The sequence below is a fragment of the Anomalospiza imberbis genome, chromosome 2, assembly GCF_031753505.1.
Source record: "Anomalospiza imberbis isolate Cuckoo-Finch-1a 21T00152 chromosome 2, ASM3175350v1, whole genome shotgun sequence".
Lineage (NCBI taxonomy): Eukaryota > Metazoa > Chordata > Aves > Passeriformes > Viduidae > Anomalospiza > Anomalospiza imberbis.
In genome coordinates this window covers 90,250,224-90,394,402 of record NC_089682.1, presented here as the reverse complement: position 1 = coordinate 90,394,402, position 144,179 = coordinate 90,250,224, and positions in this window count along the sequence as shown.

Here is a 144,179-nt window from a genome sequence, read left to right as displayed (position 1 = left end):
CTGGCCAAAAGTAATTTTTTTTTAAATGGAGTTTTGTTTTTCTTAATATAGTATGGGTTACATATGTATTTTTTATTTCTGATTTTTTGAATCTCATTTGGTTATTTTGCAGTGCGTTTTCTCAAACAAAGATATTTATCTGGCAAATGATGATGACACAAAGCTATTCCTGAAGCTAATTCCTCAGCTTCTAAGACTGAGTTTGATAAAGAAGCTGACAGTTTATTGGGTGGAGATGATTTGTATGATTGTTGCTTCATGCATTGCTTTTGCTTTGTTTTGTTTTCCTCTCCTCTCTTCATGTGCTTAATCTTTAGAACTTCATCTGCTATCTATACTTATATATTATTTTAATCTGACATAAATCTTTTGATGGATGATCATACTGAATATTAAATATTTAGACTATGTCATGAAATCATTTGAATATAATGGATTTTTTTACTGTCCTGAGTGTAACATAAACTATTAATTATGTACTGTCTTTCTTATTTTATCAAACTGTGGACACTGTAGATATAGTAAAATTATCTCTTGTTGTCTTACACTAGAAAATGTACAATGAACTAGATGAAAGAAAACACATTTTATAACCATGGTAACTGTCAGTAACATCTGTAGGTTCTTCTCTCTCTTATTTTTCTACAAGGATTGAAAAATGTCATTAATTTTTGTTGATTTTTATTTTTTGACAAAAGGAGAAAAGAGAAAATCAATGATAGGCATAATTTTAAATCACATATGGCAAAGTATTTAGGAATCATTGGCACAATGAGTATGGCAGGCAATAAAAAATATTTAGATTCAAATAAAATTGTCAGAGATAGAATTAGCTTTTCCATATAATTGGTTTGTCTCTGTAGTATCTCTGCAAACATTTAAATGGTACCTCTAATGATACTTTGTGCAAAATGTTGATGTGTATATAGTTATTTTCAAATGTTTTTGAAGATAAACTGATACTTCTTTGTCAAACTGCATCCATCTGCCCAAAAATCTTAGAGGATTTACACAAGAAAAAAGTCTTTGTGAGATGATTCTGACAGATTATTCTGGAATTTAGCAAGAGTGTTGTCTGAGAAAGGGAAGATTCCTGCTTGATACTTCAAGACTGCTAAATGTATTTTAGTGATATTTTAGAACAACCAGTCATTAACATGGAATTCAGTAAACAACATTCTTGTGCTACTGTATTTGGGGTTGTAATAGTCTCCTCAACTCAAATTCAAACACAGGCAGAGTCTCTTAGATCAAAGGCCAAGAATGTGCAAAAGACAAGTCTTTCAGATACCCTACATCTCTTTTGTAGGTTGCCTGGAGTTATAATCCTGTTGCAAATCTGTTGCTAGGGCATGTTCTCCTGACTTTCTGCCTGCAGTGGAGAGCTCCAGGAGGAAGGAAGGCATACTGCCCACACTGTGTCACTGCCCAGAAGTCAGAGGAGTAGTTCCACCCCTCCACTCCTTTTTTTGGAGTGAGAACTAATAGATGGATGATTTATGTTAACTGATTACAGATTCTGTGTGCCTATCTGCCCTTGCTTCTGGATGATTTAAATCTGTGTGTACAGCAGCTCCCCTGTGATCTTTTGTAGGGAGTCACAAAGGCTTCTCCTATTCTTCTTGGAAATGCAGCAGAAACACTGCTAGTCTCTCAAAGTAATTTTCAAAAACAAACCTATAGGGTATAGAGAGGCAGTCAGTTGGGGAGAGGGGTAGAAGAAACTAAATTAGTGTTTGGACTTCCAGAACATTACAGAAAATTTTAAAAATGTAGAATATCACACTAAAAAGCTCTTCCAAAGCCTTTAAAATTAATATTTTCATTCTGAAAGAGAAGTCATACCAGAGACAATATGTAGCTGCCTTCTTCGTCTGGATTTGACTGTGCATCTAAATTGACAATTTTAGATTGAAACTGGCTTCCATTTTTAAGACAGTTTCAGTGTAATCTAAATTGCATTCTATAATGTGAGAAGGTTGTTTATGCTTAGACGTGAGTCAGATTTCCACTGATACTGTGTTTTGTGAGAAAGTTCTTCAAAAGATTGAGAGTTTCAAAGTGTAAGTTAGTAAACTGATAAAACAACAGATTAAATGCTACCATCTCTGGACATTCAAAGATTAAAATGAGTTCAAAATAGTATTAATTTGAAGATGATCTTTTCTGTTTTGATTTTAAACTCAGAATCTGCACACCTACTGTTTTTTCTTTACAAACCCAAACATAACAAACTTTTCAAGACATTTGAGGTTCCTTTATAAACTATAGTGTGACAAAAAGGAGTTTAAGCTTAAAAAAACAGCAACATATACTATTATGAGAGCTAGAAAAAATTAATGCATTGACAATTCTGAGACATTACAGAAGACTATATATTAAAGCATTCTTCATAGGTTTTGTTGCATCAACAGAAGATGTCCTCATGCATTGTTAGTGATTCTCTCTGTATAGCTCTTTACATGCAGCTCTTCATGATGCATTTAGATGTCCCTGTCACAGTTAATCTGTGTGCTGGTAGTAAAGTGCATTTCATACTTTAAATGCCATTGCCTTCTTCCTGTTTTCTTATACATATTTCTTCTATATATCTTTGAAATATCTGAGCTTATTCTTTTCTATAAAATATTAACTTTAAAATAAAAGACCTTTTTTAAATGTAGCAATGTTCTACTGTTGATTTTAATGTGTACTACCTTCTGATATTTTTTAAATCCATGGCTCTTTTCTGATTTAAAGTGGCATTTTGTTCACATTAGTATGAAGTTTACTATAAAGGAAAAAAAATAGAGAATAGTCAGTTTTTTATGACTTCTCCATGTTACAGTTAAAGAATACTTCAGGATGTATAAAGAATACATGTCTAAGAAAATCTTAAAAAATCTAAATATTATCAGAGGATTGAGTCATTCAAAAATAGAAAAACAGTATTCCTAAACCTAGGATGTAAGGAGGTTTGTTAAGTATGTGGAGAAATTTAAAAAAAAAGAAAAGCATAAATGAAAACCCATCTAAGCTTTGGAAATTTATATTCATAAATATAATTATCAAATTATTTGTATATTATTATTATTATTATTATTATTATTATTATTATTATTTGTATTATAATTATCAAATTGTTTGTAAAGTAGACTGTTACATATTCACATTAGATTAACTTTGAGAAAAATGATTTTCAAAGAAAGAGAGAAATCTAGACAAAACATTTTAAATTCATGACCATTTGAGCATCGAGCATTTCCATTTGGAAGCTATTATCATATTGCATTTCTACAGTTATACACAGTCTCCTCAAATTACTCAAGCACATTCTTGATATTTTTCAGGAAAAAAAAATCAAAATCAAGCATTGCAGCTTGATTATAGCCTATAAAGCCTAAAGCCAGAAGACTTTCAAACATCTAATTAAAGTAGAAAACATCTAATAGAAAACTAGCAAACACTTAATACAAGAAAGAAATGCACAACATCACAGAGAAGACAGAAGAATAAAGTGCTTTTTACAGTAGATTTCATAAAGCTGACAATGTAACACAATTAGACACATCAGGGAGTCACAATGCATAATAGAACATTTTAGTAGTGACAGTAAAGTCCATACAAATTGTGTGGAGTATTGAAGCACAGCTTCACTTGAATGGAAGTGAAACAGATGACTGCTGGGATTAGGCATTTTAGAATTTGTCTTATAGACTGTGGTTTGCTTTTGGAAAAATTTTACTGAAACTAAAGATATTAACACTCATTTTTCATTATTTTAAAAAACAATAGAAGCTCCTAAAAAAAAGACCTGGGTATGATGATGCCCAAAAGAAAAGCATGACTGAAATTTCTCAAGATTGAAAACTGCATATTTAGAAGGATTTGCTGTGTACTTGTTTTAGGAAAGAGTGCTGTTGTGATTTAAACCCAGCTGGCAACAAAACACCACACAGACACTTGCTCTCTTCCCCACCAGCAGGATCAGGGAGAGAACTGGAAAGGTAAAATCTACAAAAACTTGTGGGTTGCAATACAGACAGTGTAATAGGCAAAGCAAAAGCCACACACAGACAAAGCAAAGCAAGAAAAACAATTAGTTCACCCCTTCCCATAGGCAGGCAGGTGTTCAGCCATCTCCAGGAGAGCAGGGGCCCATAACAGGTAAATTTACTTGGAAAGTCAAATGTAATCACTACAGAAGTCCCCCTTTCTTCCTTCATCCCCCCACTTTATATATTGAGCATGATGTCATATGGTCTGGAATATCCCTTTGGTCAGTTTGGGTCACCTGTCCTGTGTCTCTTCCCATACGACTGTACACCCTTAACTTCCTTGCATGGCAGTATGAAAAGCAGAAAAGGGCTTGGCTCTGTAAACTCTGCTCAAGAATAACAAAAACATGTCTGTATTATCAGCCCTGTGTTCAACATAAATCTGAAACACAGCCCCAATTTTCTTCTTTTTGTGAAGAAAATTAACTCTACCTCAGCCAATCAGGAATTAACATGAATGCAATTGTGAGAATACATTCAGGCATTTCCAAAATATAAAGTGGTGGTGTTCAGGACAAGTGCTGCTTGATAGAATTCTGGCTATAATACCCAGAAAATTAAAATATTTAAATGTTTCCTTTTCATCGGTCCATCCTGTGATTAGAAACTAAGATTCTAAAATGATTTCTCCGAAATAAGCAAGGCCATGTGATTAATACTAATTTCCATTATCAGGTTTCTGTCTGAAAGAGTATGCAGCCTGCTGAATACTGTGCTAGCAGCTTGATTTAAAACAGAGAATTCTGTTACTGCTTAAGTGACTTTATTCATAACCATCTTTTTCTATTATACACCCACTCACAGGCAAACAAATATTCAGTATTCAAAGTTAGCTTTAGTGCTTCATAGTTGAATATTTTATGGCCATTATTATTAACATCAGAAATCTCACTGTTTCTTCCATGAGCTGAAATGAACTATGCTGCAGATACTCCCAAAGAAAGCTACCTTAGAGCACATATATCAGACAGAGATGGTACAGATAATGTATGATGCAACATATGTCTATTTCAACCATTGTGGGTACTGGTGGAACATGCTCCTAAGTCATGGAAAAAGTGGGCATAAAATATCTAAAAGTTTTAACTGTGTACTTCCTAGATATGTCCTGATCTATAAGCCAAAATCTTTCGGTTAATTTAAAAGCTCAACCCAAGTATGAATTTTCTTGATCTGTCTCTTCCTTGGTGCCTGATTGCGATTAAATATTCTGCTCCCACCAGAATAGAGCTACAGTTACTGCAGTAATGTATTCAGGTTTTTATGTCACATTCATCTTGAGCTTTTCCGATAAGAAATGTGATGATGAATTCAAATGTCTATGATTCCCCTCATCTTCTCCCAGAGGAAAAGAATCATATGTGTAGTGAAGTGGGTTTTGCTGATTTATTTATGTTTAATATGTGTGCTGTGCTACTTGGGTTTATAGTAGAGAAGAAGTGTACTTTACCTTTCATCTGAAAGAGGTTACATGGTGATATTATCAATGAATTTCTGAGTTATCTTAGAATTGTTTTTGTGACTAGGAAATGGTCTGTGGGAAAACAAAATCTTGCAAGTTCCCTTCCTCTTTTTTTTTTTTTAACAGAGGAATGTGTGGAATTATATACAAGTTCTTAAAAAATATATTTCTAGTTTTAAATAACGGAATGCCTGAGTGATTAAGTCATGCCCATGGAACAAGGGTTTTGAAAATCTTTCCTCTGAAATATATTAAGTACCATACCGTGGAAGAGAGTTCTTCCAGGAACAAACTAATGCAGTGCCAGAAAATCAGCTTTTATAGCATTGTCAAACTATTTCCAGCTATAACACAGTTTTACAAGCAGATGCTGGCATGAATATCAGAATACACCTGAACTTTAAGATTTTTTTTATTATTATCTATTTTTTCTGCCTGTGAGAAGAGGAATATTTCACTAGGTATGTAGCAGTTAACATTATTTTTAACAAGGCAAATCCTCCAGGATACTGTCATGGAATGTTTCTGCTAATAAATGCAAGCTTCAAGTTGTGCTGCTTTTGAACCCTCTTGTAAGATGAAACTAGTGCAGAGACCCTGGAGCTAGCCAAAATGATGGAAAGTGATACACCTGTATTGGCACAGTGGTGTTTCTGAGGTTCTTTTTGTTGACTGGCAGGTCCTAGAACATTACAATTGCTGCACCACCCTCAGACACATGCTGGTAGCTCTTTCTAGCACTTTCTGGCACATTCCTGTCCACCTGACTGGCTGACAGGTGGTTCAGGCACTTCTGTTCTATAATTCCTTTTTGCTATGTAAGGAGATGAGGGCCCAGAACCTAGAAGCATGTGAACGTCTCTTCCACTGAAATCAATGTAGCTAGGTCTAAATGCTTTGAGCTTTTTACACTAAGCCATTTGATCAACACAAGAAAAACTTGTGGAAGCATGGGAAACTGAAACTGGAAAGACTATATAAGATTTTTAAGCCTTATTAATTCTGCCTAAAATAGATTATTTTTATGATCATCACACTTTTTTTAAACATAATTTCTTTCTAAGATAATCTCAAACTGTTAAGCACAGGCATATCACAGTCATTATCACAGTCATTTTGGGAGCAGGCTTTAACCATTTACTAGGTGCAGATTCTTCTTCAGTACTTTTTGGATTGCATCCACAGGCACTTGCACATTCATTAGGGAATCTTTACCTCCTTATCCAAGGAAAAGAATATTAGTTTCTTTTACCTCTGTCTAAAATTACTTCTTTTGGCTCAGTCATTGAAGGGTACTTTCTGATGAACAAATTTTAAGATGGCAAATAGTACTGATGAGAGAAATATGCTTATTTAACCTGATGCAAAATCCAAGATGTAAAAAACACTAGTGCAGTTATTGGAAAAGCAATAATCTTCAAAACCTACTTTTCCCTCATCTGAAGAGTGATGAGGTGCACATCCGAATGTGAATTCTAGCTGATGGTCTCTAAATTCTGGAACACTGTTCAAATTTATGGATTGGCATTACACTTAGTTGTGGCACAACAATTGGAAACTCAGTCAAGCTGTTCTGTTGCAGCAACATGCTGAGGCTGTGATGTTTAAATAACTGAAATACAGGGTGGAAAGAAGAAGTTATGCAAAATAAACATAAAGAGTGCCAAACTATTACTTTATGATATGCTCTTCTGGGAAATAGGCTAGTGGTGGTGATACTTTCAGGGAAATGAATGTGTGGAGGGTTAATGATAAAACTAGATGCAGCTGGATGCTATTGCCAGTAACATCACACATCTCCGTGTTATATAGTATTCTGACAGAGAAGTGCTCTTTTCTGGGTTTTTTTTTTGTTTTTTTTTTTTTTTTAATTTGGCTTTTGGCAAAAACCATGAAAGCAGCCACAGCATACACAGAAGTGAGCCACACACCACAGGGAGTCCTCTACACAGTAAGTTGCCCAAATAATACTTTCTGAGCTTTTTTTCAACTCACTTTGTTTAGGAATAAGTGTCAGCTTTCTCATCAGCCTGAAGCTGACACTAAGAGCTGATACTAAGTTGTATAACTACTGCCATTGAGTTATTTGTGCTTATATAACAGAGGAAAATAAATCTAAGTGTCAAATAAACAACAGACTCTTTCAGCACAACAGATTTAATTAAAACAATCTGTTTTGTGATAACTATTAATAGCTGACCTTCAGCCAGTTCTCAACAGAAAATAGGAAGAAGATACTTTTACCTGACATAACTGTGCTCTTGAGAAATTTTTAAGTCCTTTACAAATAAACAATGAATGTTTATTTAACCTTCATTACCATACTATTTTCTGTAACTATACCCATGTATGAATTCATGGATGTACATTTATGTGCCTGTTGTTATTTAGAACTCATCCTTGTCTCAGAAGTAACTCTGTAACAGTCTGCCCACACAGATTTTCTCCAAAAGATTTCTCTTGTAGCCATGCAGAACCATGGTGGACCAAAGCTTTACACTTCCATAATGATATTATTATTATTATTTATTAAAAATACTAGTTTGGAAAATTTTCTGATTTTATTAAACCCAAGTTGATTTATACATAAAAAGGCCCATGTCTCAGTGCAACAAACTGGAATAACAGTGTAATGTATTAAGAACAGTCCTTCATCTACCAAAATGTGACTACTACCTGTTTGTGTTTGGAAATCCTATCCATATTAGGCATCTAAGAAAAAGGCAGAGAATGAGTTTCTAAAGTACTTCTGAGAACTTACAGAAATTAACCTAAAAACTTGGAAGATACAGCTGCAGGCTTTTGCAAGCTTTTAAGGAATGTGTAGAGAATATATGTTTATATTCTGGCCTTCAAATGTGCCTTTATATTCTGGCAATCATGATGTGCTTGTTATTTTGGATTGCTTTTGCAGGCTGAATTGTTTAGAAGATTAAAAAAAAACAAAACAACAGAAGAACCTCAAACCTAAACTACCATTTTCTTTTAGGTGTATTTGTTCATCTTTGCGTCTCTTCTGGAATGTTTGCTATATGGCAGTAATTTTCAGGTAAAGTGATCCACAGAATCACAGAATACTCTGAGCTGAAAGGGTATAGTGTATATATAGGTATAGTGATCCACAAGGATCATCAATTCTAACTCTTAAGTGAATGGCCCATACACGGATCAAACCCACAACCTTGGCATTACAAGCACCATTGTCTAACCAGATGAGATAATCTCAAGGTTTATTCATAATGTGAAAAAGAAATGATTTTCCTATTTTCAAATATATTTGGAATTGTAAAAGTCCACTTACACAAATGCAAAAGTCAAAATTTCTAATAAATATATACAGTGAATTACTTCCAAGTAGGAAAAATAGAATGGTATTAAAACTATGGTGCTTAAATACTGTTACAGCAGCTTGTATCTAGTCTTGTCTTTATGACACCATCCATGTAATTTTGGGCAATTTAACCACACATGTCCACGGATTGGAATCTTGTAATGTTTCTCTGTGGCTGAGTTTTGAAGGCTGAAGGATGCTGATGTTTGTATTCTGAATTTCATCACCAGCTAGTACATGGATTTGACTTCTGCACCTCAGTTCCCTGTCCTCAAAACAGGGGTAATATCACCATATTCCCCACTAAAATAGCTGTAGTAAGTGCTTCCACATTAATGAAGCACTGGGAAACCCTCATCATGAACTTCTTAGAGAAGCCAATAAGAAATTAATCATAGCTCCTATTCAGAAATAAGGTTTGAATTGTATGAAGTAAGTAAAGCCATGGGTCACACACTGAATAATGAGGGCAAAAGAAAATATTGATCATCATATTGATCATTAAGTGAGTATCATACATTCATGGCCTATAGAGAGGCTGAGGTCCTGTGGAAAATATGTTGTGTAATGGTGTAGTTAAAAATTATAACATAATGCATATGTATGAGGGATAAATTAACATTGCAATAGGAATCTCAAATCCAACATTTTTGAGCAATTGAGCACTAAACCTAATAAGTTCTTTTAACATATATTTGTGGGTATGTACAATATATGTATAGGCAGTACTTAATAGTGCATATAAATTATGGACTTCAGAAAAGGAAATTTTAAGAAAGAGTCTTTTAAAATTCTATTTTCTTTGTTATACGTGTAGCCATAAATGGGTCCTTTCCAACAGAACAACACAATGGGGTTGAAATCAATGGAACTAAAGTATTATATCATTGAATTATAGAGTATGAGACAGATTCCCTAGGGCTTTTTTGGCAACTGGTGGTCTGATGTATCAATATTGAAAAGAATCATGTCTTGTCACCAAATAAATTTTTCTCACCTTCAAACTATAGATTTGGTCAAAAAGAAAGAGTAAGTGTGAATGACATGCAAATTCTGCAGACTACACATCAGAATTTTACTCCATCTATCTCATGTGCCCACATAGATTGACATCACAAGAGTCCTTCAGGGACAAAGGCTATTGCAATAATGAGGATGAAGACTATTTTAATTAGATCTACTCAAGATATTATTTTTGACTTCCATGCTATTGATAAACATGCAGGAGTTAAATTGATGCTTTTAATACCACACAAAACTTCATAATTTCATACAACCAGATATAGTCCCTTAGCTACTAACTATTTTGTTGTATCACTATGGAGGGAGGAGCAGAAGAGAGAAAGAACACACGCTAATTATTGGTAGCTGTTGCTGCTCTTTTACTAATGGAGTAAAATCACAGTAACACAAAAGTGAGCAGAGAAGTGAGAATGAAAGCTTTAGAAGTTGTGCTTACCTTTAGTTATGCAAAACCTGGATGGATTTTCTTTTACTTTTTAATTTTGTTTCTATGAAAAAAAATTAAAAATTAAATGTAGACTAGATTTTTAAAACACCCTTTTCCCTCATCTCCTTCTTGACATATTTATGTATGTTCCTCTATATATTCATTTGTTTCTGTAGAGATTTCTTTATACATTATATAGCATATTTTTATGCTTGCTGGATGTGTTTAAAGTTGCAATTGCATCAAATTACCTTGGCAGAGCATGTGGTTGCTATCATGGAATGCCACACTTCTCCCACAGAGATAATTGTGTTCCAGTAGTGGGTGGATTGTTCTTGTTCCTGTGCATAAAATATAAAGCACACTGGGATCATCTGTGGGTAACAGAAGCTGCTGCTAGTGTCACTGACTTTTAATCTAAGGTGGTCAAAACTCTTTATGTACTTTTGTCTCATCCATTTGACCAGTGTTACTTTCAAACGCTGCACCAGCTCTGGGGTGGTGCTCTGTGCTTTTCAAATCATTCAGTGTTAAGGAAACTTCCCGGTCTGACCATTCACGAGACTCCCTGGCAGTCACATCCCAAGGCCAGAGAATGCCACTGCTGGGTCAAAGCCCCTTCTCAGCATGTGGTTCCCGTGACCAACGTGCCCCTTGGCTCCCCACACACCCATCCACAGTCAGACCAGGTTTCCTTGCCAGTTCAGCCCTGGGTTTCCCACAGCAGAGTCTCAGATGTCTCATTCCATAAAGCCATTTATTCACAGCACAGTAACACAGGAACAGCCCAAGCTGGTGCACCCAAGGAGGACCCCAACAAAGGAACCCCTGGACTTTTACAGCCTCACCTCCATCTGCAGGCAAGTCTCCCTCTTCCTCTCCATGTCCATCCACCTCACAGGCAGTCAAGGGTCTTCACCTTTAATATGCAAAATGTTGGCAATTCCTGGCTCCTGTCTCTCAGCATCCATTCCCCTGACTGATGTCACCCACCTTTTATCCTGTTTTTTGTACCAAAGGTTGGCAGTTCACAGCCTCTTATCTTGGGCCCCTGCCTAGAGCATAATCTGCATCTCAATTTGCATCTTGCCAGCAGAGCTACCCAAACCACATATATTCCCCAACATCAGTTGCACAGGCCCATATATAAAATGTATTTATCTGGATAGAACAAAAAAATATTTAAAAGATAGTGTAAAAAATCCATAAACAGATATAATCCCCTTTCCAGATGATTATAGAAAGTATTTGAACACTGTAGAGATTTCAGTATTGCAGATAATTATAATCCAAGTTCAAAATCATTAAGTAATGCAGTAACTCTATAAGAACTTACTAGATATGATCATATTGTGTATGAATATGTTTCAAAGCACAAAATTTGACTAAGGATTTATTTTTTCATTAGTAAGTTCTATTAGGTACCAATTGAGTTAAGAAAGTCCTTGGTCAATTAGCAAAATTTTAAATATAAAGTTAAGTCACACTTAAGTCACATTGACTTGAATAGAATATAGGTATGTGCTCATAATCAAACATTTATGGACATGTTTCCCTAAATGAATGCAATTACTGGTTTGTGCATCTTCAATACTAAGAATCAGATTCTACTCAATAAACTCATCATGAAGCCTTAATATAGGCAGAAAGTCAATAAAAAAATAGTTACTCCTATATTAATCTCTAAGCCAAGAACATGCAAAAATCTATTTGTTTGCTTTATAGAAAACTCTATCTTTTTCACTTATGTTGGTCTATTACATTAAATCAAAGTAGGTGTACCTTGCCAATAGACATTGAAATGGATGACAAAGCTCAAAGCAAATAGAAACTGAAATAGAGGTTAAATTACTAGGGAGACCCTTCATTTTAGCTTTGCTACATGGTGCAGAATTAATGTAAAGTCTGTGGATGTTGAACATGATAAATAGTATCTTTGTAAAGAACTGTACCATTAGCCTCATTTTATTGACAATTAACCAATGTACCGATACACCATGGATAACCTTGGACTTCATCAGATGGTATGAAAAGAAAACATCCTGCTGCAAATGTCTTTTCTGCTGTCCTTACCTATTCTGTTAAGTATTGAACTGGCACCAAATTGCAAGTAGTGTCACTGACAAATACTGCATTTAGAAGGGCTGATTTAACAAAGTAGCAGAGCAGCAGGCTGGTTATGGCAGTGACAGAAGCACTAAGAGGATTTCAAAGCATTGTTAGACTTTCTAAATCTCTCCCTTATCATCTTTGCAATTTCTAATTTGCTCACTCATTCAATGCAATCTCTTTTCAGAAGTCATTCTGTTTCCCTTTCTGGAAATCAAGTAGTAAACTGGAGTTATTCCCTGCTGCACTACCTTGGTTCCTTATTTTTTTGGCACTTATACATTAATGACTTATTCAAGCAATTCCAGCACTTGACTTTCTGTATCCTGGGCAGAGTGAAAAGCTGCAATAGGCTGTAGAAGTATGTAATTGGCCTTTATATGCTGTCAGTCCTCCTGCTAGATATGACTATGCCAAATACAAAGATGGAAGTGGAACAGAGGAAAACTAATCTGCAGAAAGCATCCCAAATTCAATTAGAAATGCTTGGTATGGTTGAAATTAGCATTGAACCAAAAAAAATCAAAGCTTTGGAAGACTGAAGGTATGAATGCCAGATGCAAAGCGATAATGTGTGCAAAGGTGGATTCATCATAGGAAGCATGATGAATCAAGATATTGGTAAGATAACCAAGAAACCAAAGAGGTGGTTTCATGTGCTGAAATATGAAAAGCACTTGGGAAGGTGGTTGCAGAAGACATCAGCAAATACATCATTGGTGGAATACAGGAGGGTCTGGAGAGAAACAGCCACTGGAGTAAGATTGGAACCAGGTGAAAGGGCAACAAGAGATGTAACCCTCATTGATAAGATTGTATTTCCCATTCCATTTCATTGGGAACATAGAACAGCAGGGGCATCTGCTTACAAAATACATTACACTGAATTGAAAAAAGAATCTGCTAAAAATCCCAAACATAAGTAATTGGCTTTGCACGTGAGAAGTCTGTAGAAATGACAATTTTGAAAACAACTTATGTGAATACACAATTGCGCAGCAGCAGCAGTTTTTGGCAAAAGATCGTTGAAGACCCAGTTAATCGTATAAACCTGATTAAATTACTTTCTTGAAAGTCAATGCATTATTCTCATATAAGAGCCTTTGAATAATCCATGTAATATATGCAAACTTTGTAGCAGATTTCAGTCTGGGAAGGGTGGCAAACACATTTCAGAGGTCAAAAATAAGGATTTGAGAAGAGATGTTCCTTGAATTTTGTGTGATTGATTTTAGACAGGTGCAAAGTATTGAACTTAGAAAGGAGAAAAAAGATACATACATTTGAAAAAGGTATTAGCTGTGCAGTTGGATGAAAAAGATAAAAGGCTTAACAGAGACCTCAAAATGAATAGAAGCCACTAGTGTGATCCTGTTGCAAAACAGGAAAATCACATTCTTGAATGAATTAAGATGACTGCTGTATGGAAGACATAGGAAGAATTTTTTTAAGCTCTTCCTGGCATTAGTGGATCCTTGACCAGAGCAGAGTCCAACACCATGGTTTAGAGAAGATTGTGATAAGTTGCTGTAGTAAGACTAATAAAGCATCTAGAAAAATAGAATATGAAGAAAAAGAAAGGTTGAAATAAATGCATTTATGCAGTCTATCAGATAGAACAATAACAAGTTTTATTTTGCCTGTGTATAGCTAGGATTAGGTGAAGCCTTCAGCTCTGTGATTTCTAAGAACCTGTGCTTAAATGACTGAGAAATTCACCAAATACAACAGAAATTTTCTACTCAACCAGAAAACAGAGAGGCTATTAATCAGGATGTTTTATGGAGAACTCCAGTGACTAATGAATTCTTGGTGATGAATGAAAAATAACCTGCCAATGTGAATGACATGCATTGATTATAAGAAAGTTACTGACTAGCATCAAAGAAAGAAAAATGCTGTTCTGAAAGTGACCCAAGCATAACAAAACACTATCTGCAGTTTCTGAGAAACAAGTGGGCTGCAGTGTGGCTGGCACAGATGGGAAAGAAGAAAAAGAGAGGCCAGAGCAGTGCTTTTTGTCTGAAGTCTACTAGTGGTACATTTATATAGAGTACCAAATGGGTCCAGCACAGTCTGAGGATACAGTGTGTGAACTTGGGTGAGTCAAAATATCACTCTTATCCCACGTGTGCCGCAAAAACTGGGTACAACATCCCACATACAGGGTAATGAAAGTCCAGGTTCAAACAGACTGGAAAGGGAGTTTGGGAGGGAATATTGCTGGGGAGAGGGAAGGGAGAATGCTGGTCTTCTGCCAAAACACATTTAGTTCTGACTTAAAAAAACAAAACCCCTACAACACTGAATTGTTATTGCAAAAAAAGTTAAAAGAATTTGTACTCCCTTAACTTAGGCTTTAACTTTGGCCAAATTCCTTTGAAAAGGTGGAGAGAGAAGAGCTACCAAGATGTTTTCATTCCCAAATAAAATTTCTTTTCTTGTTGGAAAAACTTATTGTTTCTTGAGGACAGCAAGAAAAAGGTTAGGTGTGGCTTTTCTTCTTTTTGCTCCAGTCTCGGGCAGCTGGGGTGCCCGGCTAGACACTGCCTTCTGGTGAGACCAAGGCTGCCACATGCTCGAAGGCTCTAAGGCTGAGCGCTCCAGGGTGGGTAATGCAGCTTTCGTAGCCATACGCTGAGAAGAAATAAAGGGAGAGAGAAGGCATACCTTGTCCTGCATGGCTGAGAACTGTTTATTTCCCACATGGCTGCAGTGGTGGTCAGAGCAGCGTTCCCAGGTCATGCACATGGACAAAATGGCGATTTGAACAAAGGGAACATTGGGTTAAAGAGGGGGCAGGCAGACAGGGGTGGAAGCCCCCCTCGCCCAATGGGGACAGATGACAGGGGAGTGACGTGGATCACAGCAACCTACAGGAACATTACAGAGATGGGTACAGTGTTCTGGGACAAATAGGATTGCAAAGATGGAGTGACTGACACAGAACTTTTAGAAATAAACAGGGGGTGGCTATAAGATGGACATGTAAGAACTCCTATGGTAGACAGCTTGGAGCAGACCATTGTGAGGGAGAAATAGGGGTACAGAGAACCAACCTAAGATTTATTAAAACTCCTAACTGAACCAACCCAGCATACAACAGTTAGGCACTTTTTTTTTTGTGCAGACACCATTTCCTCATGGGTTTTTATAACCCCAACCACTAGGATACATATTCTGTCTTGATCTGTGGATGCTTCTACTTTATAAATCAATGCATCTACAGGTGCACTGAGCAGGAGAAAAAAGTAAGATAAAACCAAAAAAGCAGCATTTTTTTGAGTAGAAGAAAAAAAGAAAAAATATGTGGAAAATGGCAAGGCTGAATTGTTCAAAAATCACAAGAAAAAAGTCAACAAACTACCCCCACCTGCTGCATTACTCTGTATTAGCATTTCTACTTCTCTATTAAAGTACATTAAGAACAACATTGCAATAGAACAGGGATTACTTACATGGAAGATAAAATAAAATGTGGTCAAACAAACTGTATGGTGGGCTCATTGTGATCGCAGCAGTCAGGGATGAAACCTAAGAAATGGGAATAATATTACTATTGTGTCAATAAATGTAATTAAGACTGAGATGATAATTTTATTCAGAATCTGTATTTCCAGCTTTCTAATGTCTCTCTCAGAAATTTACCTTTCCAAATGATGCATCTCACATTAGTTCTTTTCCAGTTCATTCTGTAGTACATTTCCATTAGAGACAAGAAGAAGAAAAAATAATCCATATTACAAAAAAACATCAATTCCTAGCATTAAGAATGAATTAATTGAAGGAAAAATATGTTATGAATGCTTTGTCCTGGTTATTCTGAATTCAAATTGAATTTTCACAAAATCTTTAAATTACCTATGTGGAAGGAAAACATCTGCTTGTTTGTTTGATTTTGTTATAGGTCTATTTATGCTTTGTTGTTTCTTGCTAGATGAAAAATTTGTGTATAAAACATTGCCTTTAATGCATGGTGTACAATCTTTTTCTGAAATATGTGAGTGGCAGAAAAATCTTGTGGAGGCATGGTGGAGAGGAACATGCGCTGCCCAGGAACAACTGTGGGACCCGCTGTTTTGAGCCTTGGCTGTCGCAGCCAGGGACAGTGGAGTGCAGCCCCTTCCCACCGTTGATCCTGAGGTCAAGCTCCCGGGCACACGGTAGCATCCTGTGCTCCCATCCTGGGAGCTGTTGCCAGCTGCATTTCAGCCCAGCTTCAGCCCTGCTGCCTCACAGTCCTGCCTTCAATTGCCCTGTAGGTCCAGACCCTGGCCCCATGGTTCTGTCCAGCTATCCAAGGGTTCTCTCTGGCCCTTGCTCCCTTCACTGGGCCTGATCTTGTCTGTGACCCAAGAACATCCTGACCTGTTGCTGAGCAGAAGAGACTGCTCAGAGCAGCCGAGTGCCTCAGGTTCTACCAAACAGCAATGCAGGGTTTAATGCCAAGAGTCCTGTTGAGGCTACAGGAGCTGTGACTGCTTCTGAGGGTTATATTGAGGAGTACACCTTCAACACACCTCAACTTCCTATCAGTCAGGACTTAGGCACCTGTCTGTCATCCCAGTTATCCTTGTTGGTAAAAAATCCGTCCTGCACACTTGGCTGTGTGGAAGCTTCTGTGAAAGTTGTACCCACCGTGGTCCTGCAGCAGCCATGGGACCAGGCAGAGACCTTCACCCAGGAATATGTCCTGGTGCTTGACACAACATGTTTGCAAAAAGTTGAACTTGTGTGATCACAGTAATGGAATAGCTGGGAGACATGGAAAGAACTTGGCAAAAACCTCAAGAATGCCTTGGGTAGCTCAGAAGATTTAAAGGGCAATACATCCATTTCCCTTAATTCAGCGGTAATTTCTTCATCAACAACAAATATTGCAGCCACTGAGGGGGAGGTGTCAGAGAAGACAAATGGGCACCAAAAGTGTGCAGAACTGTGGTGAAATACACACAACCATAAGGAATTGTTGTGTAGGGTCTAACTGTCTTCAAAGGATGATTTGTATTTCAGTGGCTTGGAGAAAAACTGAGTATGATAAATGTAAATGCATAACTTAAACCTAGTTAATTTCTTAATTCATTACAATACTTCTTTACTATAAGCAGCATGGAAAATTATTGATTAAACAAACAAACAAACAAATCCTTGGTTGATTTTTGGCTGGCAACTACTCCAGCCCTAAATCAGATGTTGAATCTGAGGCAGCAGTGTGCTTATCAGCCTCAGGTCATGTCCTTAATGCTCAATGAAAGGAAACCTGTTTCTCATTTAGTGATTACTCAGCTATAATAAACTGCTAACATTTTTTAATTTGATACTTTACATACTCATTATACTCTGGTATCACGTAACAGTACAGAAGGTTTGACTTTTTCCCCAGGAGTTGTTTTCTCCTGAGGTCTGAACATTTCATTGCTGCACTGTAATTTAAAGGGTTATAAAGACTTGGTGGAATAAATTACAATATTTATGAAAATAGCTAAAACCAAAGACAAACTTAAAAATAAAGATCTGCCCAGCTTCAGCATGTGTACTTTTCAATGCCTTCAAATCATACACGGGGCTGCAAGTTTTGGACGGATACTTTAAACTCTTCCAGTCTTTATCTTCACAGGAGGGGAAAAGGAATTTACAGCATAACTTAAAAGCTGATTTATTAGGATACTTCTCCCCCCTATATTTATATATATATGAAAAACCCTAATAACAAAACAAAAAAACAACCCACACAATGATGTTGAAATTATTTACCCATTTAGAGACTACAGAGAAAATACTCATCAAAGTTCCTTACATAACAGAACAACTACTCTAATATAAAAAAATAAACAGGCTTTCAGACATTAAAGCTTAAGCTCTCAGCTTTCCTTCAGACTGTATTTCTACATCAGTCAGAGAGGGTGGGAAGGGTAGGAAAGCTGCATTAAATCATTTGTTGCAAAGGCAAAATAATAAAGAACTCATGTTAATAATTAGAAAGAACTTTAAACTTATTTAAAAAAAGCAACAGGACACAAGAGGTTGTACTTTACTGAGCCAGGAATGCACATTGTGAAGCACAATACTGTACACCAAAGCATATTCAATCGCCTGAGGTACCTATTAATAGATCAGTTAGACACGGGCTGCTATTTAAAACAATTCCTTAGTCACAAATGCCTTTAGGATTTGTTGACAATTTGTACATACTCATTCATGGTGGCAAGCAGTTTTTATTGAGAATATAGTGGCGATCACTACCAAAAATAATTTTGTTTCCCCATTGTAATCTCCTTCTTATTTCAGCCTCTGCAGCAGCTCCTTAAGGGCTTCGATATCAGGTGAAGGTCCATTCTCCACTACTTTGTGGACTGGTTTTGCACACTGATGTTTCTCCGAATACTCTCCGTCTGTATCCTTTTTGCTATGATGTTCAAAACCTGAGCCTAAACTTTGCTGTCATTTAATTTACAAACATTTTGTTCCATTTCCTCCATCAGAAGTGAGCTAACAGATTTTCCAGGCAGGAAAGCACAGACAAGATGATGGGCTTTTTTGTGGCAGGAAAAGAGAATTCAAATTTGTGTTCCCTTCCAATACAGCATGGAAACTAGCCCCTGTCTTTTGCTGTTAAAAACCAATCACTGAACTTGACCACTGCTATCACAGGCAGTGTGCTTGTGCCTTTTTAGATAGAAAGGCTGAGTGTTTTTAAAAAATAGTTGAAAAAAAGTATGACTCTAAAAAGGCAAACCACTAAAATTACAGAAGAGTAGATGCTGTCTCATGGCTTCAAAATAAGTGAGCATTCTGGATGTGTGTCTCTTCTTTACAAAATGTTATAGCATAAACCACAGACTTGTCATCGATTGACAGTGTCTCTCAAGATTAGGAAAGGGGAAAAAGGAACTCTGGAATGAGGGGTGAAGGAGACTAAGGGAGATAAGTAACAGAAAAATAGAGGCCTCAACAGGTGCTTATATAAATATGGGGCTGTAGAAGGAAGCACAGGAACACAGGATTGTGGAGACTGTAAGAATATAAAAGCCAAAGGAAGGTATGAAGCCAAAACACCAGAATAGAGACAGAAGGAAACAAAAAGGATGGAAGAATTTTTTTTTTTTTCTGAAGGTAGGTTTTGATGCATAGCTGTGGTTGACATTCAGGCTAAGAATAATTTTCTACCTGTGAAGGGAAATAAATGACACATGTACATTAGAATTTTGCTATGAGATCAGATTCCTGATCTCTCTTTATTCCAGAACCATCTCTGGCACTGGATATATATTTTTGATACAAAAATCCAAGAATCCTGTAGTAGCCAATCCTTGTATAAGTTCTCCCATCCAAATCCCATCTATTTTCCAGAAGTTAGGGATTGTTTCAAGGTAAAAGCTTGTCTTGCTTTATTCCACACATGTGCTTCATATATTCATGTTGTTCTTATAAACCTCTAATACTTCAAAATTTTTAAGTTCTTTGCATCAAATAATACCAAATTTTAGCATGCTCTACTGGGCTCTGTAGTGATTTCTCCTTTGGAAAGCTCTGTTTCTCTCAGCTGGGAAAAGATAAGGATTTCTGAAAACTACACTAGCAATCTTCTAATATTTCAGTTAATGCCTGAAGTTAGCTGTGGTAATTTTGGTAATAAATGACCATGTTTGACATGTGCGCATTTAAATTACCATTCAACTCAGGTGAGGAAGACCTTCACAGCACATTTTCCAACTGTAACACTTTGGTTTGCAATGTGGAGTTATTTAAGTGTACATAAACTGAATTACATTGGGATAGACTTAATCAAAATAATTCTAACTTCTATGTGGAAGCCAGAAAAAGGTGCAAGACTGGAGACAATCTGAAGTAAACCAACTGTGTATATTGTGGACATCAGTTTTCAGCAACAGCTGTTTCACTCAATAGATATGCTCCTCTTGCCTAAAAGAAACTGTTAATTTAAAAATAACCATAACTATCTTTGATCAGTTTTACAAGAATAACATTTTTCATGGAAAATCCTTTCTGATTTTTTTTTGTGTGCACTCGCCCAGTATATGTCCTATTCTTTATACATCGAAAGAAACAAATCAGTAAGTTGAGGTGAAGGAAGTTAAGCACAAGTGAGTGCTCTCTAAATTTGTGGAGAGCTAAAATTTGTGGAGGAAGAGAGGTGATGAAATTCAGTAACTGATTGAAAGAGGGAGCATGGGTAGGTAGAGATGTGGAAAGATTGAATCTCCCTTGAGAAGATGAAAGGACAATTCAGTAATTGGGAACAGCAAGGACCCATTTGGAGGGCAGAGAGGAAAAGAGAAGTAGTTAAGATAGCATAGTTGTTTTCAGATCTTCAGTTCAGCTCGAATGCACTGAAGTAGTGATCTGAAAATAAAAGAGAATGGGGTGGGGAAAATATGGTGTTTTTTTATTTTATTGAAACACACACAAGCTTTTTATCATAAATGCACATTTGTGATTGCTAATTTTTCTTTACAAAGAGAGTTTATAAAACAATCATATCCATCCCTCTGGTTATACACTAAAAATAACTAATGTTTTGGCAGAGAACCTGGACTTTTCCTACTCATATTAGGAATACCCAGACCTATTGTGCATGCATGGCATAGTACTAGATTATACACTGTAGTATTATTTAAATATGCAAAGTCCCATTGACATAATAGTCAGGGGAGAGTATGGCTTAATGTATCTGTAATCCACATATTAAAGCTCTCTAAGTATGATTTGACATGACAGTCCATAATGCCTCTAAGCTTTAACTTTCTATTGTGCCTGTGACTTATACTCCACAGTATAGGAGTGTCTTATGAAACTCCATTTCTGATCCATATTTTCTGTTACATTATTTATTTATTTATATATTTATTTGCATGTCTCTAGATACATATATATGTCTATAGCTTCTAGATATCCAGCCCAACAGGATGGGAATATAGAGATGATTTCCAGTCTTTAGTTCCCCCTGCTGTGCCTATGTGTTGAAGCTAAGTAACCTTGAAAGGCTTTAGAATGTGTCTGTGCCATCAGCAGGGGAGTAAAAAGGGAGGTGTATATGGGAGCACTAATACTTAAACTGCAAACTGCCAACTCTGCTATCTATCACAAACACTCAGGGAGCAACTGCATTCTCATCGAGCACTCACTAAATATGGCAAGTTCCTGCTTCCTAGCCCACCATTGCAGGAAGGAATTGGAAGGGTTTGAAGGCTGAAGGTTTCCCAAAGATCATGGATATCAGTGCCATGGAGTTAATGGAGCTGATCCTGGTGGCTGTTGTGCTCTCCCTTGTCACCTTGCTTTTATAAAAAGGTGAGATGGCAGCTGCTGGAGAGGGGCAGCTGCACGCTTCTTCTAAGGACTGAAGAGCAGCTGAAATGGTAGTGACCATAACATGACAGACCTGCTGGCAGTAGCATTTATGATGAACTTATCTGACTGCCCTGATAATTAGGTTTGAGACAGAAATGCACAATTGAGACTGTCTGGTATCATCTGTGGGTGCTAGAACCTGTCTGCTTGCACAGTGGAGCAAGCTACTTAATGGTGTATGCTTTGGATGTTTAACTAGGCGTATGATGATTTTCATCAGTGTTAACAACAAAGCTGTATCTGTCAGAATTAGCAGGCAGCTCTAAACCCAGCACCAGCTAGGAGATATCTGTGTGCCCAAGGAACTGCTCTTTGGGATTTCTTGATGGGGAAAGGAGTGTATCATGGCAGGAAGTATATGTGAAGGAAGAGGAACCCTAAGTAACAAAATCCCTTTTGAATCATATTGAAAATAATCTCATAATCAGAGTTTGTCATATATATATATATATATATATATTTATATATATATATATCTATATATACACACAGACACATAAATACTCATACAGAGAGACCTCTTAAAATATATTGAGTTTAGAGATCTCAACATTTTATGACAATGCAGACCTAGTCACTACTTCAGGGTAGGAAGAGAGAAGACTCAGGCAAATGTAATTTTAATAACCTTAGCAGCCCATGCATTTACATGCCTAAGCCCTTCTCTGTTCACACAGACATCCTATCATTAGCTCCATCTAATGCTCCAAATTTAATATTCTTTGTCTTTTCCTTAAAGAATGAGAGTGCCTGTCTATATGATTAAACCGCTATAAAGAAAAGGTCTGTCAGTGTTCTTCCTATACAGCAGATCATATTGAGAAATATGATAGTCCTCATTATGCAGCATTCTCTTCACTGGGCTTGATCGGGTTCCACAAATAGGAAATGCTCAAATTGCCAATACTCATTTGCATAGCTTGCCTGTGTGCCTGCTGCTTTTCCACTGGGACCTGTCCCAGGCTGCTTCAAAACCTTTCAGGGAACACTTATATTAGTCTGTTTTTTCCACTCTTGCACTTGTGAACTGACTGATGGTTTTTTATGGTATCTTTTAAACATTTATCTCCCTGTTTACTGCCACCAAAGCAACATGTTTCCTGAGTCTTGTCTATAGAAAAATGCACACCAGAGACTCTTCCTTTCAACGACTTCTAATTAGGCAGCAGAATCTGAGGTCTGAGCAAAGCAATTTTAAGGGTAACTTCCTTGAGCTGGCTCCAGCGCTTCCTGCTTACCAGAGCTCACTGCCTAAGAAGCTTATCAGCTAACTTCCTGCTGGTGAGACACTTGCCAATCATCTGACATTGCTCCTTCACTGTATCAGTGAGCTGGACTGCTGTTTTGAGAATAATAAGAAGTAGAAGGAGGAACTGACCTTGTACAAAGGAGTGTTATGGATTGCATGCAGAACACAGCCATTGTTGCAAGCAATGATTCCCTTTCTAGGGCACACATGGTATTAGGTGGAAATATTGCTGTTTCTGCCAGGAATCCATGCAAATTTGGCCTTTGCACAAACTGTCTCTTTTGGCTCTTGATATTGGTTGCCTTGAAATTTTTAAGGGATTTTTCACTTTTTCCATGCTGAAGGGGTGGTTCCCTTCTGTTGTTTTCCCTTCCTTAACTTCATTGCCTCACAATGTTATTCTATAAGCAAACAAGTTTCCTGTTATGTTGTTCTTAATTCTGCTTTATGACAAAATGACAGCTGAATCAGTACAAGCAGCCTTAAACTCAGAGAGGTATGCAGTATGTAGCATCAAAGTTGTTTCAGAGAACTTTGGATTGGACACTGGCCTGTTTGTCTCATAGATGAAATAATAGTATCCCTCTTTTTACTGCAACTTGGATAACAAGAGGTTTTTTTCTTTCTGTTCTATTTAAGCAAAAACTCTACACATAGAAAGCATAAGATTTTATTTTTGCTGTTCCATTCCAAAATTTTCCCTCCTTACTTACAGTTACATCATTATCCCTACTAAACCTGGTATATTTCTTCCATTATTCAGCAACACAATTGGGGGGCAAAACCACAAAAAGGTACATTTGAAGTTATATTTGATATAGACTAAAAATGTTCATCTCTCCAGACTGAGATTTTATAATATAGACATGGGAAAAAAAAAAAATTAAAAAAAAAAAAAAAAAAAAAAACAACCAAAGCCCCAAAACAAACAGATAAGAAATTATGGCTTCATTGCATACTCTGATTACAGAGTTGTCCCTGAAAGACTGCCTGTATTTACACAATCTGTGAAGAATTCTGTAGGTTTTGTACATAATTTTTAACCTTTTCTTTTTATAGTGTCTATTTGAAACTACAGAATTTGTTGTATTAACCAATATCACATATCTTGAAGTTCTAAAACAAGGAAACACCTCTACTAAATTTAAATAGCTACTATAAACAAATAGAGGATGTTTACCACTCAGTCAGTTCCTCCATACATTTTGTATGACAATATATCTAAACCAGCTTCATTCTTGCTACAAGCATTAACTGACTTTATGGAGCACTGTGCTCTCAGGGTTACTCCAGTGGAGAGATGAATGATTTCTGTGATAAGTAAATTCTAAATACTCAGGCACTTAGAGAAAGATGTGTATATGACATAACTTTATCCTTTGTGTAAGACTTTGAGTCAGGGAAGGAATTTCTTCTTCTGATTTTTCTTTATCCCATATGTTAGGCCATGACACAACTCATTTCTGACCATGCTGCCTTATGCTTTATTGGCTGCTTGCCCATTCCTTGGGGCAATTTCTCAGCATGTCTTGAGCTCTATTTGATTCACTCCTCTGAGGTTGATTTTGTCCCTTGGTGCCAATGTCTGCAATATAATTGCCTGTACAGGCTGCTTGCAGACAGAATTCTTCTGCTGGGTACATTTTGACACACCCCATGTGGTCCTCATGGTTTGCCAAAGCACTTGCTGCATAACAACCTGTTTTCTTATCAGCAACAAGTGCCTTCCATGATTTTTCCCCCCTCTTTTGTACAGGCATTATTTTTGTAAATATACCTGTATTTTGGGAGGATACTTCTCTGCACAAAAAGTAGTTAATAGCTAAGGGTAATTAAAGCAATCACAGAGCTTGTTGGATCTTTGTTGTTACTGAGTCACAATTAAAAAGTTAGAGAGTAGTTTAATGACATTGATTAGATCCACAAAGAAATTCCAGGCATAACAGCTCCCCATCTTTCACGCAATCAAGTTATTCACCCAGAGAGAACAGAACTGGCTTAATTTCCCACTTTGGTATTATTAACTCCACAATATCTTTTAACTAAACCAAAAAGTTATTCTTGGCATGGGCACATCTTAACCTTTTTCACTGAAACTGTGAGAATGCTCAATGCAAAGCTGAAGAATAATGTATTAAAAGTGATCACAAGGGAAGCATCACTCTAGCTCAGTGGTTTAGGCATTTGTCTAAATGAAACAGTACTATGTCCAGGACTTTCTTCAAACAGCTGTTTATGCATTTTACCTTTAGTGGTCTTTGGATAAATGCATTAACACTATAGAATAACAGGGAGCACTTTCATTTAAACCTCTAAATTCCAAATTCCACCTTGTAATGAAAGTCTTTGTGATTAAGTCTTGTGGATATTAGTTTGCCTACCTTAAAGGCAATACTTTTGCTTACGTGATATCATCAATATTAGCAGGCATTGTTGATCTTAAATTAGTTTGCAAGTACTCTGGGACTCTAGAGATCAGTTTCTGGTACTTAGAGGTGTGGGTTAGTTTATTTCCAAATTGAAGGCATTGAAGTTACTGTGCAAGTATTCAGAATGAATAAAATCAACTGCAATGAAATTTTTTTTTAATACTCAATCACATATTTATGGAAAGGTACAAAATTTGCACTGATATCCCAGCTGTACATCTATACTAGTTGCCTTTTTGATGTTACTCAAAAGTTGTGAGTTGGATGAACCTGCTGAGACTAACATTGTTAGTGCAAACAAATTACATCAACATAATAGTTCAATGCATCCTGCAGGCACTCTGTATGGACAAACTGTAAAATGATGGAATATGCATTTAAAGATCCAGTCTTTTGCTAGTGTTTTCTGTCTTTTTGAGCAGGATGCAGGAAGGAAATCCTCTAGTATCATGAGATTTTAGAAACAAAGAATGAAAAAATGACCATGATCACATTGTATTTTTTTTTTTTACTCTTTCTTATTCTTGGACTGAATGTATAGACACACCAAGTATAAATGAAGAGTCAGGTAAACCCACTTTTTAAAAATTACAAACAGCTTTGAATAAATTTAACATTTTTAAGCTAGATTGTCACTCTGTCTATCCAGTTTTCTATCTTTCATCTGTAAATATATTCCTATTTGGAAAGTAGTATTTTTTTTTCTAGATATAAGTGTCTAAGTACGTGTTTGACTGAAGTGTACATTTATTTATGGCTAGAGAGACATGCGAAATTACCTGAATTTAATCAGGTAATTAATATACCCCATTCTTCAGAAATGCCTTCTTTTTTTCAACTAAGATTCATTCCCTTTGATTGGTAAAAAGCAAAGGATGTCCTTCCCCCCAGTCTCTTTCTTTTGTACTTCAAAAAAGAAAAGAAAATCCTTCATGAAAGGAAAACAGTTCTGATTTCATTTTAAAAGAAAATAAAAAGGAGTGAAAATTTCACCTTAATGTTAATATTATAACTGAAATGTTGATCAGCTGATTAGTGGCTGATACAGTGAGCTAAGGTTTAGTTTCTCACCTGCTGCACTTTATTACATCTCTAGAACAGTACCTCCACATCTCATCTCTGTGGCCAGCCACGTGTGAACCTGTTGCCAGACCCAAGGGCATGATGCACATGCCTAAAGTGCTAAGTGCTAAAGGGTCTTGGGCTTACATTCTGAATTATGCACTCTATGGAGTGCCTATATACACATCTTCAGCCTTGGTTCCATCAAATTTGCACCAAAACAAACTCTTCCTGTACATTAAATCGTGAAAGCTTTATGCGCTCAAAAATATCCCTTTTTTTGGTCCTGATGGAAATGGCTGTAGTACTTCCTGTGGGGGAAACATGAATCTTGATAGGTCCTCCAGTCTTCAATTCTTTCTTTCTCCTTTTGAAAATTCCCCCCTAGAAATGCTTTCTCAAGACAGGATTGCAGATATGGGTCTCCTCTTGGTAATGTGAAAAGAGCACTGTTAAGTCTATCTTTAAGGCTCTGTTCACATCAAGAAAACTGCTTTCTTTGATAATGATGTTATCAAATACAGTTATTTATTTCATGATATGAAGCGCACTGCCTGGGGAATCATGAATAATTTATTGTCTGAGATTGAAAAGATATTTTTATGCTTGGGCCTTGTATTGGGAAGATGAAAATAGCATTCCATTCTTTAAAGAATTCAAGAAGTTCTGAACAATCAACAATTAAGTGAATTGGAGCAACATTATAGGGATTTTTTTTTAGACAAAGGTGGATGGGGAGAAATCCAGGGACATAAAAACCTTAGATGATATATACTTCATTATGACAATAAGACATTGAAGGTTACCCTTTCCCTTTCCTTTTTGCAGTTGGATAAAGAGAATAAATGGGCTGTGCACACTGATGCTGCCCACAAATTGGCAGCCTGCAGAGTTCATCCAACAACAATGGAGGAAGAGCCTTTACTTGCAGTTGAATGGCAAAAGATAATTTTCCCCACAGAAACTGGAAGAACTATCCTCCCTCTGACTACCTACTGAGGTGATGTTGCTAGGACAAGATGTTAAGTCAAAAAGCTTCTCCCCTTAAGTTGTAAGCTCCTTCTCTGTTTTATTAGTCTGTGAACACCATGTACATTTATAGTGCTGTATAAGTAATAAAGTAGACTTCTAATAATAGAAGATTCCTATTAGCCATTTCAAACATGGAAACATACAGGGAGAGTAGACTCCTTAAAAAAACAAATTTCATGATTTGGAAATTTACTTTAAAGTTTTCCAGAAGCTGTATTACACAGTTATGGTTCTTTTAAACTTTAGGGTGGGTAGGAGAGGACCAGCACCATGCAGTTTCTGACAAAGTTGTGAAATATTCTTTCTGGTGAATAGACTTTGTTCTTCTACCTTGATATTGAGTGTTTTTTGTGCTTTCCATTTCTGTATAGATATTGCATTTGGCATTTTATCACCTTGCAGGAAATGCATGAAGGGTGTTAAGAATATAGATCTGAGACAACTGTCAATGTAAAAATCATAGTTTTACATTTAAATAATTAAGTCTATCATGAAGTTGCTAAGTAGAACATTTGGTAATGAGCACTTAAGCAAACGAACTAAGAGACTGGTTTAGAGCAAAGTAATGGAAATTTCTCATACCAGGGAGTCTCAAGTAGAAGGCATGGCATAGCTTTTTCTGCTTGAAAACTAACCCTAATGTCATGTTGGAGAAGATATTTTCTTTAACTAAAATACTGTGTTTCCATATTATAACTGCTCTTTAAAAAAAAATCTTTTGGACTTTTTTTTAATTCTGAGCAGTAGAAAGAAAGTATAGAAAAAATAATAGCATTTTAAAGATTTGTTAAACTACTTGAACCAAAGCATTCAAAAAAAGGGGTTTCTAGCTGTAGGAGACTAAAAATATTTAAGTAGAAAAATATTAACATGTATAAGATATAACCATATGATATTTTTTTCAACTTAAATTACTTTTCCATACATTTACAGTTGGTACTAAGTGTTTCATCCCAGATTTCAGCTATTGAGAGAAACACATTTCTGTATTTTTTATGGGAATCAACAGGAAATTCACAAAGTTCCATATCTTCTGTCAGGAAGCCTAGTATCAAATAAAATGATTTTTTTAACGCAGTAGGGAAATTATCCTATGTTGTTCATTATCCTGCAACTTTGCATTCTTAATGGATCAACTTCTTTTGTCAAGTCTGTGGCTGCTTTAGTGCAGAGTCAGTATTCCCAAATACCATTTTCCAAAGGGCTGCTTTCATCACAAGAGAGTGAAGTGCTAGTGAGGTAAGGCCATTAAAAGGTATTAAAAGCACATCTTTGTAGCTTTCTAGAAAACAATCCCCTGTTCATCACAGGGTTAAAAAGAGGGACATCTCTGTAGCTCAGTACTGTGGGTGTCCCTGAAAAGGAGACAGATAACCATACTGGGTTCTGCTTCTAGGATTTTCTAGATGTGTCATTAGAAAACAAAAAAATGAACAAATAAACAAACAAAAAAAACAGCACCAACAACAACAAAACAAAGAAAACAACACTTTTTGGAGAAGACATCAACATGGAGCTCTTTTCTACTGGCTGAATGAGCTCAGTGTAAGGAAAGTAGTAATCTCTGACCACCTTCCAGGACAAGAGCTATTGGGTGAAGAGAGAGCATGAAGTATGATCTCTCTCCTTTTTTTCTCCTTTTTACTTTTGGTTTTTTACCTCTGTTCTGAACGAAAATGAATTTATGTGTGTGACCAATGTGTATGGATCATGCCTGAATTCTGGCGTGTATGTTTTGTGCTAGCCTAGCAAGTTAAGCTTTTCCTAGGACTTAAGCAAATGAACACATATTCTAAGGATCCATCCAGGCTCAAGTAGGTGTAGAGGTCAGGATGAAAATGCCTGAATGCACAGAAGTTAATCTGGAAATTACCATATCTTGAATGGTTCTGAGGAATCACATGTTTGTATTTGCAATTCTAAATTCTACATCATCCTAATTTTTAAAAAATATATATGTCTCAGAGTGTTTTATAAATATTTTTTGTTTAGTTACCAACAGGAAATCTAGCTGTTTAGGAAAAGTGAATTAGTATCTTTATCATCTTATCATTATGCTGAATCTCTTACAGCTTTCACCCAGTTATTCTCTATCTGTGTGTGTGCATGTGTTTTCCTGCACTCATCTGAAATCAGTGGCTTTTGCCAGAAGGTTTTGAGACATTCCAGTACTCTCTAGTACTTCTTTAAATGAAAGATAAAATTAATCTAAAAGTGAAGCCCTAAACTGTCTTTTATGTTAGTTATCATATATATTGTGTATAGCATTTTTTTCCTGAGGTATTTTGTCCTGACTGTTGATGCCTCTTCTATTAAGTTACTGACTCTACAGCAATGGTACTTCACTCAGAAAATCACAAATGGACAAGGTTTGCAAGGTATTTCTAGACTATGGCAATAGAATTATAAAATTAGATTCACCGTTGTAATCTCTGCTTTCTGACAGATTTCGCAGAACTCAGATTTGCTGGATGTGTTGAATTTAGTATCAAATTTCAGCATACACTAGGGATAAAAATGATGATTAAGTAAGAAAGGGAAGAATACTGAACACAGACTGATGCACAGGATGTGGAGGAACTATGATAGTAAAAAATGTATTCTTTGATGTAAAGACAATTAAAAGCCCTCCAGTGTAAATTGTGGTGGATTGACCCTGGTCAGCAGCTAGGCAGCACACAGCTGCCTGCTCACTCCTTATCCTGAGCAAAGCAAGGAAGAGAATAGGAGGAACAAAAGTGGGAAAACATATGGGTTGAGATAAAGATACTTTAATAAGCAAAGGAAAGAGGAAGGAAGGGAGAAAAAAAAAAAAAAAAGATGATGCAAAGCCAGTCATTTGCCACCTCCCACACATAGACCATAGCCCATCCAGTCTCTGAACAATGACTAGTACTCCTCACAAAAAGAACTTCCCCAAGGTTTTTACTGTTAAGTGTGATTCCATATGGTGTGGAATATTCCTTCGGTCAATTCGCATCAGCTGTCCATATGTGTCCATTCCCAAATTCTTGGCCACCCTCAGCCTACTCATTGCAATGAGAGAGTGGAAATAGAGTCAATTTTTCAACTATTGCTCAGCAATAATCAAATCACTGATGTGTTATGAACACTGCTTTAGTCAAAAATCCAAACCAGCATCATCAGGGCTGCAACAAAGGAACTTAGCTCTATCCCAACAAGACTCACTACACCAGGCCTAGAAAATAAGTTGAAAAATGAAGAGGGAATGAGAGCTCAAACCCGCCTTTTAAACTTTGTTTTGGTTTGTTTCTTGCTTTTCTTAATGTTTGGTAGAAATTTCTAATGCCAAAAGAGCAATATTAAAAAAAAATATTATTGACAATTATACATGGGGAAAAGGAAACAAACCCACAAAAATTAGTAAAATAGTATGCTACATCACTTTCTAGAATTTCCCTCAATATCTATTTCTATTGGAAATAAGATCAGGTTTGGTATCTGATGGCTGACCATTGCTTTAGTGTCAGAATTAGTAAAAGTGTTGCTCTGTGAGGGTATCCCACTTACATTGCTAATCATCTCTGGTGTGCTTATCAGCTTATCAGCAGTAAGAATCCCATGGCTCTGAGAATATCTGTGAATGCTCTGTGGATTTGTATCTGCTTCAAAAGTTGCTGGCTTTTTTCTTTTTCTTTTTTTTTTCTTTTTTTTCTTTTTTTTTTTCTTTTTTTTCTTTACAGGATTACTTTTACTGATCTTTACAGGAGATTATCCAGAAAATTACAGGTATAGCCAAAGGACCACTTGGTTTAGATCTTATTACAGTATGACCTATTTTGAATAAATCTATTAAAACATTAATCTGGCTTTAAATTCTCCAGAGATGTGATGTGTACAATATATTTTAAGGGCCAGGAAAAATCTACAGAAAATGTCTGCATAACCAGCAAAGACTTAGAACCTAGATGTATGCAAATTTACCTAAGCCTGATATTAAATCTCAAGAAATATCCTCAGATTTTTTTCCTTCTTTCTTTTTTATTATGATAATGGTCAAGAGCAATGGAATATGAAAAATTTATGAAAATGTATGGGGCTTACTGTAATTGCTGTCATATTTGCAAGGCAAAATTACAAGAATCTCAGTAAAGATTTTAATTTAATTTGCAAAGAGAAGAGAAGAAAATTTAGTTCATAAATTCAGGGAAATTTTTTCTTCTATTAATTATTTATTCCCTGACTTTTTTTTCTATTAATGAAATTTAGGAATGGTCAAAATTCCTGGTGAGATTTGGATGAATGTGGGAGAAAGAAAAATAGTATAAAAATAACTGAAATAAACTGGAATAGCAAAGAAATCTTGTCTAACTTCTGTAAATAAATTTGCTCAATAACAAGTGCTTTTTCTACACCTTAATGCTTCTACAGTGAAATTCTGTCCCTGACCATCCCTTACAAATATTTCTATTGAAGGTTCTGCCCTCCTAAAGATTTAGCAAAAGAGAAATTTTGCCTTAATATCAGCTCCTGTTAGTGCAAATCCAGCATTTTGGACCAAAGCACTGATCAGACTTAGTTGAGAGCTGACCCTGCTATGCCAGCTGCAGCCTCACGAGCCAAGAGCTGGAAGGTATTGATGTCTCAAACTGTCACAGGTCTAGGTGAGTAAAGCATATTGGCTCCAAAGACAAAGACTGAGGCTCCAGTGCTGAAGATAGTGAAAAAATCTCTTTGGCTTCTGCAGGTCAGAATGATAGTTTACAGGACATCAACCTGGCATTTCCACACCTACTCACACCACAGAGTTAAAGGCGACTTTTAATAGATGTGTGCAGAAATAGGGATGTTGATTCTGTCAGGAAAGCTATAAGAGAAAAGTTTATTGTATTCAGCATCTTTCCCCCCCATTTTTTACTCAAGATGTATTTACAATAACCATAATATTTTCACTTTTTGAAAAAATGGTTTAGAAAAACAAAACCAAAGGTTAAAACAGGTCTACAAATTAATCAAAGAAAAATATAAGACTAATTTCAGATAGACAAATTGTTGTAGGCCTTTTTTCTAGCTGTTAATGAGAACTCAGAAGTGAGTAAACACATCTAGCTTTTCCATTATATGCTTGTTTCTACATGGGCAAAATGCATAATTTTTTCCTGCAAAATAGAAGTAAAATATTTCCATGACACAAAAGAAGGATGATAGGGTTAATTAAAGTCAGTGAGTTGGTCTGAGAGCTCATGTCTGTGAGCTTATATGATAGCAACTTTTGAATTTTTTTAATTAAGTGCATTGAAAGTTGGATATAGTGGATATCACCTAAGAACACATATTCTTTTAAGATTCCCTGACTGATTTCTTGTCCAGATAGTCCTGGATAAACCACAGGTTTATCTGGATGCTTATCCAAATTGAAAAGAACACAGTAAGTTTGAACTGTGTTCTTTAGCCTTTGCATGAGATTTTTATGAATAGCACAAAATACACAAGGACCTCAATGCTAGTCACTTTAAAAAGGTCAAAGAAAACTTATTTCTTCATACAAATGGAGAAGGAGTTATCTGTCAAAATAATGATACTACAATGAATGAAATCCACTGTTTATAATACTCTAAATCTGAAAAAAATCTGATAGACTTTGCAAATGATAATCCAATCCCCTTTATCTAGGTATAGTGAGTAGGTCCACTAGAGAAACATTGCCACTTTTGCAATAAAATGAGGCTTCTACTTCTCACAATAAATTAAATCAAAATACCCAAGGACAAAATTTGAGTATTAAATTTTTATATAAAGTCAAAGCACTAAAAGACAATCTGGGGAAGGAGAATGAACACGCTACCTAATAACCTGACTTATCTGTCCTCTCTTTTGAGTATAATGTGTCATCACTATAATTTTTTTTTTTTACTGAGTCACTCTTTGGCTTATTGACATGGGTGGGATGAATTTTCTGGTTATAGTCCAGCCATGTATATATAACATACATATACAGATATTTATCTCTTTTAGTGAGACTATGACTTTTTGATGGTGCAATTTTAAGAATAACCATCTCAAAGCACTTATCATGTACCATTTTATCTGTAAACCATTTTATCTGTAAACATAGGTTCACCTGGTGTTTAGACTAGTTTCAATTGCTGGCACTGTTTGACCTTGGAAAAAGTCTTAATGATAGGTGAATTATTTAATACTGTAGCTTAGTGGTGCTGTCTGTTGACATTTCTGGTAGCATAGTAATCTTAGAATCCAAGATACTAATCTGAACTGAACTTGATTTTATTTAATGTTTCTCATTAACTGACCATTCAAAAGAAAATGTGACAATTGCCTGTTTCAACATTTTCTTTAGTAAACTAAACATGAACTTTGGGTTGCTATGCTACATCTAATACTATTATTTGAAACTATGCTCTAGTTAATATCAGCATCTCTGAGGACTTGAAACACCTGCTACTGGAAAAACTTGGCAAATTTCTGTTGATTTCATACTGAAATGTTGCATTCTGACTAGGACAGGGTGGAGGTGTTCACAACAAATCTTTTCTGCTCTTTTGTCTCACAAAGTTGAATACATTTCCTGTCAACATCTGTGTGACTGTGTAATTCTGTAGGTCTGCCTCAGATATCCCTGGATGCCATCTATAAAATAAGAATATAAGTCTGGGAGTTTTTATAAAGAGTTTTGATATCTTAAAAATGAAAAATACGATATAAGTGCAAAGCACTGTTGTTTATCATCATGTATGAATATGAAATTCAGTCTGCTGCCTTATTTCTCCCTTTCACAATGCAAGAGGATTATAAATGTCAAATAGATTTTTTTTTGTTAGTCATAATACGAGAATAATATGTTGTGTATAAAACTTTATCAAATTAAAACATTATATGCTTCTTTTGGAAATACAGTGTATGTACATCCTAAACAGAAAATGTTTCACTAGTTAGAGTCATTTTAGAACAAATATCTTTGTCTATAATGTTTGGTTTCCCCTGATGAATAGTCGAAGGTCACATTATTAAAAGTGTTAATAAATTACAATATTTATGTTAGGTAATTAAACCTGCCAGATAATAATAATTAAAAAATCTTACACATTGGATTCTATAATTTTCTATCTCCCCTTAGGTAATTCAGGGAAAAGAATTTCAGAGTTAAAAAGAAAATAAATACAGATTTGTGTTTGTACTGAAAAAAAATCTAAATAAGTATTTTTTTTTTCCAATTGTGTGTAATATGACAAATGCAATTTTGCCCTCAAACCAGTGCAATTAAGAAATCATGTTAATTCTAGTTTTTTCTTTGTAAAAAAAACTAAAACATCTGATGACATGCTAATTATTTACCCTGACATTGTGCCAAGTTATAATGGCCCTAAGCAGTCCCACCTGGGATCCCGACTGATGCCTGGATTTCAGTTCAGGTATGGTGGACGTGCACCTATCCTAAACTCTGCCTCCAGGGAGGACCTTTAGATATACTCTGTAACCTTGTCCTCAGACCTGCTTTTGGCCCAGAGTCCTTGTGCTTCTGATAGAACAGAAAGGACCCGTGAAGGGTCTGGACCACAAGTCTTTGAGAGGTGGTTGAACTGGGGTTGTTTAGTCTGAAGAAGAGAAAGCTCAGAAGGAACCTCATCAATCTCTACAACCACCTGAAAGAAGGCTGTAACAAGTTGAACATTGGTCATTTCTCCCAAGCAACAAGAAATAGAGTGAGAGGAAATGAACTCAAGTTGCTCTGGGGGAGGTTTAGATTGCCTGTTAGGAAAAATTTCTTCACCAGAGTTGTTGTCAAGCCTTGGAGCAGCTTGCCCAGGGAAGTGGTTGAATCACCACACCCGGAGGTTTTTAAATGACATGTATATTATGTGCTTAGGGATGTGCATGGTTTAGTGGTGGTCTTTGCAGTGCTGGATTAATGGTTGGACTTGATAATCTTAAGTCTTTACTTACCTAAACAATTCTATCATTCTAAGACCTTTTAGGTAAAGTCCCCATGAGAGCCTTCAGTGAAAGTGAAGATTGACTGTCACATGGGTTGTAGACTTCAAGCTACTCTTCTGAGAGTTTTTATTTGTCTGCAAGCATGTGACTACACAGGATTAAGTGTGGTATTCCAGCTCTTAAATTGCTGCATCATGTCAACCAGACATAGGCTCAAGGACTGTACTCAGTGAATGGCTCAGTTCCTAGACTAGGAAAAGCTTCTGCCTGAAAATCATGGTGATGAAAAAGAAATGTACCTTCCAGTTTTTAAATTCAAAATAGTGCATATCAGGCATAAATTTATGACTTTAAAAGTCTGTAAAATATCTATTGCTTCTAAAAGGGACAGGATTCAGAGTAGCATGCAGTTGAGACAGACTGTACCTAAAACTACACTTAGGTGTCCTTTTATGACTGATTAAAATTTAGTTTTATTGCATTACACTAATGCAAGTAACCTGAAAGCATCTTGGTATCTGTGCTTTTGATTAAAATTTCAAACCCATCCTGAAATCTTTAAACTGTCATCTTGAAGATCATGGATTTTCCATCTTCAGTAGCTCTCGGGGTTTCAGTTTCCAACAGTCTTTACATAGTCTGTTTGCATTTCCAGTTTTACATTTCCATTTTTCCATATTCATTTTCATTACAGCCAATAGCATAGACTGAATAACCTAGGTAACCTATGAATCAAGTGAATCTCACCTCAACAATCCATGACCTGTGGAGACATGGGGGCGCATCCCCTGGGTTGGGGAGACACAAGAAGCTTCCCTCAAAAAGCTGATGAGCCCCCATTGGCTCCTTTCCCTTTTCCTATGTCTGTTTCTGTGTCCCTGAGCCACTCCCTCCCTATTCCCTGATTGGCCCTTATCTTTGTACTGCCCTGAGACAAGGGTCAGCCGTGGCGCCTTGGGAGGGAGAAAGGCGGAACCTCCACATGTGTGTGCCTTGGGACTCTGAACATCTCACCGTGCAGCTGAATTAAACATCTGTAGATACCATGCCAAGGCCCCTTTTGCTTCTTTACCCTGGACTTTACTAGAGGTACTGAGAATAAATGAAACCTTTGCCTTATTTCTCTCTAGTTGTCCACCACTCCAGTCAAGCCTGAATATCTGCAAAGGGTAGTTGTGACCTAAGTATGGTTCCAGCACTTCACTGTGTTGAACTTCTTAAAATTATTCCGTGTAAGTATTTGGGGATCCTTATTTTGGATTTTTTTTTTTTCAGAATAGACTTCTGCAGTGGACACTGATGGTTTTATTGTGCAAGAAATTTACTGATTAAGCCAGAAATTTATTTCTTCATTCTGATTAAAACAATTTCAAGACTCCATGGCTTTTTGGTCAAGTAGGATGAAATATCTTCTTTCTGCTTAACCTATACTGTTGAATTTTATTTCCTACATCATATATAGGAATTTGTTCAAGCTACTTTTAAAGCATTTAGTTTCAAAAAGGGCCCTGGTTATTTGTGTATTTTGCATTTGTAGGTCTTATTTTCTGTTTTTTTCAGCTGGGCACTCCAACTTGATTCTGGAACATCTTTATAAATATGGAAAATGAAGATTGAACAGATTAATTTAACAAGTGAGTGTTTCCTGCCTTGGAACAAGGCAGTTACTTTTTCTGTGCAAGGAGCACAGTGTTTGCAATGAGACTGGAATGGAAGCAGTGTATGCAGATTGCCTCATGAATATGTATTTTTCTCACCACTTTCATCGAGATGCATGATGTTTTGGTCAGTGTTGTCTTTATAATCATCTACAAGGACTTAATGTTCTCTGTTCCATAATGACACAAAACTGCTTACAACTCCATAGATTCTTCTGTCATTCCTGTTTTCCTGAGATGATGTTGGCTACTTTCTGTGACCTTGCTGCCCAGTTATATTTATTGTGAGCCTTATTGATATTTGCTTGAAGACCTGAGTAAAGATTTGTGGTTTTGTAAATTACTGTGTTTGGAGTGTCTGTCATCACAGAATGTAGAACAGAATTGTAGTTTTAATGTGCTTTAACACAGGATCATCGTGAGTCTCAGGGCATGTACTTAGCCAATCTTGTGTGAGGGAAGCACAAGGTGCAACCATATTTTGTCTACAGTATCTGAAGACTCATTGTTATTGTAATATCTGTAACCTTTTTCATTCAGTAGAAAAATTCACATTTACTCCAATTGAAATGACAATTTTGTAATTTTTGTTACCTTTGTCTATCTTGTGAGTCACACAACTGCTCCTGTTGATTCCTGACCTCATCCAAACCAAAAATAACATGCATAGAAAAACCAATACAGCCATTCCATTTGAATGGCCTTTGCAATACCAGCTGCAATAAAAAATGACTAGGGCTCATGTTGTAATACACTACCAAAAACTATATTTCCATATTAACTTAATAATAAAACTAGCATTTTCAGAATACAAATTAACAGAGTGCTATATCATCTTCTTTGCCTTTCTGCACTCTATGGACAAAAATATAGAACCCTGCCTCATCCATATGTCATCTTAGTTCTGAAACTGCAGAGTTATTTTAATACAAAGACTCCCTTCTTTTTCTGTTGAATACAATACCACCAGAATGTAATGCTTGTGTATACTAGATGCAGGAAAGCACTTAGTTGTGTGTCTTGCTTAGTTTGCTCATCTATTTCTATTTGTTATCTTACAGATGAATGTTCACTTTCATCTCTGTGGTAGAGTGACTTGGATACTTCTCTCAGCTTCAGGTGCCAGGATGTATTGAAGCCTTTCCAAAAAATACATGTTTGTACAAAGTAGCAGAGGTTGACTGATTGACATAAAGTTTATGTTGCCAAATTATAATGCTAGCAAATTATAGTGCTCCTATTGACTATACATTTCATTTATTTGCTATTTAAAACCGTGAACAAGTACATTCTGAGAAATTCAACCAGTGGGTGATTAGAGAAAAATGTTTCTCTTGCTGTGAACAAAGGGAAAAACTACAGTTTGGGTTTTTTTCCCCCTTGCATTTTGATTTAAAGATAAGTAGAGTGAGGAAAAACCTTCTTGGCAAATTGCATGTAAATCTCTGCTTTCCTTGAGAGGTGATGAAGGGGAATGAGATGGTGAAGTTGATTGTTTTCAACATGACAGTTCAGGAAATTTCTGTACTGAATTTCTGTGCTTTTTCTAGTCTCTTCAGATTACTTGTAAGGAAAGATTCAAAAAAATGTAATACCATAATTTGTGATAATTTTGTGGATGATTATATGTTCTGAGTGACAATTACTTTACACCTAGACCCTTGTCTTATCCTAGGGACAATAAAAACTGCATTGCTGCATTTTGTTACTGTTTTTGGGGTGGTTGTTTTGTTTGTTTGTGGTTTTTTGTGGGTTTTTTTTGTCTTTTTTTTTTTTTATGTGTTGGATTGTGGGGTGTTTGTTTATTTTTTTTCTTTTGGTTACATTTGTTGTTGCATAATTCTGAAGATCCTGTTTACTTGCATTCTGATGGAAGAGCAGGAAGGCTCTACCCAATCTGCTTCACCCTATCTCACAGCTTTTATACCACCAGAAGCAGGCAGAAAATAAGGTTCTATACCCTCTGGAAATATTTAGGAATCTATCCATTGCATTCAGTGGGCTTTGGATAAAGGCCTAAAGCAACATAACACAATCTTGCAGACATTTCCTTTTTTTTTAGAACCCTTTAAAGGCTCATCCCTTTGTTTTGTTTCTCAAGTCTCTGATACCAGGAGGATAATATCTGTCTGAGAGTTAAAGACATATGAGCAGTAAGGAGGATCAAAATACAGCCAACCTTCCAGTGCTACATCTGTGATGCAGATTCCTGAACATAGTTTAAAAATGAAATTACTGCAGGGTAACTCAGAGCTTCAGTGAGCTGAAAACTTTAAGTTTTCTTCCTAAATTAATGAAGTCCACATTTAATGCAAACTCATTACAGTGCCTGTTCACAGTAGAAAGTAAGGTAGTCAAAACTCGGCTCTGAGGTGCTGATTTTTGTGTTCTGTAGCCTGATATAAAAGATGGATGCCATTTTTATTTGGGCAAGCCCATCAGGGAAAAATTAATAAAAGTTACCATTCTTGCATATATCCAGAGCTGAATTCTGAGGTCAATGGAATTTCCTAAGTAAAGAATATTGTGGAGTGAAACATTTACTTCATGTCATTTAGTAGAATGAAGTAATTTTAAAAGGAGTCACTAGTTTATTTAGTTCTATTACTGTATGGAACAGAAGGGAAACACAGTAATATTCTTCAAGACAAAATGGTACTTTTTTGAAATAGGAAATATTTTCCTCCTCAATAACTAGATAAGTGCTGCATTTTCCACTCTTTTAAGGAATATTATAAATTCTGTGGGATATTAGTAGGCTAATTTAGTTTGGAAAATTATGCTTTGACAATGCATAAATAATTCTATATTGAGGTTTTGCAACTTCTAACACATTTTATCCATTCTTTTGCTACTGTGTCTTAGTATTTGCAAAGTATATAAGTAAATAAGCAAAGTATTTGCAGTACATATTATGTTCTCAAACTACTCACATTTTTTTCTGTGTGTTATTTCAGGTGTGAAATTCATCACCTAAGTCACTGTTAAGATTTCTAGTTTCTGCTTAGTTATGGTTGTTATTATTTTCTTCTTTATGGTTTGATTAAGATGACAGTATGGACTCATTAAGTCAATGGAAGATTTTGGGGTAGGTTACACAATTAAAAGGATAATTATACTATTTTCAAGTTTATATCTCCTGATTTTATTTCTAGTTCAATTTTTGCTGACTTTTTTTCACATCCATGTTTAAAAGTGTGCTGTGTGTTATTCTGAACACTGTTGTGTTTGATTAGTCATTATGATTTATAGTTAAGGTTTCATCAAAATGCATGCCTGATCCAAATAAGTATATATCCCATTTCTTCTATTTTTGGAATTCAGTCTGGCTTGTCCAGACACAGTTTAATTTTCTGGTTTATCAGATCAATTTGTCACAAAGAACAGAAACAGGTGAAAGAGGAGATCATCAATTCCTGTTGTGTACGGGGCTGGATAATACTGAAATTGTGTTGAATTAGAACTCAGTGCTTACTGGTAGGGAATAGAGGGACCTGTAATATATAGCAATTTTCAGTCACCATGTTATACTTGGAGCACATAGAAATACTAGCCCCACTATACCTAGTTATTGATTTACAGTAGTGACAGAATAAATTGATGAAAACCCCAAATTTTCTTCTACCCTTACTGTTTGTTTTAGAGAATAAGCATTAGTACTTCCTTTTCATCCCTAAAATATTTTAATTTTTTGGGGGGGTCTGAACTTAAGTTTCTAAACTACTAAATAGTGGTATTTTTCAGCTGAAGACAGAACTGTAAAAAGCTGATTCTCTGGTAGAGATATTATGTGCAAACTAAGAAGCCCTTATGGGCTGTGTCCCTAGCAAGCTGTTGGTCAGCTGAGGAAGAGAAAAAAAGTCAGATGATTTCCATCAAAATGCTATTCAAGTCCTACAATTATAGCCCAGGGGAAAGAGATTAATGCTTGAAATATAACTGTGAAATTTGGAGATGGATTTCTTGTAGCTGGATGGTACTTATTTTCACTTCATAACACAGTCATGAAATGAATAATTAATGACAATTAATAACAATTTTTATGAATATATTCAGCTTTTGGACTGAATCGCAAGATGTCAAAATAGTGTATCCCTCTCAGAGCCTTTACAGAAGAATATAGGAGTTAAATAGCTTACAGCTTTTTAACTTCAAGCTTATGCTTTCATTGATTCAGAGACTCACATAGTCCAGAATTACATCCCTGGAAATAAACAAACCTGGAGTAGAATTTTTTTAATGGAATTCAGATAGAAAGGAAAAAAGCAATTTTGTTACTGACAGTTGTCTTTGTCAAAGACATGTATAACTAAGGTTAGTTTTGACATGAAATTTCATCTCATGATAATAAAACAATGTTTGGTGACTCTTAAACTCTGAACTTGAAAGCAACAGTAGTTTGGTGCCTTCTGACAGCCCTTTCCCTTCAAGTCACAGAAGGTGAGTGGAAGATAGAAAAAGAGGAGGGATTGTGGCTCCGTGTTTTTCTCTAGAGGAACACAGCACTAGCAACAGCTCTATGGATTTTCTGGAATTACAGGCTATCCTGTAATAGTCAAATAAGTGGATTCACCTTGCCTAACTTCAAATATAAAAATATAAAAAAAATATTAAAAAGTCCAGCAAAAAGCCACAAACATGGTGAAGGTATCTGCATCTCTGATCTACAAGGAGAGGCTCAGGAAATATCTTATAATTTGTTAACTGCATGATGGGAAAGAGTAGTAAGATGGAATCAGTCTCTTTTCTCAGTGGAGCTCAGGGCTGCTTTAACATTGTCTGTGTTTCTCAATATCCAAATCCAGTTAAATTAGCCTTATGTTAAATCTTTCCTTAGTTAAGTCTGTTTTGTCCATGACAGTTCTTGATAGCAGAACTCCCTGTCTTTATTTTGATGCTTAATGAGCTTTTTTACCTTATTTTCTCCCTCTTTCCTGTTCAGAAGAGTGACTGGATAAGTGCTGGACAGCTGACTAAGGTCAACACACCACAGGTACAACTACAGAATAATAGAATGGCACCAGATGGAAGAGACATTGAAAGAGTGTCTATTCCAACTTTTCAAGGGAAGGGGAGTGTCCTAGGGCAAATTTGGGAGAAAACCTCTGGAAGGAGCCCCCAGAAAGCAAGCTCCCACAGCCCCTCCCCCTCACCTGGTTTGGGAAGAATTTCCTTGGAGAGAAGTGGAAAAAAACCTGTTTATTTAACAGGCAAAGCACTCCCCAGCACAAAAAAAGAATGAACAACACCAGATGACAAAACCCCCTCACTGCTCCGAAGAGATGACAAATTCAGAAAGTCTCTCATGGGAGTGGTCGCTCTGTTATTGGTCCCTCTGGCGCTGGGAATGGCTGCTGCAGGTCACAAAGTGCAAAACTCTTGGTGTTTCCCAGGTCCCAGTCCAGAGCAGGTTCGAATGGTTCCAACAAAAGGGAAAGAAAGACAGTCCAGGGAAAATTCTGACTGCCTAACTAAGCTAACTAAGCAAAAAGCTAACTAAAGCTAAGCAAAAAGCAAAAGCAAGCACAAGCAGGAGCAAGAGCAAAAGCAAAAGCAAAAAGCAAAAGCAGCACTATGTTCCACTGTCTGTGTCCAGCAGACTGTGGGGGAGTGAGCAGGCTGATAACAAAACAAAACTTCGCTTTTCAGAGCCAGTCTTGAAGGCACAGAACATAATATCCAGCATAAACAGAACAGACGACTGGGGATACAAGCATCATAACGTCACCCTAGGACAGGGAGCGTAGATGACATTATCTCATAACCTGTCAGATTGCATCTTGAAAACCTCCAGCGATGGGGACTCTGTCACGTGCTTGGGGAGGTTCTTCCAGTGAACTGTTGTTCTCAGGTAAATTTCTTTTTCATATCAAAAGGAAGTTAGAGTAGAGCATCTAAAGTTGGATGGCCAAATGATTCCTGCATCCACTGAGTGTGTGAGGACAGCAGGTAATGCAAACTTTGGATAGTTCTCCAAAAAGTGATTAAAATTTATTCCTGAAGCAGATATATTTTTTTTTACAATTTGTTTAGGTGATTGTAGAAGCTTCTGCCCGCAGACTGTGCAGACCTGGAACTTTTGTTAATTTGTTAATTGTAGTTGTTTGCATGGGATAAATAGAAGCTTTTTTTTTTTTTTTTTTTTTTGCATTTTCTTGTTCATGCTTTGGATACCTCAGCATTGTTTCCTGTGAGACACAAAGTACTGAAACAAGGAAAGTACTGTATTGAAACATGAGTGCTTGCATTTGTCAGTTGAGAAGGATGTTGAGATTGTTAGTAACTTTGTTAAGCACTTTATTTGAAACCTTCCTTCTTCTATTAGCACCATGCATTCTGCTTTCATTACTGCTTCTACTAGTGTACAGATGACCCTCCAGAAGGCAATGGAAACTTCCACTATCCCTATCACTGAGGATTAGAAAAATCATAGCAATACTACTAAAGTCAGAAAAATCTGAACAGTATTATGTAGCTTCCTTTAAAGACCAAAAGGCTGGTTTAACAGCAACAGAAATCACAGCAAATAGAGTCATCATTATTCATTTAAATTGTAATGACTTTATGAAGATTGCATATTCAATATGGGTTGAAACACCCTGGAATCTCACCAGGAGTAACTGATGGGCATATTTCTGTTGAGATGCAACAATTATTTCTAGCAACAGCATAAAGATTTTAACTTCATATAAGATTCATTGCGTCTAATTGTTTTAGGAAATACTGATAAATGTATTGCATTCTTGGAGATTAATTCTTCTTCAGATAAATAACTACAATAATATTAAAATATTTAGCAAAATCTTCTGGTAATTTTGGTAATTTAAAATAATTGAATTAATCAAAAAAAATTGCATAAAATAGATCTAAGAATATGGCCAGAAGTCCTAAGTTGAGGACAAAAGTATTCCTTGATTTTGGAATTATTTTTGTGAATGTACTTCAGGAATGCCACCTCTTCTCTTATTTTCTCCTCTTTTTTTTCCCTGTTTTTTTTTTTACTTTACACTGCTTTTCCTTCTTTGTAAACCTCCTTTGCTTATAAGATCCTGAAAAATACTATCTGTTGCTTTCCATTAATTGGGCTCTCCTGTACTACTGGGTAGCATCACCTCAGGATTTATTTTCTTTTCTTCCCCTACTGTTGGATAACATCCTGTTTGTGCTGACTGTCTTATAAACCAGATCACAAGCTTTGTGCAGTTCAAGCTCATGTTTCTTTTCTGTTCTTTTGTCATACCTAGCACAGTCTGTAAAGTATTATAACAACAAAGTTGCCATTAATGTTTCCTTTTAATTTGCCTCTCGTGTTCCCTGCACACCTTTACAACTCTTAAAATACCCTTTGTTTCATTGTCTTTATTCAGCCACTATGTTAATATGGCTAAACAACATCCTCAGAGACTGATCCTTGACTCTGAAACCAAGCAACTAAGAAGACTGACTTGCCTCCAAACTGTTAGGGATTAGGTCTCTCTTTAAAAGATTTGTCTTTTAGAGAGCCAGTTGGAATGGTGTAAGACATAGCCAGGGAGCAAAATAAAAATTAAGCAAAGAGAATGAACAGGGATCCATTGTAAAAGGCTACTTCCCAGCAACACAGTGTGGCTCTTCATCAGTAATTTGATCTAATGTTCAAATTGGAAAAGGAGTGTTTTAATGTCCTGCTTCCCTTTTCTCTTCAGGAGTGAGGTTCGTCATATTATATTAAAGGTCCTGAAAATACAAAAGGTAATGGAGTGCAGAAGAAACAAGCCTGACAGCTAATCCATTATGTTCTGTGTGGTGTCTTTGAAGAAATAACAATGAGATTGTGATTAATTTTAATAAAATGTGTGTGAAATGCAAACTTTCTGGGGTACAATCTGCAAAATAGTGTAGCAATCTGATGTACTAGAAAATCTCTTCAAAGAGAAAAAAAAAAAAGCTCTTTATTTGCAATTAGTGAGTCCTAACTGCCTGCATTAATTTTTTTTTTTTGTATTTAAAGGGAAATTTTTAGCTATTGCAGCCATACTTATGAAAGGATTTCCATTACTCAAACTATCTTCTTAATGGATTACAAAACACCAAGGATAGAGTAAAGATAGAAGCAGAATAAATTAAAAAAAAAAAAAAGTGGCAGCCTATAATGAATAGAGAGATGATCCAGCCCTAATAATTTACAAATTACCCAGTTTAGTAATATAGAGAAACATCTAAAAGACAATTAGTGCTGAGATTTATCCAAAGTAGTGGGACTGTTTTGGTAGCATGTTTTTTGTTTGGTTTGAGGCTTTTTGTCATTGTTGTCAGGCTTTGGTTTTGTTGGTTTGTTTGAGGATTTTTATTTGCTTGCTTGTTTGCTATTTTATTTTCTTTTTATTTTTTCGTTGGTTTTTTGGGGGATGGTTGTGGAATTTTTTTATTATATTTTTGTCCTTCATCAAGGGAAACTTATGTCTCATTTTATTCTATAGACCTTAACCCTTTCATTTTCTCAAATAAACTTGTTTCTCTTGATCTAGGGTTCGCACAAAATGTGAGGGAATCGACAAAGTGAAAGGCAGATTGGGTGACAGTGAAAAACAGACAATTAAAACTATTTTGTGCATTAACAGATCCAGAGAAAAGTTCAATCACATCACAAATTAAGGTGTGTTTCCTCACAAACTGCAAGGATCTACAAGCGCCAGATATTGAGAGAATACATCTGGAATGTGTAATCCAGTACATTTGTGGAAAGAATCAAGTGGTGGTAATGTATGGTATTACGTTAATCAACATTCCTATACAGCTTGTGTTTTTGGTCTCACTTTGATTCTTGAATGTAATGTTTTAGGCATAAATCACTTTTGTCTCTTTCCTTCATCCTTTCTTACATTTCCCATATATTTAACTATCCAGTTTTCTTCTGAGTCCTTCTGGTAGGCTGGCTGTCTCCTTAACTATTTTTTTTCTGAAAGCTTTCCTTTAATACTCTCCTCCACTGTGGTTTCTCATGTGACTCTCTTTTTATTTTCAAGCTCCTGTGTCCCCAGTCCTACAGCCTGGGTTAGAATGCAAGCCTCTTTGAGTTACTCAGAGAGGGAAATGAATGCAGGGGTTGAATTAAAGCCTTTAGAGAAATTAAGATATATTAAGGCACATAGATATGACGTAGAAGTGTAGGTTCAAGTTTTAACTTTGCAGAAGTGTGAGTTATAGTTTTAAGTGAGTTTAAGTTTAAAGCTTTAAGTTTTAAGTAAGTAGAAAAGTATTCTAAGTGCCTTAAGAAACTGTGCTTGCTAGTAAGGCCCTAAGACCTATTTTAAAGTTCAGCAGCTTAGTCCTAGACATAATAAAAACGTAACAGAAGCTTGCCACTATAATAGATAGAATTATTCACTTAAAACAGATAAAACTACATGCATAAATAGATAGAGCTATTCATGTAGATAGATAAACCTATACATGTAAATTTTAAGTAAGAAAACAGTACATTTGTGTAAATAGATAATATAATCAATGCAGTTTTTTAGGTAAGAATTGATACTACTTTTGTACTATTTTTACAGATTAGAATCAAGTTCAGATTGGTTTAGAAAGTGTTTTTAGCTGTTTGGATGTTTTGTGAATAAAAAGTCCCATAGTGGGATCTAAGGATCATCATCTTCATCATTATCATCATCATCATCAACACACAGCATCAATACATCAGCAACCACAAGAAGAAAACAGAAGAAGAAAAGAGGAAAGAAGGCTGTGGTCCCTGCTGCTGCTCAGGGACTCTTTTCCTGCTGCTGCTGCCCAGGACATCGGACTCTACGCCAGAGAACAACAGTTGCTGCTGCCACTGTTCCTGCATGGAACCTGGGACTCTATAGCAGAGAGCAGCCCTGCTGCAGCAGCTCTTGCTTGGGACTCTATACCAGAAAGCTTTTGCATGGACTTTTACGCCTTGAACTCTTTGCCTTCAAGACTGATATATTCCTGCAATAAACAATCATATAGCAGCTCACAACTGTTCGTGTCTCTTTGAAGAACCGAGGCCCAAGTAACATCTCAACAGCCTGGACTCTGCCTTTCCATAAATCTCAGCCAGTCCAGTTTTCATTTGAAATCCCCAGAAAGAACCCTTATGAGTCTAATTATTGGTATCGTCCTTTCTGGTACACTTTGGCACCTGTGGTTGCAGCTGTAAAATATTGCCCGAGGTGGGAAAAGTAATTCCTGAAATTGTGTCATCTACCCAGAAGCCTTTGTTTTAGGGCAGCAAATACAGGCACAGGAACTATTTTCACCTCAGGGTGGGTATTTTTAATTCAATTACCTCCCACTAGATGTACATGAATATTTGGTGGAGCACATGCCTTTGTTTTATTTTTCATGGAAAGCAGGCTGATTTCTCCTCTTTCATCCCTGCAGAGATTATTGTTTCAGAAAGGCCTAACTTTTTTTTTTTTTTCCGTGTCTGCCTTTTTATCAACATTTCTTTTCTTCTCTTATCAAAAGAGGATACACTCCTGCCAACAGCACAGTAGTCTAAAGAGAAGAGGGGATACTTCAGGCCAACTTGCTCCTTCTTTTATGTTGTACTCAAGGCAGATGGAATATCTTTTTCTTTCTGCTTGGTGAACTGGTACTTGGAGGACAAATGTCCAAAATATTGTTATTGAATATAGGGAGATGATTGCTAATACTCAGATATTTTAATATATGAAAATTTGGAGGACAACATAGGAATTTGGCATGTGGTTGTAACAAATGCTACTTGTAGTTTGCAAGCAGCAAGTTCCATTCTGGAAGTATAGATTTAGATCTTAATTTTTGTCTCTTATGTTGGGCTGTGATCCCAAAGGGATGGTACCACAGACTGGATAATTCAAATAAAGAGACATGTCCCCTTTTTCAAATGCAGTCAATCTTTGCTGATTAAAAGCAAGAAAAATATTCTGACAAGAAAAGAGATTGCAAAAAATGTCATGTAGCAGACATCAGTGATTATTAGAATTGGCCACAGGGTTGGTTGGCAGAGAAACTCTAGATTACTAAGGAAGGGGCTCTAATTCACCTACCACCATTCAACCATTTGTAGTAGTTTTGGCTTGATATGTCCTTAGGAGTCTAATTGGGACTATTTTGCTCCCTTAACTGAGATCCACCTTCAAGGCAAACTTCCAAGGGAAAAGTGCAAGAGCAAATGAAAATGAATGTCAGAAAGTCAGTCTCTTCAAGCAAAGTTGTTTTCCTTTGTTGGGGCTTTTGTTTGTTTGTTTTGGGGTTTTTGTTTGTTTGTTTGGGTTTTTGTTTGTTCTGTTAAATGAGACTACAATGTAGTTAGAAACATCTTTGGAAAAATATATATTAAGACCAGAAAACAGAAATAATTAGTGAGATTTTAAGAAAGGCATTCACCTAAGCTATTTAGGAGTTTGAAGCAGAAGATGCTTAAAATGGATTTAGATAAAAGGTCTATATCCAGAGAGAGTGCCTTGAAAATACAAAATAAAGTCAGTACTAACCCTAGTAAAAACACCAACAAAATCAAAACCATCAGACATCCAAAAAGTTGAGTATTTCAGAAACAGTCTGAGAGCTGAAGTATTGAAGTTTTATTTCTTTGCATCAGAGAAGCAAAGAATAGACAGCTTTGAAGTGTGAAGTGTCACAATGAATTGGGGAAAAAAAGAGACCATTTATGGTTTTTTATTTGTCTTTCTGGTATGCAATGTTTGTTAATTTGCCAAAAAAAAAAGATGAATATATGTTGCTTTTTTGGGAACAAACAGAATTTCTTGGTTTAAATATATACAATAATTTTGGATTTCTTTTAATTCTTCCTAAATATAATTTGAGGACAAATCAGTAATTTTAAGTCTGCATGAAGTAAATTACAATTGCAGTTAAAACCAGTGTGTACTGACATGTCTAACTATAAGAAATATGCTACTCACTGATAAAATGCTGAGGTGGATTGATAGAGTAACATCTTATCTAATTCTAATGCCATTGAGACCATGAACCATGAATCAGTTCTAAAACTATGTGTACTCATTAAGTTCTGGGATTGTACAGTATGTGCACTTTTTTTAGACCCAATGCAACTCAGTATAATTATATAATGTACAAACATTGCAATTACGAAGTATTGCAATTTCTTCAGAAGTTCATTTAGCTGTGCACAAGCTTACAATATACTTACATATTAGTTACACAAGCATTTTAGATGCAATTAGTGTCATAAAATTTGAAGTGTTACAGAACATTTATGACAGCTGTGAAGGAGAGAGTACAGACATAGGATGAAAATACTGTTAGCCTCCAAATACATAAATCTTACTTTCTCTGAGGTAATGTCAACATTTTCAATATATTTTCTAGGAAAAAAGCAATAAACTAAGCATGAGTTCTCATTATTTATCTTTTACTAATTAGCTGTGCTATAACCAATCCTTATTTACCTCCCTCTTAGAATTTACAGATCTACTGGAAATTACATTTGGGCAACACAGCAAAATGAACTTAATTGTTTTCAGTGGAAAACCATGATAAATTATGGCACTACCTATATTATCCATAGAATTTTAGGTGTGTTGAAATTCCAAATATAAACCACTCATTTTCAGTGGTAACTTGTTCCAGATTTCTTTGGAGTTTAAATAAATTCCTTTATCTTTCACTTGGATTTTCAGTTTTAATAGTCACTTCACCCTTGTTAAAGTTAGTATTTAATATTTGATTATTTTGGCCATATATTATAGCTTGCTGCTGAGAGTGAGACACAAAAGGTCAGTTTCTTCCCAGAAGAATGCAAGAGCTGAGGCGAAGTTCACAAAAGAATGTGACAGATTTCTATTCTATTATTTCAAACTGGCTGAAGTTCATTAAGGCAATTAAGGAGAGAGGCATAAGGGAGAGAAACTTTGGGACTGGTCTGTCGAGAATTTGGTTTAGTAATCTGCTGGGGTTACTTTTTATCCCTGTGGGTTCAGACCTTTTGCCCAAAATGCACCCCTTGAGACTTAGCATTTGGTCCTAATATCCTCAGAAATTCAGCCATGTCTCCTCTTGCTCTCTCCATTCCAAAATTACATTTATAATTTGGGGATTTTCTGAGGCAGGATAAAATACTTATGTTTAGTAAATACTGATGACCTCTCCTATTTATTTTTCTTCATTTTTTTAAATCCATATCTAGCATCTCTATGAGCATATGACAAGTTTCGCCATTTAAGTGCTGTATGGAAAATGATGCTTTCTTTTGAATTAAATACATTGCTATGTAATTTCACTTGGTATCCCTAGTTTTCATGTGCTGAAAATTAATGGCAGTTGTTTGCCTTTCATATTTAGTCACAGATTGCATAGGAAATGAAGAGAAAATATGCTGGCCTTATCCTTTTTGTAAGGGTTCTATGTGCTATGTTTGTTTACACACATTGCTACACACAAAAATATAAAATAAATGTATATGAATAGTTTCTTATGATATTGTGTATACAGTGGTTACACCTGCATTTGTTCTTTTACTACAGTTTCACTCTTTGTCTTAAGAAGGCTCTTATGAGTATCTATTAGTCATAAATGCATTGAGAAAACTAAATTTAATTCTGTGATCTTATTTGATTATCTGCCTTGTGACCTCCATTACAGTTAATCCAAAGTAAACTGGACTCAGGCATTCCAGGCCCATTTACATCAGTATAGGCATAAGCTTAGGTGTGCATTCACTAATAGAGATTTTCAGATGCTTTTGCTTGTTGTTTGTGTTGAAGCAAAAATACACACCCTAGCACACTAGGCATATTCTCCATCTTCAGTTTGCAGTTTACACAAAGGAAGCTGGTTTAGGGACATTCTCTTCCACACAATGGCCTGTAAAAAATGCATGAACAAGGTTCAGGATGCCGAATAGCAGTATCTTTTTGGAAAGGAAATGTCCATGTTCTGAAAATAATTTGATACAACATGTCCTACCTTGTTTTTCAAGTCAAAATTTCTAATTCTGCTAGATTCTGTATGATGCAGCAGAATAAGTCTCTCTGTGCTGCATTCTATTGCACCGGAATAAGTCTTTACTGTTATCATATAAATAGTTTTTGCACTCCCTGTATTGCAGGTTGAACTTTCTCAAAGGTCTTGCCAACCTTGTTGATTCTGTGATTTTAGTTGCATTTATGCACAAGTTTGATTCTATTTTAATTCAAAATAGGGTATTTTTCATGGAGGTACCTTGAAAAATGGTTATACAAACTTGGTTAATTCTAGTGGTCTACTCTGACATCACAGGTTGTGTTTTCTATTTTCCTTTTTTCTACTTAAGCCTCATAATACCACTGCTTAATACTTATGGGAAGAAATTAATATGATTCATTTCATGTGATCCTCATCTTTTAATATTTCTTGAACTTTGAGGAGATAAAAATTAAAAGTGAAAAGTTAATCATGGAACTAGATGATTAATGAGAAACTGTAGGCTACTATTCCTCTACTTAGACATGGACATCCCTTGAAAACATGATTTTTGCATTCATCCTTGGTTTCAGATTCATAGTTGGGTCAAAATCAGGTTTCATCTGAATTAATTTCCCCATCTTCATGGGATAAAAAAAAAGAAATCCAAACTCTATTCTTTGGTCTATGTAGTTAAAGTACGATACTTAACACTATTAAAGCGCTCTGTGTCTTCAAAGTAGTCCAAAAGACTTATCTCTGTGACATCAAAAATGTTAGTTACATTTTACAGAGAGGCTAGAAAAGCTGGCAAGCACATGGAGTAAGCCATTCCTAGAGCTGGCAACAAATCCTGGCAGTCACAGCTGTCACTCCCAGGTTTAGATAACTGCTTCTCTTCAGTGTTTAAATAACATGCTAGGCCTTTACCATTCCTGAATAAGTCTGTTTGTCCCTAGATAATTTGTCTCATGGGACCAAAAGAGAAGAGAACAGTAAAGAGGAAGGAAGCACAGGCGATTTCCTAGTCCTCAATGATAAGCTGTTTTCAGAGCCACTGCCAAGGGCAGCACAAGGCATGGTTTAGTGTTGCTGGGAAGGACTACAGTCATATGCCATTATACATAGTTATTTTCATTCATTATAAGCTCATAGGAACTGGAGATGAAAAAAACCTTCTACACTAATGCCCTTTAAATGTACCTGAAAGCTGGGATGCATTTAATAGAGCTTTTAAACACACTTCAAAGAAATTTAGTAAAGATGTCAGTGTAAGCCCATCTATTTTTTTTTCCAGTAAATTCAGTGGAAGCTTCCTCACTGGCTACTGGAGTAAAACACATTGACTGAATTTGTGTATCTTGTCTACAACTGGCTGTTACATTTTGATTGTTTATAGAAATGCTGATAATATGCCAATCGGGATTTTAGGGTGCTTTTTGGGTTTTGGTATTTAGGATTGTTGCAGTTTGGACACTTTTTAGAGATTGGCAACTGGATTTTTTTTTGTTTATTTGTGCTATTGTGAAACTAACAAAAGTCACATACATTTATTTAAAATTTAACATCTTTATTCAATTTAAGCAAAAAAGTCTTTGTCAGTGTATTGTTTGATCTTATACAAATTTCTTCTCTTCTTCTGATAAAATATTAAACCTGATTTAATTTGAGGATGTTACTACAGTATAGTAATTGGACTGTTTATAAACATTTAGAGTTCCTAAGTGTAACATTATCCTCTATAATAATTTGTTGATTGAGCTGGCAGAAGACAATGGGTTTTGATGAGATGGTGCTCTCTCATTAATATGTATGGTTCTCTTTCTCCATTTTTTTCATTTTATTCCTGTATATTCAGGGGAGGAGAAATTTTTTTTTTTCCTTATTATTGGTTCTGCATGATTTTACATAATTGCAGTAATTCTTAGAATTCTTCTATTGTTCTGAGCTTCTGATTACCAAACACTTATTTAATCCTGTCGGTGATCAACAGTCACGTGAAATCAAAAAACTAACAACTTAATTAATCATATGTTAGATATGACTCTGGAAGAATCTAGGTGACTTGTAAGCAATATTTGTAGACCAAATTCCAGGGCTCTATCTGCTTCTCAACAGGGCAAGTTTAAGTTTAGTTTTGGGCTTTGTTGCCACAAGCAGCTAGAGACACAAGAGGTGTCTCATAAGAAACAGATGACATGGTAAGGCAGAGCAGGAAAATATGGATTTGCTCTTCTCACTTAGATGAAGAGACAACACAGAAGGTAGCAAAATTTAGTGGAGGTAGCTGTTCTGACTCCATCAGTGATGGCTTCTTCAGACAAATCACATCACCCTCAGAAACAGACCTTTAAAATTATTTAATTTCAGCTAGCATTTTAGGCATGAAATAAAAAAAAACAACAAACCCAGCAATAATACTAGTAAAATATTTTAAAATTAATTTCAGCCTCCAGGCAGCTACAACTATCTGTTTATTTAATTTTTTAGGACAGGCATGACAGGAATCTAGGGCTAAGAATATACTCTGCCCATGGCTTTGTGAAGTACTGAGGGAACAATACTCCAATACTTGTGTTAGAGCCAATACAATTTGATTTCATATGGAGCACCAAATAGTTTTCGTCTGTGGAGATTGATCTGATGACATGAGGAGAAATTTGGGGATGAAGACTATCTTATCTGTATTTTGTTGATTTTACCACTTGCTGTGTGCCCTAGCTTTGTACTAGTTAGTATCTTGGGAGCACTTGTTGCTTTTCAGTTCTGCAGGGAACAAGACAGCGGAACACTGGTCTTGGCTGGATGGAGCAACTAAGTAATGAAAAGTAATTTGAAGGTAAGTGTGCAAGTCTCATCACCATAATTATAAGCAGACTAGTGATGTGAAACCTATTTTTCACTGCAAAATGATAACTTCTTGTCACTTCCATTTCTATCTTTCTAAGGGACTTTTCTGCAAAACAGGGATGAATTTTCTTGAAATGTCTCAATAATGTCTATTATAGTGACCAGGATGATCAAGAAGGTCATTTGGGTAGCACAATGACTGAAAAGTTTTTTGGGGTTTTTTTGTGTTTTTTTTTTTTTTTTTTGTTGTTAGGGATCTAAGATGTGCAAGTCAGTTGAGTTTACTCTAAAAAAAGCTGTTAAAAAACCCCTCCACAGCAGAATTAGGTTGACGTAAAAAATTCCCATGACCCAGAGTCCTATGGTACTGTAGCAGACAATGATAAGCTATACTGAAGTACCAAAAATATACATTTGGGGTTTTTTTATGTTCCAGTGAAACTCCATATGAAAAAAAAAAAAAAAAAGGAAAGAAACTCAAGTAACAGAATTGGCTGCTCCCACTGGGCTGAGTTCACTTAGTTTATTAATTTTGTAGAAACCAAACACTTGCTTTACCTTTTGAGGTGTTGCCCTTATTCACAGACTGACACTTCATCTTGGCCCAGTAATTCTTTTCATATTCTTTTCATATTCTTTTCATTCAAATCCTGTGAATTACTATAAACTACAGACAAATTTTAATTTCTCTTCTGGTGGAAATAAATAGCTAACCTTCTCTGACTGTATTGCTCTTTGTCTTGCACAAAGATTTGCATGGACCTTCTCTTTCTGTCTTACACTGGCTGCACCCACATGAAAAATAGCACTCAATACATGCAGGGTGTGGGAGGTAATTGTCTGAGGATTTTAATGGTGCAGAAAACTTCCATGGTTTTGGAGGATGCTATGGGATGTTTCTTCTTGATAAGACATGCGAGGAAAGGAAGAGATTTCAAACGGATTGATTTTGGGAAGTACCGTGGGCTGTGTTTTGTATTATGCCCGAGCATGCCATTCATCCATAAATCTGCCCAAACCTTACTGAACTCCGGGGCAATGCATTACTTCCTACATTCCCAAGCCATCCAGCACATATGAGAAACAAAGAGATTGGTTCTGCAGCAGAGAAATGGTAAGTGTATAACCTTCCCTTGTGAAGAAGGAAAGTATCTACTTTACGTTCTAAATAGCTGCTTGTGGATTTGAACTAAAACAGTAATACAAATGATGGAGAGGAAAAGGATTTGGCTCTTTGAACCAATTAATTGTACCATGTTTACAGTAAAAAATCACTGATCATCACACATGGAAAATGGGTAGAAGCAGAGCAGCAACTTCTTTTTCAGCAGAGATTGTTGCTTTGTCCATGCTCCCCATGTTCCATGGAGGAACAGGCTTCCCTGCGCTGCAACATGTCTTATTGGCAAAGAGGTTTACATTTAGCTCTGCTCTTGTAGATTACATCTGCATTCTTTGTTTATTTTGATACTGTTTGCTCGACAATTGCATTTTTTTAGTCTTAGATTACACAAAAACACAGAGAATGAATGTTTAGCTAGTGAACTGTAATATACATGCATGTATGCTAGAAAATATTATATGGAATTAAAAAATGTAATTACATATATCACTAAAGCTTTGCAATAAGTGTACTGGATACAGTTTTAAACTCTTCAGTCATTTTAGTCTTTATAATTCTGAGGCTTAACACATACAGAAATTGCATCTTTACCTCCAATTTCAGAAACTTAGCAGAATGCTTTGCTAGATGAGAGCGAAGTTTGTAAAGTTGAAGGTTGGAAACAGCTGTTATATTTGCCCATTTTCAGAAGACAAGCAAATTAAACTGTATAAAGCTAAAGTAGCATTCAGTTTCTTGTTATATGCATATAGTAACAAGCTTATTTTCTTAAACAGTTGTAAAGCTTCTTATGCTGCTATCTAAACACTGTTTATTATTCTTACAGCATTGTATCCTTTTATCAATCAAAAATATATGCCTTTCTTACACCTCCTGCTCAGTCTAGTTTTGCTTAGTAATTCTTCCAAGAAGTATTTGCAAACCATCTTTTTTCCAGACATGACAAAAGAAAAATGGATTTGAAAGAGAAAATGCATTGAAAAAATATTGTCAATGGATTAATTAATTAATTATGAATTCAACATTCTAATGACAATAAAATTCTTTTGTAGATGAACATTTAAATAAAGCCATTTTATTAATCTCTGAACTTTCTACTTAATTCTACCCCATCTTGTGTTTCCTTTATGTTTTACAGTGTGCTGCATTAAAAAAAAAAATCATAATCATTATCAGTGTATTATTCTCCCAGTAGTTAAAAGAGCTGAAGTAAAGAGCAGGTAATGCATTGTCATTATATGAGATAGAAGTAAAGAATTTGAAGAAAAGACACATGCAGAACCCTAATGAAGCTTGTGCAAGTCCTGTGGACTTCATCATGCTTTAAACCAGCTCAGTATGTCCTTACTAGAAGAATACTTATGCTGCTGCCATTTGGTGTACATGGGTGATTTTACTCTATGCCGGGGCTTTATTCTCCTTCTCAGCTGATCTGAGAGGATTCGATCAAAATTATTTTATCTCAATACACCAATGCAGTTCATAGAAGTTATTCCAGGTCCAATGGGACTCAGCCTTCATCTGGGATGAAGAAAAATAACTTTAGTCTGTTTGTTTCACCTTGCCTTGTTGTGTCTTGAGGCCTGTAGTAAAAGCATTAAGGACAGACATAATTTTCTTTCAGAATGTCTACAACAACCTTGAACTTTTTCAAAAAGCTAATTTCCATTTTAGTGCTTCCTATAATTTTCATCTATTTCGGAACTTTAAAACCCAGCAATAAACAGAAGGGTTCAAGCCACAGCTATTTGCTATTTCCTTCCAATTTATGTAGGCTAATCTATTTTTCTATTTGTTTTCCTCTCATCTGATATTTCTTCTGCAACTAATATTGCATCACAAAACTGACTGGGAGTAGCACTGATTGCAGTAAGTGAATCATTACTGTCCATCCACCCATTACTGTTACATCCCCAGGGCACTGACCATATCATTTTCCCTGCCCACTGTTTGCCATCCAGTTTAATGGCAATACATTAAAAGGCAATGGATGAATATAGTACTAACTAATGATAACAGGTACAGGAATGACATGCTTTATGGGTAAAGGATAAATAAAAGAGAGAAAAGGGATATTGTACTTTAAATGGATCTTGGGCTTCTCAGACTTGGCTTAAAGGACACTTGCAGCTTTCAGACAACTGCATCAAAGCATTGGCACATTTTTAGGAAGAAGACATAAATTAGATCACTGAGTTGGATGCATTAGAATGCACACAATAATAATTGTATGGCATTATTTTAAAAAGCATTGATAGCATATGCATATACTAGCTGGTAAAGAACATTAAAATAATTAGGAATTTCCATCTCATAATGAAAATTATGTGAGCACCAAGCAAAGCCACGCTTATAACCTAAAAATCTCATGATCTTTTTTTTCCAAAACACCAATTATCAATAGTCATTATTAAACATAAACAATTTTATTTTACGTTTTTTTTTTCCTATATATTCATATATTTATGTACATTACTGATCTTATGGTTTGGAGTATGGCTTCCTGCTTCTTTGAAGAAAAAAAAAAGACTGCAAATCCCCATAACTGAGCAGCATCTTCATTACTGCAGATAACTTACTACTGACAACAAATGCTACTTTTCACTGCTTTGCCTCTTTTCCACTCATGTAATGTGTTGTGCTGCAGGGACTTCAACTCCTACAGAACTTGTCTCAGGGTAATGGTGAAATAGTCCTACCTTCTGTTTTCTTTCTTCCAGTCAGTTGTTTAACATGTGAAGATCTTCCATTTTGTCAGTCTTCATTTCTTTACCTTGAGCAAGTTTGAATGATGACACTAAATTGATTAGAACAATCAATACCTTAAAGAGCAAGCACTTCAGAGAAACCTTAAGAGACTGGAGAGAGGATGTATGAAAACCCCATGAAGTTCATTTGAGGGAAATGCAGTGTCTTGCACCTGGGATAGAATAACCCTCCCCCAGTACAACCTGGGAGCCCGCTTTTACCTCAGAGAAATGGTAGAGTTCAGGGGTTTGCAGTGCAGGGCAGACGTCCTGGAGGAGAATAACTTGAACATGGGTCAGCAGCCTGGCCTGGGGCTGATGGCAGGGTGGGCTGCAGTAAGAAGAACACAGTGTCAGCTTGAGGAAAGTGGTCACTGCTCTGTGGGACTTGAGAGAGCATGAGTGGGCCACTGCATTCAGTGCAGGGCTGCCCAGTGCAAGGCAAATTTTGACAAAGTAGAATGAGTCCAGAGGAGAGTTGCTGTGGTGGCTGGGGGCTGAAGAACAGAACTGAGAGATGTGAGCCAGAGATAACATAAAGAAAACTGAGAGTCTGAGAGCTGGGATTATTCTGTCATAAGAAGAAATGGCTGTGGGTCATCCAACTGCCATACACAGCTGCCTTAAAGTTGGTCACAGGGACTTCTGACAGATGTACACAATGGAACGTCAAGATGTAGTGGACACGGGGTGCAGCAAGGCAAATTTACCGTGGATTTAAACAAAAGTGTCCTAAGTGAGGGTGGTTAATCACTGGAAGAGATTGCCCAGAGAGGTTGTGGATACTTCTCCTGGGAGATGTTAAATCTCAGCTGGTCAGTGAGCAAAAAACCTGCTAGATGACTCAATGACCCCCAAAGATTTCTTGCAACCTAAATTAAACTTACTTAGATTAAGTGAGAATGCACTTTTTTTTAAAAGTAGTTTTATTATCATATGTTTTTAAAAGAATTATTGCTATAAATTCTATACAAATCTTCTGAAATAATGGGCTATATCCAAACTTCTTAAAATTTAGTCAGAACAGTAATTTTAATTTCCACACAAAAATCCAGAATAGTATTCCATGTTAATCAACTAAGGATGCACCAAAAGCCAGCTTAGAGATCTTCACTTTCTATAATTGTGTCATTTTATAATTGTGTCAAGTTAATGCTATCTAAAATCGAAGTATCTGGTAACATTATTTTTATCATGTAATTATTACAAAGTGTTTTGCTTATTAGTTTGTCTTTGTAAAATCTTGATGATGACCTTTTGAATTTCCAGGGCATGAAGCTGCAGTTATGCAAACTGGACTTGCCATTAACACCTGTGCTGAATTATTTCCCACTGATTGAACAGGTGTTGGGCACTGTCTAACTCATCATTGATTTCGAATGGATGATTTTGCTTCAGGATACTTCTGGCAAGCTGAACCTTTCTAGTTGTTTCTTTATGCACATAAAAAAAAGGGAATGGACTTGAAACTACAGCCATCAGTGAATAATGAGTGCTGGGGGAAAATGCCCTGACTTTCAATATTGACAATCAGTAGGTAAAGGATTCCCTAATGAGAAGAAAGCTATCTCATTTTGCTATCACTCTCTTGAATGGTGTGAAAAGAGAGAATATTATCTTAAATGGACATACCAAGTCATGAACTAATGCTGGATGAATTTGTCAGCTGCATCTGCATAAGTTTATAGTTTGCTCCAATTACTGTTTAGCAGACAACAGGTTCATTTGTAGCTTAGAGTTCAAATTCTTGATAATACTAATGATATGTAACTTAATAAAAAAAAAAACAACCTACCCCAATACTAGAAAAAAATAGGTTTCAAGTCACTGGATATGCTCAATTAAGAGCATTGGTTTTGCTCCAAGAGAAACTGTCAGCTCTGTTCCTTGAAGCACAGATCAGCAAAATAGTATTTTCATTCTAATTATTACATTGCTTATACACAGATGGCAACCAATAATATGCTATTCATGATAACTATTAATAAAGATATTGTTTTCTTTGTCTTTAACAAAAATTAGATTAGTCAACACTTTCTAAGAGGACTGGTCTTTCCTATTGAAAAAATTTTCTATTGGAATGAATTTTGAGAAGAATTAGATTCTCCTCAGCCCCCCAGTCTGTCTGCTCTTGAGCAAATTTAAGTTATTTTCTCTGAATATCTAATATAGTTTGGCTGAAAATATTTCTGTTATAAAGTGATGTAGAGGTGGGTCATGGAAACTTGAGTCTTGAGCCATCAATTTGCTCTTCTATTCTCTGAAACCATAATCTTTTGAGATTATTTCCCAGAAAGTGTCTCTTGCAGATGGTCTCATAATCTGGCTAGACCTACACTGTGGATATTTTAGGTTAAGTGGTGATATTGAAAGAAATATAAAGATGTGAACAGTGTTAACTGCATTTTCCTTACCATATGCTTGTCCCATTACAGAGAAGTTATATTTTATTTTGATAGTTTTATTGCAACCTTAAAATGAGGGCGGGGGTGAGGGAGTGGAACCCAACAAGGCTATATTTTATCCCAATCTGCCAAGGAAAGATACCCCTTTTTACTTGGTTTATATTCTAATGGGTATTTTGTACATATAGTCAGTCATGTATTTGCATTACTGACATTACTTGTCCCTTTGGAATTGCTTTATGTAAGCTGATTTGTGTCAGTCTTTAATGGTGTACAGACTTTAAAGGGAGGTCAGAAGTAATTGCAAATGGAATTAAGAGCTTGTAAAAATATCTTGTGCACTTGCATGAAAGCAGTATCCAGAAAAATAAATAATAAATAAAGTATATGTGTTCTGTAGAATTAAGTGCTATAAATCACATGATGAACAGTCTGTCACCTACATAAGTTACCTTTGAAACATATAATTTATTCCAGTTGTGGTTTTTATGACACTATATACCCTGAGATAGTCAGAACAGCATTCTTTTTATGGGAAGAGAGTTCCCATTTGCTGCGTAAGCAGATGTTGCTATCTGAGAGTCACCCAACCAAATCTTTGTTGATGAAAAGGGAGATTTATGATTTGAGTCTTACGGCATAACCAGGTGATAAGTCCTGTTCAAAAGTTAAATATGAGAACTTTTCACAGACACAGGCCAGATGCTTCACAGAAGCTCTTAAGTTAGAACAGAAATATCTGACCACAGTATTATCACTGCAGTAAATTCACCACCCAGACTTTAATTGCTCTTGAGACTATAACCCTCATGCTCCATCCTGCAGCATTTTAATTTTTAAACTTAAAGAATGAAAGGCAAAAACGTAGCAGGCTGAGATTGTTATGTTTCCGTGCAAATGAACTGTGTAACCATAGAAAAGGTACACTTCCATATGAGGGCACGTGAGGCTATCTCGTGAATACTCGTCTGCAGAGTTTGCTCTGGAATTTTAATGTTCATGCAAAAGCTGTCTTCTGAAGATTTAAATTGAGATTGTTTTGTGGCTAAATTCCAATGTCTTCTGACTGAAACTGTAGTAGCTGTAGTACAGAAATGAAAGCATTCTTTCTTGCTTTTGCTAATGATCAAACAGAGCTAAATTGTGATTGTTAGCTAATGTGTCACTCCATGAAAACCACTGGGAGAAATTCTGCACAGATTTGCTGAGTGGATGGCAATTTGCCCTTTAATGCTCACAGTACATTAGCTTCTTCTATACAGTGTACACGTTTTGTTATCTTGTGTCTAGAGCAATATCGAGGCTGTTTCCTTTTCAAAGCAGCTCCATATGGGTCAAAGAGAAATTTACAAAAGACATGTAAAGTCTATTCAGAAGCACAGTCTTTGTGTAGCAGCTAATTCCTACACAAACAAATATGAAGGATCAGCAGGTGCTTTATGCTACATTGTAGTTTTGTGTGTTATGAAGCTCAGGGAAGGAAGATGGGATTTAACTTTTTATACCCTCCTGCGTTCCACATCTAAATTTATATATTTGTGGTACTAAATGGAAAAATCTAGAGGGAACTACTTATAAAGGTTGTATATAAATATGCTTAGAAAAAAAAGAGAAACGGTTTGTCTCCACAGGACATGTTTACAATAACAGGCAACAAGGTAAGACCTTTTTTTTCCATGTTAAGGATGATGGAAATTTGGTGCCAGCCTGCATGTCCTTCACCTGCTCTCCCTGAGTAGATGTTGATTTTTCAATTTACAGGTCTGTTAAGAATTCATGACAAAGTTAAATTATACATGAGAATGAGAATTTTCTCCTACAGAGGAGACTCTCAGTTTGTTGTGATATGGGTCTGGTGTTTTTTAATTGCTAATAAACTGTCAGAAAAAAAACTCATTTTTGTTTCCCCTGCCCATTTCTCTTTACCATATATTATATTTTCTCCATACCAGTTTATCGTTTCAGTAGGACAAGAAACATGGATTTAACATGGAAGGAGAAATATTGATGTCCTTTTGAACTACTCATTAGTTCAGAGGCAGGGGAAGCTGGAGAGTTAAAAAATTGCCTTCTATCAGTGTTTATCATCCAAAGTTAATTGTGTAATTCAGTTTTACTATACAGTTCATTAGAACTTTAAAGCCAAAATATTATCTTCACTCCTGCCTCTAAATTTCAGATTATTTCTGCCCAAAATTCATAACATTTATTTTTTAGGTCAAAAACCTCACTAATACTACATTGGCTCCTACTAAAATTTTATTCATAAAATGGCTTTCACATGAAGAAAGATGTAGATCTTTGACAATAGAAAATATTATAACTAGGGTAAACCCTTGATAGAAATCAGTACTTTATACTGCAATTAATTGAGTCTATCACAGAATACAGAGTGAATTTTAGAGCATGAACAAACTGAGAAGTAGACAGATTTGTTTAAATCTCAGTAGGTAAGCAAGTTAAAATATTTTCTATTGCTGAAGGGGAAGCACTGACACCGGTATTGAGCAAAGTGACATTTCATGAAAACAATAATTGGCAGGTTGAATTAAATGATTATAGTTTTGGATATTTTTGGTTTCTTCCTTTTTTTTTTTTTTTTTTTTTTTTTTTTTTTTGTTTGTTTTTGTTTTCGGTTTTTTTTTTGAGTCTTTTATCATAGGCTGAGTAAACTGGGATTCTCCAGAGCAGACAAGGAATCTCAGTAAACTCTTCATGGCAGATACCCCAACATAAGTTCTAACCTTGTGCTGGAAGAAGTTGTGATATTTAAAATTCTACTACTTTGTGAAGAAATACTGGATCGGATGTGTCAATGTCAATTCTGGTTAACTTATTGTAATTCAGAAGTCCTCTGGGTGTTCCATACCCAGAACTGTAAGATAACTGACTTTCTCTTATTCTCTATAAGAAAACTTGTGGGGAAAAAAAAAAAAAAAGTTATAGTAAGTATTGAGTGATAATATTCTTGAAAGGTCTATTATTGTTAAGGGAACCTAGAAAATTTTAGAAGCTCTAAATGTTATTTTTTAGCAAATTTATTCTACTATACAAACACTTTCAATACCAAGGAGAACTGTATAATTATACAGCAGGTACATAAAATAAATTTGACATCTGATTGTGAATGAATGCCAACTTACTGTGCTGAAAAGCACAAAAAACTGAGTGACTTGTATCTGGAAAAGCTTAAAAGGGATGGAAAATAGAATTATGTGAAGAGAATAAAAGGTGTTTCATTCCGCCCTTTGCATTGTCACTGTTTGAGTAGCAGTTGCATGCCAAATAACGTACAGAGTAGCAAGAACACTGAAGAAAGGAATTACTTACTGGTTTACTGGCTTTCTAGATGAAGTGCATAATTTATATTTGCTGGTAGAATATGTGTATATATGATATGTGTGTTTATGATTTGTGTATATATGATGTATAGCAGCACAGGTTAAAGAAAAACATTTTGTGATGCACAGTTGTTCCTTCCTTTTGGAGTAAGAGAATGATCATGGTGGATAATTAAATTCTGCCAATGAAGTACCAGACTTCAGAGACCCATTATAAACTCAGACTAACACAATTGCTTAACCTGTGCAGAGAAATCATAGATAGACTGGTTTGAGTTGGGAGGGACCTTTAAAGGCCATCTTGTCCAACCCCCTTGCTATGAGCAGGGATATCTCCAACTTGATCAGGTTTCTCAGAGTCCCATCCAGTCTGACCATGGATGTTTCTAGGGATGAGTCATCCACCACCTTTACCCCTTCTCTTATTGGCAACAGGCCCTGCTAGGAAGTCTTTTTCCATCTTTTCCACCAACTATCCCACCAACTTCAGTAAGAATTTCACATGGCGAATCAGGACAATGCTGGCACATATTTCACAGGAAAGAATGGATAATGCCAAATATAGGGAGAAAGGAATTCCTATGGGGAAAAAATGGAGTGAGATAAGAATATGTTACAGTCATAGGAATGGTATGGTGAAGCAAGCATATTTGTATGAAGTGGAGAATAGCTGATGCTGGACTTTTGTATGGTGCCTCCAGCATCTGTTTGACACTGAATTTTACCTCCAGTCAACTCTGCCAGATTAGTTAAAAAAAAAAAAAAAAAATCAGCATCAGCAGGAGATACTCCTCTTAGCATGAGTAAAACCAGAAAGGACAAGATTTCTGTTGGTTGTAGTTTTAAGTACCTGTGTTCTCAAAATGATCTCTATATTTCTATTATTATATTTTATTTTGAGTATGTTTTAAGCTACAAGAGAAAAGGTCCTAAGAGCTTTGCATACCAATGTTTTTAGGCAAATTATTGTAGAGAGAAAGGACAAATTTTCATAAATAAATTGTAACTTTATTTTTGGTCCTGGTAAGAGACAAAAATTTTGGGTTGTTGTGTGCTAGAAAAGGTTTATGGAAGGTCATCACTTTAACGTGAACATGGATCAATTTTATCCCAGCTAAAAGGATTTTAGCTATTCTAGTCCATACATTTACAGGTCTATGTAAAAATGTGTGTCTTATCTGATATAGTTTTCATTTTTGCAGTCTCATGTGTGTGTCTTGAAATTATGTGTGTGTTTATTTTTTATTGTGGGCAGAAATTACAAATTTTGGAACACCAAGGGTTAAGTTGTGAAAGCTTTCTTATGCAGGAAAAAAACAAGTGCCAGCTTTTGTGAAGGAATTCAGATCTGTCCTTCTCTTGTCATTTGCAAAATGTTTTCATGCTTAAGAACTTGAATGGAAGCAGTGACAAATTCTTAATTCGAGTACACAGATGCTGTTTGTGTATGTTATTTTCTTTCTGTCCACAAAAGTCATCAAAGGCAAAAACAATTTACATGCAGACGTTTTCATATATTCCTGTATAAAGCTGTACATATGCAAAACGAGTGCTGATAAATTAATGCTCTAGAACCCAGCTAATGTAAAATTTTTCACTTATGAAATTTTTGGTGGGTTTTATGAGAAAAAAAAACAAAACAAAACAAAACAACAAACCTAAGCTTAAAGCTGAGTCACACAGTTCCCTCTCAAGAAGGAACTATTTAGCAAAAATATCCTGGAAGGGAAGATCTGTCATTAATTCCAGTTTAAAAGCTGAGGGCTGCAACTCAGCTTAACGCCAGGAAGTCAGCCCCAGCAGAGACGGTGTTTACCCAAAATCCGCGGCTGGGCATGTTCAGTAATGAAGAAGCCCGGAAAGGTTCAGGGCGCAGTCCCCGCGCTCCGGGCCACTGGAGAGCAGGACGCGCTTTTGGCGGCTCTTGATTCACCATTGCACGGGCTACCTCGGCACGGGGCTGCGGAAACGCCGCCGTGAACCAGGCTCAAAAGGCCTGGCATTAATAAAGCTGTCATGTGCGCTCTGCAGGTGACATAAAACCTTGGAAGATGCTTGGCCAGTGGCAGGTTCCCCTCCCGCGGCAGACACGCAGGTCTCATCGGCAGTCAGCCTGCGCGCCGGAGCACGGCTCCCGTCTGGCCGCCCGCACTGCGGGCACCGCTCCTCCCGGGATGCTCCCGCCTGGCCAGCCTCTCTCCCCCGACACGCCGGACTCAGCTTTATGGAACAGGCAGGATTTATTGGTGAATGGGGGAGGAATTTCACCTGGGTTTTATTAACTGGAAAAGCTGGAGGCAGAGCTCGGTTACACAGTGTTACATGAGTCGGTGCAGGGGTCTAATATCTATCACAATCAAAGGCTAATGCAAATTCAGTGGGCACTGTGATATCAGCACTAACAATCAATGTTAAATTAAGATGTATTATCTAGGTAGCATGCATAGGGAAAAGGGGAGTCCTGAAATGTCACAGTCATTTTATTAGAGCAGTGCTGGAGCTGGGGAGGAAGGCTTGTCACTATAAGGAAACTGGTAAAATCCCGGTCAGTTTTCTATGGAAAACACACTGTTAATTACACTGACATATGCTGAAATGAGACTGTATAGTTACTCTCCTTGATGAAACAAGCTCTGTGTTTCTTATGAGACAAGGTTTGAAATGAAGTACATAAACAGAGTGGTAAAAACTCCTTTAATACTCCCTGTCTTCCCTCACCCATATATTTCCCTTGTAGTTATTTTCAATCTAAAAATTAATTAAAAGTGCAGCAGGCACAGTATATCTACGGAAGTTGTCTCTCTCCCACACACTGCACTTGTTTAGAACATAAAGATTTTAGAAGTGAGTAAGAGCATTTAATATAAAAGTGCTTGAATGCATGTGTGTGAGGATTGCTACACCCCAGAAAGGGCAGTGATGCCCTGTGCAATATCACACACCATCATTGTTAAAACTCAGGGCTGCGGGGTGCAATTCTTAATGTAGTTTTTATGTATTGCAAACTATATATTACATACATATAGATATATACTTTATCACTTGGCCAGCATTTTCTTCTGTTTCCAATATCGCAGTATAGCAAGGTATGGATTATGGAGTATCACAGATCATCCTTGTTATGCATAACATGTTATCTGTGCTACATTAGAAAACAAGAAGCAACAGAGGGCAGCTGGTGCTTGCCCTTTACTATAATCTCCCAATAATCTGTTTTATCTAGCCTGTTCTTCAATTCTAGCTGTAATGATGATTCAACTTTTTCTCCCCTGACAAATTATTCCATTGTCTAACCTTCTGGACATTTCTGTCTAATGTGTAGTTTTAATATTTAAGTTTTGAATTTCAGAACATTATTTCAGCTATAATGGTAAATGTGAAAGCCATCTCCTATCAATTAACAACCATCTGGGAGAGATGGAATTCAGAAATGAAGCAAAGTGCTGTACAATAGTGAATGATGAAGCGAAAAAAATCTGTCAACCAAATGAAATGGGGTTTTTGAAAGTAATTTCTGGGAAAGAAAGGTAGTGACCTCTTTAAATTTTTTTTTTTCTTTTATAACTTGATAGTATATAGAATTCATAATTGTCAGTCTTACATGTGTCAAAATCACTAGTAATTTTCAGGTCTTGCATTGCATTAAAAAGCAGCAAAGAACGATAATTATTTGGAATTGTAGAAGTGGTTGCCTTCAGGGTGTTTTTGAGATTCTCAGTGGTTATTGTCTAGATTTTTACAGAACACAAATTATTTAAAATATTACCACTTAAAAAATTAAAGAAAATGTAATTATGTGTTGCCAAAAAGTCCAAGGGACTCAAGCCTAATGTTAGAAAAATATTGGTACTTGAAGAATGGCACAGACAAGTCCCAAATAATACTTAAGCTCTAGGCAGGCTTCAGCATATTGTCCCAGGATTTTGTAAAACTAACACAATGCAGGTAAAGTTTTCTGAATGTCTTGAGAAGATGATAGATCTGGTTTATCAGGTTTTCTCTCTTATGTACTTTTTGTAAGCCCTAAAACTGATAAATAATGAACACTGGGAATGTTTACAGTAGTGGCAATTTTCTCTGCCCATCATGTGAGATGAGGAGGGAACGCTTCACATAGCTATCACCATCAACCTCCTGGGTGAATTAGTCTGCTCTTTCTATAGGGACCAAGTAGAGTTTCAGATTTTATGGGGTCAGGAGACTACTGCAGCTCTCTGTGTTGACTCCTTATGTACTGGCTGGGTAAACCTGTTCCCAGCTCCCTTTTCTTCCTTGAGGATTAGTGAAACACAAGAAACCTGACGTAACAAGCAGTATAACTTGTGCCTAGCCTTCAACTGGTTGCCAAGCCAAGTGTTTTCCCATACAACACATGCTGCCAGGAAATGTCTAGCCCTAAAAAGACCTAGACATTTGGCCCTCCAAATAAGAAGCTGGAGATCAATGTCTGTGTTTGTACCCTTCACTTAACTCCAAACCCTACAAAGGAAAACACTAGAAGTGAAGACACACCAAAACAACACAGTGTTACTCTGTCCCTGAACAGAGAGAAGAATAACAAAAAAAGAAAGAAACTTCCAGCTAGTAGGAACTTAATTTTCAGTACAAAATTATTGTAATACATTTCACCTATAAGGAAATCCTCTTCCAATTTCATGCTACAGTAGTGTCCATAACAAAAATAAATGTATGTTACCAACATAGATTAAATAGCTGCTGATTGAATATTACACCTGGGAGAGAGTTCAGCAGATACTTATGGCCTAAATTATGACTTATTTTCTCTTCAATCACTCTTGGTGATTTTTTCCCCTTTCAGCATCCTCTCTCACCCCCCTCCCCACAAAAAAGAAAGCTTTAATAATCTTGAGCAGTCAAAACCAGTACATGTTGCTAAAATTGCGACCTATTATTTCAGATGAAGATTGTCTGTTAATTTTTCAATGCAACATTTAATTTACTTTTAATTTATCACATAAAATAGAAAGAAAGTGTTTAATATATTTTACGTAATATGCACCATTGAGGAGGTAAATTCCTTCATGTCAATGTATGCCAGCAATGTAATTTAATCTGTGTATTGCTGACATAACTGCCAATACAGGATTTTGAAAAGTAATCAGAGAAGTCATGAAATCAAATGAACTGGGAGGATTTACCAGCACAGTAGACTTTGACATTTAATTTGATGAACATACCTCATTTTGCATTGCCCATTCTTGTAACTCTTTCTCATCTTGGGCAACAAATTGTTTCACATACAAATATTGTTACTGCCTACTTTCATTTATGAATAAGAATTCAAATAATGTACAACTATTTAAATTTATTATTGAAGTTAGTTTATGTTTATCTCAACTTTTTATTGAAATTATAATTTATTAAATTTCAGTTACTGTAGATGGACTGACACAATTACCAGGTGAGAATTTCTGTCTAAACTAATGTTTTAGGCCAGCTGAGAAACCCCCTCTCCCTAACTGGACATTTTCCTTATACTGTTGAACAAAATGAACTTGTTTTCTGGTGAAATGGACTAAACCCTGGAATAAGAAAGTAGTAAGAATGCTTTTCTTTTGAGGGCTGCTTCTTTCCTCAGATAGCAATTTCCTATATCTTCAGGGAATTCACTTCCTTACATGCCGTTAAAAGTAGAGATTTACATGAACTGTATAAAAACATTTGGGGGAAAAAGCATGTTGTCACAGGGCACTTTGCAAAGAGTATCCTCAACAGAATTATCAACCAGTTGTTAGTTAGGACCACTGAACACAGACTTCCTCAAAAATTGCTCTTTGCTAATAGTTACTTCAAGCAGACGTTCACAGCCTCAATGCACTTCTTCCTTAAGGCATTGTTAGACAAAGCTCTTTCCCAGGGAGACCTGCAGCAACACAAATTTAAAGACATTAAAAAAACCCAATACAAAACTAAAGCAAACCGACAACAAAAAAGCGCATTAGCTAAATTGCATGTGCTCCTATAATACAGTAAACAAATAAACTGTCTTCTGCTCAATTTACAAGTGAATAAAGTCTGTTTGCTTGCACTTACCCTCAACTGCACTACTGGGAGGAATGGAAAGCATTCATCTCATGCACAGTTTTACCTCACACTCATCATCTTTTTGTCTCCTTCCCTGACTCCACATCACAATAATGTATTGTAAAACTATTCACACATGTTGAAAAAAAACTGCATCAGCAGTGTTAGCAATACTATTATTTTTCTTCTTTTTTGGACAAATTATGGTTTTACTCCCTAGAAAGGTAACCAATTTCATTGCTATTTTCCTAGATTGCTTTTTGCCTTTGAACCTTGTTTAGTAAGATGGATTTCATTTTGTTTAATGAGCTTACCTTTCAGCAACTCATCTTGATGTTGGATTTTATTGTCTTATGCATACTCCCAATATCTTAGCTTCTGTCAAAATAAATGTAATGCATAGTGCCAGATGCAAAGATAATACCTTCTAGGTTTAATGGAAGAATTGTCAACTTTTCAACAGGTATCTGTCTACTGCTCAAGAATAGTCTCATTTTATTTAAATGAGACCACATTCTCATATTTACAGTAGGGGCTTATTTTATTGTTTCCTCTATCATGTTGTTTCTTCTACCTAAGTAAGGCTTCTCTAAACCTTAGATAGATTAGATTAAATTAACAAAATTTTGCCTTTGCAGTATTTTAGCTAAAGAATATAATTTTCATGACAGCATTTTCCTCAGCTAATTTTAAAGCTGGAGTTCACTAATGCACATGCAGGTGCCTGCAGTGTAGATGTCAGTATCTGAGACATCTATGCCAGGTCAGGGTAAATGTGTTTCTTGTCCCTGCAGCCTCTCTGCAAGACAGTGCTTCGGTAATAAAAAATGATTCTTCAAAACTGAGATGCAATAGCAATTATACAGACTGTTTTGATAGTTCTTGTGATTATAATCCTGTGTTGCTCTCTGTTGCTTCACAAACTATTGCCCTATCCATGTATGTCTGCCTGCTACCTCTCTTTATTCTGTAAAATCCTGTTTATGTCTTCCAGTTGTAACTCTGCCAGCTTTTCTCTCTACCAGTGACCAGGTTGCTCATCCTTTCCACTGTGCTTTGCTAAGTCACCTTAATTTCTTCTGGAGTAAACCATCTAGATAGCAAGACAATAAGAGAGGAAACCATGCCTAATCTTGCATCCAGGACTGAAATATTTCTTAGCTTTCCCACTCTGTTTGCTTTAACCTTGTCAGAGCAGATTGCTATGCAGATGGACACAGTCACATTTGAAGTGACAGATTTATGTCTAAAGCATGTAATAGAGAGTGTCAGGAACCAAACCTGGGCCTTGATTCCATATGGCACATATAGATGGCTTCCATTAGCTCAGCATAGAGCAAACCCCTCCATAGGTTTGTATTCAAAAGAGCTGTTTGAAATGTCCAAATACAGAGCCAGGGAAAGACGTGACCCCTAATCAGTGCCCAAGGATCAGGTTCAGAAGCTGTCTCTCTTTACTGACCCATAGTTGCCAAACCTTAGTTCCATGTTGCAAAATGTGCCTCCAGAAGCAGTACAGGCATGCGCTGATTCTGATCTCAATGGTTTCAATGCGTGCAGTATACACATGCTGTACAGAGACAAATGCAGTATTAAGTGCATCCTGGGTTAGGAAAACTTGAATGGGAATATCAGAGAGCTGCTCTTACTTTGTAAGCAGACCTGGATAACATCTAAAGATCTAGGCAACAGGAGAGGTATCCTTCTCTTTTTCAGAGCAATAATTCCCCAGGAAGCACTTTCAGCATCATAGAAATGGCATAAAAATATAGAATGGATTGGACTGGGAGGGACTCGAAGAATATCTCTTTCCTAACCCCCTGCCATGGGCAAGGACACTTTCCACTAGACCAGGCTACTTGAATAGCCAATTGTTATCTTCTCAGGAACTCTCAGCTAGAGACATAGGCCCTCTCTCTAGAAAGGGCACCTCATTTTGCTGTGAGGGGATTCATGCAGCCAGAATAAAAGGGGTTAGTGGACTTGTGGTCATTCCAGTCTAGGAACAATACCTTCTTACCATGTGCAGTATTTTGCCTAGCCCCTTGGCTTGTTTTTGAAGGGGGCTCATTACTCCATTATATTTGCAGTGTGGATACTTCAGACACATAGCCCCCACTATGCACATATTTCAGCAATAATCTTATGCACTTATCTTTGTGTAATTTGAGGTCATTGTGTCGTTGGAGTTTTTTTTTTTAATTATTTGATTCCAGATTTCCTTAGGCCTTGTAACTGTTTGAGTTTAGACTGTAATACACCATAGATCATGGAATCACAGAATCATAGAATGGCTTGTGTTGCAAATTACCTGAAAGATCTCTTAGTTCCAAACCCCATAGTGTGGACAGGAAACCTTCTATCAGAACTCCATCCAACCTGGCCTTGAAGACTTCCAGGAATGAGGTTCCACAACTTCTCTGGGCCATTGTTTCAGTGCTTCACCACCCCCAGAGTAAGGAATTTCTTCCTAATATCTAGTCTAAACCTACCCTTTTTCAGTTTTGTTATAAAATAAAAAATGATAATTCATTTATCTCCAAGGCTTTATCATGATTCATAAACCACACTGATGAATGTGAAAAGAATGCATGAAAATATTGAGGTGTAATGTATTTAAAGTGGTTAAAATGTTAGATTAAAAAATGGGAAAGGGAAAAACTTGATTATCAATTGATAAAATGTGGAGAAACGGAAGCATCAGCATAATCTTCTTCCCTGTGCAGTTTAACAGCTGACTTTTGGATATCACGGTTACTGTGCTATGAACAAAATGTTAAGCTACATGGAGAGCAATTTATTTCACCCAGATTCAGATGTCCAAGCCTGAGGCAATGATCCTAGATTTTCTTCAAAAAGAGTAAGGATTCTCAGATTCCACTTCATTATATTCTCAAATAAGTATGCAAACCAGAGCAGCTGAATTACTGTCAAGTTGCCTGAAAAAAAAAAAGTTATTGGGGGTCAAGAGCTCATGTTTTTTCTACTGGCTGGACTGCAAAATGAACCTGTAGGAAGAGCATCTAAAAAGAAGGATGCAGAAATCTCCAAAGTTAGGGTAGGGGAGAATGAATGATCTCAGGAACTGAGGGAAAATGACTATTGACGATTACCAAGGGAAACACAAATATAAAAATATTTTAAGAAAAGTGGTGTTCCTACTGTAGGAGGAATGGAAGATTTTGAGACAATGTGGTTTACATTTTTAAGCCTGCCCAGAGAAATAGCCTTTCAAATGCAGATAAGGGATGGGAAATGTGCTAACAGAAAGCATCTTGAGGTAGAAGATTGGCCTGACAGTATACTAATGTGATTGATGTGGTGTTTTTTAATTTTTTTTTTCATTTGCACACTGCTTATGGAATGTATGCATTTTCATTCGCTCTGATTTTTAAAAGGCTTTTCTTGAGAAGTGAGAACAAATGCTGTTTGTTTGTTCTGTCTTATCTAAGTAGAAGACCACACGAGTAAGAGAAAACTATGCCAGCCCTAAGAATACATGAACATATTACTCCAATTATGCTGCCTTAACTTGCATTCAAACATAACTGTAGCTACTCATAGTTCTTTTGATAGTAGTTTTAGTATTCATACTTTAAGAAAAAGATACAGGTTGAATCACTTCAAAATTCTAACCAAAGCCTGTAACAAACTATGTTGGTTTTAATCCAGCTTAAAATAAAAATACAAATAAATTTTTTTTTGAATTTTAAAACAACTAAAAAAAAAAAAAAACCCCAAAAAAAACAACCAACAACCAAAACCAAAACCCCCACCTATTTCCAAGTCCCAAGGATCATATTGGAGACAAACAATCCTATAAAATGATTTCTTAATTTATTTTTAAGTACTCTCTACTGTTATGTGGAATTTAATATTAGAACCTATGCACTCCTTGAATGGAGATGAACAAGTATAATAATTTTACAAATTGACGCTTCTGAGTACAGCTTGTTTTTTATGCTTAAGTGCCTACAGAAGAATAGCAAAGTAGAACCTCAAGAATAATTTCTCCTGCTCTACAATAGTGTCATATGTATATAAATTCCTGAGTGGAACTTTTCAAAATGCATTGCACTGGGAGTTAATTTGATTTATTTACAATTACCCTCTGCATGCTCCTAAATCTCTTGCTTTATGACTTAGTAGAGAAGCTTTCCTTTTTATATTTCTACTGAGTATTATCTTGGTCTTCATTAAATCTTATCTCACTAAATTACTGCAGCCAAAGTGCCAGATCATCTAGATGCATCTTCATTTGTTTGTGCTTAAATACCCCACTCGCTAGAGGACTAAGATGGAAATACTTTAGTGCATAGTCAGTTCTGGATGTGTTTATTAATTCAGTTCTGAGCTTTGCCAGACCACAATTTTGCTAGGCCTTAGACCTCTTCAAATAAATATAAAATACTAATTAGTTTAAGGAAAGAAATCCCTTTCAGAACAGTTTTTTGATAGCTGTCATACAAAATCAGGACTATAAGAAGAGTTCAAAACCTGATGTGTTTCCTGCATAGTATAATCTTCCAGGAAAGATATAATTTAGGTAATATGCATATACAGCATTAAAATTATCAGTATTTTGCATAAATTGTTATGACTTTCTATATCCAGAGACACTGTTCTCTTTTTTCATATAAACCAATGTAATTTAACTACAGGCAAACATAAGCCCCCCTTTACTTCTGTTTTCAAACACAAAGAAAGATATCTTATTCCAGGTGGTGTTGGTGGTATTCCTGGTCTTTTAGGTGAGATGGTGTGACAATTCACCCTTAATGGGAAGGGCGTCTACAGATGGTTTTATAGATATCTTGCTTGTGGTAGGAGGAAACATATTTTACAAGTGCTAGTAAGTACAGACTTATACACATAACCTAGAGCAGAACGGGTACAGACATTGATTTAAGAAGAAGCTTTGTTGTTCCATGATGTGTCCTCACCATGAAATGGGAAGAGATGTCTAGGACTGTGGAGACACAGGCTAGGAAGTCCATTGCCATTTGATGTACATTGCAAAATTCATGTCCAGCTTCAGCTTAGATCCAACCTAAACCAAACTAAGCTTTAGCAGATATGACACAGAGTCAAGATGCAGTATGGCAAAGTTAGTACAGCGTGGTTTCTTTTGACAGAATGAATTATTTTTTATGCTGCAACACAAGTCAAACTAGTGAGTCTCATACCTAGCTTGGTGCTACTCTACACAGAATGAATATCAAAAATCTCTGCTAGATCCTCATTTGCCATCCTTCATTTTAGAAACATGGCATATGTTATCTGACTATAAGAATTATTTTCACAATATATGTCAGTTCTAAATATTTTGTCCCTGATGTCTATTTTGAATAGCCCCTGCTTCTGAACACCTATCTTTTTTTTTTTTTTCTGTGATTTGTAAATGATGCATTTTGATTTTCTGGCAGTGCTCATACATCCGCTGTGGACCAACGTAAGTTAGGAAAAGGTCAGTGAAATAATTTAGGAAATGCAATTACAACCTCCTGAATTGAATATTTTATTCATAATCTCTAGAGTGCTATAGAAACACGACATTTTCTGCCAATGCATTATGTTTCTATACATACAAATATAGATATAACCACAGATGCTTAATAATTGCAGTGCATAAACATGAACTAAATTTATGTTTTATATAGCTGTATGATTTTTAAAGATTTTTTTTTGAGTTTTGTTAATTTTTTTTTTAGTTTGATGAAGTTTTACTTTACTTTTCCCCATCTTTCAAACACTTTTGTCTCTTTTGGAAGCTCAAGATTAATTAGTTGATTTTCTTTTTTCTAATTCCATCTAGAGTTCAGAGGCACGTAAAACCACAAAGCAAGATAATAACCAATAAATTGAATAATTAATTCAATGCACTGAAACTAATTTTAATTTATATTTCTCAAAGATTCTCACTAGGGAATGGAGAACCTGGAGTTCTAGGGACTGAGCTGCTCCAGTTCTGGTTATTTTGAATATGTTGTGGACAGAAACAGTTTCTCTAAAATTGGAAATTCCATCAACTAAAATCAGAGGGGAAATGAATAACCAAAAAAATTTAAAAATTAGCAAGGAATAGGAAAAAGTTAAAAATTATTTCAATCATAACCAATCTCTTTTAATGAAAACTATTTTGTTTGCATCACAAAGACAACTGAGTATCTAAATCCCTGATGTTGTACAGCCCGCTGACTTCTTCTCACAGCTCTGCTACTTGGTGACCCAGACCTTTGCCATGGCTCACGTCCTGCCAACAAGTAGCCCATCATTACTGGCCCTGAGGTCAGTGGGAAGCACTAGAAATTTCTCCTGCACTGGGCATGCAGAGTTGCATCCGCCTGCTGGAGCTCCTGGTTCATTAAGGTCCGTGATGTGCTATGGCTACAGTGGGTGCTGGGGACTGTGCCTGTGGCTCTCCTTGTGTGTTTCTGGTGCCAGAGTTACCTGGAAGACATATCCTCCATAGTTATGTCTTTCTAGCAGACATGCTAAAATTCCTTGAAGAGTTCCCTTGGTCCCTGGACCAAACCAGATGGCTCAAAACCACTTTGCTGAGTCAAGAGTCCCCTCATGAGTATTGTCCTATGGTGCCTGCTGTCCCACTTCTGCTGCTAATAACTAAACAAAACCCACTTCCTTGGAATATTGGCCAGTTCAGTAAGAAGATTGATCTGTTAATTAACCTTAAAAAATTAAGAATAAAGAAATGAACATTTTAGGACCAAAGAAATAATTAGCTTTACAAAAAATGTGACTGAGATATGTTTTGTGAAAAATGAATTTTCACTCATATTTAGTATACATTTGGCTTCCTACCCCCCCAAAATAAACAAACAGTAAGTACAGTCCTAATTTTTAGGATGAATTTTAATTATCTAGTTTACACCTTGAAACCCGAATTTATATTCCTTTTCCCCCATCTGAATCTGCTTTAAAAAACTCATTTTAGTACTTAATAATTATTTTAAGTATTGGATGGATGCTTTATTTTTCCACTCTTTCCTGTGATACACATTAGTACCCATATCATAATGCTATGCTGAAGTGTTTTCAGATGATTGCAAGAAAAGTAGATAACTACTTTTTGTCCAGTGCTTTATTTAATGAAATGGATTTAAATATACACATGCTTTAAGCACAAATCAAATAAATAAGCACTCAGCAAAGAACCCACTTACATGCCAGAAAGGGTAAATCTTTAATGACTGGAATCACTGAAATTTCCTTGAATGTTTTCTGGCCCAATTTTCAATTAAATTGCAGTACATTATTAATGCCATGGAAGGGACAGCAAAGAGAGCAAATAAAAAGTTCAAAATGAGGCTCCATATCTAATAAGCAACTGTGACAAAAGTGCCACAATACAAAACTTCATAGTAATTATTCCATTGCACATAACAAAGTAACTAGTGGAGCATAAAGCTAACAATTATTGTGTGTTGATAGTTCAAGCACAGTATGCTTTTAAAATGCTATCAAACATAGCAAGCTATGCCAGAAAGCACAGCCTCATCCAATAGCTTTATGCAAAATACAGACACTTACCAAGTCTTAAAATCTAGTACAGAGTACTATTACATGTTCCTAGGTTTCATATTATGCTGTAAAATGCAATGAAAAAGCCCTAGCCAACAACAAACAAACGAAAAATTCCTCATTTTCTTGCTAGGTTTTCCATTTTTTAGAGCTTTTAAAGTAATACCATTGCCTTGTATTCGGTGCCTTTTTTGGATAAGCTTTACAGCCTGCATGTGGATCCTTTCTGATTGTTCTTTATTGACAAGAACATCTTGCCAAATCATAGTTTTTCCATTTGTCTTTTCAATAATTCTAGCATATTTCGGGTGCCCCTGGGCACAGAAATTTAGTTAGGATACATAGCAGTTGTGTTCATTTGATTTAGAAAGTGAAATAAAGCAGGCTATTCTCTGGAAGAAAACCAGTTTAGATCTGGAAAAAAAAGGAAGGTGGCTAAAGAGTGAGGGCTTCTCCTCAAAATGAGCAATTGTCTTATGCTCTGAAGAATCCTGAAGGATTATTTCGATGACAGCTATTTACTGTTCTTTTTTTTTTGCTTGGTTAATATAGTGGTGTGCTTTCTTCAGACACTGAATTTAGCTTCAAGTCTATTATTCACACCTTTTAGAATGAAAGGAAAAAAAAGTAAAATTACTATAATTCATACAGCTCCTTCCTTCACTGATTCTATTAAATTACCTATTATATACATTGGCTACGTAACCTTCAGCAACTACAATCTACTCACCTTTTAGTTGAGTCTGCTCTTATGACTTATAAAATTGTTAGTCCATGGCTTAGCAAGAGCAAATGTGCAACTGGAATCGCATTAGTCTGTTTAAAGGCATTTAACACACTTTGCAAAGAGATCAACAATTGAATTAGGAAGTGTATAAGATTTCAAAAAATGATCAGCCAATAAGTTTTGGGATAAAAATGGCAGTTAAACAACAAATTTCTACATTGAATTTCAGATTCCAACATGCTGGAAGTTCCAATTGGATATTTTCAGTAAAAACTAACAAAATATTTCATAGTCATATCTACCCTGGATGTGAAAATTATAAAGGCTCAGAACTCAGAGATCAGTGTCTAAATTTGTTTTATTCTTTGAAGTCTATAGGTCCAATGTGTGTTGAACAACCATATTTGCCCATCAGTATTTTCTGGTTTTGCTGAGAAATTATGGCTGCAAATATGAAGTCTGTCTGCCCTGCCATGCTGTCCCAAACCTCTGCTCAAAATTACAGGAGTATCTGTCTCTCCCATATTACTGCTGCTCCCAATATTTAGCAGCCTGAAGAGAAACATGGATTTTAATAGGAGTGGAATTTCTAGCAATGCTGTATACCTATGGAAAGCTTCAGAGTATGGTGATATTTTGACAGAGGCAGAGTGGAGAAAGTTGTATTATAAGCTGTTCATGCTGTAGCTGTCCTGTGAATATATAGAGGTTGTCAACCACCAAGGTTGCTGTGTTTTTCAGCAGTCACTCAGTGCCAAGCAGCATGATGGAGGATTGCTACATTCAGCATGCAAGTCCTAGGCGATCCATACTGTATAACAGGAGTTCCTGAATAATATAACAAGACAGCAGATGACAGTCACTGCTTCGGTTTGGCTCATCTTAGCCTTTTAAAGGTTCAGTTGCCCACATCCTTCTTTCTCTGCCAGATATGACTGTAATAACAACATAAACATAATGTAAGATTTTGAATTTTATAAGCAGATGAGTAATTAAGCTAATTATGTCCATCTAGTTTTAGAATTGCTAGATGCTGCTGCAGAGCACAGTGGGTCTCTCTGAGACATCAGCATCACTGTTACCAGATGGAAATAAATCTTTCTTTTCTGTCTGAGACTCTGAGCCCAGTCTCTGAGGGCTCATCTGCTCAGCCTGCTGTGGCTGTAGTTTCTTTGAGAGATTTTTGGGAGACACAGCCAATTCAGTGCCATTTATCTCTCTCTTTTCTGGGATCTGGAGAAGTTGTTGCTTATTGCTTCACAGTATATGCCATTTGGAGTGACAGCCTCATAAGACCAGGAGGATACCTCTTGTGATATTGCCTCTGTTTGTGACTATTGTTTCTTGCTGTGGTGTACACAGCTTCATTTTTGTGAAGATTCAGCAACTGCTGTAAGACGAAATCATCTCAAGGTTTTTTCTTGATTTTTTTTTCTTTGCCTTTTTGTTCCTCTTTTTTTCTTTTCCTTTTCCTTTACATCTGCAAATTCCCAGTGACTCTGACATCAGTGGGTTTGGTTTTCTGTTGAGCAAATGTGAAGAGGTGACAGCCTGTGCTTCACTAGCATTATTCTGGAGGCTGGATGGGATTCTACAGCTGCTTTTCTGAGGTGCTTAATTAGTTTGACACTGTCTCTAAACTTTTACCCTGGGGATCACGTGAGAATAGCAGCTAGATGTCCAGACACATATTTCACCACACAATGCCTAGACTCAAACCCACTGAGCTGTGGCCACATGTCAGATGTTGATATGCATGTAGTATCTTTACAGGATAGTAGTTGTTTAGGACAGGTAAATATTTTTTTTCAGCCAGTATAAAACAAATTTATGTCTACTTTGTTTTGAGAGGGAAAAAGGAAGAAGCATGATTTTCTATGCCAGTGGACTGGTCTCTTACCACTGACTGGAAAATGTAACAAATCTTGATATCTACTTTAGCGTTACTGCTCCTTTTGGGCAGTTCCAAGTATCACTGACCTTTCCCTAACTGAGCAGCACTTAAACCTGTGTTATTTCTAAGCACTCTCCTAAATGTGTCAGAAGCATTTCTACTTGTTGAGAACTGCAAGCTGGCGCCTTAAAAAATCTGGTGAGTTTTGAGTACCATAAGTTGACAAGTATGTTAATGTGTCATCAAGAAGGAGGCAAAAGAAGTAGCACATTTTTGAACATGCAAATCCTAAGCAGTCAAATGGTGTTGTGTCAGACTGTTTCAAGATGCCTTCTTTGGACTGAGAATAACATTATGAGCAGAGAATTTATACAAAGTTATAAGCCTCTAAAAACATGTGGTTATAATGAAGTACATCATTAGATGGAACTTAGCCGTTGCTACAGTCATGATGTTATGCATTCAAATAAAGAACAGCACTTAGTAGATAATCTCCTAAGTAACTAAGATCCATGATCCACCCTGCAAAACATATTATATCTCAGCAGTATTGTTTCTAAATACCATTAATCACAGTCTTAGACAAGACATTGACAGCAATTTTGGTTTGGCAGGGAAGGACATATTTTAATTCTTAAGATAAATTATATACTGTTTATGTTCTTTTAAAGCACTTTGAATAATTCCTAAGCTACCTGGAACAGACCACTTTATATATTTTTTATATGAAGCCCAGAAATTTTCTACCTTTCAATTCATATTCCTTTTTCAACTGATGCCAATTCATTGGTAGTTGACTTGTGGCAGTATTTCTCCTGGCAAAATCTTAGTCTAGACACTATACACATTAAAGTTTTGGCTCAGAGAAGTTAGGATTTTCTGTGAAATTAACTCATCAAGATGAAATCTTTCTGTGATACAGCAGAGATTTGAAGAATGGGTAAACCTTGCAAATTGTTGGCTAACTTAATTGATGATGAATTTTTCTTAGTTTTTTGTTGTTTTGTTTTGTAATTGCTTCCCTTTGTCAGTACAGTTTACCTATCTAGTAAGTTGTATGTCTAGTCCAATTCTGCTGTTCAACTTTTTCCAATTTCTAAGCATTACAAAAAGCATAAAAGTATATAAGATAATGATATAAGCAAGACCCAAATTGTTTATCTTACTAGGTTACACCACCAGATATTTCCTGCTGAACTCAGTTAAAACAAGTGCTTATTCTGAACTTGCAATTCATGAAGCTGCAACTGGGATTTGCTTCTGTCCTTAGGTCTTACTTAGCATGGAGGAAACAGACCTGTGCCTCCTTGGAGCGCCAGAAGGACTGAAGTCAGTGTCAGTCCTCTAACCCACGAGTCCTCATGTGTTTATGTTTCACAGCCAGGCCAAGTAGGACAATGTGGTGTATACATTAGCAATAAGTGCTTGGAGCCAACAGTACATTTCTCTGTCTTTACGTAGAAAAGGTCTTCACAGATCAAACATACAAATAAATGATTGTTAGAGATTAATTGTCATGTGTAAGCTGAGCTGTTGTTACTGTGTTTGTCTTTTACATATTTGGTGAGATGTCTGCATCTATACTGGAAGGCTCCCTAGTAAAAAAGATATAGGTACTTTTAAGGCATATTTCTTCTAATATACTTTAGCTGTCTACTTTAGAATGAGATGAATCACTCCACACAGCTGCCATTCCTCCCTGTGCTTTATAAAAGGCATCTAGATGACTAAATCGGATGTAGTAATTACTTTGTACTTTGACTGTGTAACTGACAGGAAATGTAATATGAAATGCATTTGCTTAAGCCTTAACAAGAGAGGACATAAGCTAGAGCATTTTTCTTCATATTTGCAGTGGAGTAACAGCATCCATACTGTCAGTTATTGAAGTTCAGCTGACACAAAATAAGTTGTGAGGCCATAATACAATCCTACGTACATTTTCAGTAGTATTGAAAGCAGTTGAAACTATTCAACCCTTTAGTGCTAGAAAACCCCTTATTAAGTATGCTCAAATATTTCAGATTTAATTCAGTTTCTCTGTTATTTTGAGTCAATTATGTGTATCAGCTGGAGATTGATCAATAATAATAATAACAATAACAATAATAAATTAGGTCTCTACTACTGCATTTCCTGGCTAGCTGCCTAAGGAAAAAACCTTACTCCTTTGGCTCCCCCTTTGTGTGTACTTAATCAAATTAGCCCAAAATAGAAAAAGCAATATACAGATCAAAGGAAAATGTTTAACTATAAATTACTTGCTTGTCTCTTGTGCTTACTCACCTTCCTTCTATAGGAAAGTAAGTACTAAAATTTTTTTTTTTTGCCTACTTAGTTGTCCTTTAAGGACATTTCACATAGCCTGAGACCAAAAGGACACAGGGCAGTCCAAATACTAGTCTCCTGTGTGCTAGTCTAATTAATGGCTCATAACCTACTGGAAGTGAGATGCAAAGACTTAAATAGGTGTCCTCAGACATAATGTTAGTTAGAAAGGATGAAAAATAATGAAATAATATATCTCGTGATCAACTTTTCATCCACTAATACTCCCAGGTCCTTCCCAGCAGAGCTGCTCTCCAGTAGGTCAGCCCCCAGCCTGTGCTGGCCATTCCTCCCCAGGTGCAGGACCTGACACTTGCCCTTGCTGAACCTCATTAGATTTCTCTCTGCCCAGCTCTCCAGCCTATCAAGGTCCCACTGAATGGCAGCACAGCCTTCAGGTGTGTCAGCCATACCCCCCATTTTCCCATCATCAGCAAACTTGATGAGGACACATTCTGTCCCTTCATCCAGGTCACTGACAAACAAGTTGAATAAGATTGGACTCAGCATCTGTCTCTGGGGAATGCCACTGACTACAGGCCTCCAACTGGATTCTACTCTGCTGATCACAACCCTCTGAGCTCTGCCATTCAGTCAGTTCTGGATCTAACTTGGTGTCCATTCATTTAATCCACATTTTCTGAGCTTACCTAAGAGGATATTATGGAAAAAAGCCTTCCTGAAGTTGAGGAAGACAACCTCCACTGCTCTCCCCTCACTGACGTACCCTGCCGTGTCATCACAGAAATCTATCAGATTGGTGAAGCATGATTTCTCCTTAGTGAATCCATACTGAAGGAAAGGAGATTACTGCCATATCACAGTGGGATGTACATGGATAAAATTATTTAGCTGATAATTTGCCCTAGGATATCTACAGAAGGTTCTTACTAACTAACTGAGGCACAAAGTCAAGAACCCATTGCAATAAAGTTAGTATTCCATGAAGAAAGACAGCATGATACTGATTTTAATGAGCTACATTAACTTCTTGGAATGCTTTTTCTCTCCACTGAAGGAATCTAAGAAATTTTTTCTTGGGTATCTCAATAAAGTGCCTGAGGTTGCACAAGTGATATCACTTGTTCTTAATTCTACCCATAAGTTCTCACATTGGTACTCAATTTTTTAAAATTGTTCTAAAGACACCTAACTTTTAGCTTCCTGGTCCTGCAGTAAAAGTCATAGACTTGAAGTTATATACACTGCCTGGGAATGGGGTTGCAGAAATATGCAAGGGCACCTTTGCACTCTGAGGAGGGGAGGAAAGGCTTGAACCAGCTACCCAGTACAGAATTTTTGAAACATGAATCTTCAGTCTTACCACTTTTAGGATTCAGGGAGGAACCTCCCTCACTAGGGAGATACCTATAGAAGTCCTTATTTTTTCCATTCATTAGTGGCTTCAAACCTTTAAACTACATAGAGTCTTTTGTAAATGCAGTCTACTGACTTTTAAAATTTATCAATTTGCTGTTCCTGGTTTTGTTCATAAAGATTTATCTAGAGAAATCAAATTAATGCTGTATTAATGCAGTGACATGCATACAAGACTTGACAACCAGATTTGTTCTGTTGGCCTCATTGCTCTGGTTGTGGAAATGTCTAAAAGCATTTTCTTATAACATGCAGGTGCACTTTGGTGCCAGAAATAATTTTCCCAATATGTTAGCAAATGATATTCTGGCTCCTGATTCATGTACCACTGAGCTGTCAGCAATCAGCCAATTGATGAAAGGTTGGCTAGCCAACTTGCAACACTTCTTTTCATATTCTGGCAAAGATCTTGTTCTAAAGAGATGATATTCATTTAATTAAATGTAATTGACATATTGATATATCTCTCTATGTATCTCTTTGAGATAACAGTGGATTGCAGCAGACAGCAAAATGCTGCATTAAAATACCTGTTTTGATTATAAGGAGTTTCATTATGAAACCAACAAAATATAGAATCCAGGTTGGTCTTTGAAAGAACCTTTGAGTTAATAGACATGACATTCAGAACTGTGCTTAGGGACAGGATGTATTATACAGATCAGTCTTGGAACATGGTGCCAGATTTTAAGACAGTATCTTTAAGACTGTGTATGTTTTGCTTTGTTCTGATAGCCACTGCACAGAATGCTGAAATGTCTGTTGCAACAAATTGGCTCTGTCACAAGCATTACAGCAAAGCAAATTCTTTAAAACTTTTTTACTGGCCTGAATGAAAGAGTCAACAGCCAAAAATGTATAAATACTCAATTAGAAAGGAGAGAGGTGTTACAAAATTTGAGTTAAGGATACAGTCTCTATAATAGATTTTTAGAATATTTTTTTTTAATAAATCAAACCTCTAAGAAAGACATGGGAAAATAATGATGATTTTATTAATGCAGTAGCTAATAATAGTGTAACTAAGTTAAATGTGCTTATATAATGTCCTTTGCCAGTCTGGATACATGTTGTGGTTGAACCTCAGCCAGCAGCTACCCTGAAGCACCTGCTCACTCATTTTCTAGGGCAGGGAAGAGAATCAGAAGAGCAAAAATGAGAAAACCCATAGGCTGAGATGAAGATAGTTTAAAAGATAAAGGGAAAGTCACAAAACCGAAGGAATTAATTTGCCATCTCCCATTGGCAGGCAGGTGCTCAGCCATCTCCAGGGAAGTAGGGCTCACCACTTGGAACAGTAACTTGAGAAGACAAATACCACCACTACAAATGTCTCCCCCACCTTCCTTCTTCTTCCCTCAGCTTTATATGCTGAGAATGATGCCATATGGTCTGGGATATCCTTATGGTCAGCTGGGGTCAGCTATCCCAGATGTGTCTCCTTACAACTCCTTGTGCACCCTCAACCTTCTCCCTGATGGGGTGGGGTGAGAGGCAGAAAAGACCTCAACTCCACACCAGCACTGCACAACAATAGCAAAAACATCCCTGTGTTATCAGTACTTTCCAGCACCAATCCAAAAAACAGCCCCATACTAGTAGCTGTAAACATTAACTCTCCCCCAGGAAAACCCAATACAATCCACTAAATTCTCTTTTTTGCTAAGCACATGGAAACAATATAGGAACCTAAGTTGTCCATCTATGCAGGGTATCAGATAACAAAGCATTGCACTTGGCTCTTGCTCCAGATGATCTGAATTTTTGTTGTCTCCTTGGTAGATATTTTCTTATTTTTCTTTATTTTCAGATAGAGTAATGTAATTATAAAATTTGTTTACTGTTGCCTTGTAAAAATTAAGATAACTGATGCTGAAAGGCGTAAGATAGAGGAAAAAGGTACATCAAATCTTTGCATAGTAGCAAGATACAATCATTGACCATCCTGAAGCTTTGTAAGCTTCAATCTTCATTGCAGCAACAAGTGTTTGATGTGCTGCAATAAAAAAAAAAATAAAAATATTGGTATATGGCAATATAATATTTCTGGAACTCTTCATCATGTTTGTATTTCCAAAGTATAATTTACAATCATATAACTAGAGTGCTATTATTTTGTATTTAATATTAGTATATCAATATAAGCATATATGCATTTAATTTTCCTAAATTTATGTTTACAAGCTGTTATTATAAAATATAAGAATCCATTGCTATAAATGATTGAGCCTAAATACTGCCTTTAATAAATAAACTAGTTTTTTTCTCTTTTCTTTTGAGTAGTTTGTCATAGTATGCCTGTTTTTCATACATGAAGAGAAAAATATTTACTATCAGTTGCACTTTTGCAAGTCTATCATAATGCATATTTTGTTGTTCCACCTATTTTTTTTTTATTACAGATTTCTTGGACAGATTTCTATATCTAAGTATTAAAAGAACTTTCAAGGATACTAGTTAGAGTTAAATTACCTGATGAGTGTCATCTTTGTAGCGATTAAACTTTCAGAAGATGACAACTCTGTATTTCAAGATGTCAGTATTTCAATAATGCTTCCCACCTATTATTTTCTGCCAAATCTTTTTGAAAATCCTCAGTCAAACCATGTGTTGGTTTATATATGTTATGGAGCAATCCTTAGCTGTGCAATGATGGATATTGTTTGAAATAGTAAGGGTAATTGTCTACTACTGGCTATTACTGGCATTAGCAGTACATTCCCATATTTTTAAATGAGCCATCAGTGGCTTTTTCTTCTGTTTGTAAAAAACAGTAAGCACTAATATTTTTTTTTTGCTCTGCTTTGGGATGTTGTTCTTAAGAGACTGGGTTTGTTGATGACCAGGAAGCTAGGAGCAATACAGAATAACAGCTCCTAGTATGGTTCTCAATTAATGCCACTAAAACTATATAGAAGTTTGGTTACAGGTATGGATTAGATCACTGTGAAACCAAGCAAAAAAGACTGAGAGACTCTCCAGTGCTAAGATAAAAATGGAACAATCAAATTATAACTGCCATGTCTTTAAGGGGTAGAAATAGTTTACTGTCAAATGTTGTGCTAGGCAGCCCAAGGCTCCTCCTCCCAAGGTTTTCCTGCTGGGCAATCCTGTATCAGACCTTAATTGGATGTTGACCTCTACATGCTGTCTGAAGCTATACCACAAACACAATGACAATATTTATTCTTAGACAGAAGTGAGTGGCCTGTAAATGCCTGGTCAAAGCCCACTAGTTTAACTGATATGTTTGTTTTCAAAGTTGACTCTATTATAGTGTTCTTTTCATGAAACTTTCTACCCAATTCAGCTGTACTGAGAATCAAAACTTCTCTAATCTGTCCTTCTTCTATGGCATGTATTTTTTTATTCTGTGTGTTTCCCAAAACCTGTTTCTTCTAACATGATGCAAAATCTTTTATCTGATTACCATGAGACCTGAATAATTTGAATATTTGAAGCTGAACTATGCAGGCCTTGCATTCCTAAAATGAGGGCAGTTTCAAATCATGGCTGGTTTCTATAAAATTTAATTATTCTAACCTGTGACTTTGATAGTATAGTTATCGGCTACTAAATGAGGCCAGTTGCACTGATTCTCTCTGCTTTTCCATGGTTCTTTTTATGGATCTTCTTGCAATCCAACATGAAATATGACATTGATTATATGATAAATAGGATGTATATTATACTTCCTTCATTGATATGGTTAGTGTTGTTTCTATCAGAACTACATTCACTTTCTACTCTAAAGTTATTCAGTAGGGAACAAAATATTCTTCAGTACAGAGTTAGTGATACAGCTTCATCTGGTAGTATTTTGTTGTCATTTCACACTGGATTAAGTTTGCTAAGTTTTATATTTGCTATGTCATCAAGTGGATTTCTTTTCTTTTCTTTTCTTTTCTTTTCTTTTCTTTTCTTTTCTTTTCTTTTCTTTTCTTTTCTTTTCTTTTCTTTTCTTTTCTTTTCTTTTCTTTTCTTTTCTTTTCTTTTCTTTTCTTTTCTTTTCTTTTCTTTTCTTTTCTTTTCTTTTCTTTCCTTTCCTTTCCTTTCCTTTCCTTTCCTTTCCTTTCCTTTCCTTTCCTTTCCTTTTCTTTTTCTTTTCTTTTCTTTTTTTTCTTTTTCTTTTTCTTTTTCTTTTTCTTTTTCTTTTTCTTTTTCTTTTTCTTTTTCTTTTTCTTTTTCTTTTTCTTTTTCTTTTTCTTTTTCTTTTTCTTTTTCTTTTTCTTTTTTTTTCTTTTTCTTTTTCTTTTTCTTTTTCTTTTTCTTTTTCTTTTTCTTTTTCTTCTTTTTCTTTTTCTTTTTCTTTTTCTTTTTCTTTTTCTTTTTCTTTTTCTTTTTCTTTTTCTTTTTCTTTTTCTTTTTCTTTTTCTTTTTCTTTTTCTTTTTCTTTTTCTTTTTCTTTTTCTTCTTTTTCTTTTTCTTTTTCTTTTTCTTTTTCTTTTTCTTTTTCTTTTTCTTTTTCTTTTTCTTTTTCTTTTTCTTTTTCTTTTTCTTTTTCTTTTTCTTTTTCTTTTTCTTTTTCTTTTTCTTTTTCTTTTTCTTTTTCTTTTTTTCTTTTATTTTGCTTTTCTTTTCTCTTATAGCTTGTACTTGAGAAAAGCAGGGATCTATTCTAGTCTTGATGTTTCATAATCTTCTCTTACTTGCCTGTAAGTATACTGTCCAGACACTGTTTTCCTGTGATGAAATACCTATAGGAAAGCATTTTTGTGTTGTTAACATGAAACATCCCTTTCTGAATGCAAAGCTGGTAATAACACATGCTTTGTTTTTATGGAGAATGTTTCATATAATTGCCCAATTTCTTCAGATGGTATTTCAAAAAGAGCAAACTCCTTTGGCATTTTGCGCAAGTGGTACATGCAGAACACAGAAGTGGTACAGGACTGGTCACAGAGGGACATGCTATCCATAAATGCTGATTATAAGGTAGAAAAAGGTCAGTGTTTCAGGAAAGCAAAGCACTCAGAGTGTCTGTTAAGAATGACTTTGTTAAGTCTCGCTGGTGGTGAGATGCTTATGCATATACACTGTAGAACCTAAAGTATAAGGGCTCTGCCATGCGTTAAGGAGTTTCCTATTTCACTGCCTGTTGAATATCAAAAATAGAAATTTGTTTAATACTCTAATTCTTTCATTGTATTTAAATATTTTCAGAATTGAAAATCACCTTGTATGCTTGAATTTCATCCATCAAAATTGGATTACTTTTATGGTCTGTACATGAGGTGGCTTCTTAAAACCACTCAAACTTGATCTTGTGCAGTACACAGCTGCTCTCAGTAAATGGTGCTTCTTACAGAAAAAAAAAATAGCTCTACTGTATGTTGAGATATAATTTTAAACTTATCTTCTAGTTATGAAACACCATGGACTTGAGCAGTCTTTGTGGATGTCAAGGGAAGTGTTTCTATAGAATCCAGTACTGCAGAATCAAACTTTAAATGAGACAAAGCAGCACATGTCCAAGGCACTCTGACACTGTGATAGTGTGTGAGCTCTAATTAGGTATGCTCAAGACCAGATCCTGGGGATTAAATGTGAAGAAACTGGAGGAAGAGTGCTTGAATCCTTGGATTTGGAAGTTGCCTCTGACTAATTCACCAGTATTTTTTTTACTGAGAGAGAATGTGTAGATCACTGGAGGTGATGGAGGGCTTAGGCTCTGAAAAATTAGGTGTTTTTTTAACATTGGGCTTCTTATCAGTAACATAACTAGGAAGACTCCTGAAACTTTAAAATAAAAACTAGATGTCTGAAAGGGTATATATAAAAGAAATTTAAAAATATTAGACTGTCATCTCTGCTGTTTATTAATAGACTGAATGAGCTGTGCTGAGCAGACTATGTATAATGAATCATTTATAAACAAAGCATGACCTTTTCCTACTTGTAAATTACCCACAAGTCGACTTTGATTTTTAGAAATCTGGTTGTGGAGAATTGTTTGATCAACTTATGTCAACAGACTTCAGCATATTTGCCTTGAGTAAGATTTCACTAACAGTAATTTATGATTGCATAAATTGCATGAAGTCGTTTCTATTCCTTATTTGGATGGCTGAAAATCTTACAAAGAATGACTTGCAAGTATAATGTGAACATTTGTGCAAACATCTTTCCACAGGACATGTGGGAGACTTGAACTCTCCATGGCCATGCTTCCTGATGGCATTTTTTGTATTCCTTAAACTAAGAGCCTAAGAAAAAACAAATTGAAGGAGTTGTGACAGATTTCCTTCACATCCTATGTTTGTTTTGGTCATATTTCATCCAGTTTAACTGGTATTTTAACAATGGTTCATGGACAGATTTGTCTGAATCAGCATCAGGCTGATGTCCCATGAACACATGGGAGGACACTTGCATGGCAGATGCTGAGAAAAAAATCATTGTTTATGCCACTTTTGGTCATTAGAGATTCCACTGTTTATTTCCAGAACAATTATGCCAGTCCTGGTGTCCTGATGAAAGTTCAGTTTGGATAATTACATCCCATCTTCCTAGATTTCCCATCTGGTCTGTTTTTTCAGTTTCTGTCCTAAAACTGTACTTCATTAATATTGTTCTCTAAATTCCTAGTAATTTAGTTCAGAGGGTTGGATGTGTGTTTTTGTTGTGCTTTTTCTTGTACGGGCTTCCTGTACGCATAAATTCATTGATAAATCTTTGCAGGTGACCAGGCAAAAACTCTTGCAACACTCCCCTGTATCTAATTTTTCATATAGGTAAGTGGAGGTACAACTTCAGGATCTGCATATACCATATAGCAAATAGAACATCTTTTTAATTCCTTAGAATAGAGTATTTCAACATCACTTTAAATAGCATATACAAAATACTTAACAAAAGGCTGTTCTGATTAAAGATTCAAAGAGTAATAGCAATATAGAGCTGAAATATAATCTCAGGTCTGGTGTTGGGACTTATTTGGGTATTATTATTGCTAAACAGTTGAATACTAGGCCAAATATTGTTTAACTTATTCTTCAATTATTTGGATGAAAGGGTGGATGCATCCTTAGCAAGTTTGTTGACAGCACAAGCCTGGGAGGAGTGGCTGATACCCCAGAGAGCCATGCAGCCCTTCAGAAGATCTTGACAGGTTGGAGAGATGAGCAGAGAAGATCTGTCTGAAGTTCAGCAAAGGCAAGTGGAGGATCCTGCATCTCAAGAAGAATCACTTGCGTCAGAACAGGCTACCACTGACTTGCCGGAAAGCAGCTCTGTGGAGAAGGACCTGGGGGTCCCAGTGGACAGCAACCAGTCCATGAGCCAGCAGTGTGCCCTTATGGCCAAGAAGGCTGATTGCATCCTGGGCTGCATTAGGAAGAACATCCCAGAAGTTGAAGGGAGGTGATCCTGCCCATCTACTCAGCTCCCATGAGGGCACATCTGGAGCACTGTGTCCAGTTCTGGACTCCTCAGTACAAGAGAGACATGGATCTACTGGAGCAGGTCCAGCACAGGACCACAAAGATGGTTAGGGGACTGCAGCATCTCTTTTACAAGGAATGGCTGAGAAACCTGGACCTGTTTAGCATGAGGAAGAAGCTAAACTATGGCATTCATCAGTACCAGTATCTGAAAGGAGGATATAAAGAGACTAGATCCAGGTTCCTCCTGGTAGTGCTGAGAAACAGGAAAAGAGGCAACAGGCAGAAACTGGAACTCAGACAGCTCTTCTTGAACTGAGAAAAAACTTCTTTACTGTGAGGGTGTGACTGAGCATGGGCACAGGCTGCCTAAAGAGGTTGTGAAGTTTTTTCCTCTGGAGATATTCCAAAGCCTTCTGGGCACAACCCTGAGAAAGAGGCTCTAGGATGACCCTGACTGAACAGGGAGCTCAGACAAGATGACTTCCAGTGGCCCCTTCCAGCCTTACCTGTTCTGTGATTCCATGTGTGATTTATGTCTCTGTTTTCCCGCTTTGACACACAGCAATGTACTACAATTGTCAGACCTGACCAGTATTAGTAAAAGAAATCCTCAGAATTTCTTAAGTGGTAAGTTGCAATTGGCTCATAGAATAATTCAAGTTGGAAGGGACCTCAGTCTCTTGCATGTTTCTACAGGAGTGTTTGACAGAACAAGAACTGCTCCACAACCCTCAGTGACTCTCTGAAGTCAGACCCTCTCCAAAAGCACACTCCATTAACCAATGAAAAACATAAAATAATTGCTACATTCCAGAATTCCCTGATAAACCTTTGCATACAGCTAGACCTGCTGTGTGCAAATCTTTTCTGCAACATCTGTCCTGAGGCTCTATTTGTTTCTAGCTGTAAAAAGTCCAGAAACAGATCCATGACAAACACTTGCTTTTATGGTATCTTGAGGTTTCTCAGGCCAGACAACAAATGCCTTGAGAATGGATCATGATGTATATAGTTATGAAACATGTATAATTGAGATATTTACATGTAGCTCTCTTCATCACTTTCTTGTTTAAAAAAATTTAAGGACTAAGCTGACAATTTAGGTAGTCTCTTCCTGAACTTGATAAGGAACATTTTCTTAATGTCTCACTTTAACATTCTATGCTAAAAATGATGTCAATTTTCTTGTATTATAAAGTGCCACTGTCCTCCAGAACCCTGGCTAGCTCTGCAATGTCCCGGGGCCAGTGGCAATAGTGGGGAACTGGCCAGGCTGGGGTCCTGCCTGAGCCAGAACCTCTGAGCCAGATGCCCAGCAGCAGAGACTCCTTGGAGGAGCAAAGAGGACTGAATAAAGGAGGCAGGGGAGGCTCATCTGCTGTGCAAAGTCCAGCAAATTTATTGGAAGAGGCAAGGGGAAGGAACACAGGGGAAGAACACTGGAGGGGAGCACAAGCAAAAGAGGCCCGAGAACCCCTATACCTGGGTTTTTAAAACTTTTCAAATCAGGGGGTGGACACAACAATACAACTAATGGGCAACGTCCAGGGTGTGGTTTCTGGGACTAAAACAAGGGGAGGAGAGAGGGTGTGACTGAGGATTGGGCCTGAGGGCTAGGGACGGGGAACTTTCTAGAACAAAGGGTTGGGTTTGGGCTGATGGACAGAGCAAAGGAGCTGGGTTGCCTTGATCGCCAGGGAAGAATCAGGAAAGTATGGAGGGGATTCTTTGAGGGACAGTTGTGTAGGTGGGCATAACACAGGGAAAAATCAACTGGAATAACTTGGGGGACACTGGAACATACCATAAAATGACAGAACATTCAACTCAATAAACTTGCACACTACAACAATAAAGGGAAAGATAAAAAACATTTAGTCTTCCTCTTCTTATGTAGCCATTTTTATTGTCTCAATGAGGGTTATTAGACATTTTATGATGTAGTATATAGACAGTTCTCTGTCTACTGGAAGAGTCTTTTGTCTACTGCTTCTTTGTCCCATTGAAACAGGAAAATTTTGAGTTTATATTTATGGGGAGAAGATGAAGAGAAAGGGAGGGGATCTGAACTGGAGAGATCTGATCTTAAAATGAAGCTGAGTATAGACACCATAAAAGGTAGGAAGTTGACATGGTCTTGGGAGAAAGAAAGGAATGAGATTGTTGATCTCTTAAAAAACCCATTTAAGAAGTGGGGAAATTTGTCCTTTTGTTTTGAGGAAAGACTACTAAACTCAATAGAAATGCATCTATTGACTTAAATGTCTTTTAAAATAACAAAACATCTCCCCTAAAAAACAACAAAAAAAAATAGGCACCCCAAAGAAACAAACAAGCAAAACAACCTTGAAAACAAACAAAACTCCAAAACAAATCCAACAAGAAACCCCCAAAGAACCAAACTGGGTTTTTTGGGGTAAAAGGTGTTGTCTTAACTCTCTGAGACTACATAAGATTTCAAGTTTTATCCAGTTTTCCAGTTAATAACTGAATCTTTTTTCTTCCTTGGGGGTACTCTTACTAACCTACAACTTTTTTGTCTGTTTTTCCTAGTCTTTACTATTAGCCTACTCTGTCCCCATTCAACTTCTTTAGTAAAACTATTTAATAAAAATCAAGATCATACACTTTTTCAAATTGTGGAGACTTCATCTAGCTCGAAGGATGGTGGGTCAATGTTCAAAGTTCAGCAATGTCTGGTTATGAAAGACATATTAAAGGGGCCAATCCTGGAGGCAAAAGTACATTATGTCTTTCTTAAGGAAATAGGCAGTGGACTGGAGAGCACTTTCAGAAATTGTGATGGAAAACAGCTGATAATATACAGGAAAGCAAGGCTGAGATTGAGAGAACTCTTGAGAGGCCAGATGAGTAGATGTATAAAAACCCCATGAAGTTAATTTGGGGGAAATGCAATTTCCTGCACCTGGGATAGAATAACCCCCTCCCCCAGTACAGCCTGGGAGCCCGCTTTTACTTCAGAGAAATGGTAGAGTTCAGGGGTTTGCAGTGCAGGGCAGACGTCCTGGAGGAGAATAACTTGAACATGGGTCAGCAGCCTGGCCTGGGGCTGATGGCAGGGTGGGCTGCAGTAAGAAGAACACAGTGTCAGCTTGAGGAAAGTGGTCACTGCTCTGTGGGACTGAGAGAGCATGAGTGGGCCACTGCATTCAGTGCAGGGCTGCCCAGTGCAAGGCAAATTTTGACAAAGTAGAATGAGTCCAAAGGAGTTGCTGACTCTTGAAATTGTCCATTACCATCTGATCTTCAATATTTTTGGACATCAGAATGTACTGCAGTTACTATAGTCCCTTAAATGTGCTATGTGACTACAAAAATCTTAATGGAAATAAATTTTCTCTTAGATTGTCTTTTATATGAGTAACACTCAAGGGCAAAAAGGAAGGTATATGGGCACTAAGTAAGTTTGAAAATAATATAATTAAAACCTTAGATATCAGAGGGGACAATTAACACAGAAGTCTGTTTTGTTAGATTCAGTTATCACTCCAAGGAAGAGCTGCTATAAACTAATATAAACTAATACCTTCTTTAATCTCTTCCAGAGCATCTATGTGCCTTTTCAGTGAAAAGATGATATTCCTTTTAGTGACAACATTAAGTGAAAATATTATTTTCTCATAACTTTTTTGGTTTTAGTGAACCATGTTTCAGACAAAGCTTTTGGGGGAAGTTCAGAGGAAAAGTACTTCCCCACAAAAAGATACAATGTGCTAGCACACAGAAGTTTTTTTTTGCTTCATGTTAATAGGTACCTTCATTTTGGCACACTTCACTTTGTTTTCTGTACTTGTGACAATTTGGTGATTGTTTATTTATATGAACACATTTTTTTCCTGAGAACAGATATGAATTAGTAGAATAATGTAATTGTTATATCACTCTAAGTGAAATGCCTAGATTTTCAGAATATTCAGCTGAAGTGTTTCTTCTGCTAAGACTCTTCATAGCTCGTGCTTACACTTCTATGGGTTTTCTGAGGTAAACCATGAAATGTAAGAAATAGATGGACAATCCCTACTTTACAGATGTTATAAAGAACATTGATACAGCTCATATATCAGGTGCTGTGTTTGGCTTGTCAACATGAGAAATTATTTCTGTGGATGCCAAATAGCTGTCAAAGACTTACTAAAGCCAGCATTTAATGAGTATCAGTATCAGTATCACTTACTCTTTTTTTTTTTTTTTTTTTTTTTTTTTTCTTTTTTTTTTTTTTGTTTTGTTTTTTTTTTCCTTCTCTTCCCCTTTCTGCTCATTTTTTTTATAGCCTGGCATGACCCTGCAGGCAGGAGTAGCAGCAACAGAATTAGGTAGTGACAATCAGCAGTCATAATTAAAATACAAATAAATTGGCAAAAAATCAGCAACTGATGTTTTTGTAATGCCTTTACATTATTGAGTTTCTGAGTTTCTTTAACACTAGCAGTGTTCCTTCATTTATCTTCTTACACTCTGCCTCTCTGACTCCAAGACCTCTGTCACTATCAACCCTCAGTACCCTAACTGTGATAATCATTTATGACCCAAGAGCATTTTCTATTTCCTCTTCTTTCACTCACCCTGGACTGCTGTATTTATCACAGAAAACATGCACTATATAAGATGGCCTTGTTTCCACATATCTCAACTGGAGACTTATGTTCTTGTGCACCTAAAAACATAGCTGCTTTGGAAGTTTATTTGTCTAAAATCAGCTGTTTTGCATAAACAGATTTCTCCTTTTGTATTGTAGCAGTACAAATGATAGTAGAAACACCTAAGTGTCTCTGTTACCCTTTCTCATTTTGTCATTTTCATTTACTGCACTGCTCATGCCACTAATTTTTATGGAATCTTTTTCTTGCCTTCTCTCAAGGTCTTTTAGTACATAACTCTCAGTTCAGTAACACTCTGTAAACATTTCCCTCACTCCAGCTCTCATTAAGGCACAGCTTCCATAATCTCTCCTTCTTCCGTGACATCACCAGAAAACATTTTACATTGAGCCAATGAATTATGGAATTCAGGCAGCATGACAGAGTTCACAAATGCAAAGCTTTTTCTCTTACAGCAAAATGATATTCACGATGCCTAACAACAGGACGCCATTCTGCCTTTTGGAAAAACCCATCCTGCTTATGTACTTTCATCAGTGTGGCCCTTTCTCCACAAGAGGGATCCCAAATCTACTTGCTTGACCCTACATACCATTTCAGTCACTTAGACCGGGTGGGACAGGCATCTGTATGCAACTGGGAGAATCAAGTGGTGGGTGAAAGGAGGAGACACAGTGCTGACTAAGTGAAAGTATTGGGAAGATTTAATGGAAAGGTCTCAAATTGGAGTTTAAGGGTGTAAGCATGTATTTCTGGGAAAGACAACAGATCACATTCTGAAATGTATATTCAGATCTCTAATCATTGTGGAGATACTCCAGGGACTCCTGAACCTGTGTCAGCTGTTCTCAGACTGATAACTGAAACTGTCACAGTTTATGCAACACCCTTATACTTGGATTTTTTATAAAAGCTGATAGATCATTTCATTGCTGATCTTTTCAGCATTAAAGTTAGGAGAGTATTCTAATTTTGTTCTGGTTCTGCACAAAATATTTCAAGGAAAATCATTCCTTGCAATGTACTTTCAGTGCTTCTATGAGGCTGTTTTCTCTGTACAGCAGAATTAGTCTAATCTTCTCATACCTATGCACAAAGACAGAACATTAATATACTTAGACCATTTGATTGGTTACTTACTATTTACAGTGATATAAAAAATTAATACTGTTGCTGGAGCATGAAAATTCCAAATTAACAGAAACTAATGCTGCCACTGAGCCAGATTTAGCACTGCTGAGAGAAACTGAGGTAATTCTGTAAAACACAACATAACATGCTATAACTACTTCTGATTTAAACATGATTTTTCATACATGGTAACCAAATGTATTAATCACTTTTTCTTTTCTGCTTCTTGCTTCAGTGAATATGATTTGTAGCAATACTTTTTGCATTAAAGGAGTTTTAGAAAAGAATTACTAGAAACTTGGAGTGTCAAAACCAATCTGTATTAATGTCACTATCCTACAAAATATGCAGACAGTACTTACAGAAATTCTACCTTTGTGCAACTTTTTCCCCTGCCAAGTCAGCAGATAATAATACTTAAAAAAAAAAAAGAAAAAAATTAAAAAAAAAGAGGAAGATATAAACTACCTTGGTCCTGATTTATAGCCACTCTTATCTTTTAAGTCCATACACTCAGGATTTTGTGCTGCCCTTTTTTCTTCTTTTCAGATTACCCTACTGAAAAACAAAATTAAAAAAGAATTCCCAAAAAAACTGAATTTCAAGTGAACCAAGTCTGCCCAGTGTACTGTGATGAGGTTATCTGTGAGGAAGGCCCTAGTTCTTGGTGAACGAAGCCACTAATGAAAATTAGCATTCTAAAGGGGTCTTCTGCAGCTGTCTTCATAAAAAGAAACTGATTAGTGGTTTGGATGGTTCTAACTCTGCAAATTATCAAACAAAATACAGCAGAAGCATCCATTTACGTATATGAAAATTACAATTTGAACATCACACTTAGAGCACATTAATCAACTTCATTCTTTGTTTTTATGCCTAATGAGGCTTTTCAGAAAGGTAAACAGCTTTCTAAATAAAGTTGCCTTGGCAAAAATGGATTAAATGCATCCCTATTTGACATTTATTTATTTATTTATAGTGTTTTTTCTCTAGTATTTGCCTATTTATTTATTTATTTATTTATGTCAGTAGGTGTGATTTGGTAAGATGTGGATAAACATTTGGAATGACCAGGCTTCTGCACAAAAACACTGGCACCAACAAAGGCAGAAATACACTTTAATCTTGTTCTCTTCCTTTCCTCTTTATTGATTTAATTGCTTTCACAGCAATGCCATCTTGTAATTGTGCAAGTGTGAGATTTTTGCAGAACTTTTAATAATCTTATCATCTTTTGTGTGTACCTTCTTCCTGTTAAAGCTTTTATTGCCAAAAATCATCCCCAATCTTCTTTCATCTGTGGATTTTGGGGAGGGGGATTGGGGAAGGAGCTGCTTTTTTCCCCCAGAAAGATCTACATTTAAGTATTGATCATTTCCTTTGTAAGTATTGCTCATTTAAATATTGCTCTTTGGTGCTCAGACCATGAAAAACAGTTGCTTTAACTGTTTGTAAAAATTTGTGTTATTATGCTTCATGTTTGTACTGATTGTTGTGATTGTTAGACATATAAATAACATCCTGTTGCAGAAGGTTTCCAGAATTAATACAGTGATTCAGCTACACCAAAAAATACTTTAAAAAAATAAAATGGTATGTCAGAAGTGGCATCAATTTTCAGCCTCAGCACAATGGAAATGTGATGCTTCACTTGGTTACACCAATATGCTTTGGATTTACTCCATCAAAGTCAATCTATCAAGGCCATAGCATCTCTGTGCAGCCTTTTGGCTTCATATGGATGCTGCATCAAGCCACACTGAAAAACTTGAGTAAATGTTTTTATTTATTGTGAGACGCCAGAACACCATATATCATGTCCCTGTGCTCTGCTCCAGGTGAGGGATAACTCAGTTCTGTGTCCTTCAGTGAGCAGCATGGAGATGACAGCACTCTTTCCCTATCATCAGCAGGATAGTGTAGAAATGATTACTTACTAGATTATCAGTGATAAAAAACATTTTCTGCCTCATGCTGATTAGGTGATCCTGGTGCTTCTGGGAGTAAAAGGTACGAGAGTACCTGATCTCTGTCTGCTCTGTGCGACTCATGGATTAAGCAAAGCAGAAGTTGAATCAACAGGTACTCTGTGACCTGCTGGATGCTTAGGAAAGATACTTTACTCTGTATTCTCATACTGATTATCTGTGCATATCACACAGTTCCTTCTTGAAGATCTTTATAGAACACAAATTAGTCTATATTTACTCTGCAAGAAATCTTGTAATTTCAAGTGAAGGTTCATTTCCTCCTCCGTCTCCTCAGTCAATAACATTCTGTGAAAATCTGTAAAAAAGCAGACATCACAGGTCACAGGGTAGAAATTGCATGTTGTAAGCAAAAGATGGAATCTCAAAAACATGCTACTTTTTTATCACTGCCTTTTCATATATGGTATTTCACATAGAATCATCACCATGAATGTTTTGTTAGAGCTTTGGGGAGTCAAAGGACATTGAAAGGTCTTTTTCTTGCCAATGAACAGCTGACATGAGAAGAGGAAAGACAGATCCCAGGTGCGGGATGTTCAGAAACAGCAAATAAGAAAGGCAAGAAAAATGCAAATGTGAAATGTGAAATTCTGCACACCAAAAAACTACATATATCTGACTTTGATTTTATCCCACTTAAAGAAAATATTTCTACCAGCTTGCAGAGAAGTTATTTTGTGCAAATTTTCCTTACTGACTTTCTTTTTCTTACCAAGAAATTTGGGGTATCCTGATGGTGGTCTGCCCCAGAGCATCCTAACAGGGTTCCCTTGGCGGTGATGGAGGTATGGCAATTTACACTACGCTTGTTTTTAGTGATAATGGATAGGGCATAGATTAGATAATATCATGTTACTGAGAGCTAGAACAAAGGTCTGGGAATAGAACTGTCTATTGATCACTGGACTAACATATGGAAGCTAGTTAATGTTTCTTTAGGAAGCAAGTGCCCTGAGCTATTTCATATCTCTGCTGCAGAATATGCTGATCTAATGCCATGCATTTAACCTTCTCCAATTTTATTTTTTATACTATATTAGCAGTGTTTTACAACATAGTAAAGTGCATCTTTGCAAAGGGTGATCAATATATTTGTTCAACATAAGTGTGCATGAAGCTACCATTACAGTGGAATTCATTATGCTTATTTGTTTTTCATGTTTAAAGTAAATGGAACTATTGCCTTAAATAATACCAGTGCTTTTCAAATTTCTGACCTCACGCTGGCAGGTGAACCCATGGGTCCAGGCTTCTAACAAGTCCAGGGTAAACCCCTGGCACTGTGCCTTGAATGGTGGTCTGCCAAGAAACTACTTACAGCATGCAACCCCCTTTGCTGGAGGCATAAATAGCAAGCACTAGTCACTGTTAGAAAGGCTGCCAGGGCACTCTGATTTTATGCTGATTTGTTTCTTTGGTAGATGGAATAACTCCTGGTTATCCCCTAGGTTAAAAAAGGGCTGCATTCTAATGACAGAACATCTAGGGGCAGCTGCAAAAATGCTACTTGACAAGATCCAGACAGCTTCGTACTAAAGCAATGGAAAAAATGCATGTGTAAGGAAGCAGGGTTGAATATTAGTTCCTTATCATCAATGATAATAACAATTGAAGCCTTCTATACGATACCTTCTTTGAAAAAGGATAGGACGGTACAGAATTTTTATACAGGTGGTCTTTTTATTGAAGTTCATACCAATTATGTGTGTTACAACATGGTCTTTCTCCCCTTAATTTTCTTTAATGACTCATCATTTTATCAAAGATATTTCTGGTGGGTACTTTAGGCAATCCACTTGACAAGGACCTGGTAGTAGTAATTGTAGTGAATTCAAGTCAAATTTTTTCTATTCAGAAGATCTCAGAGTTAAGTGCTGTCTTTTAAACTGTCACAACTTAAAAAATAGCTCCCACTGGTAGGACTAGCCACACTCTTCTTGCTTGCCTCGAGTTGGACGTCTGACCATATAATGAATAAACTCAGAAATTTAAAATGCGTTTAAAATATGTCACCTATTCCAACACCACCCAAAATAAAAGGGGTGGAGAGGGAATGCAAATAGTTTTTTGTTGGTTTGGTTCTTTATTCTGTCTCACTTGAAGACCTGATGAGCAACCATATGGGTGCAAAAGAGAGTAGAGTTATAGGATTAGGAAAAGGGCTGGGTTGGGAGACTGGTGGTTCCTTCATTGCCTATATTGAAGAAACAATAATGTGAAGCCTTCGATTTCTTTTTTCAGAATGACTGCTCATATTTGAAAAAAATGCCCCTTCCAGGTTTGCATTCTGTGCCTGTATTTTGTTCATGTTGAGCACAGAATCTCTAAGCAGGTTTGATAGGCTTCCCAGAATTCCATGGTGTCTATAAAATTATTCAGATAACTTGTTAATATACTTCTTTGTGTCTCTGTATGTGTATGCAAATATGTATGTAACAACAATATAGAGTGATCTGAGTGTGATCTGATGTATTACTTTCCATCTGCTGTAGAAATGTTTTTAACCTCTTCAAAGTAAAATAATGACAACAATACACAGATTTTTTATTTTCATTTATTGCGCAATGATCAGGCAACAGAGTATAACCCTATCTGAAGGTTACATACATAATTCTTTAAGATATTTGGCACTCTAGAGGTGATTTACTTACTACGCTGCCATTAAATCTACAGTGTACCTTACTTTTTAGTATTCAGCTGCATTGGGGATTATTTTGCTGCACTCACTGGCTTTTTTGTACATCATTCATTGACCTCATCTTTGTACTTTTTTCACCTGCCCACTTATTGGCATTCTAAGTCACTTGATAAATGGAGTGCCATTTCTGCAAATGCAATAACTACAGTTTGTTTGGTAACAGAAAGGTCTGATCACCCCAGCTGTGATCCTCACATATTGTTACCAACCCTCTTGGGCACAGAAGATATTAAAGCTGGCTTGCAGAAAGCATTTTTAATGGATCCAGCGTTTCATATTAAATTCTGCATAGATAATTCCTGAATTAGAAATCTCAGACTGTAGTGAGTGGCTTACTCCAAGCACTGCATGTTTGATGATGTTCATTTTTCAAAACAAGCACATAATGTTAATGTTTGAATAAAAGTATATCTTCCAATAATGTTTTAGGAGACTTTCATCTTATGAGTACTCAGAAACAATCCTTTAACTTTCTATTATACGCCTATTTCTTATGGGAATATTATTTCTAGAATTTCAGTAGGCTTCTTATTCTTTGTCCACATTCATGTGACCTGGAGACATGGCATTATATAAAAAAAAAAATTGGTTCAAAATGGGTATAAACCTTTTTTTTGTCAGGTAGTTAAACTATTTTTAGAGCTGTGTTACACCCATAAAGCAGGCCAGTAGAGCCAGACAATATTAACACATATGACCCAATATATGCACAAACATTATGGAAGAGTAACTTCTTTAACAGCTTTCAAAAGCCTATAGGGATCTTTTTTCCTCTAGTTCTTGTTTCCCTCCAGATTCTGACTGAATTATTAAGGTCTGTTCCTCAAAAATATAAACAATAGAATTATCTTTCTTAAAGGCTGCTTTGAAAGCTTTACTTCCAAGTTGAAGTCAATAGATGTGAGATTCTGAACATCTTTTGTATAAAACTATATCACCTTTAGCTGATATGTTCTTGTTATCAAATAATGACAGCTTCAGAGAAATCCTTTCATATTTAACTACTGAGCTTGGAATACAAAGAAAAAGCAGCACTTTTTAGTGATTAATTTTTATTAATTTCTTTTTGTTAACTCCTCTGGAACAGTTTATTATGTCATTATTTCCAGAAGTCACAGTGAACAATGGCATGCATACTTAAAGTTTGATGGACATGGGCCTTGTTTCCAGAAAATAGAGCCACATGTTAAAAGGTATAGCTTCTTAAAGAGTTGAATGCCTGTGTTTGGCATTATGACTTTGTGTACATCAGAATTGGCGTGAACAGCTGTTTTGGCAAAGCTAAAACAGATGAGTTTTGGAAAGCAATACAAATATTGTTTATTTCAGTATTCAAACAAGCAAATGCCACATTAAACTCTTTCAGTCTTCTTCTCATCTGAAAAATACTAAATGATGGCTATTTGAAGTAATGATTCATAGTGATATCTAGTTAATGTGATTAACACATTTTTCCAGAAAAACCTCATTAATTCTTTGTCTTTTTAAAAGTATAATATGATGCTTAAAGGAATGGGCCTTTGTGGATTTTGCTTTTCACTTTGTTATGACTTTTTTAGCAGAAGGTGGTAGCCTTTCAGAGATATTACTCACAAGCAGCACATTCCTACATTTTGATTTTTCATTTTAGGTGAATAGGCTAAAGGAAGCAGGCAAGCAATTTTCTAAAAACTAATAACAGCTTTGTTAATTAGCCGGGCGTGAGGTGGACGATTTCAAATTTCTATATAAATCAGATTTTTAGAGCATATCTCTTTGTAGCCTCTGATGTGTTGCAAATTTAAAGATTTGTTCTTCCCGAAGAAGGAAATTTTGAATAATAAACTCATGACACTCATATTTTTTTTCAAATTACTTCCCCACCCCATTTAGAAATATTTTATACAAAACAAAAATAATGATAGTTCTACAAAATAAGATTTGCCTTCTATTATATATTTTTGTAACCACAAATGAAGGAAGTATTAGTGTGAAGACTGAATATTTGATCTGAAAAGGATATACATACAGAAAGACTAACATTTGGAAAGGGAACTTCAGTTTTAGGAAGACGTATTTGCTTTGAGTCCTTTGCAAAAACTCAGGGAATGGATAAAATTATTAAGTGCAACCATGAGCCCATGAGGTCTTTTTGTTTTTCCTCTGACAAAGGATGCTACATTTAAAGCTACCTATGAGGAGGCTGGGAAGGAGGTTGCCTTCTGATTTGCCAAACTAGGAAGCATTTTTTTAATTAAAAAGGAATGTGTCATCTAACTAAAAGAGATTAACTTTAAGCCTAAAGCATAAACAGCTTGGGTGGAAAAAAGGAAGCTGATTAGCAATTCAAGCTTTATCTTTACTGAAAAGCAACTGATGCCCAGAGAGTTCTGGCATTCTTCACCTTTTGTTGACCATCTGTACCTATGAGCTCCCCAACTGAGATGCAGCTCACTTGGGGACAGAAGAGCAGAAGGACATAGCCTCCTCTACAAGAGCCACAAACCAAAAGCCACGCTAAACACCATCAATTAAAATTCATTAGTCCTGTAGGAGCTGGCCATTAGAGTGTTGAGTGTGCACAGATGCTGCTATTACAAGCATGACACCAATAATTAAGCACCAAAAGTAGGAGGACTTCACAGCCTATTTAGCAAAGATATGATCTCTCTGTTCTTGCATAAACTTTGCCATAACTTTAATTGCAGTAGATTTCACCTACATTGGTCAAAAGAAATATTGCCTTTCCTCTTATAAGTGCTAGGACTGTTGCTTTCTAATTAGGTTTAAGACACATAACAAAATAGATGAGATTAATTAATGGAAAAATGCTGTGCTATTAGAAGTGCATTAGTTATGATAGATGTCTATACTTAGTCAAGAAAAATTAAAGGCCAACTTATTTTTATATATTTTCCTGTTGACTGTCACTGTTGACGGATGACTTGTGCTCAGAATGCTCTTGTAATGCTTTAAAATAAATAAGAAAGAGATAGTTATCTGTATGCATATTGTTGGCAATTGCTTTTTATTTCTGTTTAAAGCTTGGTTTTCCAAAAACTTCAGAGGCTAGGAAGTGATTAATTTTTTTTTCTTGTTTTCTTCACCCAAAGAATGGGAATATAATAGACTTTGTCTGACAAAAGCAAACGACTATCTTATTCTATTATCTGCTTACAAATTGCTATCTGAGGCTTTTTGTTTTTTTATTTGGTTGGTTTATTGTAACTTCTTCCTTAAATTGTATCCATGCCATAAGTCAGGGCTGCTATAGGAAGGGTAAGAACTGTGTCAGATGAACGTGGAGAAATTCACAGTTTAATTTGTTCTCCCTTCCCCTCACCCATTGTTTGGAGCAATGGATAATATTTGGTTTCTTAGAATTCAGTTTAATTGTCTTATTTATTGAAGTCTTGTGAATTCATCTGTGGAGTAAAGCAACCTTAATTCCAGTGTGTATGAGAAGTGGCGAACAATGGGGTAGGTGCAGATCCCAGCTGCATGAATTCTTTTGTTGTTCCACAGGAAACAAGGTGGAAAAAAACTGTAAGCTGGACATGCATGTTCCACTCTCTGCCTATACCTTCAGTCTCCTAGGAGCTGGACAATAAAAGATAAATAGGTAATTTTCCAGTGCTCTCGTTGTTGTAGGGAGAAAGGAAAAATAATGTCTCTTAAATCAAGAAAATGACAATAAAGTGCTCTTTTCCCCTGAATTGTCTAATACTGTGAGGTTAGCTTTGGAAGTTTGTACTGAGAATTTATGGAGAGAGACGACTAGTGTGCCATACATAAAATTTTAGTGTACAGTCATTAGAATATCCATCCATTTTCAAATGTTATCCTATTCAACATGGGAAATGTGATTGAAGTAAGAAAAAAGGACAACAAGTGGAAAAGATAAAAAGTTGTTCCCGGCATCACAATAGCATGACAAATAGCAGCTGTTTGTAGTATATAAATAAACTGTAGAGCATGGTAGGACTCCAATAATATTTCAGGATTAGTCAAATGCATTAACTTCATCAAATCAAGAAATAAGTGAATGAATATGTTTTTTTTTTTTTCAGGTACTTTTAAAATTTCTATTTAGAAAAGTTACTGACATTTTTTCCTGTGATGGCCAGATGCCCTGACTCAAGCAATGACAACAGCAGCCAGTCGGTGTTTTGTCTCTGCTGGTGCTCCTACTGTTATCTCAGTGGTGGCAGCAGGAAGAGCAAAAGTTTAAGGGGAAGGAATACAATACAAAGGCAGCAAGTCTCTAAGCATTACTTACAATCACTGCTTTTGTGACACACGGCACAATCACTTCCTGGCTACATATATACATATGTGTGTACCTTTGGTTATTTTTGATATATATTTTGATCCACGTCTGATAATGAGGTCTTCTCCGCTGGTAACTTTTCTCTTACAAGTTACTTACAATAAAAAAGGAATCTAGCTGAGCCTCACTTAAAAGTTAAAAACCAGTTTTGTTCAAAATTGCACTTTGATTGAAGTGCAAAAGTTCAAAGCCAAAAGCAGCCAAATATACAGTAGAGAAAATAGTTCACATTCTTTACTAATGAAAAATATACCAATTTATCACACATTACATTCTTCCAGCTTGACTTCCATTTTACAAAAGTAAAAGGAAAATTATAGATATATTTCACAGAGGCATAAAAAACTATTTTAAGTTCATTGTAAGCTGTGACCACACATGAAAAATGAAAAGAAGCTGACATATTGGTTTAAGTAAGTGGAGCCAAGAATTACTGTAAATAATGGAAAAGATAAAATATTCCTTAAACTAGTTGTGACTGATCAGAGGTAGCTTGGTGTCAGCATAAATATTTTCAGTTTAAGGAAAATGAAAGAAATTTACAATAGTAAGAAGTATGTAAAATCAAAATTGCTGATCAAGTCATAAGTCTAATAATTTACCTGACTTAAATCATAAATAGTTGTGTGTATAGGAAACAAAATACATTTTCCACATACTTCAAGAAAATAATAGCTTGCAAATTAGATAAAAATAGCAAGATTACCATATTTTCTGACTCTGAAAATATGTCAATACTTTAGTCTAACTCTATGAGGGTAAATATACATTAAAAGCTAGTTTTGTAAAGGACAATCTTGGACTAATTCTACAGCTATGATTCCTGTTTTGATCCAAGTTTTACTCTTATGTTGTTTTCAGGGTAAATATGACTCAATGATTTTACACCTGACTCACTGGTTTTGACAATAAATATAGTGATATGATTTATCTGTTTTTGAAGCTGGCATGCAAAACCTGTATATAGACTGTAAAGCAAGTTCTGCACACACAGTTTCTCAGTTAACCAGAGAAGGAAATAATGTGGGTATAGTGGGAATTCCTTCAAGTCTGTCCAGCCAGCTTCTTCCCTCACTGAAACTCAGCTACAAGGGAAATTGCAATGTACCTTAGCTCTGTCTCACTCAAATGCAAAGGTAGGACACACCCAAGATAGCTAAGAGACAAGACCTGAAAAGGCTTTCTCAATCAAAAAAAACAAAAAAAAACAAAAAAAACCAAACAAAAAAAAAACACAAAAAAACCACCAACAAACAAACAAAAAAAAAAAAAACCCCACGGATTTATCATACGGAACTTCTCTCTTTTTTTTTTTTTTTTTGAAAAAGTAAAAAATATGTGTCTGTATTTAGTAGTACAGCATGATATAGTAAATTTCAGCTTTTTAGTGTAGACCACAACACAGTTCCATGTTATATAAATAACATATAGATAACATATAAAAAAAATATAGAGTAGTTAATACTGCAATGCATGAGTTCTCTTCCAATGGTGTAATTAAGATTACCAATAATTTAAATGTTTGGAGCTGTTTCATTCAGCTGGAATCAAAAACAGTATTAACATGCATGTGAATAATATCCAGAACTGGTCTGAAGACAAAACATTCTCCAAACACCACCTCTGTGGGCAGTGATTAATTTCTGGTATCATTCATACAGAATGTAAAAATGGTCTTGACTTACAACACAGGACACTAGAGATAATGCTTAATCAGATTATCACTTCATCCAGGCAAAGATTGTTATTTACCAAAAAAAAAAAAAAAAAGAAAAAAAAAAAAAAGAGGGTTTGAAGGCTTAAGGATTTCTTAGTTTCCTGCAGAAAGTAAAACAACTGGAATCTTCGGTGGGTTTGGGATAAATAAACCCATACTAAAAATAAGTGTATATTTGCAGAGTTAAATAATTTATTAGTTTCATTATATTTTTAACCACATTTATTAGAGGAATCTTTTTATAAAATGTTGCATACTTTGTTATAAAAAGGGGGGAGGGAGTATGAACTTAAGCTATAATCCTCCTCACTCTCCCAGAGTAGAAGGCTCTCCACCAAATACACTTAATGTTTTTGTTAATTAAATATAACATCTTCTGCTAAGATAAGCATTTGATTTTTATGTATACCAAAACTTTTAAAGTCCTATCCTTATCCATGCTTTTCTGTCCTTTGAGAAGGACATTCTATATACAGATAGAAATTTTTTGTAGATTTCAATGAGCCTTTTGAGAACCTCATACACAAAGGCTCAGTTCCAAAAGCTTAAAGATAAACTGAAAGAAAATGTGGAAATGTACCTCTTAAAGGCTTGTCTTTTCTGTTTTGAGATGCATATAACGTGAATTTTCTGTGGATCTTTAAATCCGAACTTCTGCTGATATTTTTTACTTGCTTGTTTTTTTAATTATTATTCTTTTTGTTTGTCTATCATGAAAAAGGTATTTCTGCTTAATTGGTGGCATAGGAGTATAGGTGCTTTATGAGTCAATTATATACATGTTATAGACTTGAATTCCAATCCTGCAGTATTATGTCAAACATGGCTATAATGTGAAAGACTAAAAATGAGGAGAAAAGTACTTAAAGAATACCAATGAAGCATAAAACTCTCCAAAATATTTTAGAATAAAATCTTCTTTTTAAGACAATTTTAAAGTTACACTGAATTTCGACATAATAATTTTTCTTTGGGTTGCATTTTTTTCATTATTTAATTGTTTTATCATTGTTAAAAGAATTTTGTTTACTGTGTTATTTAATACACTCAAGATGCCCTTGTCTAATGCAAAATATTATATTCCTTAATAGGTTCTTGTTATGGTTGCTGCTAGGGAAAAAAAAACACCTTGATAGAATTAGACAGCAAACTGGGTGGATAATGTACCATGTAGGTGACTTAGCACATACAACAAGGGATTTGAATTTTGAACTTATAGTCTGCTGCAAAAGAGAAACAATGTACAAAAGTAATTTCTTTCTGTAAGCATTTATTTTTCCAATGCTCACCCAAACTGAAAGTAAAATAGTAAGTCAATGTGTCATTCCATTCCTTTCCTGGGATGGAGCATCACATTAATAATTAGCTAGCTCATTTACAAGGGATGCTGCAGCATATTTTCTAGATTTCTTTTTCCTTTTGTATTATTGGTTCAGCAATTCTTTGCAAAGTTCAATGTGATTCATTACCTTATCTGAAGAGAATGGATCTGGTACTTTCAAGACAGATTCTTTCTGTGACTTTTCTAATTAAGTCTCTTTCATCAAACAAAAAGCTGCCCTTTTTACTTGACAAACATTTGTTCTAATTTGGCATTCACTCTGTTTTTTGGTACTTTACTTCTTTCTCTCTCTCCTTCTCTCCCCACCAACAGCATAAGCAGCTGTTACTCACAGGATCACAGTGTCTGACATTTACTCTAAATGTGCTTGGTTATTAAAATAGTTCACTCTTAGACAAGCTTATCAGCTGAAAAAATACAATAAAGCAGTTCCAGTATGTTGTGTGGGGACATTTCTAATAAAGGGCATTTTTAATATTTCAGTGCACCACTATTAATGCATGCATTTGTCAATATAAATTGCACCTTCCCTTGGAGGTGGTTTTGAATCCTAAGTAATCAAGCTTTAGACAGGGGGGACATCGTGATCCATGACAAAGAAGTACATTGTATACATAAGAGGCCTAAATTTTATAGGGAGATCATATTTGCCTACTTTTTTATTAGCATATTCCAAAAAAAATTGACAGTTTTGAGACCTCTGCTTCAGAATGAATTATCCTACCAGGAAAGGGAAGAACATTCAAGAAAAGTTTAGTCAAAACACTTTTTCACAATGCTCAGAAAAACTTTGTGAAAGCTTTCTCTGGACAGGCAGATCATTGATTAATTCTTCAGGTATGTACTTTTCTCCTATGTGAAAAAATGTGATATGAGGTCAAGTGCTCACTGAGGAAGCAAGATTTTGGGCTTTCAGCTTTCCCACCAGACAGTGGGAAGATATGCTCAGACTGTGACAAGCATCGCTGTACACAGTTTATGCTGCTATTCTTTAACTCTCTCTTGTGTCATTAGCTTGCCAGCCATGTAGTCTGTAAGTAATAGGTTGCAATAGCAGCTAAAATTGACAAGTGCTTAGCCCAGAGCATGGATTGAATGTAATTCATAGGGTTCCTGAGTTAATTTCCAATACCTGTTTCATGAAGGCAGACTGATAGATGGCTGCCAGCATCTTCTGGCTTTCTCTGCAAATCCCTAGCCAGTCTATTTTCTCCTTCTTTTTTCTTCGGTCTTTATTTTTGTTCTAGTGTTCTTTCCCTTACATTTGCTCCTCCCTATTTCTATAAATATAAATGCAGCTTACTGTATAAACACATCATTTATTTAGATTAGAGGCCCTTGCAGCTAAAAGCAAGACCTTCAGATTTTATTGAAGAACATTTTTCCATGTGGCCCAGTTTAAAGTGATGTTTCTTTAGGGACTGCATGGTGAAATATGAAGTTATCTGGGAGAGTAAATCTGAGATGTTGGACAGATGGTAGAGCATCAGTGCATCCACAGAAATGCATTTTATTTTTATATAGGGGATGTTCTCAATCAGTTTCAGCCTGAGAAAAAAATAGTTTCTCCTGTTGCATCATTGGCATTTCATGTGTTTTGTTTTGTTTGGAGGTTTTTGCTGTTTCACTTTTTGTTTCTTTGGTTTGGGGTTTTTTAGATCAAATGGTAAGTCGGTTCAATGATAATAAATTTTAAATATATTTATGATTTTTTTTTGATGTGTGACATATGTCAACAGGAGTACAATTTGGAATCTCAGCAGTGATAGAAAACTAAAAAAAAAGACTATGGAAAGGAAATAAATATTCCCCAATAAAATAAAAAAAATGTTTAGTGAAAAATATATCCATTTACTATGTCTTATGAAAATTCATTTCTCACTTCAGAAATATGAATTTATTAAAAAAATATTATTTAAACTGTATTGAACAACACTCATTCCCACAGATCTCATGGGTGTGCTGCAAATTTCAACATTGCTTTTGAGGTATAGCCTTCTATAAAGGAGAAACAATCTTTTTTGAACATTAAAGAATCTTGTAAATAGTGATACACAGAGTACACAAGGACACTAGGTGAAGTTTCATTCAATTTAGCTGCAATCATTTCTTCTCTGTCACCAGCTAAGGGGTTGTTTTGCTTAATAAAAAGAAGTATCTAACTTCCATGGCTAAATGGTAATTTTAATTCATTTTAATTCTGTTCCATTAGCTGTTAATCAAATTATAGACAGTTCTCTCTTTTCTGCTTGCTTTGTGCAGCTTTTAAATCACATGAATGAAACTTCTAAACTGCTTCTGAAACAGTTGACAGTCAAGGGTATAGAGTCTTGGGTTTCCATTATACTTTGGGCTTCCTGATGTACATCTGTGCTGCCAACAGATCACAGCCATTCATATCTTTTTGTTTTCTTTGTTGGGTTTTTGGGTGTTGGTTGGTTTTGGAGTTTTCCATTGTGATGGTGTTTGTCTGTTGTTTTTCTTTCAATGAAAGGGATGAAGGTATGCTATCAAACTTTCCTACTCTTTTTCTGACTACAGTACTTAATATCTTTAGTGTGCATTTGCAGGTCGGAGTGATCTATCAGATCTATCAGATTTCTCTGCTCTCCTGCAGAAATCAATATTTATAGTGTTCTTTGGAAATTCATGCCAATAAAGAAAGAGTTTTAATAGTAAAAACAAAAGAAAACAAAACAAAAACAAGCCAGCACAAATAATAACATGAAGGGTACAAAACAACCTGAGTGCCAGTTTCCAGGTAAGGCCACTGCTGCTGGACTGGTAACTGCTAGTGGGATAAATGTGTCATCAAAAATATTTTTATGTACAATCCCAGCCATATCAAAATTAGAGATTTCTTAAAATAGAAATAGAATTTAGGGCATTTTTAATAATTTTGCAGTTTTTGTAAATGTATCTGATTTTTAGCTAAATCCTTCCTTGTGGAACTTACAAGGTTTTGTTCAGTATTTAAAAAAAATAACGGTATGTCTTATGGTTCGTTTGCCACTAAATCTTAAACCTGTATTTTTTCTTCAAGAAAAAACATAGTATTTTTATTCATTCTTTTGGGAATATAACTTGTTTCAGGACATGATACTTCATAAAAATAGAGTAAAGTTGGCTTCCTAACCTATTTAGGACATTTTATTCTGAGCTTGAAGAATATTTATTACATTTTATGATAGCTGGACCAATGTCAAAGATTCATTTTTCTTTCCATCAAGTGAAAAGTGATAAGAAAAACACAGATTGAAAGTTTTCCCATTGCTCATATGGGTTGAATCTTCCTAATTTTGTACCTAATTCCAGTTTATGTGTTAAAAAAATGCAGTAAATGAATACTATTGCTTTTTCAAATAGTTATAAATATTTTTTTAAAAAAAGAAAATACACTGGAATATGTACATATATGGGGTGCACCTGGAGGATGTCAGCTAAGAGAAAGTTCCTTGAACAATTTTTTGTCCTTTCTCTCTCTCATAATTTTTGAAAACAGAAGTGTTTGTTTGTAAGTCTGAACAGCCATATACAATTATTTCATGAAAAACATTGAATCAATGAACCCAAAATAATTTCAGCTGCAGATGCTTAATGAATTTGCCCTTGGCTGTTCTGTTACTTGCCCCAAACATACAATTTTTATTCAAAGTCCTTTTATGACGTAGAGTAAAATTCCAATACAGCTAGTCTAGTCTAGAATTTTTTGGTTTAATTTTGTTCTAAGGAAGTTTGCAGATCAGAACAGGGCAACAGGAGCTGTCCTAAGCACTACAGAGATATAATATAGTTTCAGGCACTAAAAAATCAGTGTATATCAATTCTGACTTGCAACCTGACAAACCAGCCTGTGAGCAGCAGGTGGTGGGTAGCTATTTCATGCCCTGGGAGGCAGGAAAAACAAAGGAACTTAGTTTTTGAAGGATGGCTGTTCATACAGTTTCATTTCACTGAATGTAACCTGACAGCAAAAAGTGGAATGCCAGGAAATATCAGTTTAATAAAATGTTTTATATCAGCTATTTACAAGGTCACCTTAAGTTTCAATACTATCTGTTGAGATTTCCTGCTTTGTCAAGATAGCATTAAAACTTCCTGTAACTTCTGACACATTTGAGCAGTTTTCTCTTTCCAAGTAGTGTTTATATCAAACATTATTGTTTCTAATAAAGCCATCTGGATAAACTTCAGGTATCATTTCATTAGCTTATGCAATATTTAATTGGTAATTAATCTTTGTCAAGATAAAAGAATTTATCAAACTTAGCAGTGCAACATATTCAGTTGGGAAGAGATAAAACTAACTTCATTTGTAAATGAAGGAGACTATTCTATTAGAATCAGTTCTTCTTTTGCTAGTTTCCCGGGTTTCCTCAATTACTTGTGGAAAGGCCACCTGAAGTTCTTCACAAAAGATTATGTCAATCAGATTGCTGCACCCTGTGCATTGTCTTTTATGTTATGTGTTGATATGAAGTGGTATTTAGGTAAAACAATTATTGTAATTTGAAAAAATGCATCCTTTTACTATAAATCCCTATTACAGATTTGTGATCATTTGTGTCTATAAACTGACATTCTTAGTGCTCTGAAAAATGTAAATAAAATTTTAAATTGTTTTGAAGCTTTCTGCTGAGTGAATGTTTCGTTACCCATACTAGAATATGTTTACGATTGATGTAAATTTAGGACAGCGTGACTGATTTAGGACAGGAATTAAAGAAGTCCCTGTGTTATGGCTCTTACTGCTGAGATAGGAGGAAGGTAGAGACCAACACAATACTAAAAGTTAAATTTTATCAAGAACATTCTGATAATGCGACTCATTGGCCATGCTTGGAATTGGTTTGGACTGGAGGCTTGCATTTTAGGAGTATCTGACAGGAAAATAGCTGAAAAGGAAGCCACTGTGGACTATCAGAGTGTAATAAGGGATGGAAGAAGCAGCAGGATGGGAATAGATCTAAATCTGCCAAGGACTGATGAGATTACAATTAAGGTTTAGATTCCAGCTGCTGGGGACCAATGTGTGAGTACTTTTGTATGTATGGGAGGGATACAGGGGTTTGGTTTTGCCCCTATCATCCACATGTTAGGTGTCAAAGATCACACGTCTAGGATTAGTTATTGTATGGATGTGGAGCCAGCCTGGGAAGCTACTATTTTGGATTTAGTCGTCAGTGAATCAGGAGTACCCGAACTTAATTTATAGACTTGGTTAGCAGGATGCACTCACCAGCATTAGTTTCTCAGTGGTGTTAGTTTGTCTGGCAAAAAGTTCATGGGTTGGGTTTTTTTTAATTTGGTTTTGAGCAGCCTGGTCTACTGGAAGGTGTCCCTGCCTGTGACAGGGGGACAGAAGTTGGGTGATCTTTCAAGCCCCTTTCAACTGAAACAATTTTATGATTCTGTTGTTCTATGAAATATAATAGAACCAAGCTTATGAACCAGTATATGACTCAGATCACTGATTTCCCTCACTAATTGGTGGCTTTCATGCTCTTCTGCATCTCTTCCTCTCCTTGCTCCCTTCCTGTGAGGTTTAAATCTGAAGCACCAACAGGCTGAAAGGGTTGGAATGAGGGATGTGGTCAGATTTTGGAAAAAGTTGTATTTACTGTAGCTTTGTCAGGGATCATTTCACTAAGTTTAAGTCTTGGACTGCCAGGGGTAACATTGATCATGCATAGTTTTGGATTGGGATCCATGTAAGCATGACTTCTAACCAGCAGCTCACATCAGCAAAGGCTCTATATGCTATTCACAGTCTGCCAGTCAGCTTTTCCTCCTATCCTATTTGCCTGCACACAACCTCACACAATTTTATATTGTGGAGGTACCAGCCCTTTCTCTTATTTTTCAGTGTAATATCAAAGGGAGTGTAGTTTCAAAAGAGGAAAGGTTTAAGGTCATTTTCTGCTCCACTGTCTGAAGATAGTGTTAAAGAGTGTGTCAGAGAGGGGAATTCCTCTAACTGAAATACCTGCTTTTGAAAAGTTTCTGTTGATGAATAGCTCAGTGTTTATGGGTAGAAATTCACATTCTAACAGGAATATCAGTATTTGGAAAATCTAAAGTCTTTGTACATGTGAAGAGACTGACAAAAAGAGATTGGGGTGGAGATATATGCATACAATTGAAAAAAACCCCAATAATGTAGAGTAACGTAGGAAAGGTGAACATACAATCACACAGAATATCTGATTGCCACAGAAGTGTTTCTATGGACAACACCACAGACTGGTCCAGACAAAGTATTTCCTCCAATACATGAATACAGCTTTTCTGAACTGATAAATTGGTCCTCTGCAAAACAATGGAATTTCTTTTAAAATCTACAAAATCAACTGTAATTTTATGACTTAATGAGTCATCATAGAAAATAAACCAATAGCCCTATTCCTGTATTTTTCCTGTTTCAAAAACATTAAGCAATTATAGAGGAGAAAAGTGCCATTTTTCCATGTAATTGAACATTTTCTGTTGATAGTGGAAGAGGATATTATTACATGTAAATTAATATGGACACACAGTCTTAATACTTCTTATCAAGTTCACTAACACGTTTTTTCTGTTTGCTTATAGATGACCCTTTTTTTTTTCTTTCATCTTCTTTGTCAGAGTTGTTAGTCAGTGCTTCCTAGTGCTCCAAGGTACAATTTTGGGTTGTTTAGGTTTTTTTTTTTGGTTTTTTTTTTTGGATTGGTTTAGTTTGGTTTGGTTTTCACTTTTGTTTCAGGTTTTTTTTTTGATGACTTTTCTATTCTCTTTGGTTTTTATTAGAACTTTGAATTCTCCTCCAGAATCATAGAGATTGTTTTCAGTTCTGGGTAAATAATATGTTTAAAAACTCTAAAAAGCAGAACAAGTGTACATGCTTATTCAGTTAAAATAAGCTGTGTATAAACATTAGTAAAGTTTTTTTTTATTCCTAAAAAAAATATGTAACGCTAACTAGATGCCCTCTGAAAGAGATAGAGATACTTTCAAAAGGTGATTAATCCAAACAGCCTTAGACAACTAACTTAAGACAGTGATGACTAATTTGACTAAGATGACTAATTTAATTTTCCAAAGTCACTTCTCTAAAAGCTTGAATGATATTTAATAAAATGAACCTTTCCCTCAGTTCTATTAAAAGAATTGCACAGCAAACTAATAAAATATGTAACAGCTTTGCAATACCCACTTTTATCCATGGATTAGGGCTAAACAAACTCCTACATCTAAATAGCCTAGGTGTTTGAAAAAACTCCAGGGAAGATTTAAAGCAGTTTGGTACCTTTGAGCAGATAGTAAAAACTCTTCTTTCTCTACTGCAGGTTCTCTCCTATGATTCTCATATTTCTTTACTTTCTCTGCATAGTCATCTCAGCTTTTACCAGAAAAACTAGTTCAGAAACCAGGGCATTATGTGACCAGTCTTTTTTGAAACCTTCAAATTGTTTCTTTTGATTAGAATTTTTTATACTGGATCTCAGCAGGACACTTGTTCAGAAATCCAGGGATTTTTTTCTGAAAATTAATGTGCTTTTTTTTCAAACTTCTACCTTTGTCAAGATAAAAATATTTCAGTTTCTCTCTTGAATTTCACGTCTCCTTATGAGGCTTTTAAGTAGAGGCTGTCTTCCAATGCTACTGCTTCAGAAGTTTAACAAAAGTCTCTTGTAGTACTAGTAACAGAAACCCTTAAAAGTAAGCTTCCTTCACACATGTGTGCTCCCTGCTTTGTAGAATATTCTGAGAATATGAATGTCTACCTCCTGTTTTAAATTGTTAACTGACAGTTAATTTCCCTGTGTACTTTTATCTAGCGAGTGCCTATGTACATGTGGTACAGAATATCCTGTCCCGGCAGTCTTTGTAGCAGACAGATGTTAAACTCGACAGATTAAAGCCAGTGCTCAAAACCCCTTCAATTTTTGTATTTTGCCCCCACCTCTTCCAGCAAGCTGAATAGTCACATGCATTTATTCAGTCATGTACTCAACAGGACTGCTTTTTTAGCATTGTTAATGCAGAGAGAGGCCCTAGAGAACAAAAAATCTGCTATATGGTATGATTTTTCTTGATTAGGAAAGCTTTACTCTTGAACACTATGAGGACCATGGACATATGGTGAAGACTTGAGCTACATGCAGTCTTTTGAATAGGGAGGACTCAAATATCAATAACTAGAATAAGTGGTAAGAAAATAATTTGCTCAGTATAGAGTGTTTTTAAAAGTAGGTCCCATGCTCATATTCATGCTCTTTAATTGCAGGAAACTTCTTTGTCTTGCTTTCCTTGAATGTTAAAATTGTAGTTTTCTTCTGCCACCAATTGAATTTTTTCCTTATCACTTCCTGTATCACTTACAAGACTGTCAGAAAGTATAAGAACACATATTGTTCTGTCCCAAGAAAAGCACAGTGCAACAAACAGCCCTGTCTTAAAGTCCTTACAGCCCAAGCTTGAGACATGGGATGTGATTCACCAAGAATCTTTTAGAGATATTGATATGTAATAATAGCCTGAGAATTTAAAGTAATATTTTTCCTCAACAGAACAGGAATCACTGCTAAAAACACATAAGAGCAAATGGATTTTAAACCCATCTCCTTAAATGAAAGTGTTTGGACAGTTCATCACATTTTATTTGTTTAATTTTAAATGTATAAAGCTTTGAGATTGAAATTTCTGCTGGTCATACTATAGTCACTGAGATAAAATTTATGGCATAATTGTCCAGATCTATTTTGATATCCAAATTAAAGAAATATGAAGAACTTTGAATTTCAAGAGCCTTTAGGTTGATCGATTCATGTATGCTCATCAGAAGTCAAATTTTCAAATTGCTGCATAAGGTGCTACAAAATCTAATTTACCAGATAATCCTAAATATTTTGTTTTTTAAAAATGATTTTTATTTAAAAACATGAGTTATAAACAGTTTCTTTCATTTTTACATTTTCATTTAACAGCTTAATATGACCTCTCTTCACTTACATGCTCTTTCTTGTAGCTCAGCAGCTTTAATTTACAGAAAACACAGGGACAGTAGAATCACTCATGTCTGAGAAACCGGGTGTAAAGAATCCTATCAACAGATAACAGAAATGGTCTACCTAACTGAAGAAGTTACTACCTCTGGCTGTGTGATATTTGCAAAGATGGAGTAACCATATGGACACTACACACTGGAGTAAAACAAGCAGATTGGAGATGGCTGTATCACGTGCTTTCATTTGTTCATGACCATTTTTTGATGTATTTTGGGGATCATTATTCTGGGAATCCATAGTAAGTCTCCTGGTCCTTTCCCTGGTTTTCAGTGTGTCCTGTTCAGAAATCTGTCTTAGTTAATGTTTTGGGTTTTTTTTAATATTGTATAACCACAGTGTAAAATTAAAATTAATATGAAATGCAAATATCTGAAAAGTCAGAAACTGATGAGATATAAAAATTTAATTTCATTAGAAAATACAGAATTCATGTGATGTAATCTAGTTTCCTATTATTTTCTAATATTCAGCCAATTACTTTTGTAGGGTTCTAAGGGGTTCCAAATTCTAATATTCAACATGCAGGTTTCTGTCTTCATAGAGACACAGATTCATCAAGGTTGGAAAAGACCTCTAAAATCATCAAGCCTAGACTTTGACTGAACACCACCATGTCAATTAAATTATAGCATTAAGTGTCATATCCAGTCATTTTTTAACACTTCCAGGGATAGTGAATCCACCACTTCCCAGCACAGCCTATCATAATGCTTAATCACCTTTTCGCTGAAGGAATGGTCAACTGAACTTGAATAAGATTTGCTTTGCTTTACCTAGCAAATTTAAGACCATTCTGAGATCTTTTTTCCCATGTCTGTTTACTGTCAATATGCAAACACTCCTGAGAACAGGAATCAAAATTTCAAGTTTGCCTTTGCTCAGCTAGTGGCTGAGCATTTGGCTAGAAAATCTCTTGCTTGGTTATGAAAGTAGAAGATGATAAACTAGTTGGTTGAGTTTGAAACTACATATGTAATTCCATCTGAACACCAATTAACATCCTCGTAGACAAAGCACTGAAGTATGGGCTGGATGAGTAAATTCTAAAATCAGCTGAGAACTGGATGAAGGTTTGGGCCTAAAGAATGACTGGTGAACAAAGGCTAGTGAAGGCCAATAACCATCAGTATATCCCAGGAATCAATACTGTTCAAGTCCAGGTCCAGTCCTGTTCAAAATCTTCATTAATGAGCTGGATGGTGCAGGGTCTAGTATCCAGCAAGTTTGCTGGTGACCGAAAACTGAGAGGAAAGGCTAAATCACGAGAGGGCTGTCCTGACATTCAGAGGGCCTTCCAGAGGCTGGAGATATGGACTGACAGGAATATAATGGAGTTCAACAAGGGGAAATGCAGAGTTTTGCACCGTAATAGGAACAACTCCACTCATATATATATATATTCTGAGGTCTCTTTCTTATAGGAGTAATATTATACAAGAGATTTGATAATGTCCCTAAAAAACAGATGAAACATTGCCTTTGTTTTACAATGGTTTGAAAATAAGAAAAACTCAGTAATTTTCTAGGTCATGAGAACAGGAATTTTTTAATCTTCTCTTACGGCTTGAAAGCTTGGATGGACTCCAGAGCATTTGGGCAAATTTTATAACATGGCAAAAAGGGGACTGAAATCACAGACTATAGGGCTGATATAAGGAAAGGAACTAATTTTAGCTTCCTAGGAAAAGAGACTCTCCAACAAAACCTTTCATAAAGCTGACTACAGATTTGGATTATGTGCAAGAGTAATGGGAACTGAGTTACTAAATATCAGTGGTCATCACTGCACACTTAAAACTGAAACAAAACCTGAACTTAAAGCTAAAGGACATTGTTCTGAATTTAGCAACTGATATTTTAAAGACAGTGAAGCAGTGAAGAACCTTGTGAAAAAAAGATTTAGACAGTCATATATTAACAGAAAATAGCAGACAAATGAGGAATGTGGATTTTCAGATTGCAGGAGCTATCTAGTGCCTAATAATGTTTTAAGAAGTTAGTATTTCTTTTCATACTCAACCAATAATCTAGTTTTTAAAAACATTATATCTAAACAAAAATGAAGTGAATTTGTAAAGGAATCTTGTGTTTTCATACCCATTTTTTTAGCAGCAAAAAATATCATTACATCATCATCATCTTTAAATTATTCAAAGTGATTTAATAAAATGTTTCAATTCAATTAGTTTGCTGCATTGCTCTGGAAAAGAGTAGATTTGCTCATCCAAATATTATGTTGCTATAAGCCACATCAGAAAAGATAGATGGAATGCAAACAAAAACTGGAATATAGTCCTGAGTCAGGATACCTTCCCTCTGTCTTTTTTAATGTCCTGTCTGGAGTTTTTGCATCTTCATATTCCACAAAAATGAAACTGGGATTAAATTTTTCCCCAGAACTAATTGCAGAGTAAGGATGTTTTCAGAAAGCCTCAGTCCAAACAAAATATGCTTTATATAGGCTGAAGGACCGCAGCCTGCAAATAGCAAACTATTTATTTAAGAAAATTCAAGCAGATCAATAATATATATTTTTTCTAAAGTTACTGTTTTTCTTTAAAGGAACAAATAATAATTCTTTTTGTTTAAACTGTTGAGCTGGACCCTGGTGTTAATTGAGAAGGGGAGGGAAAAGAGACAGTAAGAGTCTGTTGTCGATAGTTCTGCTTTTCTGCTTTATGTGCACTACATATTGACAGACAATCCATTACTTACTGCTTGGAAACAAAAGCTTGAGCAGCTTTATGTTATCCATGAAAACTCTAAGCCTGTGTGACACTGCCAATTGGTCAGCAGAAAGATCACATAATATTTGAAGGAGATCAACAAAAGTTTTATAACTTCTCAGAACCAAAAGTAAGTATCTTAGAAGCCTTAAATAAGGGTGCTTTTCAAGCATGCCTTGGATGTCTAGCAGTTAGATGCCCAGCCCTAAACAGTTGGTTAGGCTCTCTCAGGCATGTTCAGCTCGAAAATACAGAGAAAGAAATGTACTTTGGAAATCCAGTCTCTATCCACTAGCTATATAAGAAACCTAAATATGTCTTATACTAGGAATCTGACATTTCAATGAGTAAAGCTGGGTAGGATGCATCTTTATTTGGATCCAGAGTATCAGAACTCTGTCTTTTGGGAATGAAGTATTTTTAAAACATATTACAATCAACAGATATAATTTTTATATGAAATAGTGAATTTCACAGTAATTTACATTGGCTTTAGAACTCTTCTATGGAATGTTCATTCTCAAATACAGTTTCTTAGTTTCATCTGGGATAGGCATGAACAACAAAGATAAAAAAAACCAGCTTATTGTCTTTTGTTAAAATAATAATTGTGTATCTTGGTAATTTCCAATATATATATTTTAATACATTTTGCTATTTTCCAATGGTTTATGTTGTATGTTTTTAATATGAATCCAAAGAGCTTTTAAAATTACATATACAGTTGGCTGCATTTTTAAAAATATTATATATCTCCTGTTTACTTAATTTTTGTCCTATGGGATTATCAGACATATCAGACATTTGTTTTCTTTTGTCACTCAATCAGACATTTTAGTGGGATATATCAGACACTCTTTTTCCTGGGATGTCTGTTATAATACATAAATGCTGCACTGCATCAATATTAGGAAGCTCAACATGTTCTCTGTGAAACTCAAGGAAGTCATTCTGCCACTTGGCTCCTCAGACTGCTTTTTTCATTGTGCTAATTTACGGAACTGGGTTACTGGTTTCATTGCTAATGATGAGATCAGAATAAGCTGTTGCTGCTCTCGCTGCATTGAGTGACAGATACCCCCCTGCAAAGAGCAAGTTTGTGTGAATTTTTTTCTGAAGAATCAAGCTGTTAGCTCTGTTACTAAATGCTTATATCAGCAAAGAACTTTTAAAAACCAGAGAGTGTGTTCCATATTTAATCCCCAGAATAGAGTACTTCCACCTATCAACAAGAAAAATACACTGTAAAACTTAGAGGTATACTCGAAAGAACAAAGGTGGCTGTGCTTATTAACCTTGAACAAGTTTCAAATGTGTCTGTATCAAGAAAACTTGAAGGTATCAAAGAACTCTAGAATATTGAAAATGTTGCCTTTATGAGGTATTTTTGGAGACAAATGACCTCTTTTAGGTCAGTTGAAGTGACAAGGAAAAGCCATGCACATTTTATTGACATATATCCGTGTAGGTACTAAAAGTATACCAGTTGGTGTATTATCAAACAAACTGTCAAACAACACCAGTAAAATGCTTTTCTGAGGCTCTCAGGTTCTTAAACCATTTTTACTTTATTTCAGAACAAAAAAAAACCAAAAAAAGCCTCTGCAATCATAATGTGAGGTTGTTGCCCTTCCCTCTTAGGTCACTCTTTTTAAGAAGCCTAGAACTTCAAAGTGGCTGTTTACTTATAGTGCACACAACACAAGGAAAATGATTTACTGTTACATATAGGTAAAACCTTACAATAGAAAGGCCTTGTAAAAGATGGTTCAGGCCTTGCTATTCTGGCTAAGCTAGCCTATTAAATTCCCATGGGAAAAGAATTATAAGAATTAAAATCAGTTTGTGTAGCAATAGATTATTATGAGAAGGCAGTCTACACCTGTGAATATAAGTTTATCCTGTAAGAATCCATGAAGAAAGAATGGGAACATATTAAAAAGAGAAAAGTGTGATCGACATGTACATTGGCCATTACCAACCAATGAAATGAGTTTCAATGAATTGCTGACCATTAGAGATACAAGGGTGCCTTCTGATAATCACATAAATATGGGCTGTGTGAAAAAAGATTTGGCTATTCTGCATGAAGAGACAGGTGTCTTGTCCAACCCTATTGTGACAATTCACCAGTCACACTGAAATTGGCTGAAAGAAAGAGAAAACCATAGACAGGAGGACAATAGAAGAAGGAGACAATAGAGGCAGGACAATAAATTAAGGAAGAAGGACATGTAACATGGAGGAAAACCCTTTCAGAGCAATAGCCATGACATCTCTCATGGGCTGTGATCCCCAAAGCTGTCACAGAACAAGCTGCATTAATCATGGTCATTTATTGTTTGTTGAGCTCTGAAATTTTGCATGATTCTACAGATAATACAGTTCATAACCACTCCAAAGAATATGGGAAATTAATTTCAAATTAACAGAGTTTCTGGACTCAGACAATCATAGGAAATTATCCCAGTGACACTAGGGGGTCATTTTCATGAACTATAGAATTTCCTTTTCATTAAAAAAAACAAACCCAAAACCAATCAAAAATCCAGGAAAAAAAAAAACAAAACCAAAAAAACTAAAAAATTAAACAAAACCAACCAATCAACAAAAGTACAAACCCAAAACCTTAAAAACAAACAAACAAGGAAACAAAGAAACAACCAAAAAAAAACCAACCAAACAACAAAAATCAAAATCTGGAATAAAAGAACATCTTAAATTGCTTCAACTCAGCAAATTTTCTACCACTGGAGACCTTGTCCTCGAATAGATATTTCCTAGCATGTCTATAATCTATGCTGCTATAACTGTATTGCTTTAAGATCAGTATGGACATTCTGTTTCAAAATAATAGTAATTTTATTTGGAATAATTACTCTAGTATAATTATTCTGGGACAAAAAAACAGCTTTGGCACAGAGAATGTCCACATAAGAGCTAAAACTGATAGAACTATGGCAGAATAATTAGTACAGTGTATCTATGCCAGGAAATATCTGAGTATACAAGCCAGCATGTCAATATTATATTCTTTTTACTTACATTCCCTAAGATTTTTTTTGTTTGTTTGTTTTTTGTTTGGCTTTTTTTCCCCTGTTTGTTTGGTTTTTTTTTTTTTTTCCTACTGGATTTTATGTTGCACATAGTCTATCTCATTCTTCTTGTTTAGAGTATGATTATGAAATATTCATTTTGAAGATGTGCAGTTATGGAGCAGGGTCTGTGCCCTGGTAGCAGGTGAGGGGGTTGGAGCCATGTCCAGTGAAGCACTCAAGCAGGCTGAGCCTGAGCCCTACCTCAGCAGCAAGAGGAAGGGCTGAGTGACAGCAGTGGGGACCTGCTGAAGGGGGACAGAGGATACTGCCTGCCCACCTGGCTTGCTGCCTAGGAGGGCTTCCTGCTTGGCAGGTGCTTGGATATGGAATATTACAGAGAAACTGCCAAAGCTTCTTCAGCCTGTCACCCCTTGCTGTTTTTCCTGACAGGCCCCATGATGCTGTCAGGGAGATGTAAAGAAAATCTCAAGTGTGAATGCATGACTGTGAGGATGAGGGTGAAAGGCATGGAACCTTGGGTCCCAGGCAGTTTTCTTTTCAATACTGAGATGAGGACATTTAGATTAGCTATTCGGAAGAAATTCTTCCTGTCAGGGTGGTGAGGGTCTGCAGCAGTATGCCCAGATAAGATGTCCCACACCTGAAGTATTCAAGTCCAGGCTGGATGGAGCTTTAAGCAGCCCAGTCTGGTGGAAGGTGCATGTCCTTGGCAAAAGGATTGGAACAGAAAGTCCCTTCCAACCCAAACTGTTCTGTGATTCCATGTTTTACTGTAAAGATGGCTGAAAATCTGAGCCTGGTTTTTCAGGGACATTGTGAATTCTCCAGCCTTGCAGATATTCAAAACCTGACAGGAATGACCCTGAGCAGTACACTCCCGCTCTACATGCCTTGATGAGAGAAGATGAACTAGATGGTCTCCAAAAGTGCCTTCTGGTATCAAATGTTCTGTGATACTTTGATTCTGTAAAATTAATGTATTAAATAACTGTTCTTACTGCCATAATCAGAGTTAACATTTCTGCATTTTTACTTAGCCTTGGTGAGGTCCAATAACCAGGACCCTTTTTCAGTATTTGTCCTCATAGTGATAAAGTTGTTCTGGGAAAAAGAAATTACATCACAATTAAATATTCAGCATCTATCAATGATTTTAATTTGGTATCATAGTTGTTATAACATTTTTTTGTATTTAATTCAATGATTATAGTAATAACATACGCAGTGAAAGATAACACATTTGATAGTCTAATACGCAACCGTGCAGAGAAGAATCCCTGCATCATCTGGGTGGGATGGATAATTTTTATTTAAATTTAAGTATCTGAAAGGATTAGTAAAAGATACATTTCTGAGGCTTAAAACTTGATGCTTTTAACTCCAAATTACTTTAATTTCTATAAATGAGAACTGTAACAAATGTACTGCCAAAATAATTTGGAAATTTTGCGACGGTTTGTCCTTATTCCACACAGGTCTTTTAGAACTTCCCCCTTGTTAAGTGTTACCCCATAGTACATTGATTTAACAATGACTGCAGCTAGTAAAATGGGCTGGTGACCTTTTAGGAACCTGTAATGGAAAAGTTTAAATTAAATTGGGAGATTTTTTGTCAGCATCTCATAAAGAATGAATACACTAAATGTCAATATTTTAGCTCAAAAGGAATTTAAAATTGACAGTCATTCAAAGAATAACTTATGAATAGCATCAGATTGGACTGGGCTACAGGAAAGGAAGCCATGAGTGCCCCTTGTCCTTATCTTATATCTGGAAAGTACCACTGAAAAATTTGGTGAAATATTTTAGAGTAATAATTTTAAGACTGCAGTGGGTGGTTTTCCCCCTGCTGCTATTATCATCAAGGATTTTTTTTGGCAGAGAGCGAAGCAAGGTGGTCATCGGTCTCAAATATTTGTTCCAAGATCTTTCTGAAAGACAAAACTTCTGTTCTAATATGATTCCCCGTGTCTGTATCACTCTGGAAAGGAAGAAGCTCAGTAAAGTTGCCAAGAAAAATCCCTATCACATATGCTGATCATGTTATGTTTGGTGGGGGACAGCTTGATGTTGGCTGGAAACATTTCATCTTGGAGCACCAGAAATTTTCTGTGCTTTTATAACTTCACCTCCTGACATTCATTTTTCCAAATATCATGAGGCAATTTTATGATGCTAATTAATATAACATTAGTTATTATTAATATAGCATTAATATCTGTCTTTTTTGCTTGTTGCAGGCATTCATTCCTAATAAAAGAGGGATCCTAACACAAAGGAGAATCATTTGCAGCTGAGATAGACTTTCAACTCCAGTTAGAGCTAGCAAAACATGAATCCATGAAAACCTTAGAGCATTTAATATAATGATTCTTAGTATTTATTACTATTCAGTGAAGAAGTTAATATTGAATTTAGGTTTTGAGCCCACATCCAGGAACTACTGTTATTTTGGTTTTTTCTTCTAGTTGTGCTACTGATCCACTGCTTTGTACCTTAGGAAAGTTGCCTTAACTTTTAGTACTTATAGCACCAAGTGACCAGGATGATTAATTAATGAATAGGCCATACTCTAAGGAATTATATAATGGATTCACTTGGTGTGGTTTTTCTACAATATTCTGAAAATATTCAAAGTGATGGGTATTAAATGTGAATAGAATACTAGTATCTATTACTTGATGTCCATTCAAATAAGAAGACCAGTCATCTTCTGTATATATTTCCACTTGTAAAATTTTAGTTTTACAATGAAAAAGTAGGTTAAGGTTAGGAGTGAGGCTGAATTTTTAAAGGAGGATGGCAACTACAAAGGAAAATGACAACTGATAGAAAACAGGAGATGAATGTTAGAATAGTAAATTACAGGAAGAATGGTGCTCCAAAGGGGTTATCTTTCATACAGAAGAGACAAAAAAATCAGAGAAAGCAGACTCAAAAAAATATACTAAGGGATCAAAGTATAGCCAGCCAAGTACAGAAATGAAAGGCTGAGGATGATGTAAGTGATGCTGATGAAAATAAGTATCTAGAAAAAGTAGTATGAGAATTAAAACAGTTTGTGCAATTTTTAATAAGATCCTGCAAGGAAGGAAGTAGTAAAGTACACTTAATTAGAAAGAAAGGAGGTGTATGTGTGTGTATATGTGTAAGAATATTCCAGCAAGAGAAATTTAATATAATCAAAAGAATAAATCTTAGATGATGTTCTACTTCAGCAAGGATTCAGAGAAGTTTTTCTCTCTTCTTTCAAAATTTCTGAAGTTTGCAAAGCAAGAAAGTTTCTGAAGAAATGTAGACAATGTAAGCCACTTACCTTTAAAAATCAATTTACTAAAGGGGATGCTGGAACAAATCCACAGCTGATTTGAAAATTAAAGAGGATATGATTGCGGTGACAGTGGTGCCCTACAGAGCTGAAGTGTTTGAGGAAGAACCGCATTTCTGCATTGATTGTTTGACCTGTATTGAAAAAGAAACATGAAAGTCAAAGCTCTGCTAGGTACTAACACTGGTAACTGGAGAGGTGTCTTTGTAATTGAAGTAAAAGCATGCCAGGGAACACTGTGTGCAACTTCACCTCCAGCTGCTACTTCTTCTAGCACAGGTCAATAATGATAATACATATCCCTTAGGAAACGGCCTAAGATTTCCTATTTATTCCCCCACTGCTTGGCCTTTCCAAATCCAGAGTTTAACTCAGTGAAAAAAGTGACTTAAAGAAACCTCCAGGACTAAAGAGAGACCACAATTACTGTAACTAAAAACTTTCCTTCACTGAGGTAATAATTTAAGAACAAATTGTCTAACCTTACATCAGTCCAGGGCAGATTATGACCATAGACAGCACTGAATCAGTCTATCAACAGAAATCATGTCTGGCAATTTTCTGAAACCAAGTCTAATATATATATGCAGGTTACAAAAAATATTTAAGTAGCACATACAGATGGACAGATAGATTCATGCACAGGATTGAGCTAATCATCTCGTCTCTAGAGCTGCACTGGATTTCAAGCAGAGCAGGACACAGTAAACTCTTTTGGACACTTAGTGTCCAAAATTTTTAATTCTTTTACTAATAAGAAATTAATCATTATTATACTTGTGGTGTTGTGCATGTTTCAACTGCCAGGACAAAAAAAAAAAAAAAAAAAAAAAAAAAGAAAAAAGGGGGTTTACACAGATTTACTGTCAACTAAAACTGTTACAGTTCACTGGAAATTTAATTCTTGAAGGTAAATTTCTCTTGATAGTATTAATGAGTAATTCCTTCAATAGTATCTGGCTTGGATAGTATCTGGCATTATCATGATTTGTTCTTATTTCCCAAGTTGTACAAAATGAGGTGCATGCACTGCAAATCTATTATTTTGCTAGGCCATACAAGCCTTACACGGAATTCTTTGTTTGTGCAAATGGTCTTTTAGCAGATTTCCTGATCAGGATGCTCTAAGGATGCAATGCCAGCATTCACTCAGGTAATTATTGCAGGATTTCTGTAAAATCTTTCAGCACCATGCTTCTTACTCTGTTGACTTTAGAAAATAATCTCAAGCAAGCAAAGGCTTGAGACCAGCAGGACAGCCCTCCTTGAGGATCTGAATAATAATAAAGTCCAGGGAGTGCGTCTTCATGATGAAAAACACCAAAAGCTATCCTCAGGTGTTGCAGAAGCTCACTGAGCTGGGAATCAAATTCGTTGCAAAGCAGATAAAAAGTGGTGCTTGAGGCAGGATGAAACAAGATCTAAGAAAATAATCAGACCCCTAGAGCAAACAGACTTAGATGACATTTTCTGAACTGAACAAGGATCTCCATTAAGTAATCATTCACAGTCATATTTATTGACAGGATCAAAGTAGTAGGAAGCAGTTTGAGGACACAGATTGTTCTGGACCATGGAGTCCTGCTAACAAGGACTCATAATGAATGGAGAAAGAACTGAGATGATACAGAGAACAATTCACAGAATTGTATTCCTTTATGTTGTGATTGTGCCTTATCCCTCCACATGTGACTGAAAGATATGGTTGATTACATTGGATTCCTGCTTCTGGCATTAAAAGTCATTCCTATATTTATTTCTTGAAACAAAGCTACCACAGGGGACACTCTGACAATCTCTCCCCCATTCCCCCCAGTATATATGCTGGGGAAGACATGGTATGAAATATCCCTTTGGTCTGTTGGGACCAACTGTTCTGCCTGTGTCACCTCACAACTCCTTCTGCCCTCCCAGCTTCCTCACTGGTGGCATGGGCTGAGAGGCAGAAAAGTCTTTGCTGCTGTGTAAACCCTCGGAGGGTTTACACAGAGGTAATGAAGGGCTCAGAGGTAATGAACACATCCCTGTGCTTTCAACACTGTTTTCAGCACAAATTCAAAATTTAGCTATTATGATGAAAATTCACTCTATCCCAGCCAAAACTAATGCAAAGCTGATGCAATAGGACCAATATTAACATGGTATTCAAGCATGCAATTACCTTCCAGTTGCATACATCAGGACAGCACTATTCTTTTTGAACCTATGCAAAAAACCTATGCAGTTCCAGAGTTAACGTAGCTTTTATCCAGCCCCTTAGAAAAATCTGCACAAAGGTGTGGCATTTTTCTGTTTTCCTCTTCAGCAAAATTTCTACACTGTGAAAAAAAAACAGTCAGTCCAAAGAATTGCTGTGCTGTCTGAGACCCAGGGAAGAATGAGAATAATATGCCTTTCTGCCTCATCATGTTAAATAATGATTACTTAGTATGAGCATCTCCTTAGTATTACAGTCTTAGTTTATTCAAGAAAATTGTTCATAAATAGGGTAATATTTTTTCCAGTTTCTTTTTCTTTGGTGAATAAAAAAAAAAAAAAAAAAAAAGCCAGCATCTATGATATAGTCACAGGTAAACAACAAAATAATTCAGTATTTTGATACCTTGATGTCATGCATATCTGTCTCTAAAGAACTTCAGTTATGCATTGCCAAACCTGAGCAATACAATTTTAAAAAATGTAATATGTCTACATGATACATATTGAAAAGGCAAGTTCATCCTAGGCATTTTCAGCCACGAGAAACAGGTTCTGTGACTAGGGCAGCAAAAAGTATGACTACAGTTAGTCTTTTATCTTTCATTACTCTCCTTTTTGAGAGGACTTATTTAATATTAGAAGAAGCTTCCTAAATAAAATTGCAAAAAATATCTTGTCTTAAAAGCCCAAGGTCCCCTGACGGTACCATCACAGTCTCCGTTTATCTTCAATGAACTGAGTGAAAAAAGAAAAAAAGTCAAGAATAAACACATTGTCTTGGCCAACTAATATCAGGCATTGGAATAGGGCTTGTGCCTTACCCTTGGAGAGCCTTAGGGGAGAGCATTACAAAATTATAAAGTATTAAAACAGTCAGCAAACTGACTAGCAGAGATGTGGCATCCCCCTGCTACTGTGGAAAATACTACTTAAAACTGCAGAGATTAAAGACCTTTTAATCTATCAAGGGAAGAATAAGATTCAACTGAAATGCTATAGAGGAACTTGCTATAATTCTGCAGATATTTAGTTCTGCTTATGGCTTTAATACCATCAAAAGAACCCTTGGAAACTAAAGTGGTGAGAAACCGACTTTTACAAAATAAATATTTAACATGTAGGGTGGCCAAATTATTACTTGTAGGTAGAATGTGACCCACATTCAGCAACTCTGCAATGCAGCCTGAAGCAGTTTTATTACTTATTGGAAACGCAGAGCTTATAGACAACCATAAATCTCAGGACATGCCACTCCTGAGAAAACAGAAACTTTTCTTATCCCTCCTCTGGCTCAGAACCAGTTGATCAAGCTTCAGGCACTGTATGCTGAGAGCCACTGGCCCTCCAGATTGTCATGGCTCCCCTCTTTATAACATAGCTATTAGCTACTCTTAATAAGTTGCAGATTTGCAGTGCAAGCAAGGCCTTACTGGGATGATATTGCTTCTCTAACAACAGAGCAAGTTGTTTTCTTGAAGTGCCTCAGTGAACTTCTGGTTACATTTTAACAGGGAAAAAGATAGTCAACCTCCAACCTGGTTTCCACTTGCATAGCACTGTTACCCTCCAAGACCAGGAAAACACACAGATTAGCAGCTGTTAGTGATTAGGAATTATCTTTATGGTAAAATTTAGCCGTGAGTAAGATACAGGTAGTGGTACGAGAGTGGAATTTTGACCAATGATAGTAGGCATTAGATTCATTTTGACCAATTCCTTTCTCTTAGGAAAGTCACAAAGAAAACCAAAGAAACTCCCTTCTTTGCCCTAGCCTTGGTTAAATGAAGTTTCATTTCACCCAAACAAGTGGAGCTTTAGATCTAGACACATAAGCAACAGGATGATACCTAATTCAGCCTCCCAACCTTTTTTTAATTCCCAATTTACAATTCTGGGATTTTATAAACTGAAGATGACTTGCCACAACAGAAATAATTCTTTGGCATAAAAAAGCCATCAAGCTGCATTTTAAGATACAAGACAGCCATTCATTGTTGAGGGATTGTATATAGTTTTACTCAGATATAAGCTACCTTGGGAGGTTCTGGCACCTGGCACCAAGCTCTGTCAAAAAGGGACCCTAGGAGTAGTTATCTAAGCAGGACTGGGAGGCTGTGATGGCTGAACCAGTGAAGGTAGCTGTAAAGCTTCTTGATATTTCCATTCAATTATTTGAACCCCCGAAGATATACACTTTGCTAAACCCTTTTTAAGGAAATCTTATGTACTGAAGTAGACTAGGTAGAAAATGGTCATCAGGGGAATTTATAGTTGTGGGCTGCTAAGATATTTTAATATTATATAGTGTCTTATATAGTTGCTTATATAATCTCTCTCTGGTTAAAAAAAAGTATGCTACTAAAATCCACTGAAATAATAAAATAACATGCAAAGAAGACCTAAAGAAATCCCCAAAAACTCCTGTTATTTGATCAGTTTTGTTTGCTCCTGTCTTGTTTTCTTCAGTTTTCTGGTGCTTACTTCTATATGCTATATTTTGTTTATCCTTATATTCATTCTCTACTGTTTCTCAGTGTGTGAATATTTGAAATGCCCTCAAGGTACGTATCCAGCCTTGTATATTCAATTCAATTTCCTTATGTTTGTAGATTTCACTCCTGAAATAATAAATTCTGCAACATGTGGTGAAACTATAAACTTAGCAGGCTTGTGGTGCATTCTGAAGACTCTAATGACATTGTTACTGATGTACCTGTCTCAAACTGTTCAGAATTTTAAAACCACTCCAGTCTTGTTCCATCCGCCTTTTTTCCCTCATTTTTATGTATATGTTTGCGTGTTGTATAACAAAAGCCCTTGGTTCTGCATTTATACACTAAAGCAATGTTTACCATTTGTTTATTGTAGTAGTGCCATTAAATTGTGATAATATTAGTGATCCCATATTTATACTACAAAAATGACTTTTGAGAAAGGACTAGGAGAGTTATTGTTATTGTTGTTATTTTAGTTTTCAGAAAGTATGATGTAGTTTTCAAGCATAAAATAAAAAGTTTTTATACCTATGTGGTCCCTATTATCATGGAGATTGATCGCCTCACAAACAATGTGCTTCACAACAGAGATCCCTTTGGGGGGAGCAAGTGCTACTGTTTCCATTCTACATTTCAGAAAGATGGTAATGTAAAAGTCATGAGAAGACTAATCAATAAGGTATCTAACAATTCAGATGACAGTTTTTAGGCAACCTGATTGCCTAAATCTCAAAGAAAACTAGAAAGCTCATCTTTGACTACATAAACATCTTTCTAGGTTGGTGAGATTTATCTCACAAATGACCTCCCTATGTGGATTAAGTTAGCTGTGTAGATGTCTTTTATTAACAATTGAGAGTTCTTCCATAAATTTTTGGGAATAGATATATCTCTCGACATGAACATCTGTTTTACAAGAGGATTAATCTCTTTCTCTAGGTGCATGGTTCTCTCTCTTGCAGCAGGAGACTGGCTGATCATTTTGACATTATTTGATGGAATGAGAAGAATGAGATGAGATGAATTCAAGTGTACCTGACTTAGATGCAATTGCATGATAGGAGTGCAGCAGAAGAGGAGGGCTCAAGAGGATCTTTTCTGTAACCTCAAAGCTTTAATTTGTGTGCTTGTATGATGGTTCACTACCTTCAAAACAGTACTATGCAGATATACAGTCTCTTTAAATACAGGATTCAAAAATGGAAATAAAACATAAACAGAAGAGAACAGTGACTTTAGAGGGATTTGCCTAATGATTACTTTATATAGGAGGTACAAGTTCTGTACCTGAGACGGTACATTCAATTTAACTTGTTCTTTTTTTTCTCTCCAGCATCATTTTAGGCACCTAGATTTTTATTTTATGAAATCAGTTTATTTTAATATTTAAGAATCTGTAAGGCACATTTCAGGACAGCATGGATAGAAGAATGATGTTTGTATTACTGACAATGAAATACCTAATTAGGAATAAAAGAAGTTTGTGACAAACTGTTGCCATAAAAAAAAAAAAAAATCTGCCAAGGAAGCTAGGCAAAATTTTGTTCATTTTTTTCTTCTTCTTTAATCTTTGAAGTTCATTATAATTTTTTTATTGCTATTGATTTTACGTGTATAAAAATCAGACACTGTGATTATAGACAGCATAAAACCTCAACACACAGAAGTTAATTCCACATAGGACTTCTACAATGTAATTCTCAAAAACTCAGTGATTTTATTTTTTGATTTCTCTCCTGTTTTTTTTTATAAGCTTATTTTTTATTAATTAATGGTCTAATTAATGATCATCAAAATAAAGGAAAATATTTGTTATCAATTTTAATATTTTATTAGTCCAAAGCACATGATGATTGCAATTTTTTTCTTTTTTTAAAATATTTTCTTTCTAAAATTACCCATATTTTCCAAGTAATGCTCTGCACTACAGTATTATATGTACCCTAGCAGGTTTTTCTCAATACCTACTAATTTGAATTTCAAGGTACTTCATAAGCTTTCCTTACTCTTACTACTCTCTATAGTCAGTCTGTAATACAGGTTGGTATTATATAAAGCTATTGGTGTCTAGGTTTCAGTCCAAGATCATTAATCCTATAATACTTAAAAACTTTACTACATATTGCTGCTTAGCTGGCTGAGAGTGTTGGCCAGATTAATATTTATTCTCTATTAACAGTGTACTGGAGCAGGCATGGTTTCTGTTACATAAATATTGCTTAAGCATAAAGCCCTATAAACAGAATAAATGAGTGAACATATGATCAAAACCTCAGTTTTCTTTAGGTAAGAAAATGATAAAAATGTAAACATTAGGTAATTGTTTAAGGAAAAAATTGAGAGAAGGAAACTTCAGGAACTTAGGCCTGAATACATTCAACCTAGCTTAAAGATCTTACATAAGACATCCAAATAGGATTGCAGCTGATTCAAATTCTCTACATAGGAGATGAGGAGGCGTTTCCAAGTGTTGATGTAGATTGAAAATCTCTTTGGAGACATTTGTCTCTCACCATTTAAATGTAAAGAAAGTTTAGACTGTCACTTTTGTAAACAGCATGGCTGCAAAGCCCTCAGATTTAGGTAGGAGGAATTCAGGCCCCTAGGGAATGCTTCATCAACATTTATGATGAAGAACTGAATGAGAGAAACTATTAATTGAAATGGGGAGGGGGAAGCTCAACCTTCAGTCAGTATGTGTTTGTTAAGTCCATAGGCACAATAAAAAAGAGTTAATTTCATTCTCTCTAGATATTTCCTAATGAAAGCTTATCAACAAAAACATTTGTCCTGTGCTGATAAATGTTTTAGATTTCTGCTGTGGAATTTGGAAAGTGGATGTATCAAATAAATCTAAAGGTTCTTAGGGAACACTTAGTCCTTCTGAGCTGATCTTGGTTAAGTTCCTCTAAATCAGGGATATTAAAAAGAAAAAGAGTGAAAGAAAGACAGTTACCTTTAAACCTGTAAAGTGATTGTAGCTCATTTTCAGTAATTCCAGTTTTGAGATATGTTTTTCTTCTGTCTTGCTGACAGAATTATTTTTACACATGATTTTATTTCTAGAACTAGCATTTTAGGACAAAAAGAAAAAAAGAACAAACTTCTCATTAAATAAGGCCCTTGTTCTTGGATTTAAATATATTATAGTTGCACCACAGAGTGCTTTGTGTATTTTTAATGCTTGTTTTCATTTTATACCTACCTGTCTGTAAAATAGCGGACTGACTATAAACTGCTACTGTTGGGCTTTACAATAGTTACTATAGCGTAGCTGAGGCCTCACCATAATGGTGAGTCTCCCATTCACTCCTATTGATTTTCCACCATGTACAAATCATTTTTTTTTTTAATGAAAAGGTACTCTGCCTTTGCTCAAAGCATAAATTATAACCATTTTAATTCTTTACTGTTGTTATTGAAGTTCTATGTCAGATTTCATTGTGGCAAGCATGTTAAGGGTTCCTGTATATCTATATATATATATATATATATCTTTATAGATATACACACATACACAAAAGGTAAGTCCTTTCACAATTTAAATGCAATATAAAATCACTTTCATCTATAATAATTGCTTTTCTTAAAAAAAAAATAAAACCTTAAGTGTATTTTCTCCTATCTCTTTATCAGAATATTAAAAAACCCAACCCAGTAATTATTTAATCAGATATTACTGTTGCCTACCATTCATATTTTTCTTACTTAGGTGCTGTCAGCTACTTCCTCTTTGTTAGTATATCTGAAATGACAAATAATTTGATGAGTATTTTTCAATTAAGGACACTGATGTATACTCACATTTTTCTGTTTAAATGATGATTGTTCTGTTTTGAACTGTAAGTGTATTTTGATTTTTGTTTGTCAGCCAGGGGATGTATGGAGATTTTTGTGTTTTGTAGAATATTTGTCACATATAATACATTTGAACATATCTTTTAAGTAATTGCTGTTATTTCTCATATACAGAGTTATGGGTATTAATCAGGATACAGAGACATATAGAGGAATACAATGCACATGCATCATATTTTTAACATTACAATAAAAAAAATTGAAAGCCAAAGAATCAAATTTACAAAGAACTTATTATTTTCCGATTGGTGCATAATTGTGTGACACCTTTAGGAATAGAATCACAGAATGAGAGAATGGTTGGAGTCAAAAGGGATCTCTGGTGATCACTTGGTCCAACATCTCTGCTCAAGCAGGGCTACTTAAAACAGGTTGCCTGGGACTATATTGAGACAATTTTGAACATCTCCAAGGAAGGAAAAAGAAGAATGATATTCATATAATGTTCATATGGCTCCTCCCATATTTCAATCTATACCCATGCCCTGTTACTGAGCACCACTGAAAAGAGTCTGTCTCTTTGTACCCATTCCTCATGTATTTATATACATTAGAAAGGTCACCCCAAGCCTTCTCTTCACGAGGCTAAAAAATCCCAGCTCTCTCAGCCTTTTCTCAAAAGGGTAGTGCCTCCAGTTCTTTAATATTTGTGGCCATTTACTGGAGTCTTTCAAGTATGTCTATGTCTGTCTCTTACCAAGGAGTGCAGAGCTGGACACAGAACCCCACGTGTGACCTCTCCAGCGCTGAGGAAAGAGCGAAGATCCCCTACTTCAACCTGCTGGCAATGCTCCTCCAAATGCAGCCCAGAATGTCTTTGCCTCATGGGCACAGTTTTTGGCTCTTGTAGTAGGTAGTAGGTGTCAGGAATAGCCCCTGGTCTTTTTGTGCAAATCTGAAAAGAACATTGTCTTCTAAAATATGAATCACTTATTAAAGGTATTTTGCCTTGTTTCAATAGTTTTAGCCAAAAATAAGACAACTATTGTGTGAAGTAATGTGGGATGTGTCCACCTCTATGTGCATAATATTAATATACACTAAAATATTAATATATACTAGAATAGGCATTCTACAACAGCTTACTGGGAACACACTTTAAAGACTATATTTTTTTAAATGTATTGCATAAGACTTCCTCAGGTCTGAAATAAGAAAGCATTTATATGCTAGTCATACATTTCTGAGTTATTACTGAGTAATTATTTTTCTGTATTTCCATATAAAGACAAGCTCTAAATGCAAGCAGTACTACATTCCTTTTTGGAGCAATATCGTTGGAACAATGCAAACATGACTCAATGCAAAGAAAGGCCTGACAAACCAAAAGCTTTCCCTGCAGATTCATAGATACAGGTACTGATTGGATCGGTCTGTGGCTGAGACAGAAATACATATGGAAAGCAGCACGCAGTGTGCTCCTCAGAGAGGAATCTTGGCCATTTCAGAAAGTTCAGCACAGAAATTGTGAGCAAAGAAGCTGTCAGTTCCTGTTTGTCTTGACTTCATTTAGGAAAGAGAGACTTTGTGCCCATTGAATGGAGGTAAATCTAACAGCAAATAAAAGGCATCTGAAAGGTATCTGTTTCACTTCATGATGGAAACTTACAAGTAAGACTTGAATGCTAGCTCTCCAGGCTCAAAAATACGTAAGCAGATAACATAACCCGTTATATCGGTTTAGATCAACATTGCAAGGGCTGAAAAGGCTCTTGAGAAGGAAAGTGCAGAGTATTTTGTTACTGAGCATTTCACAGAAAGAAAACAATCAGGGAGAAGGACACATGTCTCAAAGTAATAAGGGTCTTCCCCAGATGGGCAAAAACAAACTGAAAGAAAAAATAGGCAGATTATAGTCTTTAATCAACACAGGTTTCTGTTATTTGTTTTCTGGATTCTTGAATGCATTATTCTGAGACCATAGGACATCTGTGATAGTCAGATGTCAGTCTGTTATGGATAATAAGTGCACCCTGAGAGAAGACACAGCTTTTCACTTCTGCTAAGCAAAGTGCACTGATCTAGACAAATTTCCACTGCTGTATGTCTGATTTTTCTGGTCCTCTAAATGCCCAAATCAGGGAATTAGTGGCAATGCATCCATTTGCCTACATTTCTCATGTGTGAAACTCCAAGTGTACTGCTGGAACAGAGAAAAGAAGGGGAAAGCAAAAGAAACACGAGTAAATATCTGTGATGAGGCTGAAAACCAGCCAGGTTACACACAGTGTGTCGTACTCCTTCATGCATGAGTTCAAGTGTGACAAAAGGATCAGGAGGTTTCAAAGTGTAACCTTCATCAGTTGCAAAGGCCATCTCTTTGTCTATGGTAGTCTAACTGAAGACTTCTGTGAAGCATTTATTTGAGAACATACAAACTCACTAATTCCTGACACACAGGTTTTTTATTGGATATATTGTCAGGACTGGGCATTAACCTTCCATCTGAGTTAGTGGATCTGCAATGAAAATCTGATTTAGCAGACTTCTCATGAGATCATCTGTGTGTTTATTTCATTTCTGGACAGTTTGAAATAAACCTTGGAGAGGAAAAAAATATTTAACAAACGGGAGAGCAATAGAATACAATATCTCTGTCATTTTTACCTGCAAAAGATTCATTTGTTGAACTGTTTTAGCTGAGCAGGGCCATGATTCTGATTTAGGTATTACAATTAGTACTTAATGTTTTCAAGATGCAGTGGTGATAACTGCATGGATTGTTATGTCATCAGTTAAGCAAACACACAGAACATCATTAATAAAAGATATGCTAGAATTCACTACAATATAAAGACAAACACATTTCAGAGCAACTTGTGACTGCTGACACTTGCTTCCATTTAATTTTTATTAACTATTGTTTATTACCTGAGTCAAGGAAAATCTGTTCATTATTTTATCAAAATGCAGACAGGTGTTTTTCTAAACTGCTCCTCAAAGACTCTTTAACCGTCTACTTCCATTGTGAAAATAGTCAGGGAAGTTATTAATGAATACTGCAATATTGCACAGATGCTATGGTGCAAAGTGACCAAAGGGACAGAGCAATGGTAAATGGAATTCATTGGAGTAGATGGGGGGGTGAGGAAAGAGAAACAGACAAGGACAATTTTGCTTAGACAAATGAGTAGGATAAGATCTACAGCCAGAAGACTGACAAATGAGGAGACTGAGATGGAAACAAATGAGCAATAAAACAAAAGCCCACAGGGCAAAGCCATGCTTGTGATGAAAGGAGCCAGCAGTATATTTTAAAGGCACAACAGAAGAAGAATTTTGTGTACACTCTTGCCTATAAGGTGCCATGAGGAAGTCTAGAAGTTTGTCTGCTGTTATGCAGTCATGGTACCTATCCTCCAAACCAGATTAGGTCACAAAATCAGTTTCTCATGAGTTAACAGCTGTGAACTGTGAAAATTAATTTTCTGTTGTTGTATCTTCTAAATAATTCAGGAGTAGTTTGATGTCTCTATTTAAGCCAACGGCAGCTGGACAGGTGACAGGATTACTGAGTCAATACAGATGGAACACTAGGGGATTACATGGAGCCCTTGTAAAAGATAGCTCATGCTGGAGTGGCAGAAAGAACGAGATGTGGGGTGGATTTTGATGATGGTGAGACGACAGACATGAGTCATGGCTTGGGAGGGTCAGACTGAAAATTTGGAAAAGTGTCATTCTAGGAGGGGTGGGGAGCACAAGGAAAGATTGCTCGGTGAAACTGTGCTATCACCATCCTTGTGGTTATGCAAAACTTGGGCAGTCTAGTCAAACAATGACCTACTTGGCTATAATAGCAACAGTCCTGCTATGAATGGTGTGTTGGACTAGATGACCTTCAGAGGTCTGTGCCAACCCTTATTTCTCTAATCTGTGGTTCTCTACTTCTGTGAAACCTATTCCTTTGAGTTAACTTCTGCTGCTGCTGCTGTATTGCAATTCCAGGTAAAATACAGCAAATCAAAGAGACAGTGGAACACAGAAAAAATGAACTTCAGAACTTAGAAATATTTACCTTAATTCCTGGGGTTTTCATGAAATGTTTTTTGCATTGGAACAGAAGGTAGTTCAGCACCACAGTTCCCATTTTAAGTTTTTTTATGAACAGAGTAAACCCCTAGCAGACTGCATACCTGTTATGCGCCTATCTCTTTTCTTAAGACATAAGTGAAGAATTTACTACTTTTATTCTATTAATCTTCCCTGTCTCTTCTCTCTGGTTAGAATATACTTCTCTGATTTCTGCTGTGCTTCTTGCTGAGGATCCTGATTCTTTATGCCTAACATGCTCTCCTCCAAATACACTGCAGCAGCAGCATTAGTCACTTTGAGACAAAGTGCTCTGGGATACAGCACATTGTTTTCTTCAACAGACACACAGCATGGATGGCATATCTGAAGCTGCTTCTACAATGCCTTCTAATATTTCTGAGCTCCTCCAGTCTAATTGGACAACAGCACATAAGTAGTGCCTGATTTACCCTTTTTATAGGCATTTAAAATCATGCACTGCATGTGATTTTAGGACAAAACGGAGAGTGGGGTGTAATTTTTACGTATACTTTCTAAATATAAATGTAGTGCTTCAGATATACTCTGAGCTGGTGCGAATGAAAATCTGTGGCAGATTTTGCCAAGTATTATTCATACTGTATTCTGTGGTAGATTATACAACACATGAGACATTTCTTCAGGCACTTCCACTAACACTTTTAAAACCTAGCAAATGCCAAAAATCCTTCCTGTTTTAGTTATATACTCCAGATAATGCTGGCTTTCTACTTTTGACCAGTCTTGGTGTGTAAAAACACTACATTTCTAAAATATTTTCATTGACAGACTGCTCTCTCTCTCTCTCTCTTTGACTCTCAATTTTTCTGTGAAACCCATAGAAAAATATTCTTCTGCTTCATGGTGAAAGCAGTGTCTCATCTAATTTTCCTTGTCTAAAAGTTAGGCATCAAGACTTAGGTAGTCAGTAAGGCTATAGTCTTCAGCTGAGAAATAGTGAGTGAGAGAGAATGATTCATCCTACAAGTTTTGGACAGCTATTTCAGGGTAGCATGAAATTTCCTCTGGGAGTGACTACTTATTTCCTTCACTGACTACATATGGTGCTGCTCACTCTGCTTCAGAAAAAATAATGTTAGGTGCTGTGGGTCCTTTCCATGGATGCATTTCCCAGGCTGCTGTATGGAGATTTTGAAACATGAGTATCTGTGGAATAAATCTTGCTTCATGTGTAACTGACAATATTTAAATGAAGGGGGTTAAGTCTCTGGTGATGTAAAGTATTTATTTTCATTTGGCTGGTATGTGTTTTTCTAAAACATTTTTAAATATATAAAAATGCAAAATAGTGTTTGATTATTTCTAAACATTGTTCTCTGTTGATTTTTATACAGTTGTTAAAAGAAGTGTAAAGAAGATTATGAATGGGATTAAAAAGTGGATCTTGCGGAAGTAAAATGCTAATTCCAGCTTGAAAGCCTTGTTTTGTTTGCAATCTGCTTTTAAATTTCTTGTGTTTTGCCTAATTATATGACATTGACTATTTGATATTTCATAACTTTATTAAATTATTTAAAGTAAAAAGATTCTTGTTATTCCCTTAGAATATTTATTATCATAACCAAAAGGGAGGCAAATCAGGCAGTATAGAATTACTGTCCCTGGTGTGAGACGTGACCCAGAGAGAATTTGAGAAGTGGTACAAAAAAAATGTTTCTCATGCCCTTCCCAGTCCCTGGAATTAACTCACTTTGCCCAGGAAATCCTTGTGCAAGTTCTATTAGTATGGCTTGAATGCATGATTCTGCAGTGAGCTATACCAAGTGATACACTGGACACTGTCTCACATGAATAAGATAAATTTCTTTACTTCTTAAGTCCATCTTTCTCCCTAGACACACCATAAATCCTTTCATAGAATGGTCAGCCTTCCTTCTGAATTCTGGGTATGGATTTATGCATTCACTTCTGTCATACAAGGTGCAGCATGTACTGGACTACTAAATATTGAGTAATTTCTTATGGTTAAATTTGTAAAAGAATATATCTTCTCTTTTCCTCATGTTAATGGGGATATAATTTAAATAAATGTAAAAGATAAATCAAAAGATAATGATGATTCTGATATCTGTTGGTTTTCTTAAAAAAATATTATTTGTGTTATCGAAATATATAAGATAAATGTACATAAAACAAAAGATCACTAACTGGGAGTCCATGAAAATATAGTTGGGTACTAGACAGATTGTTGTTCTGTGCTTGATATTATTGTTCTGCGCATCTAAATAATGCAGGAAGGTAGTTGAGTGAGCCCCAAAAGGGAAGACAAATAAATATATTTTTCTCTGTACTTATTACCATTGTAATATATTATGTACAAATTCCCATAGGTTGTGTAGCAATGAAACTAGAAACTAGAGAGGAAGAAGACTTAGTCCCATCTGAGCAATGATCTCTCTGACAGGTAAAAAAGAAGTACAGGTGAAAAATTTGGAAGTTGTTTCTATTTTTTTCTTTTTTTTTGGTAGAGAAAGAAGCAAACTATATATTTACTGAGCTGGAGTAGAAGCCAAGTCATAGATGACAAAGAACTGTTTCTCCTAATAGTTTCTCTATAGCTGTAGGAAACTATTTTCTTGTGTGCTGTAGCTAGCAAACAACAAGGAGTTCAGATACTTTATATTTATCCTAGAATGTCTGTTCAAGGCAAAATATCTTGTTGAATTTACTTTTTGGCTGGAAAAAAGAAGGAAAATGTGTTCTGCTAGTAGTGTTAGAAAATACAATGAAATTTATCAGTAGAACTACCTAGGAAAGATCCAATTTGAGATCCCTTTGAACAAAAAAACTGCAGAAACACTGGTGTCTTGGTAACATTGTATTCTATGACTAGTTAGAATTAGGTTTATACCCTAACTGTTCTCCTGACAAATCCTTGGACATTTCCCTCAGGCAAGTTACTCCTCTGCTGGGATATTTTCTGAAGAAGTATTTTCTATTTGAGAAAATCAGATGGCATTCTGTGAGTTCTCACGATTTCTTGAAATTTGCAGATAAAAAGGTCTCTAAAGTTCAGAGCATGCATTTTGGACAATTATGTGCTTCACATGCAGGGGATATTATGTTCTCTATCATATTTTGGGCCTTTCAAAATGTTCCTTCAGCAGTAGATAATATCATCAGATGGGCAATTTGTGTACATGTCTTGCCTGTCAAATCTCTTTCCTTAACTATATACTCAAATGTGAGTAAGTAATGAATAATAGATGTAATGCCATTCAAAATCTGTCATGATGTCCTGGTGCTCTCATTTATATCCTACTGATCCTGATGCCTCTTCCTGACTCACAGCTTCTATTTTGCTGAAAACATACATCATTTAAATAAAAGGAAGAAGGGAAGAGGAAGTGTCTTGCATAAGTCCTTGCTTCATTCCTTCTGTTTTATTGATAGGGCAAAGTTCTACTCTGAAAGTTACCATTTTGTTGCTTACTATTGCATTATCTTTCCAGAGGCAAAGTACTTCCTATCATGTTTCCGCAGAATACTGTTCTATTCTAACACTTGTCCATATTATGGAAGCACTTATAGCTTCTGTTAAGGGCTTCAAGGCATAAAAGATGTATTCTGTGACCTCTGGTATGCATATGTAAAGATGCATGAGCTATAGCATGAGTGGGTTCTGCATGGGGAGATAAACAAGCCACTGTTACAAGGGATACAGATTCTCACAGCAGAGCCTGCTGAGGTGGCTGGTGCAATGCAAGAGGACAGGAACGTGGCCTTCTAAATGCCCTTTTCCCATCTTGTAGAATTGAAATAGGACAAAAATGGAAATTGGAAAAAAATTTGAAAAATAGAAACCACCAGCTATGCCTAAGGACCAAGAATTGCTTGCAGTTATGTAACACAAAAATCAGAAAAAGAAACAGAAAGAGAAAAATCAAACAAGACCACTTATTTCTGTTTCTTCCCCTTCTTTCTGCCTACATCAAACTAATAATCAAGGCTGTCTTTTTTAGCTCCTGTTTGGTCTCTCTCTTTTCTCTCTATTTTTTTTTCTTCACTGAAACTGTCTATAATACGCTTACTATTCTGGTCCTACAATGTTAACATTTCACTAGTACCATTAAGTGTCAAAAAACTATTTTTTATATCTCAGCAAAATATGTCTTCTGTTTGAGACATGGGAAAGTTAATAGGGTCAAGCTGCACACTTTCTCTGTATTTTCTGTACATGCTGAAAAGCATTCTCTTCCCTTATTTAACATTATAGACATAATTCTGCTGCATCACAAATTTTTTTCTGAATCTGAGTTTTCTAGGCATAAACTGCAGTAATTAATGGAATCATGGGCTTTTACCCCCTTTCTTTTCCTTGTAGCAACTCTTTTTGTTTTTTAGCGTGCATGTGATCTTCCTCTCCTTATGCTCTTTTTCTTTATTTATTTCTTCTTGCTGCCCCACCACCTGCTACCCTGACCCATCCCTTTACCACCTACAATCTCTCACCTACAGCATAACAGCTGCTTGCCAGCCTCCTCAAAGAAAGAAAAATAGGCCAGAAATTAAAATCTCTTAGTTCTTATATTAGACATCCAGCATAATTTTAAATAACATTCATAATTATTTATCCCCTGGTATCCCCCATCCTGTCACTGTAACAGCATATCCTTTGATCACAGGGAAAATTTTGAGTGAAAGCATGTGCTTCAGCAAGCTTAGTTTAAGTTCATTTAAAACTAAATGTGTTTAGAATCCCCTCTGGGAAGCCTGTGACCTCACTGTATTCTAGCAAACTTGATTCCTGGTCCCACCCTCCGTACTGTGGCACACAGATTTGCACACAAAAGCTAACTGCAG